This window comes from Pantherophis guttatus, chromosome 1 (genome assembly GCF_059756535.1).
Source record: "Pantherophis guttatus breed Tessera chromosome 1, ASM5975653v1, whole genome shotgun sequence".
Lineage (NCBI taxonomy): Eukaryota > Metazoa > Chordata > Lepidosauria > Squamata > Colubridae > Pantherophis > Pantherophis guttatus.
In genome coordinates this window covers 169,678,805-169,817,366 of record NC_142063.1, presented here as the reverse complement: position 1 = coordinate 169,817,366, position 138,562 = coordinate 169,678,805, and the positions used below count along the sequence as shown (strand labels likewise).

The window sequence follows — 138,562 nt, the reverse complement described above, 5'->3', positions numbered from 1 at the left end:
ACTGATTTATATACACCTCAATGCCATTCTGTCAGATTTCCACAAAAATTCTGAGCTGATAGCCTGGGGAGACAGCTGTATAGATGCAAACAGATACCGGTATTTCAGGATATACAAAAACAAAAATAATTATTTCTAGAAGTATATTTTTTGGGATGGAGGCGAATCAATATTAATCGCTTATTTGCCAATCATAAAAGAAATCTATTTATTCAGCCATTGAAAATAGAATATTCATACTCTTTTCTTCTTAGGAACATACATGTGACTATACATGTCTTAGTGTTTTGACTGATGTCATTAAGAAATGCTGTTGCTATGTCCAGAGGCGTAACTCATTTAAAGTAGTGAATTGTTGATTTATTCTTTGTTGTAGTTGTTGTTGCCATATGCAGAGAATACTGAATGGAATTAGAGAAGGTGTTAACCCCTAAGGTATACTTAAGAATGTGGCCTAAATCTATAGAAGATCAGTTTGAGCCAGTAAGATACATTGAAAATGGGTATGAAACTAGGCTGTTTTTAGAACTAAGGCAGTTTAGGCCCGACTGTTTTTTTACAAAAGATGTGGGAAACAAGGTAATAGATGCAATTACTATAGATTATTTCATTTACAATGCAGTTCTGGCAGCCAAGACAATCCAGTGACTTTCCTAGAGCAATAGCAATCTTGTGACAGAAATTGGAAGAACTTCAAACTATTATTTATGGCAGTGTGCCAGTGTTTGTTTCTTTCATTACTTTATGATAAATTGGGGGAAGGGAAAGGAAAGCAAAACTGAGTCCAAGAATAGATTAGAAATTCTAGCTTCAGCTTCTGGGTGTGCAGTTAATTTGCCTGGTGAGTAAAACCAACCCAACCCAACTGCCTTCCAATAAAGGCTTTACTGCCTGAACAAAATATGAAATTCACATGATACAGCAAGCCATATGGTTTTATTAGCATAAAGTTGACTATTCGCCACTTATCCCTAAGCAGTGTGGTTATCATAATATCCATTTATTTATTTTTTGAACTTGTGTGTCATCCAAATGAAAGACTTAGGCAACATCTGCCTGAAAATAGCCCCAAAAATGTCATTACGTTGTTGTTGTGCCAGCTAGAACTAGTATGCATTCTATATTCTGATGATATATCAAACTATGGTTCAATACTTGCATCAATCACAACGATTAGACCAAGTAGCCTTAGTTGAACTGAAAAACATTCTGAAAATATATATTTATATCATTTATATATCTATAAACACATTGCTATTATAGTAGAAAAACAAATGTAGCTATTTAATAACACTAATTCTGAAATTTATATAGATTCAATATTTTTATTAACTTCCCAATAATGTTTACATTTCTGAGATTTCCAGGTCTCTCTGGCAGACAAATTGAAGTTTGGGACTTGGAAATTTGCATTTTGGGGAAGGAGATAATTTTGAGTTGACCTAATAAAAATATCAGCCTAATTAGGAAATGGGTCACCTATGGCTCGGAAATCTTTCTTGTACAAATTTCTGATAGCTGTAGATGAAAGCTCTTAAACAGGCTCTATATTGCCTTTAAAAAAACAAAATGCAAATGATCCTCAGACTCAGGAAAAAAAATAGAAAATCCATACTAATTTATATTATATGGTCCTATCCATTTTGTATCATTGCCTGGCCCAAGGGTCTGCAACCTTAAACACTCGAAGAGCTATTTGGACCTGTTTCCCATAGAAAAGAAATCACCGGGAGCCACACAATCTGGGTGGGCGTGACCAACTCAACATTCCCACCCAGTCACATGAAACTCCCCCCCCCAGCCATGTTTACCCAGGTTTTGTGGCTCCTGGTATTTTCTGTGGAAAACAGGTATCTGCTTCTCCGTCTCTCCCTTTCTTCCTCTCTCTCTCTCTCTCTCTCTCTCTCTCTCTGTGTGTGTGTCTTTGTGTGTGTGTTCCCTCTTGAACCATTTCCAAAAACAGGTGAGGGTTGGTGGGTTGTTATTTTTTATTTTTTGCTGATGTTGTTCTTTCTTCTTCTTTGGGTGCTTTTTACCATATTTAAATCAGGAGTCATTTCAGATTCCCAGATAAATGAAGCTTTTTCGTCCCGCTGCTGTGGCTCCCTGTTGGCTGAATCCACCACTGACTGGCCCCGCCCCTCACCCTTCCCTCCCAGTCACTCCTCACCTGGTCTGAGAAGGTAAGGGCAATGGCAGGTGAGGGAGACTCGCTCCATATTCCAGAGCAGGAGTGAAGCGCCCCTGTACTTGCCATATCTTGCAGGCACTTCTTCTGGCACTTATTGGTGCTGTGCGCACTTTGGTCACTTGGGTAAGGTGACCAGACGTCCCGCTTTTGGCGGGACAGTCCCGCTTTTGAGCAATTTGTCCCGCGTCCCGCGGCGTTTCAAAAAAGTCCCGATTTTTCTTGAGCACCAGCTGATGGCTAGAAGAAAAAAAAACTGTTTAAACTCTTGCCCGGGGCTTCAAAGGGCCGCCCTACAGGCAATCAGTGTAAAGAGTTCCTGAAGCAGTTTTTTTTCCCCCTAGCTAAGCTGCAGAAACGAAACCGAAACCAGGATCTTTGGTGCAACGTGACAAAATGAGGCAGAGAGAGATTTATTTTTATTTTTATTTTTCCTCCCCAAAAAAGGTAGGTGAAAAACTGCAAACAATGGGAAATTTAGGAGGAGAGTTCAAGATTTTAAAACACAAAGGAAAAAAAGCTGTATTTAACTAGGGAATTGTAATAATTGAGATACTATTAATTGTATATTGTGTTGAAAGCAGAAATGGTTAAGTTGTGGTTCGGAGGAATATATGGGAGAAATTATTTGGTTTATTATTATTGGTAAATATAATTAATTGATTTGTAAGAAATTGGATTGCATGGAAATAATTGGAATATTCATGTTCATATTGATTAATATACAAAAAAGATAGTTTTATAACTAATTGATTTATATTAAAATGTTGAATTTGTATTAAACAACTGTATTACATAATTACATAATTAAACAATGTGAGGATGGATATAAAAATAGATGACAATGGGAAGGGGTATAATATAGAATAGAAGGGAAAAATTGAATTTGATTAAGATTAGAGATGAGGATGAAGGGTAATATTGGTTTTTTAAAAAAATAGATGAGGAATAAATATGGCAAAAAGGAAATATAGAAATTGTAAATTTAATTGAAATGACTAAACGCTGTTTAAATTTGTGAACCAGCCAAATATTCTGTTCAAAGAAAATACATTGTATGTTTGTATGTGTGTTTCTAATTATTGCTATTTATTCATATTTGTTCTCTTTTATTCTTTAAAGTTTAACAATTCATTCTTAATCTTAATATCTTTATATTTGCTTGGGGTTGGCTTTCTTCCCTTTCATCTTTTTTATTGTACAGCAATCTTTCTCCTCAAACCTACCACCTCTCTCTTTTCTTTCCTTCTTACTTTCTCTTCCCCCACCCTCTTTTTCTCCTCCCTACTTCCTCTTTCTTTCTCCTTCTCCTCCTCTCTTCCTCCCTCTCTTACCCTCACTCCTACTCTAATTTCCATTCCTTCATCCCTCTCTATTGCTGTAATCCTTTAATGCATATGGACTACTCAGAGGGCTGAAAAAGTTATTTTTGACTGGTCCTCACACTTTTGACCAGTCCTCGAACTTACGACTGTCCTCACATTTTACATTTTTGCCCTATCTTGTCACCTTGTTGAAGAGAAGCAATTGTGAAATGAGTGACATGGTTGTTAAGAATGCTGCACGGGCATAAATGTGAGGATGGTCATAAGTGTGAGGACCAGTCAAAAGTGTGAGGACCTGTCAGAAATGACTTTTCAGCCCTCTGAGTAGTCCCTATACACATAGCCATGGCCACCCGGTCACATGACCAGGTAGCCACGCCCACCCAGTCACATGGCCTCCAAGCCACGCCCACACAATAAGCCACGCCCACAATGGTGTCCTTCTTACCAATGTTAAAATCTGTTCACCTTACACTTGGGGAGACATGTGACTTGCTCTCCACCCTGAGCCACTGGCTTGGCCTGGCTGCAGCTGATGCCACTGCTGTTGCCACCTCCGTAGCCTGCCCGCTGCTCTTACAGCGCCTTGCGCAGCACAGTTAAATTTAGCACACTTCACAATGGGGGAAACAGTGTCCCTTCCTCCTCCTGGAGCCCATTACAATGTAGAGCATCCTCTGCAATTGGGCCGGGCCAGTGTCTCAGGGCAGAGAACAAATCGCGCATCTCCCTGAACAGCACCAACAAGGGCCGGAAGAAGCGCCTGCGAGATATGGCAAGTATAGGGGTGCTTCACTCCCACTCTGGAATATGGAGCAAGTCTCCATTCCCCGCCGTCGCCCTTACCTTCTCAGGCCAGGCGAGGAGTGACTGGGAGGAGAGGGCAAGGGCAGGGCCAGCCAATGGTGGGTTCAGCAGACAGGGAGCCACAGCAGGGGGACAAAAGAACCGCATGTGGCTCTGGAGCCACAGGTTGCAGACACCCGGCCTGGCCCAATGCATTCTTCCTTGAAAATATAAAAAATATAAATTAGGCACCATAAATTATTTCTCCACTCTCATGAGAGTAAGAAAAATTATTAGAAAATGCAGTTAGCAAAAAATCAAAAACAGAAAATTTATAAAATATTTTTATTATTTACTCATTTAATGTTATTATTCATTTATATTCTGCCACAATCCAATGGGCACTTGGCTATCTTCTTTTTCAATATGTACTGCATGTCTCACCCATTCATGGAAAATAATAACATAGAGAACTGAAGAAATTACAAATTCCCAACCATCTATTAAGTAAAATGAAGAACAGATAAGATAGGGCTATAGTTAGTGCAGTTTTATATAATACAGGTAGTCCTCGACTTACAACAGTTAATTTAGTTACAACACTGAAAAAATGACTTATGACCATTTTTTACACTTAACAACTGTTGCAGCATCCCTGTGGTCACATGATGAAAATTCAGATGTTGGGCAACTGCCTCATATTTATGACGGTTGCAGTATCCCAGGTCATGCGATCACCATTTTTAACCTTGTGACAAGCAGAGTCAATGGGGCAGCCAAATTCACTTAACAACTGTTATTCACTTTATAACTGAGGCAAGAAAGGTCATAAAATGGGGCAAAACAGGAACTTGGGGCTCAATTGTGGTTGTAAGTCAAGGACTACCTGTATATTACTGGGACATTTGTTTTAAATTATATTTTGTGCAAATATATTTATTAATTAAATTTTTATTCCTCCCATATCACTGTCAAGGGAGGCTGGGCAACTTACAATGTTTTAAGTACAATATATCAAGTGCATTTATTAAACATTGTAATTACAATAGCAAAAAACTAATATAAACTAAAAGAAAGAGAAAAATAGAAAGAAATAAAAAGTGCAAAGGGAAAAATAGAAAACATACAGAATAGAAAAAAAGAAAAAAAAGAAAGAAAAATGATAATATAGTATGAAGAAAAGAAATAACTTTTTTCCTCTTAAATTACAACAAATGATTTCTAATTCCCTTATCCTATCTTTTATCTGTAAACAAATCTACAAAGCACTGCCATTTTGGTCCTAGTATGTATAAAAATCCAATAAGAACTACTACAAATAACGTATCTATTTTAACCTTGATCAAATAAATCAGCTATATATCCCTTTACTTCTAACAATCTTATCTTAAACTCATTGAAAGAATTTCATAGAACTTGATGTCCTTTCATTTGTTTTTGTCCCTTCTCATGAGATTCTTAAAAGCTTTAACAAATCTCTTTTATAAATATAAAAATTATTAAAGTCTCTCTCTTGGTTTGTTGTTTGTATTATTCTTTTGATTATTAAAACATTTTCTTTGTATGTCCAATATAACATCTTTTCTTTGTCATTCTTGTGTTCTTTGTAAGTCCACTCTTGTCTGATAAAACTTTTGCTTCTTCTATAATATCTTTTAGCTGCATTTCACTGTTGACACTATTAGTATTCACTCCATTTTTTGAATATAACCCTCAGTATTTTCAGTGTTAGAATATTTTGCATCATTCTATAACTGTTATCAAGTTTATGTCAGGCTTTTCGTCAGGCACCAAAAACCAAGAAAGACATGCTGAATAACTTCAAAACAATTTCCTTTATTGTTATTAAACTATAGTCAGAAATTTTGCTAAATTAAAGCAAACTACTTGCATCATTAAAGATATAATGACACTCTGAGAAGTCCTAGAGAGGAGCTGTCATGTATTCCTGGGTATCTGAACTACCTTCCACCACAACTTTAATTGAAATCTTTAGCTTACCTTTGTGCCCAATTCTTAAAATTTTTACTGTTTTTTTCAAAATTCAAAACAAAGAATCTTCCCTCAGATAGGATTGTTACTAATTCCCAAATCTTATTTCTAATTTATCGGTCCATTAGTAGCTTTCCAAAATCAAAATTTTAATTAACCTTTTGCTGACTATTTTCAATTTTTTGGAAATTCTTAAACTTGTAGTTAATTCACCCAGTGTTTTCAAACTTATCTATTCAAATGTTTCTAAATCTAAGAAGTAGTTAATGAGCAATTTTGACCTAGGGATGCTGAGGGATGCTGAGCAGCGGAGCAACCTACCCTTCTCCCCCAACATGAGTTCCAGAGATCTTCCAAAGCTAAGTGCGCAATCAGTGACAAATGTGGGGACAAGGGTTGGGGCCTAGTGGAGTAGGAAGTAGACCCAAGATCTGTGAACATCTGGTGGGTAGGAAGCAGAACATGAGTGGCTCAGGGACTGGGGGAGGCTTGGGGCGGATCAGGTTTGAATCTGTACTAGGCCTCCCAGACCCTTCCCTATTCTTGAGGCACCCTGTGTTCTGCTTAATGACCCATGCAGTCACTTAACAGTTGCATCGGGGAGAGCAGTGGTGGGAGTCATTAAGTAAGGCAAGGGTGGGTGAATGAAGGAAACCTTTCACTTTGACATCCAAAGAAAAAATTGGCATCCAGTCTTTTCATCCTCACTAGATCCTGCTATACAAGAGCATAATTTCCCCATTGTTTGTGCATCAATAGTACCAGTATAAAAATGTTTAGATCTCAGGAACAGATGTTTGTGTTGCAATACTTGGAGTCAGTTCTTCACAACTTTAATTTGAGATGAGGGATCAAGGGAGGGAATCTAATGTGGCTTGCAAATTAAAAATGTGGGTTAATTTTTATTTAAGCATTCCCATTTGGTTCCTTTATTTAGAGTATGAGTCATCAAGAATTATTTTGAGTCTAGTATTGCTGCAATTTTCAATGGCAAATTGAAGTCATATAAACAATTTCATGATTTCTATTTTAAACTGACTTATGTCAATAGGGTAAGGAAATCAACCAGAAATCTCATTGGGGTTACCCAGTCTCATATAGAAGATAATGTAGTCCTTTGCCTTCTTGTTTATTTCTTGACCATATTCTAAAATGCTAACAAGAGTCAAATTTATCCCATTTAAAAAACTGCTATAACACAAAGGCTGGCACATGACTAGTTTAAATCTCGCCTTGAAGGCATTCTTTGGTTTAGATATTTCTGCAATCATTGAAAGCATTTAATACTGTATTGGAACTGACATGGATGTTTTATAAGCTATGAATAACAAACCTTGGTTTCATGGGCTGTCTGAACCCAAGCCACCATTTCTCAATGTTTTATATTAATTTCTAGTATGAGTAAAATACATACATTTGTTGTGTTTTAATATTTTCCCCAAACATGTACATTGCTTTGAGATATTTTGAAACATTAGACTGTAATATAAACTGACTTTAAATAAATGCATAAAATGGAACACATAAATGTAAGTGAAAACAGAACACAACAAAGAGCTGAGAAATATGCATGGGTCAAGATTTCTTCAAGGAGTTATTGTTGATCACTCTTAATCCTGTTTACCTGCAGAGCCACTCAATGAGGAGGCAGACACGATTGCTTTGTGTATAGAGCTAATGCTCCTGTCCAGCAACAAGTACACAAGAGCACTGGGAAACTGTATTTCAGATCCCTCAGGAAGGTCTTGGCAAGCAAAGGTTACCTGGCCCCATTTATTGGCCAGAGAAATAGCACAGGTGTTCTGTTCTTAGTTCTTTCAGCTTTTGCATCATGCCTTGTGTATCAGTCAGGATTCAGTCAATCAGTTTCCGATAGAACTTGTATAATATTCTTTGACATGCAAATACAAAATATTAGGCAAGGGTAGAAAACCTTTTTAAGCTGGTGGGCATATTTAAAATTTAGAGAAAGTGTTGTAAGTATTGTCATAAAATGGCTGCCATTGCAGATGATGCTAGTAAAAAACAAACCCTATTTGCCAGAAAACAACACTTAAATTGCTCCCTGCTACCCTCTTTCTAAGAGTGATATCTTTTTATTCGTTACATTTACCCCAGGTCGTACATATCCATTTTCACCCTTTATTGGGACTCTTCATATATTGGTAGCTAGATGTTATTCTGTAAGGTTCAAAAACTCTACCAGAAATTGAACACGTAGACCAGTGGCCTCCAACCTTTTGGGCACCAGGGACCAGTTCTGTGAATACAGGTTTTTCAACGGACCGGAGGAGACATAGTTTTGCATGCTGCCTGCATCTCGTGGATGGAGCTTTGTATGTTTGTGCGACCTGGTTTCTGGCATGACGTGGCCCAGTGCCAGTCCATGGACTGGGGGTTAAGGACCCCTGACATAGACTATCACACTTCAGACAAATATATACAGTATTATTACCTTTAGGATCTATTCAGGACTTAGTGCTAAGTGGTTTCAGGAAGTGATACCTAAAACCTGTATCAGAATGGTTCATCTTCACTTAAGGTCTCAGAGCAGAGCAATGCAGATGTTACATTATGCCATGCCCTCCTCCAAAGTCATATAAAACCCTATCCATAGAGCGATAGAGCAGTTATCACTTCAATTTATCTTTATTTATTTTTCCTTGAACAGATGGCATTTGGCAGCATTCCACCACCTTTATTTTCTAAGAATGTCTATACAACCTGGATAAAGTTCACAGGAAAATTTCTAATAAAAGTATGGTAACCATTTTTTCTTGGAAAAAAAACAAAGAACAATCCTGAAAAAGGAACAAATGTGAAAGAGGTTCATAAAGATAAAAGAAATGTTGTTTATTTTTACAATTTGGCTTTAAAAAAGGAAAATTTAAGAGCAAAATCAAGAAAAACTTCACAAAAATGCATACTAATAAAAATATCTAAAATCAAATAGAAGATGTAAATCTATTTTTAAAAGACAGTTCAATTTACATATTTTCAAATTGAGTCAATTTCTTCCAGTGAATTCAGTTCCAATTTACTAACAGATTTATGTAGTTTTTATGTAGGTTGTCTTATGTATGTACCCTGAATGTTTCTATTCTTTTAGATTTTTTTAGATGTTTTATTCTTCTTTTCCATGAAGTATAAGCAATATTACAACTACAAATACCTTAAAAGCATCCCAAGCAGATATTAATTGTGCAGTTTGTCTTATTTAGATTGTCTTATTTAGAAAAAACCTTCAAAAGATTTTTTCATTGTTTTGTAAAAAGTAAATCCAATAATGATGATATATTTGAATCAGTGGTGGGTTGCTCCCGGTTCTGTAGTAAAAGCGGCGGGAGACTTCGCCCACCTGGCCAGACATCATAATGGATGATCTGCGCATGCGCAAAAGCGAGTGCTAGCGATCCGAGCACGCTCTCCAGTTGCGAACCGGTAGTAAAGGTAAGAAGAACCCAATCCCAATTTGAATAGTGTCTTGAAAAAAAAGAACACTTTGTGTTGATTTAGATATTATAGCAAGAGAGGTTCAATATATGTGGAAGTCATCAGGTTAAGAATAGCTATCTAACTTCTGGGGGAGAAATGGTGATCTAAAGAAACTCAGCTAAAAGCAGAGTCAGTATCTGTAATGGAATGAAGAGCTGGTAAATAGATTTGGCTCTTTTTAATTCCTTCTGGACAAGCAGGGGACTTGAGATTACTCACAAGTGCTCCACAGAGTTACTCCTCTTGATTGTCAAAAGGACACTGGGTTGGCATACTTCCTTTTCTAATCACTTTCAAAAATTGCTTGTTAACTGCTTTGCAGCTATTAGGAACTTTTGGATCCATATACGTTTGACAATACCAGGTGAGTTTCCTTCAATTGTGAAGCCTGCATTGCATTACCAGGCTGATAGAAGCTGTGATTAAGAATGTTCTTTTAACTGGGTGAGGACAACTTTAACATTTTGTTGCAGATACTACTTGCTACTTAGTAAGGATTTATTATGTTCCATTTCATTCATCCAGAGGGTATTTCATTTTTGTTTGACTATCTGTCAGATTCAATTTTAAAAGCAAATAAAATCCAATGATCTGGTTGCCGCATCATGATAAGATATAATTTGATAAGAAGGTTTTAGCCTAATGTGATGAATTAATCACATAGTATTTTACAATTTTTTGTGAAATAGACCACCAACCATGATTAAAAATGCTGGTTTATTATTGTATAAATGCAGCTGTAGTAATATAAATACTATGGAACTTTAGGATAAAAATCTATAATTCTGTAAATAAAGACTTGAAAATAAAAAATGGTATATAATAATTGCACTAATACCAAGAAATTCCAGTTTTGTTTCCAAGTTAGCCATGGTTGATGTGAACTAATCACATCTAATTAGTGAACTTGCTACTGAAGTAAAAGCTTCAATAATTATCAGACTGTAGCATGTTTGGGTGAACTTATGTACAGTATTAATAATTGGTTTGACTCCCAGGATTACCAACCTAAACCACAAAAAAAACAAAAACATCAATCAGAACTATGGCACGGGAGTTTTAATCATTTCCCCTTATTCCCAATGCCTCCTGGATTCAGAGGGTTTCCAGCAGGTGCTTGGGGGATTACTGTGGCAGGAACACTGCTGGTAGCTTTGAAGGAGGGTTGCTATTCCCTCTCCTTAAGAAGCCCTCTCTGGATCCAGAATTGCTAGATAACTATTGTCTTTTTAAGGGAAGGTTTATGAGCTATTGGTGGGAAGTCACCATCCTTTTTAAGGAAAGGTTGTTAAGATATTGTTGGGAAGTCAGCTATGGTGCCTCCCTAGAAGAAGCAGATTATTTTCAGTGAGGGTTCAGGCTTGGAATGGAATGGAGATTGCATTGGCTGTGCTAATGGATGATCTTTGTCTGGACCTGGCTGAGAGAAGTATGCCCACCCTTGTCTATTTACATCTTTTAATAACCCTTGACACCTTCAGGGCTGCCTGTGAAGGGTTGGAGGCACACTGTTACAGTGGTTCTACTCTTTCAGTAGGTGGCTCCAGTCAATGTGGGATGAGAGAATGGTCCAGTGGCAAAGTGCCACAGAGGTCAGTTCTTTCTGTAGAGGCATAGAGAATGGCATTGAAGGACAGCAGGAAAATTCATTACCATACCAACAATCAGACAAGTAACTTAAGCCCATTCCAAAAAACTATCTTGAGGAAATACCTCAGAGAGGCCTATCTCTAATTCACATGGAGATAAAGGGAGGGAGGGAGAAGCACATTCAGACTTGCAAGATTCTGTTACTATTACTGTTTTAGTAAAAGTAGTTTTAAACCTATATGGCATTGATCTCTTTAATCTTGTCTACCCTACATGGCTGACATCTTCCCCGTTTTGTTTACAGAAGCTACTAGAAGTCATCTAGTTAATAGTGTGAGGTCCAGTATCACATTATGCTGATGATTCCCAGGTTGGATGGTGATGCCAGTGAACTCCTATCCTAATACATGTTGGGGGGGAGGGGGGCTGGATGGGAGAGAACAGACTTAAATTGTTACTGTATGTCCATCAGGACTCTGGGTCTGCATGACTGATGTTTTCTCTTTTTTTTGATGGAGTGGCATTACTCTTGAAGGAGGAGGTCTGTGACTTGGGGCTCCTTCTGGACTTGTGGTTGTAAGTTGAGGACTATTGGTACCAATTGTGGCCCTATCTGGGTTGAGAAGAGCTTGCTATAATGATTCATGCCCTTGTCACCATCCATTTAGACTATTGCAACATACAGGAAGTCCTCAATTTACAACCATAATTGAGCCCAAAATTTCTGTGGCTAAGTGAGATATTTGTTAAGTATCCCGAGGTCATGTGATCACCTTCTGACAAGCAAAGTCAATAGGGAAGACAGATTCATTTAACAACCATGTTACTGATTTAGTTAAGTGAGTTTTGCCCCATTTTATGACCTTTCTTGCCACAGTTGTACAGTGAATCACTGCAGTTGCTAAATTAGTAACACTGTTTTAATTGAATATCTTCCCCATTCATTTTGCTTGTCAGAAGTTCGCAAAAGATGGGGACTTCTGGTTGGCATCGCGGCGACCCTGACGGGGGAAATAGCGGGGATCTAAGGAGCCCCACGAAAACCCCGTCTGTTAAGCTCTGCCGGCAGGTCTATGGACCTACCCTGTCCTGGAGGGACAGGGGGTAAGAGAGGGACCCTTCGGTCACCCGAGAGGAATGGGCAGTTTCCTCAGGTCCGGAGGATTATCCTCTGCGTCGGCGTCGGCTGAACAGCAGCCATGGAGGCTGCCTCAAGGCTGTGACAACTAGGAAAGCAATGTGCAGGAGGAGAAGCAAGGAAACAGAGCAAACTGTTTGGAAGCCAGGTGAGTTTTACCCTGGCGGGAACAGCATTAAAAAATGGATTTTGACAAGAGAGCCCTTAGCCTTAAATAGCGGCTACAGACTGGGGGGGGGGGAAAGAAGATTTTAAGCTATGTGCTGGAGGAAGAGACCCATTTGTGAACTATCTTTAATGTGGATTTTTGTGAAATGACTGTTAGTTGGCAACTATAAAACTTTGAAACTTTTCGTTATGGATACGGATTGCTTTTGGAGCGACAAGGAGGGAGGAGGCGTTGAGCAGAAACCTTTCGAAACAATCGGAAAAGCCAAGCGGAGAATTGCATATTGGCTAAAATGGAGTCGTGTCGTGGAGAAGTGAAAATTTAAATTTGTGGATTACTTTCGGTTTGACACAGACACAATGTATCTTGTTACCTAAGCTGGTTTATTATGAAAACAATTAAGGAGGTTTAACTTTGGGGATTTTTAATTTGTTCTTTGGTGGTATTAAGGAAAGAAAGAAAAAAGAAGAAATGAAAAGGAACAATCTAAACTGATTAAGCAGATGTAAGCAGAGGAAGCTAAAATGGTTGCCTATTAAGAAGAAATGAAAGTGTAAATTGTGGACTGCTTGCTACTTAAAGGAGAAACTTTTGCTTCCTAAATTGGATTACCTTGAAGAAAAACTAAAGAGGTTTGACTTTAGAGGCACTTAATTTGACTCTGGACTACTTATGGATGGTTGGAAAGAAGGAATTATCTGGAACAATTAAAACTGCTGATTAATGGTGTGCCAATAAAAGGGAAGGATGTAGCAGCGGAAGAAGACAAGATGATACCATGCATGGAACACAAAAGAACTAAGTCTTTTAGTTTCTACAAGATTACTGATATCAGAATCGAAAAGGAAAAAAAGAGCTTGGACAGAATAGAGAAAGAGAAAAACTGGAATATATTGGGTAGCAAGATGAGAAAAGCGCTATAGTCTGATTAAGATGGATGTAAATGCTTTCTACGTAATTGATGTTTAAATAATGTAAGGAGGAGATATCCTCTTTCTTCTTTTTCTCTCTTTTTTATTTTTCTTTTCTTTCTTTTCCCTATTCTTTTATCTTATTCCTCTCTTTTTTCTTTTTTTTTTGAATCTTTCGTCTTAATTTTTTCTTGCCATACTTTTATCCCTTTCTTCTCCCTTTTCTTTCCCTTTTTACTTTTCATTATTATCATTGAGAGAAGTGGTTTTTAAGGTGGGAAAAATGTGATTATAGAAGAATTATGATAAATATGAAGAAAATGAACGAATTTTTGATTGTCAACAAGAATTGCTGATAGATTTAATAACTACAGAAAATTGTTTTTTTTTAAAAGGGTTTGTGAATGAAGCTTTGAATATTAACAAGAATTGTTTATAGAGTTTATGACTATTTTTTAAAGCGAGAAATGTTGCCATAGAAAAACCATATGTGAAAACTACGAAAAAAAAATTTTTTTTTACAAAATATTAATAAGAGAGTCTTAATGGTTACAGAAAATCGATTCTAAAATTGATTAAAATATTGTTTTTTTAGAGTAAATAAGAGAATGGGAATGAATTTTTGAATAAATTTAAAGAAAATTAATAGTTTAGGAGAGAATAGGAGAGAAGATAGATATTAAAATGTATCATTATTTTTAATTGATAAGTTAAAATAAAATGCTATGAATCAGTTAATTAAATGAAAATTAGGAGTGAAAAGTATAATTTGGGTGATTAGATGATTAAAACTAAACTGTGAATTAGTCAAGTATAAGATTAGGAGTGGAGAAAAGTATCCCTGGAGAACAGCTGATTAAGCTGTGAACCAGCTAAAAATAAACCTAGGAGGAGTAGAGGAGATAATACTAGGGAGCAGTTAGAGCTAAACTGTGAACTAGTTAAATATAAGGTAAGGAGTGGGGAGGTAAGCATCCCTGGAAAACAGCTAATTAAGCTGTGAACCAGCCAAAAATAAATTTAGGAGGAGTGCAGAAGATAATACTGCAGAGCAGTTAGAGCTAAACTGTGAACCAGTTAAGTATAAGGTAAGGAGTGGAGGTGAGCATCCCTGGAAAACAGCTGATTAAGCTGTGAACCAGCCAAAAATAAACTTAGAAGGAGTGGGGGAGACAATGCTGGGAAGCAGTTAGAGCCAAACTGTGAACCAGTTAAATATAAGGTAAGGAGTGGAGGTAAGCATCCCTGGAAAACAGCTGACTAAGCCGTTATCCAGCTAAAAATAAAACTAGGAGGAGTGGAGAAGAAAATGTTGGAGAGCAGTTAAAACCAAACTGTGATCCAGCCATTAAATAAGGTTAGGAGTGGAGGGAAGCATCCCTGGAAATCAGCTAACCAAGCTGTAATCCAGTTAAAAATAAACCTAGGAGGAGTGAAGGGGATACCTTAGAAGTAAATTTTAAAGTGAATTGATTTTGAAATGTTTGTAAGAGAGGAATAAAATACTTTGTGTTGGTTTTTAGATGCAATTTTGAAGAAATACTGATTGAATTTGGGTTTTTGAAGTAAGGGAAATATATGAAATACTGATTGTTAAAATGATAAATGAATATTATAAAAAGCTGTTTAAATTTGGAATTTAAGATTTAGGGTGATACTTAATAGAATGTTAAATGTTAGAACAAGATGTTAGATTGAATGGAAAAATTGGGTTTAGAACTTTTTTCTTTTTTTTTTTTTTACTTTTTCTTCTTTTTTTCTTCTTTAAGATGGTAATGGATAAAATTTGGAATCTATACTTATTTTATACCGGATCAAACTTTTGCTCTAAAAAGATATGTTTTGTTTTATGTTTAAAATAAATTTAAAAAAATTTTTTTAAAAAAAAGGTCACAAAATCACAATCGTTGATCACATGACCTCGGGATACTGCAGCCATCATAAATATGAGTCAGTTCCAAGCATCTGAATTTTGATCATGGGACCATGAGGATGTTGCATCATAAATGAGAAAAATGGTCATCACTTTTTTCAACCGTTGTAACTTTAAATGGTTACTAAACGAACTATTGTTAAGTTGAGGACTACCTATATTCCTTGGGTTATTTTTAAAGATTACTTGGAGATTGCAGTTGGCTCAGAATGGTGCAGCCAACGTGCTGTCATTTCCTGGTGAAAATATATTACTCCAGGCCCTACACTGCTTAACAGTAGGCTTCTGAGTATAATTTAAATGGAGCTGATCCATAAAGCTCTACATGGCTCAACATCAAGTTATTTGCAGGACTGCCTTCTCCCACTAGAATTGGTCTAGCCAGTACATTCTACCCTAATAAACTATGATTATTCCCCAGTTTAGGGAGGTAAAGGAGCTGATTTATGTAATAAACTTCAGTTGTTAAAAAGCAGTAACATTTCCATCCATTTTTTTCCTTTGATAAAAACCAGCATTGATTTTGAAAGTGTAATTGTCAAATTGCCCTTATTGTAAAACAAATTATGCAATTGCCTAAAGTCCTAAACATTTTAAGTTTTTGCAGTAGATTTCAAATGACTGAATATGACAACTGTATGTGCTTTTCCTTCAGCCTTGTACTAGACTCTGAGTTAGGCAGGTTTGTTTCATAAAATATACCTTCAAATTACATTTTTACTCCAGAATTCTGTATACATATTGACAGTATTACTATTTTAGGCTAATTTATGGCAAATCTTTCAAAAATGGTCAGTGCTCATCCCATACATATATCTGCATTATTCCTCAGTGTCCTATGAACAGTGAAATATTTTCTCTTTAAAATTTTCTCTTTTTCTAAAAGTTCTCAACTCATTGTCTGGAAGCAATTTTCAACTCTCAAATATCCAAATAGCTATTATTCATATGCTTTATTTACAAGATCATGTAAGCATAAAGGCAAGGATTGGCAAATAATATATAATGATGACATATTCCTGATTACATTTTTTAGCATTCTTCTCTATTATGCAATTATGGGGATAAACTGAAAAATTGAAAACTCCCTAAACTGAAATACTTCATAAAAGATATCAGGTCAATATAAAAACATTTTTGCATGTAAGAGTGACACCTATTGGTTAATTTAGAGATGTTTAAGTGATACACATGTACAAACTTCATACTTTCATGAAGTGATATTTATTAAATGGATTAATGCATAATTTTACAGCAAGCCTTTCCCCTCTCCACAAACCCCTTAAAGGATAGTTTTTAAATGTTCTGATCCATTATTTTCATTAAAACAGTCTGTTTATTCAGATTCATATATCACAAGGCATTTTGTTACAAGAATTCATAGAAAACTCTAAATTGGCTTTCAGTAATGTCAGCTTTCTTAGTGGCCTCAATAAAACATTTTTAAAAAAGCAATAAATGTAATTAAGTCACATCCTGTAATACACAACTTAAATAGCATAGGAAAATATTGGGCAGTTTATACAAAAATAATAAAACTAAGAGTTATAAACTGGCTATTTCAGCAGTAATGTGGGAGACAGTACAATAGGACTACAATATGACAACTAGCATTCTTTAGCTCATCTTACTTTCTAGAAATATTTGGGTGCTTGGCTACTGAAGACTGTACAGTAGTATTTTTGTAATTGGATATATATAGCTTCACATTTCAGCTTCAGTGAATGTTGTCTTGTATTTGGCTATTGTCCCAATAACATTTTTTAGAAAACATTTAATCTGAAGCAAAGAAACGTGTGTTTCAATCTTGCATGCTGGCCAGTACATTTCCTTCAGTATAAGAAAACAAATATGCAGCACTGATATCATTTGATCTTGAGTAACCAATACAAACTAAGATAGACAAAAATTAGATATGTAATCATTCTTTTTTTGAATTTCTAGTTGCCTTTCCCATTTAATTTGGATTTTTTCATGGACAAATCTAAGCGCTGTAAATACCAGGGATATAGCTAAAAGAAAAACCATAACCATAATATTAGTACTAGACAAATGTTATATAGTAACATTTGGGGGATTTGTCAAAATCCCCCAAAATTAAAATAAACACTCTGAACTAAGTGCTGTAAAAAAATCTGGAAAAAAACATTTTTTTGACAAAGTCAGAAGAGGGCACTCTCAGATTTCTAACTGCATTTTATATATATTTATTTATTTACATAGTAGAGCCTGAGACATTCCCATTTTGGGTGTGAACAAATAGTTCCCTACTTCTATTTCTCTGTACGACTTACGGCCACAACTGGAACCAGAATTTCTGTTGCTAAGCAAAGTAGTGATTAACTGACTTGTGCCTGATTTTACAACCTTTTTTGCCACGGTTAAGTAAAACATATTGTCATTTAAGCAAATCCAACTTCCCCCATTGACTATTTGTTGGAAGCTGGCAGGGAAGGTTGCAAAGGGCAGTCACATGACTCAGGGATGATACAACTGTCATAAATTCCAAGCACATGAATTCTGATCATGTGATCATGGGGATACTGTGACAGCTATAAGTGCGAAGACTGGTTGCAAGTCATTTTTTTTCACTGCCATAGTAACTTTGAATGGTTGCTAAGCAAATGGTTGTAAGTTAAGCAGTACCTGCAATGAGGCTAGACTTCTACTTTATGTAGCATATGTCCATGAATTCATGCCGTAATAAATTTGGTAGTTTTTAAACTACCAGAATCTTTGCTTCACTTCTAATATTCTAATAGCTTTGAAAATAGATTCCCAAAGAGCCTCTGCATTGTAAGCCCTATTGAGAAGGAATAATGAAGTATCTAATAACTGAATATCTTATATAAAGGAAGGAGAATATCCTTACTTTTTGAGTAATAAGAGACCAGAATTTTTAACAGTGCTAACTATTATGTCACCGAATAAATTATATAAAACAAAATAAGCAAATTGATTAAGATGGCATTTTAACCACGTCTTTTTAAATGACCCCCTTAAAATGTAGCAATATTAGACAAAGGAAAATCAATAATTCTGTCTGAATCTGTGTTTGTAATTTTAGATTTGGACTTACATATCAGAAGCAAGCATACAGGGGGCACTTGTGGGCACTTCAAGACTTTGAATGACATGCTTGAAAAAGCAAATGCTTCAGTTTAAATCTGCAAACAGGACCACTGCCTATCTCAAGTTTGAGGTGCTTTTCCTCTACAACTCAAAAGTACATCCTGAAATGGGGTACACACTGGAGCCAATAATAGGCATTCTGTAGTCCTGGCAAAGTAATGACATGGATGAAACTGGAATAAGAAATGACATCTGTTGAAAAAGTTCACTGAGGGCTACTGGAGCTCATACTTTTACTCTCTCTTGCCTTTGGCTTCAAAGTACATCATTTTGTGTTGATCAAGAAGCACCCAATACTTTGGCTACAAGTCTCTGGAAGCACTCTGGAACTCACAAAAAAAAACTTCAGCTTTTTCAAGTATTTAAACTGTACCCTCTAAGATCAGCCCTTTTCAGCTTAAATGACCGAACACTTACCCAATTGATGAAAAATACAAAATGATTGCTGCCTTCTCCAGATGCTGCTAAAGCAGCAGTTATAGCAAGTATGGCTCATTGCAGAGAATCTAGCCAATTCCCCCAAGAAAACTTTTTTAAAAACTGGTCAAAGAGTTCAACATGGACCCCAAATGCAAGATATGGTTTCACTTACTTCCCAAGGTCTTCGCAATTTAGATTCCACAAGCTATGATCTTAACTGTGATGTTTGAATGGACTTAAGGTAGAACAACAGAATAAAACAATAACAAGGGTATCTAAACTGGATTGCTCAACACTTTTTATCTCAAAATTGCTTGCTCAAATTCCTTTTGTTACTCTAGGGCAGGGATGTCAAATTGGCGGCCCTCGGGCCAGATGCATCATGCACAGGTCATGTCCACTCCAGCAAAGGGGAAAAACATCACAATATGTCACATGATTGGGTTTGACACCCATACTCTAGGGGAGAGATGAAAGCCATATATGAATTTCCTTTGCAAAAAAGAAATTAAATGAAAGTACTGATTTAGTCTAGGCTAGATGATTATATATGGTTCAAAATAAATTGTAAATTTATCAGATACTTTCAAATTACCAAGGAAAAATAAAGTATTTAGACTACTCTTTATATCACATATTTTCATAATAAAATTAATATTTTAAAAATTGCAATAGAGAACTGAATGGTATTAACTGGAAAAAGTAATAAAAGATATACAAGTATGGTAAAAATGAAACAAATTGTTCTTCATTATAATTCTTTGATGAAATAGGCTTTATAACCTTTATATTAATCTGTTTTGTTAAAAAACAATCATGGGGAAAAATACATCAGAAGGAGTAGTGCTTAGAGATGCAGTAGATGTGCAAGGACTTACTGCTAGACTATCACAAATAATGTGGATGAAAAATTCCTTTCTCAAGCATGAACCTATTTTGAGTTCCTCCCCACAAAGTATGGGTATTCATGAGTACAACAGCTTTTGAGGAACAATGCAGAATTTTGCATTTATGCATTTTATGTTGTTCATTCAACTAAAATAAACGTGACTACTGAGCAGAACAACTCTCTACTTTCAAATGATAACAAAAGTAGCCTGAATTATCCTGTTATATCTAACACAAAATACATGCTTTTAATATTGTTCTCCATGAATTAAAATGCAATTAATGTATCTTTAATTTTTTAAAAATTCTTCACTTATTATACAATTTATACAATAAGAGTGCAATTTGTTTAACTTGCGCACTATTTTCCTTCCCCTGCATCACATTATGGGTGGGGTGGAGGTGAAATTATAGTGAAACAATGAGCCTGCCACATTAGAAAAATACATTGTCTTTGATTTGCTAAGTAATGGAATTCTGATACTATTTTATTTATTTTTGGAAATTTGTTCCTACAAAATGGCAAATAATGTACCTCATCATGCAATATTTTCTCATTCAAAATATTGATAAAGGGAAGTACTTTTTCAATAAATACTTTTCAACTGATCATTTGCTAGCAGTATAATTTTAAGAAAGAGAGCATCACATCCATAACTGTGCAAAATTAACTAAGAGCAAAATGTGTATGATACATCATATTTGGGAAACATTATAACTTATATTTTTTAACTTTTAAACTTAGGCCACTGTGTCTCAATATGAGACACAGTGAAATAATAGCCACATCCTACAGTCATTGTCAATATATTCTGATACATTTAATACCAAACAGATCTAAAGTGGAACTGAACTACTTTCAGAGACTTTTCTTTGCCCCAATATTCCCTTCTGCTTTCTTTTTAATTAGCTGCTTTTTACATTTAAATAAACTCTAGAAAATGCTTAAGAAAACATCTCATGCTTCCTGTTTTGGGGAAGTAGGGAGAGGCATCTGTCCAAAGAAAGTTTAGAAATAAAACCCACCTCTTCCCTGACCCTTTGGATATTTGAAATATAAAAAGGAAGCAGCCAGACAAATTGGGCCCATTCAGGCTAATGACATCTAGGCAATTCACTTTTCAAAATAAGGCTTCCTTTTCTGATATACCCTTTTAGAATACAGCACTCTGGGGCAGCTGGAAGAGTATTTAAGTCCCACTAATCAAATTTCCTCTTGGCCTGAATATTGCTACCTTGAGAAATCAGTTTGAGAAGTGTAGGAGCTCCTACAATGTTTTTTCCACCAAAAAAATTTATAAACTTGTTCTTTAAGGCTGATTTAGGGGCTGCACAGCAATTTAGGTGGATACCTCAAAGCCTGCCTTGAAAAGCTTGATTTAAGCAAGCCACAGATTCAAGCATGTAAAACTGCTCACCATGAAAGCTGACTGTGCCCCTCTCCCCCCCAGAATAGTTCAGTGTAACTTAAAAGGTAAATGTTGATAAGAAAACCTAATTCTATGAATAGTTGTACAATAAAAAGCAAGCTTGAATGAAATATGGTAGGACTACAACTTTCTGTAAATGTATTATTGCATGAATCTAGGACCAAGTCCTAAGAAAACTAGCAGCCAAGGTGTAGGTATGTTATGACTCTAAGAATAAAGGCAACATACTTTTAGAAAGATAGTAAATAATAGAATTCAACGAAAAAGAGGTGACTTTTAAAATTATTTAAAGTGGGCCATAAGAGGTTGAAAAATAGTACTAGAATAAAATTACTTCACTCAGAACATTGTCATGTTAGGTGCTATGTTGTTTGTATGTATGTATGTATGTATGTATGTATGTGTGTGTGTGTGTATGTGTGTGTATGTATATGTATGTATGAATCTGCCTGCCTGCATAGCAATTGGGTTCAAGCTATGGCAAGTGTTTATACTAGTTTCAATTTAAGCAAATTCCCCTACCTATTTTCAATATAATGACCCAGAGGTTGTAATAGTCATATGCAATTATGTACGGCTCTATATATGTTCTGTATCATGGGTATCCAACCTTTTAGCTTGCCAGGGCCGCACTGAGTGAAGAGAAATAGTCCTGGGCTGCATATAAAATATATAATATAATTAATGTATATAAATAACAAACTTCCATTATTTTTAATATTTTTATTATATTTTGTGGGGTTCATTACTAGCAGTCCAAAGCTGCACGTTGGACCGCCTGTTATATATGACTTTTTCTATTGGGTGATTTCCAGAAGCATTGGATTACAACTTCTAAGATTCCTGGTCAGAACAACGAAAGACTTATAGGCTTTTGAGATAAGCATGAATCATATTCTAGAAGAATAACTAATGAAAAAAGAGGAGATGAACTGGATCCTTTCATTAAACTCTTATACGGTCAATCAGATATAGCAGGCAACTTAATGTCAATATTAAGGTAGATCATTTTGGCTGTGACGATAACCAAGGCATAGAAAGCAAGCAAATTAATCCAGGTTTTAGCTTTTCTACTTAAAAATATGCCTAAACAACCTGTACACAATGTGTTTAAGGTAAATTACAAAGATGAGACAAAAATGTATTTCCAGCAAGCATCAAAAGCATCCATTAAGGAAAAATATACATAAATACTATATTTAACTGACAAATTGCATAAACTATACCATAAGAATGACATCCAGCCACACAAATGCACACATAAGGGGCAACATCCAACCACCCATAAGCATATGCAAGATATTTTATCTTTGCTCTCCTCTTTCCATGCCATACCACCCGTCAGTTCTGCTCTGTTTTTGTACTTCTAATTCTCACATGCATCTTGACTTGGTGAAAATAAACCATAAATCACCTATCCAAGGTAGAACTTTCTTTACCCTGTAAATTTCCTAATTGAAAATACATTTAATTAGTATCGCACTAATCAGGAAGATAACTGTTGATTTCTTACATTTCTTAAACACTTTCTTGATTAAAATTTTCCCAACCTATGTCATTCATTACGAAGAAAAATTAAATTTCTAATTTGGAAGTATGAAAGAGAAAAGATTTGTTCTTTTCAGTTTTTTTTAAAAAAAGAGTAAAAGGAGGAGGAAAATCATGCATTAATTCTAATCTTAGAGCACATATACTGATAGATAAAAGCAGTTACTTCAAGCTGATTATGCTTGCAGAGTTCATGGTTAGAAACCACTGGCTGCTGATTTACCAGATTAAACACAGCTATTGACATTTTTAACTCCAAAAAGAAGAATGTATTGTAGGAATGGAAACACAAAGTATATTATGAACTACAGACTATTGCACATTTCAACATAATACAGGTGTAAAATAGAAAGTATGAAAGTAATACACTCTTGTTACACAGAAACATACAAATGATTTGTGCACACAATTCAAACCATGATCAGTGGACGCCACCATAGTCCACTGGCGTAGCTGTTTAGTGACCTTTAGAAACGGGTCCAGACTGATTATCAGCAATACATTTTCTTGTTTTTGATTTTTAAAAAAAATATTTTGAGACCACAGTATTTGATACATACATATATAATTTCGTGGTCAAGGACAAACAGATGTAGTTTTGCAATTCTAAATAAAAAGTGCAAAATGTAAAAAAAAAAAAAGAACAAAATTAAAATTATGGAAGCATAAGCTATAAATTGTCTGCATAGCTGAAATCTATTTAAAGCAAGTCCTTGGTAAGGAGTACTGACAGAAGAAAGCAGGAAGGTTTTTTTTAAAATATAAAATGTCTTCTGCATGTTCATTAACAGAATGCAGTAATGTCAGTTGCGTAAGCTTTTAAACAATTCACAGACAGTTCACTCCTGCATCTTTAGACACCATAGTTGTTGCAGTACCTCCTTCTCCAAGGTAAACAGCTGTGCTGGACTTAGAACTAACCACCCTGTCACCCACATTGTTGTTAATCTCACAATCCAGAGGTTCTGTGGAGATGACCCATGTTGCAGGGCGCCATCTCTTTAGGGAATAAGGCGTTTTCACACGTTTCTTGATCTTTTCGCCTGAGCCAGATTTCCCCTCAAGAGATGATTCACCCACTAAAAAGGAAGAATAGACAATGTTATCACACAGGCTGAAAAACATAAATACAATAAAGAGAACAAAATCCTGTGATAAGTAGTAGAGGATAAATATTCTTTAATCATATACTGCATTCAATCAAAGTATAATTAAAATGAAAGATTAAGTGATTTACTACCTATTATTATTATTATTACTACTATTATTATTATTATTAAATATGAAACTCAGTCAACTGAACATTTAAAAATGTATCACAGATATTATTGACTGGCACTGATGGTTGATACGGGTTGCTACCAGCATCCTAGGTATCAACGAAGTATCTTCTTAAAATGTTATATTATTATTATTATAATTATATAATAATAATTATTAAGTTTGCATTATTGTCACAACTAAAAAATTTAAGGCATTATTTTGGACTTATTCTTGAACAGCAGATCTCAACAGAATAAAGGACATTTAAAGTATAGTTTATGTTACACTGCAAATGAGAATGTACTATTACTATGAAAACATCTTAAAACAACGGAATACAAAAGAATATCAAATACTTTGGCCATAACTTCCCAGAATGTATTTTTCAGAGTATAAGACATACTCTCCCCCCTTCTCCAAAAAGTGGGTGAAAATTTCAGTGTATCTTATAGACTGAATATGGGCCTGTTTTTGGCCTCCCGAATCCTCCTTGGTCTGCAGAGTGCTTCTGGGGGCCGGGGAGGGCGAAAACGCGATGCAGGGGGGGTTTGGGAGCTTAAAAATGGGCCCATTTTTTACTAAAACAGGTCCGTTTTTGGCAAAAATGGGATGTGCAGAGCACTGCAGTGTGCTGCTGGGGAGGGTGAAAACGTGATGCACAGAGGCCAAAAACTATTTTTTTTTTCTTGTTTTCCTCCTGTAAATCTAGGTGCGTCTTATAGTCCGAAAAATACGGTAATTTGTTTTGTGTAGGAATTGTTTTAAATGGAGACGCATCAAACATTCAATTACTAAAAATTTTTTTGAAAAGCACAAAAAATTATGTTGTTATTTTGCTCTAAAAATAGTATAATCTATGGAAGTTTTTTTCTGAAATATTTATTGCTGCATGTCTAAACTCACTAGTTAAACTCTTACCTCTGCATCTGAAAACTATCACACTAAGGAGACTGTTACGCTATGAAAAAACTGAAGTACACAAAAATGTTCTAAATCATGGGGTTTCTTTGATGTTTGAAATTGCAAACATAAAGTTCTAAAATATATTTAATGCATAGTTGGTATGAATGCTTCATTGAACTACAGATAGTACTTGATTAACAACTACCTTGTACAATGACTGTTTTCAGTTATGACAGTGATGTAATAACTTTGTGATCAATGCCCACGTTTCTACCCTCTCATGTCTGTAAATCAAAGGAAAGCTGAAGTAAAATCAGCACCACCAGTGTTTCACATAGTGACTACTTCACTTAATGACTGAGTTATCTATTCCAATTGTGGTCGCTAAACGAGGACTATCTGTAGTATGACAAAGGAATTGCTCAGATCCTACTGAACTATATTGGGAAGAAGACTCCTTTAATTAAACTACTTAAACTAAATAATGCAATGTTTTATACAAATCTGATACTTGATAATCTGATACAAGATAACAAGCTTGTTATTTTATGTAGATAAAAATAAATTTTTCTGGTGGTATTCAACTAAAACTGAGGATATGTACATGCATATGTATATCTGTTCTTCTATTATGCAGCTTACTACAGGATAAGAAGCTTTCTAAAATATAAAAGAATTTTTGCTCAGAGTGATTTAGAATATACCGTAATAACATAATGAATTGGTAATAAGCCATCTATCAAGCAATGGAAGGTTTACTCAAGGCTTGAAAGCACTGTTTCATGCAACTTGAAAACATTGATACAAGATTTCCCTTGCTAATTCTTTGCCTTTCAAAGGATTTTATTATAACATTGGGAATGTATAACAAGCCAAAGATCAAATGTTTGAAAAAAATCAGTTTTGCTAAAGCACGTTCTTGAAGCCACAGCTTTCTTAGAAAAAAGAAAGCCTGCACAAATTATTTTTAGATCCCATAAGCATAAGCACATATTTATGCTTACAAGATGAAAGGATACGCTTCACTGGAAAGAGCAGAGATAATTTAACTGAGCTATGAGGCAGGCAGCAATGGAACAAATACAGAAATGGACATATACTTTGTTTCGAGAGGGAAAGGGTGCACACAACTTTCGTCACTTAAAATCAACATGCTTAATTCTGAAAATAATTTTGCCAAGATTCACTCATGTATCCCAGCAGAACTTACACTGAATATTACACCCATCCAAAATATTTGTGGCAGAAAGATCCAGGGAGTTAGGCCTCTGTGCTCTTTTAGTGTGGGTCGGTCCAGAAGTTGGTGCTGTTCTCTCACTGCTTTGGGTAGAAACACCTTGCTCTAGACGCAGGTTACTGTTGTTGTTGTTGGTATTTGTCCGGCCATTATCCAGTGACCGTTCTCTTCTATCTACCAGTCGATCGAGGATGCCCTCATCATGGCTCACTTGCTGCTCTCTTCTTAATAATGGCTCATGTTCATCAGGACTTGAATTGATATTCAGACGACTATCTTCTCCACTGAACTGATGTTGCAACATTTCTTGGGCTCTGTGTGTTCCTGAGCTAGTTGTTTGGCCTGATGGCACTGTCCCATTGACATACTGTGTTGACACAGTATGAGAGTTTGTTGTATGGCTCCTCCCTGCCACTTCATTTGTGGTAACTGTTACTAAGTGAGGTTCTGCAGCATTTATAGTATTCATCTTGGCAACTCCAGTTTCTACTTGCTTCAAGTTTGATTTGTGCTTCCCTCCAAATTTCAGCCGAGACTCCTTTGTTGAATTTTTGGTGTTTAAGGGTAGGCTAGTAGGCCTCTTTGGGAGGTTCTGCTGTTTGGGAAGAGGGTAGACCTGAGCAGACTGAACATCTGGAATTAGGCATGCTTGGCCATTTCCAACTTGCATGAAGTCCTGTTGTCCATTTGCTTCTACTGCCAATTTTATCAGTGGGTACAGCAAACTGGAACTAGTGCTGCTAAGTGGATCTGGCCCACTAAACTGCTTCAGAGAATGCTCCATCAGGTTTTCATCAGAGCTTTCCTTTAAGTTTTTATCTACTTCTTTTGGATCCAGCTTGTTAGTTTCCAAGTCCTCCTCTGTTAGCTGCAGACAAACAGGAGTTGGCCCACATGATTGCATGCCATTTGCAGCACAAATGTTTGTTTCACCTGAATAAGGCATTTCAGATATGGTAGTCATGCCAGTGCTTGGAGTAAGGCCAGTTGTGTTGGTGGTGGTAGTGTTGGTTGACAAGCTGGTAACGCTAGTCTCAGGGCTTGGAATACGAGCTTGTGCTTGCTGCCGCTCATAGTTAATGGAATTTCTATTCTTCTCCCCAACTGTCAGTGGTGTGCTGGACACTGAAAGTTCAGATGAAATGTTCTTCACTTTACTATCGCTGTGATTAATTGAATCCTCAATGAAAGATGAGGAAGAATATTCTTGATATGGTCTGATCTTTGCGATTCGTCTATGGTGTGACAGGTTTCTTTAGGAAAACAAAAAGACAATAGGATTAAGAGTGCTTAAAAGTATTTCAATGCAAAAAAGGGTATTTTAACCAAGAAGTACAATGACTGGGGACGGAACAAATTGAAGCATTGCTATAGTGCTGATATTTCACAGGTTTCCATACAAGCTCCTTGATATTTCTCCCTTTCTCTTTAGAAGCAGCATGCCTGTGGTTTTTTTTTTTTTTTAAATCATGGTTTTGTTTTGATTTTTACCCCATTCCCGGCAATGTTATTAACACAGTTTTTAAGATATGAGATCCGTATATTGTAAATGTTCTTTGTTTCATTCTTTCTTTGGGCTATGGGATATGGGCTAGTTAATTTAATCATCAGAGAAGATGGGAGTTGCAGCTTCAGTTGCAGTTGCCATCTTCTGAAAGAAGAAAACCTTCTGAAGCACTCTTTCAAAATCTGTAGCATTTAATGAAGGTGCCAGATATGGTTTAGATGAGAGTGCTACATACTTCTGTAAGGATACTTTAGAGAAGTTCTGGATGAGGCTGTTATCCTGAAAAGGCAAGCTGTTGGTTCTTAAAATTTAGTAATGTATGTCTAAAACCCCATAGTTGATTAAAACAGAAATTGAAGTTTTGATCCTTTATGGAATTGAGGTGACTGGAAATGAGAAAGAGAGGAGAAAGAATTTCTAGTCTTTTTGAGCTACCTTGGAATTTGGAGATTATGTTATGGACCTGCTCAGAAAATGTTAAAGGTCCAGAAACATTCTTGTTTATATAGATGCTAGAAGGTGCTTGCTTCTGAACGTTTTAAATTAAAACATTCTTTAAAACAGAAGAGGTGTGAACAAGATATTGCCGGGCACAAAGAGAAATGCCCACAAGTACCTCAAGGTCCATGGACATCATATTGCTTATAGCTGAAATAAAATATGTCTCTCTCTTTGTGTATGATATTTTATGCACCTGAAGGATTTTGTCTGTCTCTAAGTATCCAGAATATAACAATTATGCCTGAAGGAATGAAAGATTTCAGAGAAGAATAAAGGTTGCATACATTCCTGAGATGAATGAATGATACTATTTACTTCTGATATGACAGAGGGAATCACTACAGAGAATTATTCCTTCTTTATGAACCATATATCTGATTTGCAGATCAGAAAAAGGTCACTCAATAAAAGGTACTAAGATACAGAGAATATTTTAAGATAAGAGGTTGAAATATAAAAATTCATGCTTAGGCAAAGCAGGGGAAAAGAACTGGGGCAGAGTACAGCAGAACCAAGCTGTACAAGAAAGATCTACAAATGTAATTCCTGCCTTCTTGAGCAATAGAAAAAAATCTTTGTTGGATTTGTTTTTATACCAAATTAAGGATATTTTCAACTGAAGCGATGCTATGTATGTCACTAGGTATCTTTCAGAGTAACCACAACTGTAACTGTATATAATTGTCTTTGAAATGCTTTCCTGGATTTATTTTCAGTTTCATACTGAGACAGCCTATAAAAGGAACATTGGTGCAGTTGAAGATATTTTTCTATGTTTATCTAAAGAGCACCATTATTTCAATATTGTGATACCGAGTGAGTTCAGGTTCCTTTTTTTCAGATATGTAACTAATATGCAGGTGCTGTATATGTGATAACAATTCTTAAGGAATTACTTCAGAAACAAACAATAATTACAGCCTGTGACTCATGAATAATCAGCACGCGAGGAAGGTATTACTTATTGGAAAAACAGCTTTTTCTATATATGTAAAATTAAGTGCTGGAGAAATGTGATGTTCTTGCAATAAAACCAAATTTTCAAAAAAAAAAAAAAAAAACGTGCAAGAAATGTGGACCTTGTATGGATGGATGGAGGGAGACAGACAGACAGAACTATATACCGTTCATTTTGCATAGCTGTAGACATAGGGTTAACAGTTGGGCTGACAGATTTATTCCTCTCCCAAATCATCATGAGTTCAGCCATCCTCTCTTCAGCACACTGGGCTGTCAGCCGAGCTTCAGCATCTTGATCCCAGCAGTCTTCGATTGTCTCTTTCAGTGACCTTACAGCCTACCAAAGAAAACATTTTTTCAACCTCTTTTTTTTTTAACCTTTTTTCTTCAACACTACTGCTAATGATCAACAGTTGCATTATGTATGATTATTAAAACAGGCAAGTTTAGGAAGAGTAGTATTGCATAAGACCAAAGACTTATCCATTCTAACATTGTTTCCCAAAATAGCTCACTAGTTATTTAAGAAAAATCTGGACATTGGACAAAAAACTGTTTTCTTCAAATATTGTTTCCTTGACATTGACATTCAAACATATGCTACCACTGATCACGAAGATTTCATAAATCATGACTAGTTGTCACTAATGTGACAGGACTCTCACAACCTCAAGTAGTAAGTATATTAGAAAACTGTAATTCTGCACCTTTTGCCTATTAGTGATCCATGTATAGCTAGCATTTTATATTACAAAAATATAAGTCATCATAGCATACTTTACTCTTTTGTACTTTAATGTTTGTTACAGCACTTAAAATTTCATAATAATAGTGCTCTATTTCTAACTTCACATTTCAACAACATTGTCAACTGAAAAAAAAAAGCACCATAACTTTTTTTTTGTTTTTCTTACCAAGCTGTTCTCTTTCCAGGCCTCTGGGAATTTTGGTCTTTGCTTTTCTCTAGAAACAAGGACTTGCATATCTTCAAAAGTGGGGTGGTTTCCAACTTCTACTTGGAATGCCGTTTGGAACTCTGGCACAGATTCTCCTGCTTGCAGAAAAGGGTACGTTGATGTTATCAGGGAGCAGAAAAAAATAAAACAAAATAGAGTTGATGTTGAAATGTTAGAGTCTAGCAAAAATGTATTTATTATATTGTTTCTTCTTACTTCACAGACAGGATTGGATTTGTTAATAAATAAGGAAACGGTATATAAACAGTTGAAAATATTCTGAAAGTTTTAATTAAAGCTAATTAAACAAAATTCTTAATTAGTCCATATACATTTGAAAAGCCTTCTGGTGGCATATTTCTGTCCCCCCTACTTATATTATTTAGGATGCCTTTTGAATTGTAAAAAAGAAGGAACAGTTCTAAACTAGAAGTTTAAATACAGTGGCTATAGAGAGTCTACACAGCCCTGTTAAAATGCCAGATTTTTGAGTTGTAAAAAATCAGACCAAGATAAATCAGTTCAGAATTCTTTCTACCTTTAATATAGCATATAAGCTTTACAATTCAACTGAAAAACAAACTGAAATCTTTTAGGGGGGGAAATGCTACGTTGTAGGCAGATTTCAGATCTGAAGCATAATTTTTCATTAGATCTCTCTGATCAGAGGAAGGCAGTTTGAGGCCAGTTAACTGCACACAGTCTCTGGTTCCTCCCCCACCCCACTTTTTTTTTTCTACCATAGCAAATTGCAGGGCCAAGTCTAACTGACAAATTGAATCAGTGGGTTAAATTTCCCTTTTCTATAAAAAGTAATAAAAAGAAAAATCTGCCAGCAAAAAGGTTGCCCATCCGGTCTTATATACAGTACACCACTTGGTAAGTGGTTGGTTGACAGAATAAACTGAGCCACTCCCTCACCCCAGGAAAAATCAAAACATAGCAGTTGAATGTACTGTGCATGGCAGCAGCCATTAGGTCTCATAACTGAACAGTTAAGCATGTTCTTTGGACCAACTGGTGACTCAAAGGCTGTAGTTAGAATTAAAAAAGATATGTGGTGCTTCCAATTATACACCATCCCCAGAACTGATTTTCATTACCAGAACTAAACTATAACATACATATCAAAGGTGGCACACCATGACGTTTTGGGTGATATGCCAATGTTCACCAAGAACAACAACTATTCTCGAAAGCATGCCTTTCCTCAATACCTAATGCTTATTGGCAAGAATAATGCTTATTATAAAGCAGAAAGGTGGATACCACCTTGTAACACTAGATGGCACCGAACTAATTTGACAAGCAAAGCAAAAATGAGTTAAAAGAAAAATCTGACAACCAACATACCTAAATTCTTTGCACTAAGGAATTATAGGCTTTGGCTCACTTAAAGAGAGTAATAACAATAAACAAATAGAACAGTTGTTGTAAGTGAAAAAGCATGCAGCTTCTCAGCAATTCTTCTATTACCTGGGAAGAGGTCTGTACATCTCATAAAAATCTCCCAGTAGATTAGACCAAGTGCATACATATCGACTTGCTTCAAAGCTGATTCACAGTCCCTTAAATTTACTGCTCCTTCCAGCACTTCAGGGGCCATATAGCGAATTGTCCCAACCTGTAAAGACATGTTGTTGCATTGTTACATTGGCTTGGTATTTATGAAATACTGTTCGCTGTTCTTCAAGTAATTCAACAGGAATTTTTTTAGCTACATGCCCTTTCATCCTCAAGACAGCATTAACAAGAGAACATAAAGCTTCCTTGAGACCCATTCTGTGGAATCCCAACCTTATTATTTACATTTAAAGTAATGTCTGTTCTTTCCAACACATTTTATTTTGTTATTTAGTAAACATAAACCTGGTGAAACTGAAGAATTCTTTAAACAAAAGACCAGTAAAAAGAGGTGACAGTTGAATGTTAAACAAATAAATAAAATATTAATCAAAAAATAATGTTCAAATCCTATACTAATCAACAACCTGTTAAAAAATCTTAATCTTTGCATAATCTAAATTGGAAAAAGTACATAATGTAAATTGGGAACAAGAAAGAATAAAGAGAATTACTCTTGCCTCTGAAAATCGAAATAAGAATAATATGTTTGAAGCTCATTGTTCTTTTTATTTGAAAGTGGATATGGTAAAGATTTTTCAGTGTTTAAATCCACTATTCTTAAAACAGATGCATAAACCTTAAAAGTTTTGGTGTCAACATTTCTAAGGTTCAAGAGGAGACTTCCAAAATGTATTTTTCTGTCTTACTCACCTCACTAATTGCAGCATTATCCTCTTCACCTGGGCGCACCAGTCTATTCCCTGTTAGCTTCATGGAAAGGCCAAAATCACTAATGACACATGTTCCATCATTCTTTACTAATACATTGCGGCTGTTCAAATCACGATGGGAAATGGCAGGCTTGTAATGATCTGTTTGAATATATAAATACATCGTTTTACCATTCTTACTGGCTTCTTTTCACATAATATAAAACAGAGGATGGGCAATTCAAGAAAACTGATAACACTCTGAGCAGATGAAACGCTTTTATGATATCAGTTTTATGATCCTCTTGTGATGACAATTCAGGTATATTAATGCAATTAAGTGGGAATTGTTAGGAACAATTGTTAAAGAATGGCATAGTTACATATCAATTAGGAATGCATGAAATATCAAAATCCTTCTATGTATCATAGAACTGTACTTCCTGAATATGTAATATCTGTTAAAATTTTAAACCTTAAAAAGTCATCTAACTTCCAAGCAATTTGATACATAAATTACTTAGCTAATAATATGAAATATAACTATATGTTTAATAAAGCTTTCTTTCATTTTTATTAGCTGCCCCACAAATTAAGATTTATAATCGTAAATCTAAAAAGAAAGACTTGAACATGTGTTTCTTAATTAATTAAAGGTTCATTATTACAAAAGCCACTATTTCAAAATCTACTAGATTTGATTAGGATTAGGGTAAACATTATATCTAACTACCTAGAATCATTGGGAGTTGCATGGCATACGGCTTTAATAAATTATTATTATTAAAAACTGTATGCTATTTTCTGCTCATTTATAAATTAGATTGCTCTTTAAAACATTATTGGAACAGCAATGGCTGCATTTTAACTTTATGGTCTATTTAAATTAACTTGCTCATTATTTGTTTTCGTTTCCAAAATCACTGGTAACACACTTCTGTCTTCACTGAGCTTTTTTAATACAACCACTATTTTTCTTATTTATTTCTTTAAATATTATTTATTATTTATAGATTTATTTTCATCTTTCTATGCTGGAGTCACTCAACAATTAATATTTCATAACAAAATACCTTTAAAATTTGTAACAAATCTATTAATTTTTCAAATGTACAAGGACTATCGGATAGGATGGGTAGACAAATTCCTATAAAACTTTCAGGAACTTCTTGCAACTTCCCAAATGGCATCTGCAGAAACTTATGCAAAATAAGAATAAAACTAAGAGGCCAAATTTAAACACCTAATTGCTGGGTTTTTGTGAGATTTTAGATTTATTTTTTTTTTGCCAGAAATCTTATGAGACTTTCAATATATCATGACATCATAAGATCTCTAGGAAAGATTTGGTGTTCTTACATAATTTGAATTATTTTTTTACCTGTATTATTTACCTGCCTGTATTATCATGCAAAATCACTTAATAATAATATAATAATAATATTGCTTAACGCATTGTAAGCAGCCCTGAGTCTCCGGAGAAGGGCGGCATATAAATCTAATTAAAAAAAAAAAATTCCACTACTTGACCCCGTTATGCTGCATGAATGGGAATATTACACCTACCTTTAAAAAAAGAAAAGGAATTCTATACACTATAAAGCACTGTTACACACAACAGTTATACATTAACCATCTTTAAATATAGTAATCATTTCTACATAATACAGCTAGCCCTAAGAGAAGCAGTGTACCAGGTATTTCTGGTTCAAGTAAGAAAAAAACTAATTTGCATCGACATCCATATCTGCACAGAAAATACAGCCAAACAAGTAACTATAGGAGGTCGATTGTAGATTGAGCTTTATGAGGCATTATGTTGTCTTTTTCTATGAACAAAAAAGTCTACACTTTTAATAATTCTATAATCATTTCACTGCCGTAGGTCTCAGTTTTGCTTAGAGAGGTATAGCTTTTAATTAAAATTTTTCTTTTTAAAATTCTAGCTTCCATTGGAAAGGTTACTGTTTCAAAAGCAACCAACCCTATGTAGTTGAAAATATTTTACAGTCTAAGAAACTAAATATAAATATCATCAACCACATGAAAACCAATATTTCTGTCAGTATAATTAGACCATGGTCCCAACTACATATCTAACTTCAGAGGGGAATGTATGAATGGTCTACACTATTTTCCACCATACAAAAAATATTTTTCCATATGAACCAGAAAATTAGTCCCAACAAGGAAGAAGAACATGAGTGTTTTGGTATTTGTTTATATTTACGTGCAACCATGGACATGAGCTCCAGTTATTGAGAGGCTGACACACACCAATGATCACACATCTTCATCTTCAACTAATTATAAGATGGGCTGATTCAGTTTTTTTTAAATCATAGTTAATTTCTCTCTGATTGTCTATATATATGACACTTAAATAAAAGAAGGTAATCTGGGCTTATTTCAGTTGGGTTTCAACTGAACACTATACACACAACAGTTGGGTTTAGTGTAGCAAAAACACCAATAATATTTGTTGATGATTGTCCCAAAAGTGCTTTTTCCAAAAGGCAACTGGACTTTCTTGGTTTATTTTTTTCTTTTAAAATGTTTCGCTTCTCATCTATGAAGCTGCCGAAGCTTCTTGGATAAGAAGCGAAACATTTTCAAAGGAAAAACCTGTTTTTTTGAAAAAGCACTTTTGGGACAACCATAACCTGGATGATTGAGAATCTCCATAGATATTCATTGATGAGGTCATACCTGTCAAGGTATGACTATCTTGGTTCATCTTGATATTTCAATAATTTTGGATAACACTGATCACGATGTCTTTGTGGACAAGCTACTGCATCTGGATGGGGAGAAACCGGCTTACACTCAATCCTGACAAGACTGAATGGCTATGAATGCATGGTTCTTTCAGTGCCACAGATTTTTCACCTTTGGTTCTGAATGGGGTGGTATTTCCACCTACAGAACTAGGATGTAGTTTGGAGATTCTCCAAGATTCAAAGCTCCTGTTTCAATTGCCATATTAGATTGCTCCTCTAAACTGGACTGTTCAGTGCACCTATTCTGCAGTAAGCAAAGAGATGAATTTCATAGTCCAAATTACCCCTTTCAACTCCATGATTCTAAGATTATATTTTTAATAATATATGTGGTCATTTCTATTAGGTTTTTGTATTATTTTTCATTTCTACATGAAATACTTTGTTTAACAATAGTTATCGAACTGTACTATAGCTTAATATAATTTAAAGGAAGACTTCAGAATCAAAACACCTCTTACCTCCTCGTGGTAATTCTGTATGAAGATATGCCAGGCCTCTAGTTACAGAATGCGCCATTCGGCAAGAGTTCACCCAGTCACTAGCCTGGAGAGTCAAATATCTGCACAAAGAACCCTGGAGAAAATAGAAGGCACTTTCTTAGTGTTTTATCTTTTACACGTGTTTACATATTCTGTGTTTCTAAGATGCCATTTCAACATTTGAAAGCATGAAGGGCGATGGTAGTGATAGTCAACAAGAATAATGAACTTGTGATTACTGTTTGCTTTGGTCTTGGAAAACAAGAAATAAATACTGTCCTTAGTGAAACAGTGCTGTACAGTCCAGGTAAAATGCGAAAGCATGATGAATATCTAAAGATCAAATCGATATTTCCAATGATATTAAGAGTTTCTGCTTTACTGTTACCACAGAGAATAAGAGGGTTGCTGCAGGCTAATACGAGTGGGTATAGGAGAATGGAGTTGTGAAAGTCTTTTGATAAAAGTTTTTTTCAGCAGGTAGGAAAAAAAGTACTTCCTACCAAAGGGTGAACAGGGAAGGAGAATATAGTTGCAACAAGTTGCAGAGAGGAGAAGATCTCACTGGTTTAATAAAAGCAAGAGGTCCAGACAGGATTAAAACTGTTTTTTCCAGTCAAAGGTCTTCAAAAATTTTCTGTTTAGCTGCATGGAAAAACCTTTGTGGAAGGCTTCCAAGAAGGTAACAGAATGTACCAAAGTACAAGAAAGTAACTCTGCCAGATGCTCCAAACTATCAGTTGGACAGCTGTTTTGATGGGAAATGATAGTGTATCCCATTCAAAGATTCTGCCCATGTATAAATCTTATACATGGTGGCATTTTCGACATATTCCCATTTGATGCCCACTGTTCGGAATGTCTGTCACCAAGTTTTGCATGGATACCTCGCCTCCCCTTTCCCTCTGGCAGCTCCTATCGTACAAGGTTTTTCAGGCATTGGTGTTCTGGCAAGCAAAGAATATGGCCAGCTAGGCACATTCGCAGTTCCATCACAACTTCAACTTCTAAGATCCACTCTGCTGGAAAATGTCTTCATTGGTGACATGGTTGTGATAAGTGACCTCCAGAATTCTCCATAGGTAACACTGATGGAACACATTGAGCTTTTGTGCTGTGTATGCTGTTATTGTCCATGTTTCACTGGCGTAGATTGTTGTTGATAAATAATGTTGGTAAAGTTTGATAAAGCTATAACTTGCTCTTGTTATCTATTGTTGGGGCTGACCAAATAGGTCGTAAATGCTGGAATGCTGCTGAGGTTTTACCAATTCTGTATTTGACATCTGTATCTATGCTGCTATTTTGTGATAAGACGCCATTGGACATGTTCTATTGGCTGTTGCCAGTTGTGATTATTGTGTTAGGAGGGCAACTCCCAATCAACATGACTTTGGTTAGAATAACAAGGTTAGAAACAATAATAGTCAGATTATATTAAAAAAACATGCACCAGCTGCACCATCCAATGGGGACAAGCTAATCTTCATTATCTACAAATACTTTCCTGAACAGCCATATCTTGACAGTTCTCCGAGACAGATTAGAGGACAGGACAGAACAGAATAGTAAATTTGAAGGAGAATCTGTCACAAATCTCCTTTTTCTGAGATCAACTTCTGTGCCTAAATAAAAGTCAGTGAGGGCTGTACCATAGGAACTGAAAAGGCAGTAGAAATAAGATGGCCATTGTGGAAAGGTTGCCAGAACTAAAGGTCAGGAATTCAATGACACAAGGTTTTTCTTCTCCTTTTTTAGTTGTGGTTAGATTTGGGTGGGCCAAACCTTAATAATGGCTATTTCCCAAACTGACACTAGGGCAGAAGAGTCCTGAGGATCCTGGGCAGGTAGTGGAGAATTCAGTCTACCTTTCAGATGAAGAAGGAACAACTTCTGGTAGATGACAGAAAACTTGGAGGAAGACAAAAAAACTATGGTAGCTTTGCATTTATTCTTCTTAGAGCTTGCTCCCAAAGATTGATTTGCAAACTAGAAACTATGATACGTATGTTCACTAAATGAATGGCAATATTTAGATGAGTCTACTGTGATTTTCACCAAGACAAAAAATACTGTTTATGCCTTTCTAAAAAAGGTTTAACATAAATAGCACCCAGAGATTATTTTATTTATTATTTATTAGTCCAATTTATATGTCGCCCTTCTCCGTAGTCTCAGGGCAGCTTACAATGCATTATAGCAATAGCCTGCATACTTTTTTGTATATACCTGCTTATTAGGGCTTTCAGCCCCCCCTAAGCGGTGGTGTTCTATACAAAGTTGGCTTATTGCCCCCACAGTCCGGGTCCTCAATTTACCTACCTCGAAAGGATGGAAGGCTGAGTCAACCTTGAGCCTGGTGAGATTCGAACTTGCACTAATTGCAGACAGCTGGCAGCTAAGTGCTAGCACTTAACAGCACTTTAGTCCACTGCACCACCGAGGCATTATTGAAAAGGCAATTCAAATAATCCTTTTTAAATTAATTGTATCTCTTATCTTTATTTTCTTATAGCTGTCTGAAATAATAGAAATTACTTACACTGGGATAATATTCCATTACTAATAAATACTCCATTCGTCCATCTGCAGTGCATCTCTCATCCCCCACAATGAAGTGAGCAATATTGTCATGTTCCATCAGTGGGATTCTATAAATATTTCTCTCATTTATAAAATTCTGGCGATTAGCAAAAGAAAATACTTTTACAGCCACTGGACGCTCATCTAAAGATCCTTTGTATACAGCTCCATATCGCCCTCGTCCAATAAGCTGTGAATTTTTTTTAAAAAAGAAAGAGTTAGATTTTAAAGTTCAAGACACTCAATCTATTGATTTTAATGACCTATTTTATGTGTTCATGGTTTGAAGCTTTTCTTTTGCACACTGAATTTAACCCCCAAAGAATGCATTTTCTAATTCAAATGTTAACAGAGATGGAATTATATCTTCTTCAGATTTCTTGTTCTCACTAAATCACTCTAAATTCTTAGTATGAAGATTTTGCAATAATAATAATGTTATTAATAAATCATGTGAATTATAAAGACATAGAGCTGGAAATTGTGAATGATAAACTCACCTCCAGTAGTTTCAAACTATCCAGATCTAATGAGGGTTCTAAAGCTGCTGCTTCCATCATGTTCATAGTATGCAGGCCTTTTTTATGGATCCCTGAGGAAAGATGAAGATATGAATTATATTGCCCTTCAAATTGATCAGACTTCTTGATTTATTTCAATAGACCTGCAATTCTTATAAACCACACAGTGAATGAGATATATAGGTCAACTCACTCACAAGACTATCTACAGTTTTTTTGCTTTTTATTTTCCATGGCAGAATAAATAAACTGCACAGGAGACTTGGTGTGATGTCTGAATCAAGAATTATAATTAAGTGAATATGTATTAGTTAAAACTATAAGGTGGTTTTAAATCATATCTGTTGTTGGTTGAGAAAACTTGATTTGTTTGAACACAAGAAACTATAATTTTGGGTCTGTGAACTTCTCCTATTCCTTTTGTTTCAAAGCTCATACGAAGAGAAAAGAACAAAGTAGAAGTAATATAATGCAAGTACTGCGGGCCCAATTGGCAGAAAAAAGCTCAAGACCATATAGGTTGGAAACATGCAGAAGAGGCCTTCATCTTGCAGTAACCTAGCCAGGAAACTTCTTTCAAAATGTTGCTATCTACACTGTGTCTCACATGTTGCTGAATAAAGTTCCACAATCCTTCATGGTCTATGATAGCAATAAATTTTAACTAATTTCTACAATGTTATTACTGTCTATGATGATGAGGATGTTGACAATTATAGTGCAACATTTGGAACCAAAGACTGAGAAATGCCAGAGAGCATTAATAAAGATGAAGCTACGGTAAGAATATGTAGCAATGATAATATTATTAGGGTCTAGACTTTTACTTTTTCAGGTCCTGTACTCAATGCCTTTGCTTGATATCTAGAGCACTTTGTTACAAAATCCTCTGGAATGTAAGGGGCTCCAGTTCAAGTGGACTGGACAAAAGTTTTTTTCCCTGTATTCTGTGAATGTCTAATAATAGAATAGATGCAAATTGCTGCCTAGTAGATTGTAACATACTGAGGAGTTGGCAGGTTGAATATTTAAAATATTTAATAGCAAACTGAGTAACTAAAGAAAACAAATATAATAGGAATGTGAACATTATCTCAAGGAAAAATAGAGGCAAAATATTATAATAGAAATTTATTTATCAAAGCTTACCTCCTAACATCCTGTATCCAAAGAAAATAATAGCCATCAAAACAGCCAGTACAGATACTGATGCCAGAATTATTACAATTGTGTCATCTCGTTGAGGAGGATCTGAAAGAAATCAAAATGTATATGATTATCTCTTCATATATAATCCATTTTTCAGGACAGATTAAATTAATATTCTGACCTGCTATCAATTATCTTGTCATTTCTCCCTCCTTTTGGTGGGAGGGGAGGTAGGAAGGTAACTTTCAAAATACACAGACTGAAATCCAATAAGCAGAGTCCACAGAAGATTCTCTTATCAGGAGAAAGAAGGAGGGAGACCATTTTTCCTTATTTCCCTTCTCCTGCTAGACTGGGGATATTCCCTCAATTCTTCAGGGGCAACTCAGTTGTATGGGAAAGGAAAAATAAATGAAAATGGTTCAACCATCATTTTATCACTATCAGAGGCATTCTGTTAATGAAAACAGCACCCTTTCTTCCACAAATTCTAGATCTCACCTTAATTACAAATACTAATTATAGTTGTTAGTCACTTCACCCTTTCAAAGTTGTACAATGGAGTATTATAAGAGGAATGTATTTCTTTGGACTACACAAACTACATAAACAGGTGTCACAAAACTCAACTAAATTGAATCAACATGAAAGTCAACATATTATACAATTACAAGAAACTACAAATCAATTTTCAATTTCTAGTTATGGATCATCTTATAGTGTAACAAAACAAAGAAACACTGAAAGTCATTTTCTTTACCATTGCAGGTATTTGGGCTGAACTGAATTACTATGAGAAAATATGGCAAATAGTATTTTCTGAAAGATTAATGGTAGTCAAGACAGGTTGCAAAATGTTCTGTGTGGGAGAAATGTTCCTACAGTACTTTGGTCTTACATTAAGGACATGCAACATTCCCAAAGTTGGGGGGATATAACTCTCTCCCCCCACATTATAGGAAGGGCTAGGATTGATTTCTATTTGACATTTTTTGCATGTGCGCGCCGGAACCCAGAAGAGCAATGGGAGAGAGCTGGCATGCCCGGAGAGATGGCTCTGTGTGCCACTTCTGGCACACATGCCAAAGGTTCACCATCACAGCCATAAGCAGTTCCACCCTTTTTTGCCTCCCCTCCAAACAGCCCCAGACTGCAACAATTTGATTCTAGAAGGCTCTAGCTTCTGTTCCCACCTTTACCTCTATGAACTGTATTAATGAAAACTAACCAAGTGTCCTCAATACAAATTCCAAAAGGAACACAAATAGAGTACATGGAATCACCTCTTTGGAGACACCTAGATTATTCTGGCCAGATTAAACTATGTGTCCCTCTTCTTGCCCTTGTACTTCAGTCTTCTGGAGGAAAGTTAGATAGAAATTTAATAAATAAATGGACAAATCTATTTGCCAGTCTTTACCATTTTCCTGTTTTTCTCCTTTTAAATGTACGGCTTCCAAAATATATTAGCATCTTTGAATTTGGAACCAATTTTACTTCTGTAGATATATTTCAATGCCAACTACAATTTTTAATTTAATTACTTTTTAATTTAAAGAGGAGACAGTTCTTATCTAAAGTTTTTTTCAGCTTTAGATCTAAAAAAATGGTGATGGAGAATTAACTTCAATTCCCCCCCTCCCAGAAAACAGGACAGATGGTACTTTGAAATTGCACATCTACCATTAATGAAATGACTGTTTTTTAAAATGATGTTGGCAGAATTGCTCGGTAAAGAAATGTTCCCATGTTTACCAAATTACTTTGAATTATATTGGGACTATTTGGGTGTGTGTATGTGTATTTGAGTCAGTCTTGACAACTGCCAGAACAAGACCATACAGTTTTTAGGCAAGATTTTTGGAGATGGTTTGCCATTGCCTTCTTCCTCGGGCTGTGAGACGGTGAATAAATCTGACTCATTCAGCTGGCTTTCTGTTTAAAGCTGGACTAGAATTTCTACTAAATTGGCACTCTACGGGATTAGACAAATTCATTTTGTCTTCATGTTCTTATATAACATTGAAACAATCGCAAAGAAACGGGGAATTGTGATACACTATTGGGATTTAATAAGATTATTTCATAATTAGAACAAACTTAGTTATATTTAAAGCCAAAATTAAGCTTAGATTTCATTATAATTCTAACATTCTGTAAGAATCTACAAAATAAAGGATAAATCATAAATCCATTGCAAAGAAAGGCTAGTTAAATATAACCAAGAAGTTTAACTGACTTCTTGTTGCAATTATTGTATTTCTGGTTTAGAGTCAATCAACTGAGAAAAAAATCATTACTATTAAACTCTTTGGCTTCTCAGATTTAATACTAATTGATTTTGTCCTACAGCTGACCACATTCCCTCCATCCAAAAGAATTTTGCTTCAAGAATGCATTCTGCGAAAAAGCACTGAGCAATGTAATAAAACAGAATACTCAAGTATAAAATTCAGTACTGTAAAATTAATTTAACAATTTTATAATTTGTTAACATAATATAAAAATGTAAATAATATGGATTTTTAAACATCTATAAATTTCTTGTTCTGTTAATCTAAAAAATATCTTAAAAGAGAATTATAAATATTTAGGTTTTCTATATATTGATCCTATAGGTAGTCCTCAGTTAAAGATCACAATTGGGACCACTGTCCAATTACTAGCTCACAAACATAAAGAGATCTCCGTGCCTATGGCCATGCTTTCTGAAAGAATGCTAAACCTGTATCCAAAAATACCAAGATGACAGGTTCCAGGTATATAGGAAGAGCACAGAATTAAGGGGTGAAGGAAAAGTCCATAAGGAAAGAACTTCACTCTTGACATACAGTATATTGTAAGGGAATGACAGTAACAGGAGTGAGTCTAGTTCTTTCCCTGTGACCAGAAACATCCAGAAGACCCCATGGTCCATCATGAAACAAGAATGAGCTGGGGAATGCCATGGTCCCACGAAGCTCAGATAACCAGTAAAAAGTTCAGTCATGCAAACCATCTGTTGTCAGAAGCAGCAGAAAACCTGTAATGTAGTCAATCATGACTGACCAACAACCAAGCTCTTTTTCTCAGTTTAAATCAAATTGTGTAGCATTACTGGTCTTTCACAAGACTCTAGTGCACGGGTGTCAAACTTGATTGTGTCACATGACATATTATGACATTTTTTTGCCTTTGCAGAGCAGGGGTGGGCATGGCCTGCATGTGACGCATCCGGCCCGCGGACCGCCAGTTTGACACCCCTGCTCTAGTGCTAGTCTTGTTTTTTAAAGATACTTTTTCAAGAGGTGTTAAATAGTGAACATGCATAAGACCAGAATAGATTCAGAAACCAGGATGCAGTTAGAAGCCTCTGTGAAAACCAGGTGCCTGGTCCCTGCTGCAGTCGAAGCTCAAATGACCACAGAAGGCAGTTGTAAGTGACCAAAAGTGAGAGGGGTAGCTACAACAGCCTGAAGAGGAGATAAGCAGATCTAATCCCACACGATCACCAACCATGTTGTTGATGAAGTGGCCTAGATAGTATCCTCAAAAACAATATAAAAAACTAGTGATTGTAGAAGTGGGAAAAGCTAAAGATGTCTCAACTGTGGGATGAGACAAAAGCACACTGTCAGAACATAGCATTAAAGACATTACCGGATATGTTTCTGCTGCAGTTAGAGGAAAGCAAGGATGAGCCCTGCAATTTAAATAAAGGGGTTTTTATTTTATTTCCGGTATGATTGCAACTTACTATTCTCAATTTAGATATATGTAAACAGAGAATAATAAATTGCAATCATACCAATCATACTGGAAGCACATTAAATAGCTGGCAAAAAAACATTTTTCACCCATGTATGTAGATTTTTCCCCATTCTGCAGGTGCATGTTACAAACTATAGTACCTAATTGTTAAGGGGTAAGAACGTTGGGCAGTTTGGCCTATGCAAGTAGACCAGTTGCTCCATTTTAGTAGTGATGACAAAAGAATCTGATTTTGAATCTGAAAAGTATTAATTTCCTAATACTCTAATCACAAACTGATGTGTATCTTTTCCCCTTATCTTCTCTCATAGTCCAGATCATAATAAGAATATATAAATTCTGACAAGTTCTTGGCAGATACAACCTTCCAGGCAACTTGCCTTACTCCCATCAATTACCCTCTCTTTTCTATACATGTAAACACCGGGAGCCATTAAAATCTTTCTCTTCACATATACAACATTTTGTCATTGCTGTCTCAAGCTTCAACACAATACATGATAGTGACTTTAATTCTCAAGGGCAAATTTCATGTATTTAAATGAATAATTAAATACAGTTCAGCAATCTATGAAAATAAGCTTGACTACTAATAAATCTGTAACAAATGTCAAGAAGGAATCAGCTAGCTGAATTGCAAGTGCTGCTTTATTTTTTTCTAAGTTTTAGCTTTTTTACCCAGGTGTTCCATCATATATTATTATAGACATAAATTGACTTAACAAGAATTCCAAAGGATTAAAGAGTGTTTCTGCTTCTAGAGATGATAGAAAATTCCACTGGCCAAAAAGCTGTCTTCATAGCTAATTTATCTCTCTGCGGAACTGAAACTGCTACTCATTGCCTATCAAGTCTAAAACACCTAAAACACCATGAACCTTGCAACATGTAGGCTGAGAAACTTCCTTGTCTGAAAAGTCAAATTGGTTATTTCTTTATTGACATTTCAGCATGCTACCAAAGCCAACCTTTGCCACCATGCCTTCAATTTATTTTCTTGCTTTCTTTCATTCGCCAGCTTTCTGGCGAAAGACGATAAGCAGACCGACACGTAGAGCTGCATGAAACACAAACAAACAAAGGCCGAAACGGGCCGAACCGACGAGGGTTGAAACAGGGAGGGGCTGACCACTGGACCCAGAGCAACCAGATGAAGCGTTCAGGTAAGTCAACGCCCAATCTCGTTGCTCCTGGGTCCAGTGGTCAGGAACGGGACATGCCAAAGCATAGACCTTATAGGGAGGGACCCGCCCGAGGAGAGAAGGCCCGTTCCCCGTGAACCTGTTGTAGCACCCTGCGGCCGAAGGCTGCGTTGGCTGAGGCAAAACGGTCTAAACGATAATGCCTAATGAAGGGAGTAGGGGAGGCCCAAGCGGCTGCCCTACAAATCTCCTCAATGGAAGCCTGAGTGGCCCAGGCCACCGAGGTCGCTGCACTGCGAGTGGAATGGGCCGTGATGTGCCTAGGAACCGGAAGAGACTGTGCTTCGTACGCCTTGGCGATGGTAGCCCTGATCCAGCGACCCAGGATAGACGAGGAGACCTTCCTACCCAAGGAGGAAGGTTGGAAGGAGACCAAGAGGGACTCTGATTGTCTAAAGGGGGAAGTCCTCCGAAGGTAAATGCGGAGGGCGCGCCTTACATCGAGAGTGTGCCAAGCCCGTTCTAAGGTATGGGAAGGGTTAGGACAGAAATTGGGAAGAATAATTTCTAGGGACCGGTGGAAGGCAGAGTTTATCTTAGGGAGAAAGGTAGGGTCCAACCTCAGCACAACTCTGTCTGGATGAAAAACACACAGGTCAGCCCGCATGGAAAGTGCCGCTAATTCTGATATCCTCCTGGCCGAAGTGATGGCGAGGAGGAAAGCCACCTTGTAGGAAAGAAAATGCAACCCCACCTCCCTGAGGGGTTCAAAGGGAGCCCTCGTGAGAGCGTCTAGAACCTTGGGAAGGTTCCATGTAGGGTACCTATGGATGGTGGGAGGACGAATGTTAGACGCCCCCTTGAGAAACTGCCGAATGAGAGGGCGACTGGAAAGGGACCCCCTGGACCCACAACAAAGGATAGAAGAAAGGGCGGCTACTTGCCTGCGGAGTGTGTTTGGAGCGAGACCCGCATCCAAGCGATCCTGGAGGTACACCAGTACGTCCTCCGTGGAGGCAACCGTGGAGACAATGGAGTTCCTCTGGCACCAGAAGGAGAAAGACCGCCAGGTTGAGTCATAAATACGAGTCGTCGAGGGATGACGAGCTGCCTGGATGGTCGTGATGACACTGGCGGGAAGTTTCCGGTCCCTCAGCAGACGCCGCTCAACCGCCAGGCGGCTAGTTGCAACCATTCGACGTCTGGATGATGTAGCGATCCCTGACATAGTATGAGCCTGTCCGGAGGTAGACGCCACGATTGGCGGACGGAGAGAGCCCGCAGGTCCGCGAACCAAGGCCGCTGAGGCCAGTGGGGCGCGATCAGAATCAGTTCTGCCTTCTCCAGAAGCATCTTGCGAATGACCCTGGCTATGAGAGGAAGAGGGGGAAAGGCATACAGGAGGCCGGGAGGCCAGCTGCTGTGTAGGGCATCCACGCCTTCCGCTGCTGGATCCGGGAACCGGGAGAAGAACCTCTGTGTTTGACTGTTCTCCCGAGTGGCGAAGAGGTCCACGACAGGGGTCCCGAAACGAGACGTTATCTCTGTGAACAGCTCTGGGTCCAGAGTCCATTCCCCTGGATCCACCGTGGCTCGACTGAGCCAGTCTGCCTGAGAATTCGCCACCCCCGAGATGTGCTCGGCCCTCAAGGACTTCAGATGACCTTCCGCCCAGGCCCCCAACCTCTCGGCTTCCTCCATGAGGGGCTGAGACCGAGTCCCCCCCAGACGATTTACATGGGCTTTGGCAGCCACGTTGTCTGTTCTCACCAGCACGTGCCTGTCCTGGACCTTGGTGACAAACACACGGAGAGCTAAGTGGATGGCCCGGAGCTCTAACCAATTTATGTTGTGCTCCAGGTCGGCCCGGGACCAACGACCCTGAGCTATGGAGGACGCTAGATGTGCCCCCCAGCCGTGAAGGCTGGCGTCCGTGGTCAGGATCAGAGAGTGGGACACCCTGAACTCTCTCCCCTTGAGGAGGGCATTGGAGATCCACCATTTGAGGGAATTGTGGACTGCCGGGGGGAGACGGACTTTCCGATGGGATGTCCCCAGAAGCCGTTTCTGGTAAGGGAGAAGGAACCACTGCAGGTGCCTGCAGTGGAGCCGGGCCCAGGGAACAATCCCGATGCATGAAACCATCTTCCCTAATAGCTGGGACAACGTCGCCAGAGAGGGAGCCTTCCCCGTCAACACTGACCTGACTAAGGATCGTATGCTGTCTAGACGATCCTGGGAGAGGTACACCTTGCATTCCCTCGTGTCTATGATGGCCCCCAGGTGACGGATGCGAGTGGAAGGCACCATGTGGCTCTTGGACAAATTGATCGAAAACCCGTGGGTCCTGAGGACCCGGAGTGTGGTGGATAGGTCTTGCTGTGCTAGTTGCTCCGAGGCCGATTGTATGAGGAGATCGTCTAGGTAGAATTGGATTCTTACCGGAATGGATCTGAGGTGAGCTGCAAGGGCGGACATCAACTTTGTGAACATCCGAGGGGCCGAGGAAAGGCCGAACGGGAGTGCCCTGTATTGGTAATGATCGTTTTGAAAACAGAATCTGAGGAAGCGACGATAAACTGGGTGGATGAGGACATGCAGATAAGCTTCCGTCAGGTCTATGGAGGTGAGGAAGTCCCCCAATCTGATCCCCTCCAGGATGGATTGAAGGGATTGCATCTTGAACCGCCGATATGAGATACGGCAGTTCAGAGACTTTAGGTCGAGAATTGCCCTCCAGCCCCCTGATGATTTCTGGATGACGAACAGGCGTGAATAGAAGCCTAGTCCGCGCTGCTCCGGGGGAACAGGTTCTATGGCTTGAATTTCGAGAAGATGGCGAATAGCGGACTTCACAAGAAGACGGGATGCCCTGACTCGGGAGAGAGGGCATGGCAGAAATCGATCTGGGGGGGTGGAGAGAAATTCCAGAGAGAGACCAAACCTGATAGTCTCTCTGACCCACTCGTCCGAGGAGGTAGCCTCCCACTGGTCGGCAAAGGCTGCCAGACGACCTCCAATGGGAAGCCCACCCAGACCATCAGCATGACCTGCGGAAACTCCGCCCCCGTCCCCCTCTGAAGGGACATCTAGCCTGACCTCGGGAAGAGGAAGGGAACTGACGGTCCTGAAACCGTGACTGGCGGGGTGGAAAGGACCTTTGTCTACGGGCACCCGTGAAACCTCCCTCCTGGCTACGAAAGGGCCGAAAGGACGACTGAGAACGAATCTCAGACCGACGGGACACAGATGGAAGGATGCGGCATTTATCCTTGGATTCCACCAGGAGTGGTTCCAGAGCCGCTCCAAAAAGTTTAGGTCCATCAAAGGCGGAAGACGCTAGACGCCATTTGGATTTGGAGTCAGCTTGCCATTGGCGGAGCCAAAGCAGGCGACGGGAAGCCACGGTCGAACCAATGGCCTTGGCTGCGAAACGGGATGAATTCAATGTGGCATCAGCTGAATATTCTAGAGCCACAATGACCTTACTAATGTCCTGTTGGGCCCGGACGTCTGAGATGGGGAGTCTACCCTGTAGTTGCCTTAACCAAAGAATGGAGGCCCTATTAAAAAAGGAAGCAGCCATGGCAGATCTTATTGACCAGGCCGTGGCTTGATGAGAGCGAACTAGGGAATGTTCCAAACACCTGTCCTCAGGGCGGAGATTATCTTCTGGGGGACCAGCTAAGTTGGAAGTAGCGGACAACTCTGCCACTGGTTGGTCAACCAAAGGGACCTGCAATAGAGATGTTAGTTCAGGTGCCAAATTATATATACGTTTGTCTAAGGCATTGGGGCTAGGCCCCGAAGCAGGGGAGGACCACTGATGTTGTAAAACGTCTCTGAAAATTTTAGGACCTGGAATCTCCTCTGATTCTATTATCGGTTCCTCAAAGAGAGGGACTGAAGTGGAGGGACCTTCCTTGGGGGAAATCTCTGAAGGCCGGGAAACCCCCAACCCAGTAGTCATTTTGGCCTTGTGAAGGAGGGACCTGAATAATTGGGGTTTGAAGAGGCCCACAAATGCCGGCTGATCAGGTGCTAGATCTTCATCCTCAGACATCTCCTGATCCAGAAGGTCCGCCCCCGTGAGGGAACCCTGCTCAGAGTGGCAGGAGGAGGGAGCTCTGATCTGACCCGCATCCCGGAGTTCCCCACAGTGAGTGGCCATACGAGCAGAAGAAACAACAGAGCCCTCAACATCTAACTGAGAGCACTCCTGGTCAGATACCCAGGAGGAAGTTCTTTGGTGCAATTCCTGTCTAACCCCTTCTCGAATAGCCTCCCGAATGTAGGAAGCTAGTATGGGAGTTATGAGGGTCTCTGGAGCCCCAGAGGCCGGATCTGAGGGAGCCCCCGGTTGATCACGTGAAGGCCTGATTAAAGAAGGAGCAGGGTTGGGGCTTGGCTCAGATTGTTCCCCAAACAAGGTGACATTAACCCCTGCCTGAGCCTCAGCTAAAGGTGGGGGCCCATCGGGAGATAATGCAGGGCCAGAATCTTGAGGTAACGGAGAGGCCTCCCTGGGTTGAGGAGTTGTACTATGAAGAGCTGTAGAAGGTGGGCTCAAGGGAACACTTTCCTGCACTGAAGCAGCTTTCGTGGCCTTCTGGATGGCTTTCTCTATGGCTTTGTGGAGTTTGAGCTCCTCTTTAGCCAAGGCTGCAGAAGACTGTGCAGATTTAGCGGTTCCAGCAGTATGGCAAGTTTTTCTGCTTCTCTTTGCAGGAACAGCTGCTGGTCCTTGCTGATCCTCGCCTTGAAGGCGATGTGTAGTGGGCCTGGAGGGCCTTTTAGAAGCCATCTCGAGCTAGGGGTAAATATGTAGCCATTAATGAACGCTAAGGATAAGGCCTAACAGGAGAACCATCCAGCTCTCTAACCCCCAAATTTGGATGGCTTCACTAATTGCCGCTGGTAGGGAGGCCTCTAAAGGCCATGCGGTCGTTTTAAAATGGCCGCCGGGAGGGCCCGAAACAGTCACAGGCTGCCCGGGAAGACAGGGCCTCTAACGGCCATGCGGTGGTTTCAAAATGGCCGCCGGGACTAAAGGGACCGCCAGGGGGGCCGAACAAACATCCCCCCTCTCCATACCTTCAGAAAGGAGAAAAGCTGCCAATCGGGAGAAGACCAGTGAAACTGGTCCACCCAAGAAGTCCGGAGCCGTCCTCGAAGCCTCCCCACGTGAACGAACGCCGCTCGACGAAACCGCGGCTACAGGGAAGCCTCCGGTGCCGCTAGCTCCACGTGGGAGCCGTCGCACTCACCAGCGACGAAAATCTTCCTGCGGAAGGACAGGCGGCTCAAATCGAAGGGGGAAGGCACCTGGACTCCTTCGGGAATCCCAGCAAGGGTTTCCCCGCAACTTAGTGTTACCAGCGGTCTCGGGTGTTACCCCTTCGCGCTGTTGTGAGGGCCAGGCTCAACCAAAAGGGAACCTGCAGCCCCCACCGAGCTGGCTAATCCCTCAGCGGATTTGGGTGCAAAGCCCTTCTCGCTGGGAAAACTCACCAACAGCTCTGAGAAGCGGTGTAGGAAAATCCTGCAATAATTATTTGTCAGGAGCTCAGCTCAAACGTGTCCTTCTCAATCGGATTGAATCAGAAAGCTGGGAAGCTGGGCGGAGGGGCGGAGCTTCTCAGCTAAGCAGACTCAATCAAGTATATTGAAGTGAGAAGTAACCCGTTCCTGACCACTGGACCCAGGAGCAACGAGATCATTGTGAATCTCCCTAAATTGCTTAACACCTCATATGGGATCATGGCTTGTAATTTAAAGAACTCTTGCCATAGACATTTGTAAAGGCTGAGGGCAGGAGGACATGTCTTATGCTAATATTGAGTGAAGAATACTGCCTCACAGAATAGCTGACTTAAGCTACAGAAACTGATCACATTGCACATGAACAGCTGCAGTGCAATGGGTGTGCGCGTGTGTGTGTGTGTGAGAGAGAGAGAGAGAAAGAGAGAGAGAGAGAGAGAGAGACAGACAGACAGACAGACAGACAGACAGACTTAGAAAACAGAGTGGTAACAAGGCAAATCAAGCTGGGAAACTCTGGGAAACAGGCAATTTTCTTGGGAACCTCTGAAAAATGAGATTATAAAAACCAAGTCAGCACAATACTACTGAAAAAGAAAAACAAGAAATCAAAGAAAAAACCACCATGGTTGTTCAAAGAACTCTCTCTGATCAACTGAAAGACAAAAAATATTATTATTAAAAAAATGGAAAAAGAGGTACATAACTAAGGCAGAATACTACCATAAAGCCTGAAGATGAAGTCAGAATGAACTAAGACTTACAACAAATGTCAAAAATAATTTTAAAAATTTACTTTCAACATGTAAAAAACAAGAAAAAAGTCAAGGAAACAATTGGTCCACTAAAGGGGGAAGATGGCAAGGAAGTGATGGGTAGCAAGGAGAAAGCAGAGATGCTTAATTCATTATTTGCATCTTTTTCACACAAAAGGAAAAAAAATAGCCCAACCTATCAAAAACAGAACTGTAAAAGACAGACTAGAAATACCAGTTAAAATAGGCAGGAAAATGGTAAGACAACACTTGTCTACCCTAGATGAGTTCAAATCATCAGGACCAGATGGATTACATCCCAGAGTTCTGAAGGAGATGCACACATGATCTTGGACCCACTGAACCTTATTTTTCAAAGATCCTGGAGCACCGGAGAACTACCAAAAGATTGGGAAAGAGCTGACATAGTTACTTTTCAAAAAAGGAAGGAAAATGGGTCAGGAAACTACAGATCCTGATCAGCATGACTTCAATACATGGGAAAGATAATCAATCCACAGATCTGCAAACACCTAGAAGCAAGAAATGTTATGACCAGAAGCCAACATAGGCTTGTCAAAACATCATGCCAAAACAAATCTTATTTCATTCTTTGACAAAGTGACTAAATTAGTGGACCAGTGAAATGCTATGGACATAGTATACTTGGATTTCAGTAAGATGAGCCATGGTGGCACAATGGTTAGAGTGCAGTACTGCAGGCTACTTCTGACTGCCAGCTGACTGCAATTTAGCAGTTCAAATCTCACTGACTCAAGTTTGATTCAGCCTTCCATCCTTCCAAGGTGGGTAAAATGAGGACCCACATTGTTGGGGGCAATATGCTGACTCTGCTATAGGGCAGAGGGTTATAAAGCACTGTGAAGCAGTATATAAGTCTAAATTTTTCGATTTTTCGTCAGGCCCTGAAAACTTATTTATTTCAACTAGCTGGGCTGGCTTGAGCTAAATTTTAAATTGATTTTAAATTGGGTTGTTTTAATTACGGCCAAAATATTTAATTATTTTAATACTGTTTTTAAATTTTGTATGCTCTGTTTTTACTTAGGCTGTGCACCGCCCTGAGTCCTATTGGAGAAGGGCGGTATAGAAATTTAATTAAATAAAAATAAATAAATAAAATAAATGCTATTGCTATATTTGACAAAGTGAACCACAACCTACTTCTTGGTAAATTAGAAAAATCTGGGATAGACAGCATCCCCACCAGATGTATTTGAACTAGCTGACCAACCGGACTCAACATGTAGTCCTTAATGGAGCTACATCTACAGGGAGGGAAGTTATGCATTGGGGTACCCCAAGGTTCTTTCTTAGCCCCAGTACTCTTCAACATCTTTATAAATGATTTTAGATGATGGGATTGATGGGGAAATTTGCAGATGACCAAGCTGGCAGGAATAGCCAACACCCCAGAATATAGGCTCAAGATCCAGAACAATCTTGATAGACTTGAACACTGGGTCCTATCTAACAAAATGGTGAGAAAAGTAAGTTTTTACACTTAGGCAAGAAAAAACAAATGCACAGGTATACAATAGGTAGAACCTGGCTCAACAGCAGTTAACTATGAGAGAGATCTAGAAGTCCTAGTAGATAACCACTTCAATATGAGCCAGCAGTATGCTCCAGCTACCAAAAAACCGATACAGTTCTAGGCTGCATTAACAGAAGGATAGAATCAAGATCATGTGAAATGTTAGTATGACTTCAATACATGGGAAAGATAATCAATCAACAGATCTGCAAACACCTAGAAGCAAGGTCTTGGTAAGACCACACCTGGAATACTGCATCCAGTTTTGGTTGTTACAATATAAAAAAGATGTTTAGACTCTAGAAAGAATTCAGAGAAGAGCAATAAAGATGATTAGGGGGCTGGAGGCTAAAACATACGAAAAGCGGTTGCAGGAATTGGGTATATCTAATCTAGTGAAAAGAAAGTCTAGGGACAACATGATAGCAGTGTTCCAATGTTTGAAGGGATGCCACAAAGAAGAGGGGGTCAACCTATTCTCCCAAGCACCTGAAGGCAGAACAATTATACATTGTATAATGTATAATTATATTCTGAGCATGGTATATTTCTGCAAATGTGAATTCGTACTTACTATTTCTTTGGGATGTTTACAGATTCAAAATAAGAAAATAATGAATGTGGCAGTGCAGAAGTTGGTAATCTTTTTACTCAGTATTTTATAGTATTTCCTTTGACATGGACTTAAAAAAATTAGCCTTAATTATTATTCCTAATAAAGAAATAATAATAGAGAAAGGACAAAATAAAATATCTATGTACAATAAACAAATATTTTTTGTTTATCCAAATATAAGATTGTCTCTGCAAAACGAGCTAGTAATTGAAACGATAGCTTTTTTTGAACAAAAACTGAAACAGGCATGCTTCTAATAAATTCCAAAAGCTTTCCAACTCCATTAACACTGATTATTGCTTTGATAATTACTTAGTAAAGATAGGAAGCATCTAACTATCACTTTAAGCCTGTGGTTACCTTACCATTCTTCCTGAAATGAACTACTATCATTTGTACCTTAGTTTGTATTGTGAAATAACAGAGATTTTATACTGACACACTGGAATCACTGGTATGTCATTAGCATGCCAGTCATTCCACATTCCCAGATCACCTTTTCTAGTAACTCTTATTAAAATACTGTCTAGCACAGAAAGCAAAATGAACCCAATGACAATGGGACTAAGCAATAATATCAGCTTCTGAGTTATGTTTTTCACAAGGGCTAGAGTAAAATAAGTGTATTATATAATGTATTATCTATTCAAATTGGCTTACTACTATGAGAACTCTATGCTATGAGGTTCAGTTCAGAATACACGATAAATGATAAATCTGTATCACTAACTTCCTAGAAAGAAGAAAACAGCCCATCCACCCTTTTATACAACAACTATCTTTTTCCTCCATAAGAAGATTTGTCTGCTAGCCAATCTGGAGTCCTAAGAAGGTTAAAATATACTGCCTACATGAGCAGGCAAAAGGAAACCTCATTTTGAGAGGAAATACAAGGCTGGCCATGAGAAAGGAACTTGGAGGCAGGAAATCCATGAAGACAAAGGTATTTGCTTTAGTTGTTGCAATCCTCCTTCTGGACATATATGCCCAAGGACAGTCAGAAGAAAATCTGAAAGCAACACTACTTTAGAAACCATTGCTCTAGGCAAGTTTTAAACTTCTGATAAAAATGCTATAATTAACTACACCAAGGACTAGGGTTTTCCAAGATATGCCCTGGAGTTTTTTATAGTAATGATTCATTTGCCTGATGGCAATACATCACTTTCTTTGAAACAAAATAGAATATAAGAAAAGTTAGATTCTTATATTCTGGGGCAGGGGATAGGTGAGTATCCTTATAACTATAGATATTAACAGACACAATCTCTTGCATTTTATAGCATTGTTCAGGAAACATACTTTGATCCTTTAAGCAGTTAAACGCTACACGCTTTTTCAGCATTCACAGAAAGGCAGTTCTGGCAAATTTAAATAGCTCATAGATACTTTTATGTAATAGAAAGGCTTGTACAAGTAGGCATTTCCTCCATGCAGATCAGAGGGAGGGAGAGCCACCCGCTGTCTGCCTTATTGGAGCCTGGCCTGTTTCTGTTTACAAATCCTGGAGCCAGACCGGGGCACTGGCTGGAGGCGGGCCGTCTGCTTCCTTGCTTACACTCAGCCTTTGTCTACTACTGCTGTTCCAAGAATGTACAACTCTGTATATGCAAGCAGCAAAGCAGAGTTTTCCTACAGTGGTTATCCTGGGTTCTCTTTCCCTGGTCCCCCACCAATTTTATTCTAAAAGATAATTTAAGGATTACGGTATATATATTTTCCTCAGAGGCAAGACCTAAAAGGCTTCCAGCCAAAATTACTTTACTTTTTTGCGGAATTGATCCAAAATCCTCACATTTTCAGACAGAACAATTACATTTCTTCCTCCACTATCCAAAATATACTGTTTTTTTAAAACATAGTGCCTCCTGTACAGAATTATGGATTTGTGTGTGTGTGTGTGTGTGTAGAATATTCCATTTCAATAATTTCATGTCTTTATTGTTATTAATTTTGGCAGAAATGTTTTCAATTTATCTTTTGTACTACAACTGGTTTGTAATCTGGCAAGATTTTTACTTGTTTTTTATTAAAAAGTATACAATATTCAGATCTGGACAAAGGAACTTTACAACCAGCAAGGACACTGCTTTTGTATCTGTTAGCTGCTCCTTAAAGGAGTATCTTCTTTTTCTGGGTGTATGTAGTAGCTAGGTGCACAGGAAAATATGCTGCTGAATTAATTAATTTAGTATATTACCTTACATTAAATACCCACTTTAGGTAATTAATTTGTTTCAAGGATTATTTTGAGCTAGACACTATTGCATATACAGGTATCCTCAACATAAGACTACGATTGAGCCCCAAATTTCTGTTGTTAAGTGAGACAGTTGTTAAGTGAATTTTATCCCATTTTACAACCTTTCTTGCCACAGATGTCAAGTAAATCACTGCAGTTGTTAAATTAGTAACACGGTTGTTAAGTGAATCTGGCTTCCATATTAACTTTGCTTGTCAGAGCACCTGAATTTTGATCCAGTGACTATGGGGATGCTGCAACAATCTTAAGTGTGAAAAACAGTCATCGGTCACTTTTTTCAGTGCCATTGCAATTTCAAACAGTCACTAAATGTGTCTTTAAATACCATCCCCTTAGCCACGAGAGATCATTTTTGTAATCATAATAGCAACAATGCACTGGAAAACCCAACTTTCTTTTCATTAACATTGAATTCTCTCTCATGTTTCATTAACATTCTCACAGCTTGAGGGAATGTGTATTCTGTCTATACATTTGTTCATACGTGCCAACAGCAAATAGTCAGGTATTGGCACTTGCCACAGACATTATAGCCAGACTTTTTTTAAAAAGGCATTCCTATTCAAGTTTGTCAACATTTTATATTTTTCCATAAGGAAAGATGCTTCTGTTCAACTGACAAAATCTGGCATCAATGGATGATCAATGGAACCAATTTAGAACTAAGGATAAATTTCCAGACAGTTAGAATAATTAATCAGTGGGATGCTTTGCCTCCAGAAATTGTGGTGCTCCAACCCTTTTTAAAAGAGATTTGATGACCATTTGTCTGAAATGGTATAGGTTTCCTGCTTGAGAAAGGGGGACTAGAAGACCTCAAAGGTCCCTTCCAAGTTCCAACTCTGTTATTCTATTATTATCATTTCTGTTATGGAGCAAAAGCAAAACAAAACCAAAAAGGCTCAAATCCCTGCAGATTTCAGATCATATCTGTGTGAAAGGTTTATTTTTTTAACCACTAAGTCAGTGTTGACTCCTGGCCACTGCCTGAATTAATCCTTACAATCTTTGTCGCAGCATTTTAATAAATGGTTTGACCTTTGACCTTGCCTCCTTCTCATGGCTGAGAGAGAATGACTGATCCAAAGTCACCCAGTTGACTTATGCCTAAGGCAGGACTAGAACTCCCAATCTCCTAGTTTCTAGCTTGACGCCTTAACCACTACCTCCGAACTGGTTCTCAAAATTCTTACTACTTCTAACTGTACCTATCAGTTTTCTGCCTTACTAATTCCATTGGAAGAAAGTCATTCAGATGCTTCTCAGTATCAACAAGAGCCAATGCTCAAAACCTAACCTAACTATGTTGTCTCACAGACACTACTCCTTATTTTGCCTCAATCTCTTATTAAAAAGAATTAGATCATGCTCTAAAATACAGTTTTTGTTGAAATGTAGAAGCTATCTATTTTGCAAAACCTCAGGGTAGCCTTGAATGATTTTGCCATCTTAGTAACAACTCAAAGAACATTAAACAAGTCCACGTACTATCACATATTGACTAGATAAATACAGGAATGCATATATGTGAGTCAATCCAAGGATTTCTACAATAGCTGAAAAAGAAACATCCATCTCTTCTTAATCTAACACATTCTAATTTATTCTGTTCTGAATACTATTTATACAAAAATACATTATAATTAATATTAGACTTGTCACTGAACTAGCACTTACTAAAATGCAGCACACAAAATGGCCCATTCACTGCTAAAATGATAACAGTTTCTATAGCAACTGAGCCATGTTCCTTTTATTTACACTTTTAAAATATTATTTGCCAATGTGCAAGCAAGCGATAATAATCTATCAAAGAAGAGTACATCCTAATATTAAATACTAATGATCTTCAAGACACCAAACAAAAATAAAAAAATATTCAAATTAATAGTGATCATTAGATCTAGTTCTTTTTTTAAAAAGTATATGTATCCATCATCTTGGGAGCTTTTAAGGATGAATACTTCTACTATTACTTGCTATTATCTAAATGGATTGAATACTGATGGAATGGATTTCTTGTTTCCTTTGGAAACTTTGCATATCCCCACATTTATTTCAGGAGTTTATGGAACTGATAGGAATCCAGAGAAAACACTCTCCAATGCAAGTTAAACATAACACTAGAATGTTAGTCCATTCTTGATTCTTTCATTATTAGGTTTTATCTAAGTGGAATCAGTTTAAAACATTTCAAACAAGTAGGCACTTATTTCATACACATTTCTAGGGAAACAACAAAATCTAAAATTCAAAGAAAAAGATGTAGAAGGAAACATTTATTTATTTATTTATTTATTTCAATTTGTATACCGCACTTCTCCAACAGGACTCAGGGCGGTGAACAGCCAGAATAAAAACAGAACATACAAAATTTAAAAACAATTTAAAATAATTAAATATTTTTGGCCGCAGTTTAAAACAAACCCAATTTAAAATCAATTAAATTTAACCCAAAACTGTGGGATCAAGCCAGCCTGGCTAGTTGAAATAAATAAGTTTTCAGGGCCCGACGAAAAATCCGGAGGTCTGATATTGTACGTATCTCTGGGGGGAGGTTGTTCCAGACGGCGGGCGCCGCCACAGAGAAGGCTCTCCCCCTGGGGGTCGCCAGCCGACACTGTCTGGCAGACGGCACCCTGAGGAGGCCCACTCTGTGCGAGCGTACTGGCTGGTGGGAGGCTATTGGTGGCAGAAGGCGGTCTCGTAAATACCCCAGCCCTAAGCCATGGAGCGCTTTAAAGGTGGTCACCAACACCTTGAAGCGCACCCGGAAGACCACCGGGAGCCAGTGCAGCTCGCGCAGGAGAGGTGTCACATGGGAGCGCCCCGTCGCTCCCATAATCCCGTGCGCGGCCGCATTCTGGACCAGCTGGAGCCTCCGGGTGCACCCCAGAGGGAGCCCCATGTAGAGAGCGTTGCAGTAGTCCAGGCGGGAGGTGACGAGTGCCTGAGTGACCATGCATAGAGAGTCCCGATCTAGAAAGGGACGCAACTGGCATATCAGGCGAACCTGATAAAAAGCCTCCCTGGCCACGGCCATCAAATGGTCTTCTAAAGACAGCCGTGCATCCAGGAGGACGCCCAAGTTGCGAGCCCTCTCCGTGGGGGCGAGTGATTCGCCCCCAATAGCCAGCGATGGCACCAGCTGGCTATATCGGGACGCCGGAAGCCACAGCCACTCGGTCTTGGAAGGGTTGAGTCGGAGCCTGTTTCTCCCCATTCAGGCCCGCACGGCCTCCAGGCACTGGGACATCACTTCAAGGGCATCGTTGGGGTGGCCTGGGGTGGAGATGTACAGCTGGGTGTCGTCAGTGTACTGATGGAACTCCACCCCGAAGCCACGGATGATCTCACCCAGCGGCTTTACATAAATGTTGAACAGAAGGGGCAAGAGGACCAACCCTTGTGGCACCCCACAAGCAAGGTGCCTCGGGGTCGACAGCTGCCCTCCTGTCAACACAGATTGCGACCGGTCAGAGAGGTAGGAGGAGAACCACTGCAGGACGGTGCCCCCCACCCCCAGCCCCTTCAACCGATGCAACATGATACCATGGTCGATGGTATCAAAAGCCGCTGAGAGATCTAACAGAACCAGGATAGAGAAGCAACCCCTATCCCGAGCCCTCCAGAGATCATCCACCAACGCGACCAATGCCATTTCCGTGCTGTGCCCAGGCCGGAAGCCGGACTGGAGCGGGTCTAGATAGACAGCTTCATCCAGGTACCGGGGAAGCTGCTGTGCCACCACACTCTCAACAACCTTCGCAACAAAGCGAAGGTTGGAGACTGGACGATAGTTAGCCAAAACAGCCGGATCCAGAGAGGGCTTCTTGAGGAGGGGCCTCACCACCGCTTCTTTCAAAGCGGCCGGCAGGACCCCCTCACTCAGAGAAGCGTTAACAATCCTCTGGAGCCAGCCTCGTGTAACCTCCCGGGAAGCCAGTACCAACCAGGAGGGACACGGGTCCAATAAACATGTGGTCGCTTTCAGCCGTCCCAGGATCCTGTCCATGTCCTTGGGAACCACAGGATCAAACTCCTCCCAGATAACGCTCTCAAGACCTGCCTCAGTCATCCCGTCCGGACATACCCAGTCAGAGGCCAGCCCTTCCTGAATCTGAGCGATCTTGTCATACAGATACTGCACAAAATCCTCAGCTCGACCCTGCAAGGGGTCATCCTGCGCTTCCAGATGGAGGAGGAAGCGGGTCACCCTAAACAGGGCAGCTGGGCGATTATCTGATGACACGATAAGAGCGGCAAAATAGCTAGATTTCGCTGCTTTTATCGCCACTAGGTAGGTCTTAATATGAGACCTCACCAGTGTTCGGTCGGATTCGGAGCGGCTGGTCCTCCAACTACTCTCCAGGAGTCTTTTCTGGCGCTTCATCTCCCTCAGCTCCTCAGAGAACCAAGGAGCTAGGTGAATTCGCTGCCGGGTCAGAGGCCGCAAAGGCACGACCCGGTCCAAGGCCCCGGCGGCCGCACTATCCCAGGCGGCCACCAGGTCTTCAGCCGAGTCATGAGCCAGAGTCTCAGGGAATGGCCCAAGCTCCATCTGGAACCTATCAGGATCCATCAGGCGCCTGGGGCGGAACCACCTGGTCGGTCCCGCCTCCCTGTGGCGGGATGCAGCGGTTAGAAAGTCCAGTCGAAGGAGCGAGTGGTCAGACCATGACAAGGGTTCGATGGCTATATCCCCTATATCAAGGCCACTCAACCACTGACCAGAGACAAAAACTAAGTCCAGAGTGTGTCCGCCTGTGTGAGTGGGGTCATGAATTAACTGAGTAAGGTCCATGGCCGTCATGGAAGCCATGAACTCTCGAGCCACCTCAGACGTTTCGTCGATAGATGGCAGGTTGAAATCCCCCATGACTACAAGTCTGGGAGTATCAACCGCCACCTCGGCTATGACGTTGAGCAGCTCGGGCAGGGCCATTGCCACGTGGCAGGGAGCCAGGTACGTAACATAACATAAAGGAGAGAGGCTTCAAGGATCCTTCAGTCACTAAGGCAATGTATTTGGTATGTATTATTATTAATAATAAACAGTCCCTAATGCTAAAATAGTATTTTAGCTTTCATATAAAATGTTCATATGAATCCAAAATATTGTTGGATAGAATTTCATTTACAATTTTCAGCTTTGAATAGCAACAGTACTTCAATTCATTAAATATTAAAACAAACCAGTTTTCATATCTGTGACCACATATTAATTTGTATAGAATACATTGTAAATGTAGCTTTAAAAATCTAGCTATTCAAAAAGATGAATACTCAAAAGTTTACCTCAAAGTCAGATGCTTTCCTTTAGATTTTCATTTTTGAATTATTTGTGAGACCATGTTTTTAGTTACTTTGAAGGAGAAAGAAGGTTCCTTTAAAGTAATTTTGGAAAGTTGCAATAGCATGAAATAATGTCACTCTTTTAATACCCACTAGACAACCTGTGACCCATTGGGTTATTATTTCAGAGTTGTTGTTTTTTACCAAATTTCTTGATGCCTGCAAAAATGACAGAGCTTCTAATGTACTGCTTTCATCTGGAAAAGTTCTTAAAAATTCAGAGAAATCATCAGTGACGTATGCCTTGAAAAGAGCTTATGTTGAATTGTATAGTCAAACATCAGCTGTTGACTACAGGAAATATTTTATGACACTTTGTATTATGTCATAAAATGATTTATGAAAAATTTTAAGTCACAAAATGTTTTATAAAATGTGCCAAATTTCAATTCTATGTTTCCTGTAATTTGGACATATTCTGTAAATTTGAGTTATTTTGGTTGAAAGGTTTTGCCCTAAAATGGACCATTTTGCCCAGTTAAATAATACAGACATGAGAGTTTTAGTAGTATATAAATAAGATTAAAACATAGATAAAACACAAAAAACAGAAAATGGACGTTGGTCTTACCTGATACGTCCGTTCTCGTTCAGGAAGGGAAGTCAGTCAGACTGGGGAAGGACTTCCTCTATGCAGCATTGATTGAGTCTTGTCAATCAGAAACTCCGCCCTCATGTGTTTCGGCGAGGGCGTAGGCGTAGACTGACATCTCTTCCTGAAACGAGAAAGAATTAAAAGCACCCTCCCCCAACCGACCATGAGGGCCGGAACCCAGGGGTGGGGCTGACTGACTTCCCTTCCTGAACGAGAACGGACGTATCAGGTAAGACCAACGTCCATTCTCCGAAGGAAGGGAAGGCAGTCAGACTGGGGACATACCAAAGCTGCATGTCCACCAGGGCGGGAACACTGGCCCGAAGACGTCAGGAGGGAAGAACGGACTGCAGGACCCGGCGACCAAAGGCAGTGTCTGCAGACGCGAAGGAATCCACGCGGTAGTGGCGAATGAACAGAGAAATAGAAGTCCACGTGGCAGCCCGGCAGACCTCTTCCAGAGGCGCTTGGGTGGACCAAGCAGCGGAAGTCGCTGCGCTCCTGGTTGAATGGGCCGTGATGTTTCGTGGGACGGGCAGCTGCAATTGTTGGTAGACAGTGGTGATAGAAGCCCTGATCCATCGTCCTAAGGTAGTACTAGAGACACGGGCCCCCACAGTATCTGGTTGAAAGGAAACGAACAATGCTTCCGTTTTGCGAAATGGAGCAGTCCGGGCCAGGTAGATCCGCAGAGCCCTGCGGACATCCAGTCGATGCCACGAGCGCTCCAAATGATGCGTAGGGCGAGGGCAAAAATTCGGGAGCACAATCTCTTGTGCCCTATGGAATAACGTGTTAACTTTAGGCAAAAAGGCCGGGTCGAGGCGCAGGACCACCCTGTCCCTGTGAAAGATACAAAGGTCACGGCGGGTGGACAGGGCAGCTATCTCCGAGATCCTGCACGCCGAAGTAATAGCGACGAGGAACGAAACTTTAAACGATAGGAAACGGAGAGAAACCTGACAAAGCGGTTCGAAGGGCAACGAGATAAGTGCCGTGAGAACTTTGTTCAGATCCCAAGTAGGGAAACATTGCACAGTAGGAGGACGGAGATTGTTAGCTCCTCGGAGGAAATTGCGGATGAAGGGGTGATGGGACAAGGAGTCCGGAGAACCGCAGGAAAGGACTGACGCCAGAGCTGCCACCTGACGACGGAGGGTGTTAGGAGCTAAACCTGCTTCGAAACCAGTTTGGAGGAAGGAAAGGACGTGGAGGACGGAAGCCGAGAGAGGATCGACTGCAGAATGGTTACACCAGGAAACGAAGGAGCGCCAGGTAGCCCCATAGATTCTGGTTGTAGATGGGTGGCGAGCGGCTTGCATCGTGGTAACCACCGGGGAAGGGACGTGGTGGGCCATTAGGAGGCGCCGCTCAACCTCCAAACGGTCAAGTGAAGCCAATTGGGATCCGGATAAGTGAGACCGCCCTGGGTCAGCGTCACTAAGGAGACCGGTATGCGCCAGTGAGATGCTACAGAGAGGAACAGCAGATCCGCGTACCAAGGTCGAGGTGGCCAGTGCGGGGCGACTAGAATTAGATCCGCCTTTTCCGCCAACATCTTCCTGAGTACACGAGGGATGAGGGGAAGGGGAGGGAAGGCGTATAGAAGACCAGGAGGCCACGGGCAGCTGAGGGCGTCGGAATCCTCCGCCTGAGGGTCCGGGAACCGTGAGAAGTACCTTGGCAGGAGGTGATTCGTCGCCGAGGCAAACAGATCAACAACTGGGGTCCCATAGCGACGGACAAACTCCCGGAAGAGGGATGGAGATAGGCTCCACTCCCCGTGATCCAAGGGAGAGCGGCTGAGGGCGTCCGCTTGTAGAGTTGCCGTCCCGGAAATGTGTTCCGCCCGGATGGATGCCAGATGGGATTCGGCCCAGCAGCCCAGCAGAATGGTCTCTGATAGCAGAGCCTTGGAATGAGTGCCCCCCATCTTGTTTATGTGCGCTTTGGTTGCCATGTTGTCGGTAAGGACTAGAATGTCCTGGCCCTCCACCAGAAATTGAAAGGTGAGAAGGGCTAAGCGCACGGCCTGCAATTCCAGGTAGTTGATGTTGTGCTGTCGATCTCGGGCGGTCCACTGGCCTTGGGCCATGTGATGGAGCAGGTGAGCCCCCCAGCCGGTCAAGCTGGCGTCCGTCGTGAGGATCAGTCGGGATGGTTCTGTGTAAGTGCTCCCCTTCGAAATTGCCTCCGAGGACCACCATCGGAGGGAGGACCGTACCGACGGCGGGAGACGGACGCGGGCCAGAGAGGTGCTCCTGCCAGAGCGCTGGTACGGGAGGAGGAGCCACTGCAGGTCCCTGCAGTGTAATCTAGACCAGGGAACAATTCTGAAAGTGGAAACCATTTTACCCAGAAGGCAAGAGAGTTTCAGGAGAGAGACAGCCTCCGCAGACCAGCATTGGTTAATTAGGTCGCGAAGAGCAAGCTGACGGTCTGGGGAAAGGAACACCCTGGAAGTAACTGTGTCAATGGTGGCTCCAAGGTGAACGATACTGGTGGAAGGTGAGAGGTGGCTCTTGACCCAATTGACAGAGAACCCATGGGATTGGAGAAGAGAAAGGACAGTGTCAAGGTCCTTGTTGGCCGAGGGAAGGGAAGTAGACATAATGAGGATATCGTCCAAATAAAATTGGAGCCTAATGGGAAGGGATCTGATATGAGCTATGAGGGTGGCCATGACCTTGGTGAAAACCCTCGGGGCCGAAGATAGACCAAAGGGCAAAGCTCTATACTGGAAATGGGACCCCATGAAATGAAATCGGAGAAACTGACGGTGGGAAGGGTGAATTGGAATATGGAGGTAGGCCTCCGTTAAATCAATCGAAGAAAGAAAATCCCCCGGGTGGAGGCACTCCAAAATGGAGAACAGGGTGTGCATCTTGAACCGGCGATAGATTACATACCAGTTCAGAGCTTTTAGGTCCAAGATGGCCCTCCATCCCCCCGAGGCCTTAGGGACTACAAAAAGCCGGGAGTAGAAACCCTTGCCCTGTTGAGCGGAGGGCACCCTCTGAACAGCCCAAATAGCCAGGAGATGGTCAATGGCTGAGGAAACCAGGGCCTGCTTCTGCGGGTCCCAGGAGATAGGGCAGGAAATAAAAACTGGAGGGGGTGGGCTGAGGAATTCTAAAAGAAGGCCCGAGCGAATAGTGGAGAGGACCCAGGCGTCAGACACAGAGGAAACCCATTGGGGATAGAAATAGGACAAACGACCCCCTATAGGAATATCATTCCGGGACCTATCTGCCTCTCCTTGCAAAACGTCCCCGCCCTCCCCGAAAGGACCGGCGTGGCGGGAAACCTCCCCCCGATCTAACCTGGGAGTCAAGATGTTGGCCTCTAGGTGGGGCGGGGCGATGGAAGCATGGCTGGAACGAGCTGGAGTCAGGAGCACGAAAGGACTGGGGTCGTGGATACGGAGTGTAGCGAGAAGCCGACCGTCGAAGTTGAGAAGGGAGGATCTTGCGCTTGTCCCAGGTTTCGACCAGTAGAGGTTCCAGCGGAGGCCCAAAGAGGGAGCCAACAGAGTACGGGGCTGAAGCAAGCTGCCACTTACTGCGGATGTCTGCCTGCCAGCTCCGGAGCCAGAGAAGGCGGCGGGACGTGATGGAAGAGCCAAGGGCCCTGGCAGCGAATCTTGTAGCGTTGAGCATGGCATCCGCTGAGTACTTCAGAGCGGCTGCTATCTTATTGAGATCTTGATGAGCCCTGAGGTCTGAGCGGGGCAAGCGGTCTTGCAGTTGCTTCAGCCAAAGAAGAGCCGCCTGGTTGAAGAAGGAGGCCAATGACGAGGCACGGATGGACCAAGCAGCCGCAAGGTGTCCCTTGACGAGCGCCTTTTCTGCTCTCTTGTCCTCCGGACGGAGGGAGTCCTCGGGTGGACCAGTGGGATGGACCGGGTTCGTCAAGGCGATGATGGGGGGATCCACAGGGGGAGGTTGTAGAAGGTCGGCCAAAGCCTGAGCTGAATTATAGAGACGTTTGTCCAAGTTGTTGGGGCTGGGGCCCGCGCCAGGAAGGGACTATTGTCGGTGGAGTACATCGAGGAAAAGCTTCGGAGCGGGAACAGTTTCAGGTGCCACAGTAGGTTCCACGAAGAGAGCAGAAGCGGGATCCGGGGGAGCAGGAGTGGAGGCAGTAGGAGGAATCTCACCCAGCCGGGTGGTGGCAATGGCCTTAAATAGCAAGGACCGGAACATTTGTGGGTTAAAGAGCCCAATAAACGGAGATTGATCCGGGATCAAGCCCTCATCGTCAGAAAGGGCCGCATCCGGGGCATCCTCATGGTCCGAGGCCGTAGCTAGGTCCCCCGGATAGGCATATTCTTCCGGGTCCAGGTCAAGAGACCTGTCATCAACAGTGCCATGATGGATCTGGGAGTGGACCGGAGGAGCAGCTGGCAATCCCACCTGTTGAAGGCACTGGGCAAATCCATCCCTGATGACCCTTGTTAGCATAGCTTCCAATGGTTCTGGTGGCTGGGATGGGACTACGGGCGTTGGAGTAGCCTCAGGAGGAGCTGGAGAAGGACTCCTTGAGGAAACAGAGTTAGATATTGTCTGGAACAAAGGTTCCTTCCCTGGGGGAAGAGCTGGCCCCGCAGATGGAGGGTGGTCCGGGGAGAGATCCCTGGGATCACGGGGATCAGCCATGGCTCAGGGACTCTGGGATGGAGGAGGGGCAGGATGGGCAGATAGGTGGGCCGCCTTGGAGAAAGCCTTCTCCATGGCACGATGGCGGTGCTGTTCATCCTTGGAGGTAGAAGGCGCCGAGGCCTTGGACGCCCTGGATCGTTTGGTGGGGGGGCTGGGTCGAAGGACCCTCCAATGGGTCAATGGAGACGGCAGGAGTGCGTCTAGAAGAGCCAGAAGCCGAGGCCTTGGATCTGTCCCCCATAGTAACGATGCTGGTTAAACAAAATGGCCGCCGTCAAATTCGCGCCAAAATCAAACAGTTAACTCACAGAGTCAGCTATCCGAAGGGTTCCTCACAGCTAAGAGCCAACGCAGCAAACAAGCCGGCAAAAAGAAATTCGCTAGCTCAAGGCTATTAAGACGATTTAAAATGGTGAGGCAAGGTTCCTGCTGAGGGAATTTGCTGCTGGGCGAAAGCCTTTTAAGCGCAGCTGCGGCTCGTTAATAACGTCGGAGATAAGACGTCGCTAATGGAGAGGCCGGCGTTCGAAGCACTCCGAGAACTACAGCCGGGAGAAAAGCTGCTGGGCAAAAGCCTTTGAAGCACAGCGGGAGCTCGTTAGAGAGATCGGCTTTGTAGATAAGGCTGCAAGGGAGACCTGACAGCCGTCAGGCTCCTAGCCGGCTCCCAGGCTACAGCGAAGCAGCGCTGATCAAGGCGAGCAGTCTCAAGCCGAAGGCAGGGCGAGCAGGAGATTATATAGGAACCAAAAAATAAAATAAAATAAAATAAAAGAAGGGAAAGGCCAGGAGGCCAAAGGAGTAGCAAAAGGCTGGTAAACTGGAAGACATGTCTAATCAGCATAGATCGAGTCGAAACACTGGGCCATGAGGGCGGAGTTTCTGATTGACAAGACTCGATCAATGCTGCATAGAGGAAGTCCTTCCCCAGTCTGACTGCCTTCCCTTCCTTCAGAGAACACTTTATGCTAAAGCAAAGTACTCCTTCTTAATATATAATGAACTACAGGGGACCATTTGAATAAATAAAGAATATCAATTATAATTCATCAATTATTTCCAATTTACATATTTAATTGCTGAGTGGCCATTATAATACATTAAATTAACACTTATTCCTCTTTTTTAAGCAGAAATGTCAGTGAACATTTTAGCCTGAATTCCAAAACTAACTACTTTAAATTATAGGCGACCTTTCAAAATTACACACTCTTTGTGTAATTTTACACAAGATTAAATCTTGCAACAGAGAATAATATCCAGCTTAACTGATCATATTGTCATATTTCTCCTTCCCCAAAACTAATTCTTGCCAGGTCCCACCTCTGCAAAATAATCTGCTTCTAGTGACTGGACCAACAAATACATGAGGAAAAAAGGTTCTTCACTTTCTATTTACTGTAGCATTTGTAAGGAGAATTTTATCTCTTGGGCTTCCAGATTCTCTTCTGCTTCAAAGAGAACAGAGAAGGACAGGAAAAATCCTGCCTCTTCTCCATGTGGCTGTGGTGCAACAGGAAGCTTGTTTTCCAAAAATTAGGAAAATAGGAGGATGGTGGAACAGAATGTTAACTATCCTAAGCTTGTAGATTGGTTCAGAAGCAGCTCTCTGTTTTTTTCTAGTACAATTCAGAATATTTCAGAATTAAACCAACATGAATGTGACTGATTTACCATTTGGGGATTATCTTCAGATAGCCAAGCAGCAGAGTTTAGCCATTCTGTAATGAGTTGACAAATTATAATCTGCTCAACTGCTATCTACCCCTTCAAATCTGTCATTTCCATTGTTCTTCATGAACATCAAATACATTTCTAAATGAACTTAGATCCTCCTGTATTGCCAACGGCTTTTTTTGCCTGTCAGAGTTGCCAAATGAATAGTAAATGCTTTGAATTGGCAGTGAAAGGCTGAACTGCAATCTGCATGAAACTCAGTATTGATTAGAACATCAATCTTTTCTGTTCTAGGTGGCTATCTCTAGATTGATTGATCAAATGTATTGATCTCGTCATCTTGCCTGAAATTGCACAATCTGCTGAGTTTTGAAAGTTTTAATATATTTTCTAACGTACAACATCTCTGAATGCCACTTAGCAGTATTGTAAGTAATTGGCATCCATGAGAATTAAGCTGCTGACCTTTTCTATGTAATGCCTTCTCATAAAATGGAGATTATTAGTCTCGGCTATAAACAGATGCTAAATTTAATATTTGATTATTTTTATATTAATGACAAATATTTATGCCTTATGTTGGCAAAGTTGTAAATGTTTTAGATTAGTTCTACTATGAAATGTTTTTCTTTCTTTAGAGGTAACTTTACCATTAGTTACACTTTAAACACTTTGCATTTCATAATCTACTCATTTCACTTAATTTTTATTGCACAGGAATGTGAAAAGCTTGAAAAAAATAATTTTAGGGAAGCAAAGTATTCCACCATATAATCTGCATCCTGCTTGCAGCAGGAATTGCCCTTTGGTGAAAAGCCAAAATAACTCCCGATACCATTTTCCCATTCAATGAACAGTGGATATTTGAAGTACCGTATTTCCCATGAGATTATGAGCTGCCACAACACCATTTTTCTCTAGCCAGAGAAACCAGGGTCACTGCCAGACACATTCAGAGCTGCAGACAAAGAAGAAAACTGGCAGACAATGAAGGAACACTCTCCTCCTCCAATTAATGCAACACATCTTAATGCTGTGGTAGCATTTTGGATTTGATCTCTAAATAGGCAACTGAGCACACTTATCTGTGACATTTTAAAAACATATGTAGTTGCTGTAAGATGAAAACAGGTGATTCTGTGTGCTCCAAAGCACCTTTTGGATAATCATATTTGAAGCATTTCATGCTGTAGCAGACTGTCTCTCTTCTGACCTTAAGGATGAACTAAGCAGAACTAGAAATAAATACATTCACTTCCACTACCATTCACTCAATTATAACTACCAAATTTCATAAAAATGAATAAGAATGATAGAGAATATAATCATTAACTTGGATTTTCAAAATATGAATCCTTTATCTGGTTAAGAACAACCGGGTATTTACGAGATCGCCTTCTGCCGCTAGTAGCCTCCCACCGACCAGTACACTCCCACAGAGAGGGGCTCTCAAGGTGCCATCGGCCAAACAATGTCGGCTGGCGGCCCCCAGGGGGAGAGCTTCTCTGTGGGGGCACCTACCCTCTGGAACGAGTTGCCCCCGGAGATACGGCGGATCCCAGATCTGCGCACTTTCCGCCATGCCTTAAAGACATTTTTGTTTCATTAAGCTGGGCTGACCTGACCTAACTTTTTAAATTGTTTTAATTTTAAATTGTTAAATTATGGGTTTTAATATAGGGGTGTTTTAACTGTGGGCCAAATTAATTTAATCAGATTTTAATATTGTTTTAATTTTTGTATTTTCTGTATTTTATCTGCTGGCTGTTCACCGCCACAAGTCCTTTGGGAGAAGGGCGGTATACAAATATAATAAACATAAACATAAACTTATTTAACATTATGGCCTTTTCTTTACTCATATACTGATAATACTCTCTTAGAGTGTGAAATATAAGAAGCAGGCCATATTAGTATTCAGGATGTGTCTGCCAAGGGCTTTTAGGATTAAGATAAACAATTCAGGAAGCATATCTGAGAACTCAATCTTCAAATACATTAATGTATTTTAGATCAATGTGCAAGGGGCATATACTCTGTTATTTTCTTATTATTCACTCGCAAAGTCATCTTTATGTTTCCAAGAGGGAACAGTAAGAATATTGATTTGGATTTTTTTCAGCTGAAACTTGAATTATCCCATAGTACTGGTCAATATCATTTACTGTCAGTTTCTTCCACTATCATTAATAATGTAAATATTAAAACAAAAGACAATAGGGAATAAGAATACAAGGAAGACAATTTCTCTTCCTATCACAACCTTCATGTACAGTACTACAGCCTTCATTATCCTCAGGCCAATGCCAGCATTTTTATTACATTTCTACCAATAATTAATTTGGTAGTCCTGTGATGATTCCTTAGTATGCTCTGAAAGGTATGAAGAAAAATGTTGATTTGTAAATTAAAAAGAATGACACAAACAGTGGCCAATGAGAATATGCCTTGAAAATAAGCAACCTTGTGGTAAAGTACATGTAATCCTCAAGTCATGACAGTTCACTTCACAGCTGTTCAAATTTGCAAAATAATCCCCACCCCCACTGTATTTATGACACAGTTACGAATGTTGCATCACCACAGGAGTTGTTCACACTTACGAAGGACCATAGAGGCATTGCAACATTGCCCTGCCTGTTTCCCCGCTCCCCCCGGGTCTCCACAGGAAGATGCTTTTTGCCCTGAGGCTGCAAGCAGGCAATGAAACTGTGGCAGAGAGGCTGGAGAAGCGACAGTTCGCTAGATCTTCACAAGGTAAGTGATCCAACATGGCAGGGTGGGGGGAAGCAATTGTGGGAACTCTAGGGAAAGGAGTATAAGGTATCTCAGTGGTCAGGGAAAGCCTTGGATGGTCTGTAGCAGGTGGTCTGTTCCAACTCTAGCCCCCACCCGCATGGCCTTCCCCACCCTGAGATACACCATGTGTACTTAACAAGCTGCACATTCGATTAACGAATACATGGGCGAAAGCAGGGAGTGATCACATTCATTTGACGTGATTCACTCCAATGAATCCTCAAGTTATGAATGTAATTGGCAGGCTCCGTTACATTCCTACCTCGAGGATTACCTGCACTGAATTTTGCTGTTAACAGAACAAGGGAATCTCCTAGTACTATAGATATGGGGAAAGCAGGAATTTTAATTCTTCCGAATATGAGTTGAAGGACACCTAACTGGGCATATAGATATTAAATAATATTATTCTCTTGCTATTAGATTCCAGTTAATGATGTAATCCTATACTGAAAATGTTAGAAAAGATTTAAATAGCTTCTATGTCCTTCTAACAATCTTGCATTGAACAGTAACATTTTATCTTTTAACAGCTAATATTCAATGTTAATTAAAAGTGTTTATTTTATTTTAATAGTTATAAATAGATTTTTTTCAATTCAGAACATGTCTGAAGAGTTTGACATCTCAATATAACCTATGAAAAATATATATTTACCTAACACAACATAGTATGTGTTTGTAGAGTGTGTACAGAATGTCTCCTGCAATTTTGAAAGTTAACAAATATATGTTGATTGTGTGATTTCTTATCCAGAAGCCATTTGATTAAATCCCTTCCTCTAAGCTATTTATCACAAACAAAGTTCTGAGAAGAAACAAAATACTGCAGCTAAAACTAAAGTGATAACTCCTTTGCTCAGATCCCAAGAGTTACTTGGTGTGGTGTTAGGCAAGCCATAATTCAGGTTTGTAATAATGTTTTAACTATTAAAACACAAAGATCCTAGTTTTATAACAGGGTGTGTCTAAGTATTTAAGGATTACATCCTAGGGTAATAAATAATTATATCTAATAAAGAATATTCAAAACTAAAGTTTAAAGTTTAAAATACAATTCCAACCCCACAAGTAAAATTCTATACTGATATGATGAACTCTTCCACATGTCTGTGAAATAGATTTATTGAAGTCTATATTTAAAGTGATAATCTTACATCATTGTAGCACAGTATCATGAAATTTATAAAGATTATTAGATGAAACCAGGAAGTCTCAGTGCTTTTCTGGATGAAATAAATTTACACATCAACAAAAAAATAATAGGATTTTTTTAGCTTCTCAGACTCAACTCCATAAAGATAGCAGTAATACTCTTCCTTAAATCACAATTGCTGTTCAGTACTAATTGTAATTCAGTCTGGGGTAGCTCACCGGAAGGTGTTGGATCTATAGGAACTGGTGGTGGAAAGTTCTCTGTGAAGTTGACATTGCACAGGTTGGTACTACAGCAGCAGAAACGGTATGTCCCATTCTGAATCAAGGAAGGAGTGGTTGTTACTATGCATTCTTCAGCATGACACTCTTGGGGGTCTCCTATATGAGTCCAACATCCTAAAATAAATGGCACATAAAATAGTACATCAGTTTCATTCAGTTCATATTGTGAATCACCTTGCCCAAAGTGATAGAAAAGGCTGGGTAATTATAGCTGATATATTCAAGGTAAGACTTTCTACCTTATTCCACATGCCCGAACCCCCAAAATGCAATGCACATGCGGCCCCCCTGCATGCGCCCCACCCAACCTCTGCATGCACGCAACCCCTACGCATGTGTTCCGCTCCCACACATGTGCGAGCGGCCCTTTTAGCTCAAGCAGAATTGAAAATTTATCCTTTAGTCCTTTACAAAATGGACGTTGCTTACCTGAACGTCCCTTCTAGGCACGCTGCTGGAGAATCCAAGAGCGTGGGTAGTTTCCAGTCAGTTAGGCAGATACTGAGTGAATATGTCTTTAAATTATTTGTTGACTCCGCCTCCAGGGACTGGCTGAGGCTCAGTTTCTTTCACGAAGAAGGATAAAGAAGAATGACCAGGAAGCCATCCAGAATCACAGAGCAGAAGCCGGCCAGGGCGGGTTGGATTCTCCAGCAGCGCGCCTAGAAGGGACGTTCAGGTAAGCAACGTCCGTTCTCCAGCGCGCTGCTTGAAGAATCCAAGAGCGTGGGATATACCTAAGCAAGAACTATGAAGGGAGGGAGGCTGAATGCTCCCGGGTGGCTGTCGTAGAATGAACTGTCTGTAAGACACGCCGTCCTAAGGATGCCTCAACCGAGGCAAAGAAGTCAACCTTGTAATGGCGAATAAATGGTGTAAGCGAAGTCCATGTGGCCGCCCAACAAATGTCAATCACAGACGCTTGGGTGGCCCAAGCTGCCATAGTGGCAGCACTCCTCGTTGAGTGCGGTAGGATACGTCCAGGCAGAGGCTTGTTCTTAAAGGCGTACACCTTGGCGATGCATGCTTTGAGCCAGCGTCCGATTGTAGAAGAGGAAACTTTGAGGCCCATAGACGCAGGTAAGAAGGAAATGAAGAGTGCCTCAGACCTTTGAAATGGTGCAGCTTGCTTAATGTACCTGCAGAGGGCCCGTCGGACATCCAAGGTATGCCACTGGTCTTCTAGCCGATGCTTTGGGTCCGGACAAAAATCAGGTAGGACAAGTTCTTGTGAGCGATGGTAAAGCGAAATTACCTTGGGCAAGAAGGAGGGGTCCATCCACAGGACCACTCTGTTTGAGTGGAAGATGCAGAGATCGCCACGGACTGACAGTGCAGCAAGTTCGAAAACCCTTCTTGCGGAGGTGATCGCCACCAGGAACACGACCTTCAGAGTCAGGAACCGGAGGCTGATGGAGGCCAAGGGTTCGAAGGGAGGCGACATGAGCGCCTGCAGAACCAGGGAGAGGTCCCACGTTGGGTAGCGGTGGACGACAGGAGGACGGAGATTAGTAGCCCCCTGAAGAAAGGTACGAATCTTTGGGTGCTGGGTTAGAGGTTGATCAGATGCGCCAGTAAGACAGAGTGTAGTGCCGCAACTTGCCTGCGAAGCGTGTTTGGCGCAAGTCCTTTGTCAAATCCATCTTGTAGAAACTCGAGGACGTCATAAACAGAAGCCGAGGTGGGATCGACGTGATTCTTGGAACACCACAAGCAAAACACCTGCCACATGGCGTCGTAAATCCGGTTAGTAGAGTTGCGTCTGGAAGCTTGCATGGTGGAGATCACCCGCCCTGAAAGGTTGTCCCTCTTCAGGAGGTCTCAAATGCCAGACGGTCAACTGGAGCCACTGTGGCTCTGGATGCAGAATGACCCCCTGGCTGAGAGAAATCCTGTCCCGGGGAATCCTCCAGGGACGGGTGATAGACAGACTCACTAGGTCGGCAAACCACGGCCGGCGTGGCCAATGGGGAGCAACCAGAAAAATCTCTGCGCCCTCCGACAGGATCTTGCACACTACCCTCAGGATGAGCGAGAGGGGAAGGAATGCGTATAGCAGACCCTGTGGCCAAGGGCACCAGAGAGTATCTGTCCCTTCTGAGTTCGGACACGGGAACCGGGAAAAGAACCTTGGAAGTTGAGTGTTGCAGGGCAAACAGGTCCACAATCGGACGTCCGAATCGGGTTGTCAGCTCTCTGAAGAGTGACGGATGTAGACGCCACTCTGCCTGATCTATACAAGACCGACTCAGCCAATCTGCCTGGATGTTGTCCGACCCGGAGATGTGTTGTGCCATAATCGAGAGTGTATGTTTCTCCGCCCAGGATAGCAGTTTCGTGGCCTCGTCCATCAGGGGCTTGGACCGAGTGCCCCCTTCGCGATTCACATATGCTTCGTTGGTGACGTTGTCTGTCAATATTAACACATGTTGCCCCGCCACCTCGGAATGAAAGTATCTGAGGGCCAGATGGACTGCCCTCAGCTCCAACCAGTTGATATCGTATTGGAGCTCTGCCGATGACCAGCGTCCAGAGACGAATTTCGTTGCATTCAGAGCAGCGTCAGCAGAGTATTCGGTAGCAGCCACCAGTTTATTTATATCCTGGGGTAAGCGCATGTCGTCCAGAGGGAGCCTTTCCTGAAGCTGGCGCAGCCAAATCAGTGATGCACGGTTATGGAAGGACGCCAAGGTAGCGGCGCGGATGGCCCAGGACGCCGCTTGGTGAGTCTTGCTGAAGACAAGTTCTGCCTTCCTGTCTTCTGTCCTCAGCCCATCAGCTATATCATTGGTCAGTAGAGATGAAGAGGTCAATCCAGCAATTGGCGCATCCACAGACGGTAGTTGCAGCAGCTCCTGAAGATTTGGAGCTGAGCAATACAGTTTTTTATCCAGGCCATTCGGTGCCGCCAATGACCCAGGTTGGATCCAAGACCGTTTCCGCGAAGAGCTGCGGGCAGGGTATGAATTCTTGTTCTGCCTTAGGAACAGCAAAGAGTGCCTCGTGAAGATGAAGTTCTCCGGATTGTTCGGAATGACTCTGCGAATCCGCCAATTGAGTTGTTACAATTGCTTTGTGCAGTAAACACTTGAACAGGGAGGGTCGGAAAAGGCCCGTGAAGGTTGGCCTATCAGGCAAAATGTCATCATCATCCAAGAATTCGACGTCCCTGCGGTCATCGTCATCCAACAGAGAATTCTCGCTGTGGATGGACTCCTGTCGAGAATAGTCCTCAGAGTCAACCTTGCCACATGGAGGTGCCTGCGGTCGAGGAGCAGTAGAGATGGAAGGCGGTTTATTTTATTTATTTATTATTTATTTATTTGATTTGATTTTTGTATCACCCTTCTCCAGCAGGACTCAGGGCAGTGAACAGCCGAGATAAAATAGAGCATACAAAATTTAAAAAACAGTTTAAAAGGTAATTAAATAATTTCGACCCACAATTTAAAACAACCCAATTAAAACCAATTTCAAATTAAAACCGAACGGATGGGATCAAGCCAGCCCGGCTAGATGAAATAAATGAGTTTTCAGGGCCCGACGAAAAGTCCAGTTGGATCCCTTGGTGGATGCCCGCTGCCAGCATTTTGGTGACGGTGGCAGAAATCATGGCCTGTATATCACAGTAGAGAGCCGGTTGAGGACCCTCCGTAGCACGGAGCCCCACTGCGGTGGGTGTGAAGGTGGCCTCCGGAGCAGGGTGCTGCTGTGATGGTTGAGCAGGCAACCCCGTCACAGGCATAGATAAGACAGGCACCGCCGCCCCGAGGACCTCCAGCTTGTGCCTGGGGAAGTAGAATCATTCCTGCAGGATCACCTTGGAACACTGTGGTTGGAGGCTGTGAACCGGAGGGAATCAGCTGGAGAGGCACTGCAATGGAAGAAGCCAGTTGCTGAGCAGGGGCCTGTGCCTTGCGTTGTGCCAAATCACAATGGCGCTCCAAGGCCATATGTCTCCTGGCCGCCTTGTCCTCGGCTTTGGAGCCTTTGGTGTCTCGAGATGACGAAGGCTTGGCAGTGCTTGAATGTTGCTTTGAGGCCTTTCTTGACACCTTGTTAGCAGGCTGCTCGGGCACTTGTCTGAGGGAGGGCTGTGGGCCTGCTCCAGATCAGAGGAGAGTTCTGAATCTGCCATATCAATGGCTCCTATATATATATGTTATTTTATATTATTTTTAATGTTTTGTTTTGTTTTGTTTTGAACAAGGGAGTGTATGATTCAAGGTCAGTCCAGAGCGCACCCCCAATCCAACACCACAAGTCCTGTAAGTTCCTCTGGCACTACAAGAACAAGCGTCTCAAGAGAAGCACAGAAGGCACTGGCACCAACAGAGCAAGTCGTCCCAGGAAACAGTCAAAGGAGGGCGACTGCAATGGAGGCAATAACTGTCGAGAATGAGAGCTCACAGTAAGCGCTGAAAGGTGTTGAAAAGCGCTGGAGCAGGTCCCTACTCCACTCGCACTGCCTCGCAAGTCTGCATGACAGGCACAAAGCCGATCAGCCATTCTGTGCAGGGTCGGCTTCAAGTCAGCAATATCCAGGCGCGTAGAGAAGGGAGCGCTAAATGGCTCCGCGGAACAACGATGACAGTTCAAAATGGCTCGAGCGCGGGAAACCGTCCTGAAGCACCTCTGCGGTCCTGCTGACAAGCCAAACGCGCGAACACTCAAAAGTGCTCCAAGCGCTGTTAAGGCAGAATGCAAGATAACGGAGTGAGCCTCAGATCACAAGGCAAGAACCCCGAAGCCGCCCAAGGTATCCGTGGAGCAGAGAGGTGGTGGCGGTTGAGACGGCAAGCCGGGGAACCAGCACACACACCGGCGGCAACACGATCGCACACAGAGATGCCCCTGGTGAAGAGGCATCTCTGTGGCACAGTGTGAAGGAAAACCGAGCAGTGTTAGATGGCCTGGAGCCCCAGGCTCGACTCACCCACCGCTGGCAGCAGAGCGGGGAGATAGCACACACAAGTCTCCAGCAATCCACAAGTAGAAAAACAGTTTCAATAAACAAATGATTATAGAAACAAAGGAAAAGGTGGGAAAGAAACTAAAGTTTTGAAGGAAAAATTCCTCAGAGAAATGGAATAACAGTCTCTATAGCCTGACTGAGTGAAAGGAACTGAGTCTCAGCCAGTCCCTGGAGGCAGAGTCAACAAATAATTTAAAGACATATTCACTCAGTATCTGCCTAACTGACTGGAAACTACCCACGCTCTTGGAACCAACCAACCAAACCAAATTTTAAAAAGTTGAAAAGCAATCCACTGGTACAATCAGATATTTTTTATTTTTATTTACCACTTCACAAAAGTAATAAGTATAAAATAACAATTATATTGTATGTACATCAGCAATATAGCGTTCCATTTGCGGCCTTATTGTAATAAACCAGGAATCTTAACGTAAGATATAATATGGACAAGGAACATATATAACATAGTTCCACCCATTGTACAAGCATATAAGCTTGTTAGAAAGCACATATTAAAGAACACTGAGTTTGGGATTATGATTCTGAATACTGAAATCATCTCTACTGATTTTGATATCATCCAAGATCCTTATTCCCTGCTTGGTATGTTTATCCATTTGTGCAAAACAAAAGTAAATGGAATTGTTAAGCATAACACTCATTATATACTTTAATAAATCAGCTTCTGGCTTATGATTATTACAAATTGAACAGTGATTCTTGAACAAGAGCCAAAACTATGAGCAATGTGGGCCTGATTAAAAATTCTCAAAGGTCCAGAGACTGTAGCCTTTAATGTAACAATAGATGAGACCGTGGGTTGCCCCCGGTTCGCACCGGTTCTATAGAACCGGTAGTAAAACCAGCGGGAGGCTCCGCCCACTGACCCCGACATCATAAAAACGCTTCTGCACATGCTCAGTAGAGCGCGCAGCCCTGTTGTGAACCGGTAGTAAAGGAAAGTAGAACCCACCCCTGAATCCATGTACTGTATAATCTATATATTGTTAGTAGTTATAAATACTGTGTTGTTGTTCCTTTTATATCTCACCTGGATATAAAATCTTAGAGTTTGGAAGCTGTATATCTGCTCAGGAAAAAGAAGGTAAGCAGAAAATATCCCAGGAGGCTAGAGGTTATAGGTTTCAGATAAATAGATGTTTTGGGATAAGCTAACATTCAACAGCAGCCATTTCTGGGAAATTTCCCATAATAAACTCTACATTTTCCAAATACCTCCTGTGCCAAAAAGGTTAGTAACCCATAGCAGATCTTCATTAAAAATATTACATCAAAACATAATAGAAAAAATAAAACAGCACCACAATGGTTGAAATTACCTTGTTTTACAAGATGTATTTCTCCTTCTCGGGTTTTCTCCCAGAGACCATAGCAGGTACTTCCTTTCATACATAAAACTGTACCATTCTCTTGAGAAATCTGACTTTCACTAATTCCATGTTCATTTTGGTAGGAGTCTCTAAAAGCACATTTTGTCTCTTCACCTTGCGCAGCTAAAGAAGAAAATTAAAACTATTATTAAGATTATGCCAAGGTTTAAAACTAGACATAGCTGACAAAACAGAAGAGCAAATTTGATACTTCAGAATTCATCTGCAAAAGGAAAATAATGGGATTCTAATGTATATCAGTACAATCCATTTGAGTGTGCATAATTTTCCTTGAAAATTGGTGTGTGTACATGATTACACTATGTACAATTCCTTTTTATTTATAAACATTCTATTGTTCCCTGAATAGCAATGTTTTGAAGCATATTAAATTGTGAATATGATAAAAAGGATCGAGCTTATGGGCTTAATTTCCAGTTTCAAATGATGTGTTGAATTACAACTTTGGATCACTACTCAGCTAAGTGATGAAATCCCTTAAGCTTTTGATTGATTTACTGAAAAAGTGATAAACAAACAACAACTTTTCTTGTATAAAGTACTTGCCAGTGGCACAGTACATGAACACAGAAGGGGAAATTTGGTGATGAAAAAAGATAAAATACTATATTAAACTACCCCAAACAAAACAGAACACCCCCAAAAATGAAAAATAATCTTACAATGAACTCAACATTTAAAATAACAAACTTAAATAATTAATCTTTTATTTACTATGAATATAAAATCCATTTAAAATAGACATATAGACAGATGCATAGATACCAAGCTACTAAAATAACAAGACTTCAATTTTTCTTTACTATTATAGTGATTCATTTGTTAAACAATAAAGGAAATCTAGATCATACAGCTCCACTTTTAAGTTCTATTATATTCTCTGCATTAAAATTACAATCAGCATTTGGAAGATGTTAAGACAATATATATAATTTAGATACTTATTGATTCGACACATTCTGAAGTAATCCCAGTTTGAAAACTGCAGACAATTTGTTTTTCAAGTTGTATTAGTTGTGGGAAGCTCCTTCCTGGAAGAATGAAATATTTTGAGGAATATTTTAAAAAAGCAGAATATAATATTTCCTAGATGAGAAATGGCAAAACATGTTTTTTTAGAAGCAGGAAGCAGCCCCAATCTCTCTGCCCCCAAGCAGAAACTGAGGAGGCACTTTTTAGAAATGCAGATTTGGTAATCTATTCAAGACAGGATATTTTGAAACTCCCTGCAGCAAAGTCTGAACAAAGGCAGAATGGTAAGATTAGCCCCTCACTCAAGATCCAATCCAGGACAAAGCCATTAAGCCACAATAGGAATTGCCCAACACCCTTTCAGAGCACAAGCCCCTTCATTGCATCACCCCACAGCAGTCCAAACTTCAACCAAATTATCTCCGACAAGCACCTAGGATTTTTAGAATAGAATAGAATAGAATAGAATAGAATAGAATAGAATAGAATAGAATAGAATAGAATAGAATAGAATAGAATAGAATAGAATAGAATAGAATTCTTTATTGGCCAAGTGTGATTGGACACACAATCACACTTGGAATTTGTCTTGGTGCATACGCTCTCAGTGTACGTAAAAGAAAAGATACATTCGTCAAGAATCATAAGGTACAACACTTAATGATAGTCATAGGGAACAAATAAGCAATCAAATCATATTAGGAAACAGTCAATATAAATCGTAAGGATACCAGCAACAAGGTTACAGTCATACAGTCATAAGTGGGTGATAGGAATGATGAGACGATTAATAGCAATGCAGACTTAATAACTAGTTTGACAGTGTTGAGGGAATTATTTGTTTAGCAGAGTGATGGCATTTGGGAAAAAACTTCTTGTGTCTAGTTGTTCTGGTGTGCAGTGCTCTATAGCGTCGTTTTGAGGGTAGGAGTTGAAATAGTTTATGTCCAGGATGCGAGAGGTCTGTAAATATTTTCACAGCCCTCTTTTTGACTCGTGCAGTATACAGGTCCTCAATGGAAGGCAGGTTGGTAGTAATAGTTTTTTCTGCAGTTCTAATTATCCTCTGAAGTCTGTGTCTGTCTTAATGGGTTGCAGAACCAAACCAGACAGTTATAGAGATGCAAATAACAGACTCAATAATTCCTCTGTAGAACTGGATCAGCAGCTCCTTGGGCAGTTTGAGCTTTCTGAGTTGGCGCAGAAATAACATTCTTCATTGTGCTTTTTTGATGAAGTTTTTGATGTTAGGTGTCCATTTTAGGTCTTGAGATATGGTAGAATCTACAAATTTGAAGGTCTCTACTGTTGATACCGTGTTGTCTAGTATTGTAAGAGATGGTAGTATGGAAGGGTTTCTCCTAAAGTCTACCACCATTTCTACTGGTTTGAGTGTGTTCAGTTCCAGATTGTTCTGGTCCCACCATGACCAGAACTTTTGCACTTCCTCTTTTGCCTATATAGCCAACTATGACCCCTACATAACCCCTACATGACCCCACAGGAATCTGACAACAGCGAATAGAATATTAAAGGACATGTTCTTGAACAGGAAGCTCAAATACAAAGCCCAGAGAAGGTATAAATCCCACCCCCACTCTCAACTCCCCTTTGTTCAGCTGCACCAGAATCATAAACGTGTGGTTCTGCTTGATCATTGAACCATCTTTCCAATCAGCCTCCATGTTTCCAGTGTCTTTCTCCCAGCTTGGAACTGAACCAGATGGATATTACTTCCAACACAGTCAATTAGTGTTATTGAAGGTTTAGATCAGTTCACTGCCAATTGCATTTTTAAAGCATTTGAATGACTGCAAGAGGAATCTGGATTGTTTAAAATGCAAAGTGGCAGTATATTAAATGGTCCAGATACAACTGAGTTGGAATGTGCTGTATTAACAAAACAATGGCTTAAAGAATATTAAATTATAAATTTTAAGAATTATGGATGTTATGATATGAAGAACAGAGAGAAGGTAGCAAGATTATACTTCAGTGTCAGAAAAGGAGTGCAACCCAAATTTACAATCCTGGCTCATAAATATATGTTTGTGTTAATGAGCCTAGTACACAAGTAGTCCTCTCTTAATAATCAATAGCTTAGTGACCATCTGAAGTTGTGGCAGAGCCCTCTCCCAAAGATACTTATGACCTAGTGCCAAAGTTATAGGTTGCTCACCCTTACAACTGTTAGAAAATATTTGTAGGTCACGGTTGAAATGAGGGATCCTTGGTGCTCTCTGAGCTTCGTTGTTTTCTTGCAGACATTTCACTATCCAAACTAAGTAACATCATCAGTGCTAGAGGGGAGTGATGTTTGCTCTCAATTTATATTTGTCAGTTAGTGGGAGTGGTCTTACTGGTTCTTTGGTTGGGCTGTCAACTGTAAACAAGACCTAACTCCAACTCCCTACTAGCACTGAAATGTTACCTAATTTGGGTAATGAAACATTTGTAAGAAAACCATTAAGCTCAGAGAGCATCAAGAGCCTTTTTTAATCAACTGCAGGGATGGGACAGAGAGAAAGGCTTGCAGGGACCCATGAGGTGGAGGTGGGGGAAGCAGGCCCAAGGGCTGTGGGGACTCAGAGGAGATTACTATAGATTACTGGAATAGTTTCATTACAAAGAAAAAAGCCTTGAGAAATAAGAGATCAACTGAAAGTTTTAACAATCGTTTCTCAAAGCACAATCATCCTGTCTAAGAGAAAATGGTTACCATCTTATTCTAATAGGATTTACCTTATTCTACACTGTGGTAATAAATTTTGTTTGTGTTTTTAAAGGGCAAAAGTACGTCTACTTTGGTAGAAGTCACTAAACCACAATGTATAGTTTTTAAAAGATTTTTTTTTATCCCATCTTTGTTATTTTTATAAATAACTCATTACTTTTCATACAATTTTCTTAAAACATAGTTTGGATATAAATTGAATAAACTGAATTGCAATTATTTACAACTTTTTTTAAAAAAAAGTGAGGAGGGAATTAAAAGTATTCATAAAGTTGTTTCATGCCTATGAGGGGGAAAAACTTGTACTCTCTCATGAGCACCATGATATAAATCTCAATCCAAACTGCATGAACATCATGCACTTTATTAATTTATTTGCAGCATATGCAGGATAGACAATACTATATGAGATTTTTTCAGACATCTCTGAAGACAAAGGAGCTAGCATATGTTCATCTGATTAACATTTGTGAGTTGCATATACAGTTTTATTCTCAGAAACATGCATTTTTTTCCTGGAACACTTAGCTCCCCTGTATTTTCTGGTTCTTGGCAAGAGATAACAAAAAACCACAAAAAAAAACCACACACACACAAAAAAAACAAAAAACAAAGACAGGATATTTCAATCTCATGTGACAAAGAACTATTCATTTCTTGAATCTAAACATAAATATAACTGATGTGACTCAAAGGAAAAGTGAGGATTTATATATTCTTGGTAAGTGTTTGTGTCCCCTACAAATTCTTATCCCTACAAATCCTTAATAGTTATATACTACCTTTGAACTTACAAAATTAAAACCACAATATTGCTATTAATATTCAGATAAACATGCTATAAGTCATGATATATGTTAGATTATAATTAATAGTATGGAAATCCATTATATATACACACAGAATATAAACTGTAAGCTGATATTTACAAAGGTCAATTCAGTGTTTCAGAATTTTCAAAACAGAGAGAACAGAACAAATGTGTAACCTTAATATTGTAATCTTAATGATCTCTTGGAAGTTCTTCCTATAATAGCAACTGGATTTACTTCATCATCATGTGGAATGTTCTTCTGAGAGATTGCATCTATAAATAAACCTCATCAAATATTAACTCCTGCACAATTAATTCCTGATCTGTTAAGATATGTCACATTGAGAAAATGACCATGTGAACTGATCCCAGACTTTCATAATCACTTTGAATTATAATGAAAGTTTTATAACTTTGGCCTTGTATGTTTCTTCCTTGCAATTTTTCTCAAACAAATGATCACAAAGAAATGATCAGAAGTACTTGGGCAAATACTGGTCTACCTTTAACAAATCCAACACGTCTGCTTATTCTATTGGCATACTAATGCTGAAGAAATTGGTTGTTTTGTTTTATATTTTGCATGGTTTTCATAAGGTTATGTAAGCAAATGTTATACTTTTTCTATCAGTCATTTTGGTTATAGTCAGTACATTTTACTAAAAAATAGAGTTCTTTCAGCTTCATGCTTTTCTGATATATACAATTCTTTATACACTTTTTCTAGCGGATCAAGCCTTGAACCATTAAAACTGGGTAGAGACTTAGATTCTTATTAGAGTCAAAACAGCACCACCCTTATTTCCTGACTCTTGAAAAGAATGCAATCTAAAATAGCACATTCTTGATTTGTGCTCAACTTCTTATTCAGGACAATGTCTGAATTTCAGAGAAGGCTTTCTTTCTTGACCTTTTATTGCTTTTTGGGTATAATAGAATTAGTTAAGTAGATGATTATGAACATTACAAGCCAATATTGTCTTAAAATATCACTGACTTTCTTTACTGTCTCCACCCTCAAATGAAATAGAAAGAACATATAAAAAACAGTTGCTAGAATTGGGTATGTCTTCTAGTTTAATGAAAAGAAGGACTAGGGGTGTTATGATATCTCAGGGGTTGGCCACAAAGAAGAGGGAGTCAAGCTACTTTCCAAAGCACCTGAGGGCAGGACAAGAAACAATGGATGGGAACTAATCAAAGAGAGAAGCAATTTAGAACTAAGGAGAAATTTCCTGACTGTTAGAACAATTAATCAGTGGACAACTTGCCTCCAGAAGTTGTAAATGCTCTAACACTGGAAGTTTTTAAGAAGAGATTGGACAACCATTTGTCTGAAACGGTATAGGGCAGGGGTGTCAAACTCAAGGCCCAGGGGCCAAATCCAGCCCACAGGGTGCTTAGATCTGGCCCATAGGGCTGCCCTGGAAACAGCAAAGGACCAACTCGTGTTGCCTCTGCCAGTGAAAACGGAGCTAGAAGGGCTACGGGCGGCCCTCCCGAGCTCCATTTTTGCTGGCAGAAGGTTGCAAGAGGCCGTCACAGCCAAAAATGGAGCTCAGGAGCCCATTTTCGCTGGCAGAGCACTTGGGCCACCACAGGCGCCCTGACACAAGTGATGTCAAGCTGGCCACACCCACCCTGGCTCCCTGAGGTCAAACACAACCCTGATGTGGCCTTCAATGAAATTGAGTTTGACACCCCTGGTATAGGGTTTCTTCCCAGAGTAGGGGGTTGGACTAGAACCGTAATGGCGAACCTATGACACGGGTGCCACATGTGGCACACGGAGCCATATGGGCACGCGAGCATTGCCATAGCTCAGCTCCAACGTGCATGCGTGCGCTGGCCAGCAGATTTTTGGGCCTTCCAGTCCCACCGGAAATTGGGAAATGAGCTGTTTCCCGCCTCCGGAGGGCCTCCGGGGTGGGTGAGGAAGGCCGTTTTTGCCCTCCCCAGGCTCCTAGAAAGCCTCTAGAGCCTGGGGAGGGAGAAAAGGGCCTACCAGGCCCACCGTGCCATCATGTGTTAAAAGCGGGGGGGAGGTGTACACACATGCGTGGGGTGCATTGAATTATGGGTGTGGGCACGCACGTGGGTGACCTCCCCGCGCTCCCCCCGCTTTTGGCACGCAACGGCAAAAGGGTTAGCCATCACTGGACTAGAAGATCTCTCCAACTCTGTTCTTCTGTTTCTGTTCTGTTATCTTTAGCTTTAAATCAAACCATAGTCATTACTATCTTCAGAATTTTATATTATGCTACTTGTAGTCGTGAGCAATATTGTAAGATAGAATCTTGTCAAACAACATGGTTAACAGCTGCATTTCATTTTTCTATCTTAACAATATTTTTTATCGAAGAAGCAAAGTATATCAGTTTCATACCTATCATTTATAAAGCGGATCTTTGCCCCACTTTTTTGAGAAAGAAACATTAATGTATAAATTACTCTGACATCCATTTCTTTTTCTTGCTCTAATATGTGTTCAGATAGATTCATTATGATTTGCTACTTCAAGGTAGGCAACATATCTCTGGTCCACAGGATCAAAATCAGCTCAGCAATTCAACCTCACACAAAAGATTGAGAGGTGCTTAATAAAATATTTTTTTGCTTTGCACTTCCATATAAAAAAGCCAACACGGTATTTAAGCAACTTTTGAGTAAACTCCCATAAGATATATGAAGTAAATTTCAAGTTTGATAAAGCTACCTGACCTCTAAAGATTCTATTTCAACAAGATCAGTTTGCACAACCAATAATTTGGCTAGAAATAAACTGAAAAAAACAAAAATTTCCTCCAATAAATAGCAATCCCTCAGGAGCTAATGTCCTGTCTAATGTTTAAGACATCAAGTTATATAGATATAATTAAAATGCTACAATATTTTGCTTTCTTTTTTTCATAAGAAACAAAATAAGCAAAGAAATCCAATCAGCTGCACTAATATACTGCTCAAAAAAATAAAGGGAACACAAGCAGAAGACATCAGAGATCTGAATGAATGAAATAGCCTTATTAAATACTTTGTTCTTTACATGCAGTAGTTTATACACTGCTCAAACAATTAAAGGGAACACAAAACTATTGTATGTAATGAACAAAGTATTTAATAAGGCTATTTCATTCATTCAGATCTCGGATGTCTTCTGCTTGTGTTCCCTTTATTTTTTTGAGCAGTGTATTAATCATATATGCACAAATTTACACAGAAGTGAAATTGTTTAACTTCAAAGAATTAAACAAATGTTTAGAACAAAAATGGCCAATTATTTTCTGTATGTAATATATGTTGATAAACATTTAAAATTATATAAATTAATACAGGTAGTCCTCAACTTACTTCATTTAGTGACAGTTTGAAGTATATAACAGCACTGAAAAAAGTGACTTATGACAATTTTTTACACTTATGTCCATTGAAGCATCTCCAAGGTCATATGATCAAAATTCAGATTTTTTCTAATATTCTTCAAGTAATGATAAAACTGTGTGTTTTAAACAGTTTTTATCATTACTTGAGTCCTTCTCAAGATTTGGAGAGTGTTGCAAACTGCAAATACAGTTAGTCCTTGACTTATGACCACAATTGAACCCAAAATTTATTTTGCTAAATGAGACAGTTAAGTGAATTTTGCTATTTTATGACTTTTGTTGCACCAGTTGTTAAGTGAATCATTACATTTGTTAAGTTGGTAACATACAAGCAGCAGACAACACTCTATGATCATGTGATCACCATTTGCAATCTTCTCTCCTAACTCCCTAAATAGTTTCTGCCACAGAGCTGAGATTCCTTCCTGAAAGGCAGAGCTATTTCTGCTCTGTGTGGAACTGAAATTTCCCTCTTCCCAAAGGCAACCCTTCAAAAGTGAAAGGGCAGCCTGACAGAGTATGGGCAACTCCTCAGTCAGGCTGTAGAAATGGAGGTTAGACACCCCCTGCCCTTGAAGATCCCAGCTCTGTTCCTACAGTCCCCTTTCACATATGAAGAGCTGAATTCAACAGGCAGCTCTTTTGCTCCTTCTGCTTGGGTGCCAGGATTGCAGTTGTTAAGTGAAGGAGTCACATCAGCATCTCACTTAGCAACCATTTTGCTCAATGACTGAGATTCTGGTTCCAACTATGGTTATAAATTGTACAGGTAGTCTCAAGCAGAGATAGGATCTGTTTATTAAATTAATCCACTAGGTTTCTGATCTGCATGATAATTTCTGATCCATTCTTATCAGAATACAGAAAACACACAAACCTTTTAAACAAGAACTGTTCAATCTAAATAATGGATATGTATATTTAAGCACAATCATACACACTGTTAAATACAATGCACCACGACATAGATTGAATAATACTGTTTATTAGTTTTTTGTAATCACTGTTTAAATTCTAAATTCTATTCTCTTTAAATAAAAGACTGATTCAGTGTGTTAGCAACCTACTGTTTCAAAGGCATGTTAGACTGTAGAACGTGAGCCACAAAGTAGCTACATAACATTTATCAGAACTGGAGAAACTAAATGGTTTATCTTTCACCTAGAATGAAGTTCATGGACTGTTCTAGATTAGCTGAGCTTCCACTTACCTGAGCTGCTCACTGCAAACAATCTGTTAGTGGGCAAAATTGTTGTCTCTGAGACCTTAACTATTTGCAAAGCATAAAATGAAATTTTAACAATTGTCAGTTCAGAATCCAAAAATTATAATTTATTCATTTAATGAGAACAAGTAAGATTCCTAGACATTTCCAGGCATTCTATTCAGGTAGGCTGCACAGCTCTAATTAATCCTCTAAATCCCACATCAAAACATGAACTCAGCAGCAATTATTGAAAATTTTGGGAAGATACAAACCTCCCCATTTCAATTTTGCTTTAAGTTATAGATGCCTTGAAGGTAATCCTTGTGGAGTGACTGTCTTGTTTATCAACCATTTGCAGTTATGATGGTGATGAAAAAGTAACTTTGGGACCAGTCCTCTCATTTACAACCTTTGCAGGTCTTCAAAGCAAAGTTAAACTGAACTCAGGGGCACAGTCAAAGTTTCACCTAATGATCACTTCACTTAACAACCAAGTTGTCAGGCCAATATATGGTCGCTAAACAAAGCTTACCTGTATGGATGTTGCCCCTAGAACTGAACCTTTATGTCAGTAAATAATCGCTAGGTCTTTTTGAGCTAGGAAAAATACTTTTGTCTACTATTTCCTTAGTATCAGAGCAGGACATTATTTCAATAAATCAGTATTAAATCCAGCAGATCTTCTCAATATAAAAAATAACTCCCTGGTTTCTATAGCACAAAAACAAGGATAATATATATAGCTATTCTCAAATTTAGATACTCAAGATTTTGTGTTTTTAAGTTTGCATTGTGTTTTCAAAACGCTACTCTTCTACTCTACCTTCCTCCAAGTTCATCTCCAAGTTCAAAGCATGGATGGAACACAGCTCATTCATGATATCATTTCAATACGTTAAAAGCAGGAATGACTTTTATTTATATTTTTTCTGTCCCTGTGGCTCCATTCAATTTTAAATTTACAGACTAATAGAAGAATCGCCTGGAAAACATAATGTTCAGATCATCTCAGATTATTGCCCAATTATGTAGAATTATGAAGAATGTATTGTGAAATTAATTGATCTGGCTAAAATGGAAAAACTTTGATTAAAGATAAAAAAAATACTATTTTTCTTTCCATATGGCAAATCCACTTTGGGATTTTTTTGTTTGATAAAGAAAAAAGTTAAGTTCTGATTTGGGGTTTTAATGTTTACATCTGCTATGAATGCAAAAATATTGTGTATTGTTGGAGTTTAATAGACTATATTTTATTTTATCTACTTGCTTAAACTTAAAAGCAGAAGATGCTTTATTACAGATATTGGATTATAGAAATATTTTACAATACTACTGTGTTTCCCTGAAAATAAGACCCTGTCTTATATTTTTTTGAACCCTGAAATAAGCGCTTGGCCTTATTGCCATGTGCTCAAAAGCCCGACTGGGCTTATTATCAGGGGATGTCTTATTTGGGGGGAAACAGGATACACGTATTTGTGGAATTGCCATTATAGCAATAGCACTTAGGCTTATATACTGCTTGCTCTCTCTCCCCAAAATCTATGACAGAACTTAATTACTCCAAGCCTCTTAAACAGCTTAAATTGGATGACTTTATGGAGAGGTATAATCCAGAACCCCAATCTGAACTTCGAACTTTGTCTCTGTCGACTGTATCATTGGGAGAGGGAGATACAGAAGGGGAGTTTTCTTCCCGGATTTCAGATTCAAACTCGCCTGCTAGAATGGGTGATTTTTCAAGCTCTATCCCCTCTTTAGCTGCTTAAAAGAAGTTCCAACATATTCAGACCTCAGAGAGATGGTCTGTACTCAGAGTATGTTAACTGCGCACACAGTAGATTCAATATATGACTTACTGACATCGATCAAAAGAGACATCGAGAGGATCTTCCAATTCTTAAATGGCCCTCACTCTGCAGCTAAGGAGGGTGAGATTGCACACCGTCCTGACGCGCAGAGACAGTGGGAGGGTGTAAGACCTCAACCCTAACAACAAAGCATTGCAAGTACTGATGCTAACCCTCATCAAGGAAGAAGGTTGTTAAAGAAACAAATCGCTTTAAGGATAAGGAAAATCCCATGCAATAGAGGACGATGGACTTCAAAGGAAAGGATAACCCTCTCACTTGCACAGCTATTGAAATCTGATCCTTTATTAATAGATCTACTCAGATATGAAAAACTTCCCCAGCATAGCAATTGTGTTCGACTAATACTACATTTTGACAGCAATACTATACCGAACGCTGTAATGAAAAGGATCCCTGCTCAGATTTGAAGTCATTCCTACAAGAGTCTTCTCGAGTGGGCCTATTAAACCGCTTTTACAAGGACTTAACCAAACATCAAAAATGGTACCTAGGAACCACTCTGCTACCTCCAGGGTCTTTCCTCCAGAATCCGGAGAAACTATGGAGGCAGGCCAGATCAGGGAGGTCCCACATATGAAGGCAAGCACCGACAAACCAGAGGATGTTATAATCAGCGAATTTGTCTCCTTGTCTCCAAAGGAGCAAAGGTCGATGTTAATTGAATTTGATTTATTAAGATCTTCGCTAGCAGAAGCCTGTAGTTCAACGAGAAGGCTATCCAAGTCAGAAGAACGGGGAAAGCATAGAGGCCTAAAGTCGTTAAGTCCGTCCAGCGGGATGGAAGGGAAGGCAAAAGTCTTTTCAAAGAAACAAAGACCATGAACGTAGCGGCAGAAGTTCACCCTCCCCCAACAGTGCAACTACTCTCACCTGTCTCATCTTCCTTAAGAACGGAGGAGGCACTTCCGCAACAAACAGAGGCCACTTTTGACTCCTTTGACACTCCAGAGAAGGCGGTGGTAGTAATTCCGGACCCCTCCACCAGAAGGGTGGAGGAAGAGACATAAGGAGTAGTGCCTCGGGGTGACTGACAAGACAACAAATGACCAACAACTAGGGTATTTTATATCCCTAGCCTTTCCCTCCTGTCCTGGAATATAGCGGGCTGGAAAGGCATTGCAAACCGGATGGATTTTATAAAATTGATTTCAACACATCATCTCATCCTCCTTCAAGAAACCTGGCTGACTACTAATGATCCACAGATCAGCTTACCGGGTTTTGCCTCATGGCATAAACCGGCAGGCAAAGTCAATTTAAGAGGGAGGGCAATTGGGGGCTTAACCACATTGGTCAAAAGGGATACGGGATGGAAGGGTGAAGAAATTTCTTTAGATCCTCAATTCCAATATATTCTGCCTATTAGATGTACGTTCAGGGGGATGGACTTAATCTTAATTAATGTATATATCGCTCCATTTTCATTCCATCTTCTAGGAAGGGATTTGTGGGATGAATTAGATTCAGTATTAGCTACCTTAAAGGGACGCTTTCCCCAAGCAAAAATTATATTAGCTGGAGATACTAATGCAAGACTAGGTCCCTCAATGAAGAGCTATGCTAACCGAGGCCTGGTACCAACTGGTTACTTTTATAATGAGTTCACTTGGTCCTCAATGGACAAGAGGACCAATAAATATGCCCAGAGCTTAATTTCCCTGCTGTTTATGAATGATATGCAAGTACTTAGTGGCTCGAGTGATGGGTATATATATCCCTATACTTTCTCATCCAACAAAACCTCAACCTCTATCCATTATATCTGCACTTCCTCTAGTTTAGTACACCATTTTTCAGAAGTAAGAGCTATATTTAGAGAGGAAAGTGACCACTTTCCCATCACGGCTCTGGTTTCACTCTCTTCAGAAGTTAGGCCTCATTCAAGAGAGGAAATTGACACCTTAGCAAACGCCCGGGTTTATAACTATAAAAGGTTATATTGGCACAGACTTGATGTCAAATCTGTCACCACTTACTTGGGCTCAGACGAAGCCAGACACCTAGCAAGGGAAATCTCCCAATCTAAGCCCGGAGACAACACCCCAATGCCAGCTTATACAGAGCTAACTTCTACTCTTAGGAACTTAATGATCCAGAATGATAGAAAAGTAGATGGGATCTCTAGAAAGTGGTTTGATGATGATTGCCATAACTTGAGGTCAAATCTAAGAGCCGCAGTTAAGAAAGTTAACCGATCCAGACAGGATGGTGATTATTCAAATATGGTTCAACTCAGGAGAGCATACAAATCCCTACTGAAAAACAAGAAAAGTAGCTATAACACCAGGATGTGGAAAGAGGTAGAAATGGCAGCGAAATCCCAATTCCCTACGATCTTTTGGCATAAGATAGCCGGTATATTAAAACAACGTTCCCCATTTATGGACACTGATATATCAGCAGTAAAATGGGAGAAGCACTATCTTGCTTTATTTGATGGTAACAATACAACAAATGTCTTGCAATTGGATATCCTCCAGCAAGAATTAAGGAAATGTCCGGAATGGACACCAGTTACCCCTACCGAAGTTAAGCATATAATTCAATCCTTAAAGGCCGGGAAGGCCCCTGGAGAGGACTTGTTGCCTCCTGAACTCTTTAGGTCCAACATTGACTTTTGGGTACCGGTGCTGGTAGCACTGTTTACTTATATCGATAAAGTAGGGATAATCCCTGAAGGGTGGAGGTTAGCTATAGTTTTTCCAATTTTTAAGAAAGGTGACAGAGCTGCCCCATCCAACTACCGACCCATCAGTCTTCTTAATATAATTTCAAAAATGTATATGAAACATCTCCTAAATAAAATAGAGGACTGGTCCTTGGATAAGGAAATTCTGGCAAATGAGCAGGCAGGTTTTAGATCAGGTAGGTCTACCATAGACAATTGTTTTGTCCTTTCCCACTTAATTAATAAATACAAGACCCAGGGGAAAAAGCTGTATACCGCCTTTATTGACCTTACTGCTGCTTTTGATTCTATAGATAGGAACCACCTGTGGAGGAAACTACAAGTTATGAGGATGGACCCCAGACTTATTTTGTTGATCAGGATTCTCTATACTAATACGGCAATTAGAGTCAGATATGCAGCAAATGGGGCCTCAACAAACAGCATACCGACAACTAGAGGAGTGAGGCAGGGCTGCCTGCTGGGCCCTACTCTTTTTAACCTTTATATAAATGATATCCCAGCGCAGCTGGATGATCTTCTGACGCACAGCCCCCAAATAGGCTCTAGATTTATTAACGTATTAATGTATGCCGATGACTTAGTGTTGTTTTCTAGAACCCAAATAGGAATGAGGAGACTTCTTGACAAGCTCACACGTTACTGTACTACAAACCACTTGACTATAAATGTAGCTAAATCAAAAGTTTTAGTCTTTGGCAATAAGAATAAAAAGCACAATTGGCAGATTAATGACACAAAAATTGAGCAAGTTATCCAATATACTTATCTTGGAATTGTTTTTTCCAGTGCAGGAAATTGGACTCCGCACCATCTTTCTCAAAAGGTCAGAGCAGGAGCAAGCCTTGTATCCAAATTAAGTAAACGAATCCAACCAACCTCCATTTTACCTCTTCGTAAAGTCTTTCAGGCTAAACTTGTTCCGATCATGCTCTATGGTGCTGAAATTTGGGGTCTTATAGAGGCCCCCATATTAGAAAGAACTCAAAATAATTTGTTAAGGAGGATGCTTGGGGTAAACAATTCCACTTCAGCTGCAGCCGTCAGAGCTGAATTGGGACATTTCTCACTGTACACCTATACAATCACTAGGGCGGTAGCCTACTGGCTAAAAATGACCCAGATGGATGCCAGCAGACTCCCTAAAATATGTCTAGAGGAACAGCAGATTTCAAATCCTCAAAGGTATTCCTGGCTAACCCGACTGTCAGAAATATTGAACCGATATGGCGTAGGGTTCCCATTGTGTGACACAATGAACCAAGTTAAACAACGGATTAAAGATATACATGGGCAAATGGACATGGCAACCCTTTCAACTAATCATTCCCTTAAACTGCTGACAGCAGTTAAAACAACTTTTACTCTGGAAAAGTATTTACATTTAGAAATGCCATCAGTGGAGAGACAGTTATTTGTTAAGTTTAGATTTGAACTTCTAGGTACCAACGTTAGATTCGGCCGTTATCGGAAAATCCCGTATGACAAAAGAATATGCATATGTGGGGTAAACGTCGTGGAGGACACGGCGCATATAATATTCGAATGTAGTCTCTATCAAGAAGTAAGAAAACAATATCTGTCCCCAATTATAAATTTCCCCACTGGAATATAAGCCAAAAATTAGCATTTCTGTTGAGGGCTGACTCTCCTCCCCTGGTAAGAGCGATCACTTGATACCTTAAAAGAATGGCGGCAATACGAGCCAGTTATATCAAAAAAATTTTTATCGATTGTAAGGAAGATGAGCTCAGTTAGAGAGGAGCTATCCTATTTGGGTTATCTAGTCTTGGCAACTTAGTTATTGAAATTTGATATTGTAAAATTTTAATGTCATCTATCATATATTTTTAGATTGCTATTTTTGTAACTGTTTTATCTTTTCCCCTTTTTCTTTTCTTTTCTGTTTTGTTTGAAAAGGCCTTCGGGCTATTCAATAAACTATACTATACTACTGCTTTACAGAACTTTACAGCCCTCTCTAAGCAGTTTACAGAGTCAGCATATTGCCCCCAACAATTTGGGTCCTCATTTTACCCACCTTGGAAGGTTGGAAGGCTGGGACATACGCTTTATTTAGAGTAAGAGATTATGATATTATATATTGTTGTTATTATTCAACAGTCTGGTGTCCCCTGTTCTGTGTGGACCCCCCCAAAGCACCTGCTGGCCAAATGCTGCCTCCACCGAGGCGTAAAGGTCGAGTTTATAGTGGCAGATAAATGGTGAAGGGGACGACCAGGTAGTGGCCCGACAGACCTCCTCTAATGATGCCTGCGTAGCCCAAGCTGCCGTGGTGGCTGCGCTCCTGGTTGAGTGGGCAGTGATGCATCTAGGGACAGGTAAGGCCTGAGCCTCATAGACCTTAATGATACAAACCCTAATCCATCTCCCCAAGGTCGAGGACGTAACCCTATTCCCTAGGGTGGCCGGTTGGAAGGAGACGAAAAGAGATTCCGTCCGTCTAAGGGAGGAGGTCCTCTTTAGACAGATATGGAGAGCCCTCTGTACATTTAAGGTATGCCTAGATTTATTTATTTATTTATTTATTATTCGAATTTCTATACCGCCCTTCTCCTTTCGGACTCAGGGCGGTGAACAGCCAAAATAAAAACATTTATACATAAATACGATTAAAAATAGATTTAAAATAATTAAATTTGGCCCATAGTTTAAAATTTATCAATTTAAAATCCATATCAAAATTTAAAACCAACCATAAAATCAAGAGAGACCGGCTAACAGAAAGAGATGAGTTTTTAGGGCCCGACGAAAGGTCCGGAGGTCGGAGATCACTCGTATCTCTGGGGGTAGATTGTTCCAAAGGATAGGTGCCACCACAGAGAAGGCTCTCCTCCTGGGGGTCGCCAGCCGGCACTGTCTAGCCGACGGCACCCTGAGGAGGCCCTCTCTGTGGGAGCGAACTGGCCGGTGGGAGGCTATTAGTGGCAGAAGGCGGTCCTGTAAGTACCCTGGCCCTAAGCCATGGAACGCTTTAAAGGTGATCACCAACACCTTGAAGCGCACCCGGAAGTCCACCGGAAGCCAATGCAGCTCGCGCAGGAGAGGAGTCACATGGGAGCGCCCAGTCGCTCCCATAATCCCCCGCGCGGCCGCATTCTGCACCAGTTGGAGCCTCCGGGTGTACCCCAAGGGGAGCCCCATGTAGAGAGCGTTACAATAGTCCAGACGAGAAGTGGCGAGTGCTTGAGTGACTGTGCGTAGGGAGTCCCGATCCAGAAAGGGGCGCAACTGACGTATCAGGTGAACCTGATAAAAAGCCCCCGTGGCCACAGCCGTCATATGCCCTTCTAAGGACAGCCGTGCATCCAGGAGGACGCCCAAGTTGCGGGCCCTTTCCGTGGGGGCCAATGATTCACCCCCAATAACCAGCGATGGCGCCAGCTGGCTATACCGGGACGCCGGCAGCCATAGCCACTCGGTCTTGGAAGGGTTGAGTCGAAGCCTGTTTCTCCCCATCCAGACCCGCATGGCCTCCAGGCACTGGGACATCACTTCCAAGGCATCGTTGGGATGGTCTGGGGTGGAGATGTACAGCTGAGTATCATCAGTGTACTGATGGAACTCCACCCCAAAACCACGGATGATCTCACCCAGCGGCTTCACATAAATGTTGAACAGGAGGAGCGAGAGGACCGACCCTTGTGGCACCCCACAAACAAGGCGCCTCGGGGTCGACCGCTGCCCCCGTCAACACGGATTGCGACTGGTCGGAGAGATAGGAGGAGAACCACCGCAAAACGGTGCCCCCCACTCCCAGTCCCTCCAGCCGGCGCAACATGATACCATGGTCGATGGTATCAAAAGCCGCTGAGAGGTCTAACAGGACCAGGATAGAGGAGTAACCCCTATCCCGAGCCCTCCAGAGATCATCCACCAACGCGACCAATGCCGTTTCCGTGCTGTACCCAGGTCTGAAACCGGACTGGAGTGGATCCAAATAGACAGCTTCATCCAGGTACCGTGGAAGCTGTCGCGCCACCACACTCTCAACAACCTTCGCAATAAAGCGAAGGTTGGAGACTGGACGATAGTTAGCCAAAACAGCCGGATCCAGGGATGGCTTCTTGAGGAGAGGCCTCACCACCGCCTCTTTCAAGGCGGCCGGCAGGACACCCTCACTCAAAGAAGCGTTGATAATTCCCTGGAGCCAGCCTCGTGTAACCTCCCGGGAAGCCAGCACCAACCAGGAGGGACACGGGTCCAATAAACATGTGGTGGCGTTCAGCCATCCCAAGATCCTGTCCACGTCCTTGGGAGCCACAGGATCGAACTCCTCCCAGATAACATTCTCAAGGCCTGCCTCAGTCATCTCGTCTGAACTAACCCAGTTAGTGGCCAAGTTTTCCCGAATCTGAGTTATTTTATCATCCAGATACTGTACAAAATCCTCAGCTCGGCCCTGCAAGGGGTCCTCCCGCGATCCCAGATGGAGAAGGGAGCGGGTCACCCTGAACAGGGCGGCTGGGCGGTTATCTGATGACGCGATAAGAGCGGCAAAATAGCTAGATTTCGCCGCTTTTATCGCCACTAGGTAGGTCTTAATATGAGACCTTACCAGTGTCAAGTCGGATTCGGAACGACTGGCCCTCCAACCGCTCTCTAGGCGTCTTTTCCGGTGCTTCATCTCTCTCAGCTCCTCGGAGAACCAAGGAGCTAAGTGAGTTCGGTGCCGGGTCAGAGGCCGCAAAGGCACGACCCGGTCCAAAGCCCCGGCAGCCGCACTATCCCAGGCAGCCACCAGGTCATCAGCCGAGTCGTGAGCTAGAGTTTCAGGAAATGGCCCAAGCTCCATCTGGAACCTATCAGGATCCATCAGGCGCCTGGGGCGGAACCACCTGGTCGGCTCCGCCTCCCTGCGATGGGGTGCGGCGGTCAGAAAGTCAAGTCGAAGGAGCGAGTGGTCAGACCATGACAAGGGTTCAGTATCTATATCCCCTATATCAAGGCCACTCAACCACTGACCAGAGACAAAAACTAAGTCCAGAGTGTGTCCCCCCATGTGAGTAGGGCCGTGAATTACTTGGGTCAGGTCCATGGCCGTCATGGAAGCCATGAACTCCCGAGCTACCTCAAAAGTTTCACCAATGGATGGCAAGTTGAAATCCCCCATGACCAGAAGTCTGGGGGTATCAGCCGCCACCTCGGCTATAACATTGAGGAGTTCGGGCAGGGTCGTCGCCACGTGGCAGGGAGCCAGGTACGTGATCAACAGACCCATCTGCACCCCACGACCCCACTTCACGAAAAGGGACTCACATCCGGCTATCTGAGGCACAGTGGTCTCCCTCGGATCAAGACCCTCTCTTATAATGACCGCCACCCCCCCGCCCCTGCCCTGAGCTCTCGGCTGATGAAATGCACGGAAGCCTGATGGGCACATCTCCACGAGGGGAACCCCCCCCTCATGGCCCAACCAGGTCTCCGTAATACCTGCCAGGTCCGCTCCCCCCTCCTGAATAAGATCACAAATGAGGGGGGGCTTTATTTACTACGGACCTGGCATTACACAACATCAGCCGGAAACTCGGGCCCTGAGACTCTAAGCAGCCTGAGGAACAGGAAGAGCTAAGGGGACCGGGGCACGCAATCGCTCGGAGATAGCGAGCGCGTGCCCCCACCACATGATGTGGCCCCCTGCTCCCGCCATACCTGCCCCTCCCACTCAGCGTATTGATGGAAAAACCCTCAATAGAGGGCATTCTAACAGTCCCCTTTCCCCCAGAGTCCGTACCCCCTAAGGCACCATTAACAGCCAGACTGGCCTCCCTCCCCACCCCCCTCCCCAAACCCCTTAAAAATTTACACAAAGACAATTTTAAAAAAACCCTCAGCCCCCTCTTTGCGGCATGCCACCTCTCGGGATTCCAAAATCCGTCATCGAGGTAGGCCCTCGATAACGTGGGGGGCCAAGCCTGCGAGAGGGGGGAATCTCGCAGACCAAGAAGCTCCGCTGCTGTGTACATCTTGCCACAGGGATGGGGTGACCGTCCCCTAAAGGGTCCATACAGAAAAGTCCGAGGGAGAACATAAAAAGATAAAAAGACAGGAGCCACAAAAGGATTCAAGACCCAGTCCACTGTTCTCTCACAGCAGAGGCCAAGTCCGTCTCCAGGTCGAGACAGTCCAAGGGGGGAGGAAGAATAAATCATACCGCCCTCTCTGTACATCTAGGCATGGACCGGTCCAGGGCAAAAATTGGGCAGTATCAATTCTTGAGCCCTGTGGAACGTAGTATTAATTTTGGGGATGAAGGTAGGTCCAGATGTAAGATGACTTTGTCGGAATGGAAGACGCACAGGTCGTTCCTGATTGACAGGGCTGCCAACTCATAAATTCGCCTGGCCAAGGTTATGGCCACTAGAAATGCCACCTCATATGATAGAAACTGGAGGCTAGCCTCCTTCAGGGGTTCCAAAGGGCCCTGGGTATGGGCATTTAATACTTTAGTCAGGTTCCAAGTGGGGTATCGGTGAACTATGGGGGGATGAAGATTGGTGGCACCTCTGAGGAATTGTCTAATCACCGGGTGATGGGAAAGGGAGTCCCTGGAGTCATAAGTCAAAATGGAGGAAAGGGCTGCCACCTGTCTCTGAAGAGTACTTGGCGTCAGCCCCTCATTGAGACCGTCCTGCAAGAAGTCCAAGATGTGAGCTGTGGAAACCTCCATGGGAGCCAGACCCTGTTTTGTGCACCCGCCGCAAAAGGCCTTCCATGTGGCATTGTAGATGCGGTTGGTGGAAGCCCTACGCGAGGCCTGAAGAGTTTCGATGACCCTGGAGGACAACTTGTCCCTCCTCAGCAGGCTCCTGTCAAGTGCCAGGAGGTCAGTTGGAACCACTGTGGGTCTGAGTGGACCAATGCCCCCTGGCTGAGGGAGATCCTGTCCTGAGGGATCCTCCAGGGCCAAGCCACCAAAAGGGCCACCAGGTCCGCGAACCAGGGTCGCCTGAGCCAATGTGGTGCCAGCAGCAGCAGCAGCTCTGCCTCCTCCTCCAGCAGCTTCTGGATGATTTTGGGAATCAGCAGAAGAGCGGGAAAGGCGTAAAGCAGCCCCGAAAGGCCATGGGCAGTATAGGGCATCCACTCCCTCTGCCCCAGCGTAGGGAACCTGGCAAAGAATCTCAGGATTTTGTGGTTGTCCCGGATGGCAAATAGGTTGACTGTCAGGAGGCCGAAACAGTCTAATAGTTCCTGAAACAGGGCCAGATGTAGGATATACCCTGGTCTCCACCGTATCAATGACTGCCCTCAGATGCAGCAGTCAAGTAGTTGGGATTATATGGCTTTTGGCCATCTAATTTTTATGGAAAAAACGTGGTCTTGTAAAACCTGAATGGTGGTATTCAGGTACTTCCTCGCCAGAGGCTGCAAGCTGGCTTGGATAAGAATATTGTCTAAGTAGAATTAGATTCCTATCAGTAGCGTCCGGAGATGGCTTGTTAGTATAACCATCAATTTGGTGAACACTCTGGGAGCGGAAGAAAGACCAAACAGCAGGGCCCAATATTGATAATGTTTCCCCATGTAATAGAAGCGGAGAAACTTCCTGTGGGCCAGAAGGATGGGGACATGAAGGTATGCTTCCATCAGGTCCACTGACATGAGGAAGTCGTCCTTTCTGACGCTCTCCAAGATGGTCTGGAGGGACTGCATCTTGAATTGTCAATAAACAATGTGACGGTTCAAAGTCTTGAGATCGAGAATTGCCCTCCATCCCCCGGGAATAAAACCCCTGTCCGTGTTGCTCCTCTGGAACCTGCTGGATGGCCTGAATGACTAGAAGATGTTTTATGGCCGATTCTATGAGGAGCTGCTTCATCTGATCCCGTGACAGAGGGCAACAGATGAAAAGACTCAGGGTGGATGGGTGGGTGGTTGGAGAGGAATTCCAGGGAGAGACGTGACCTGATCGTCTCCCTGACCCAAGCATCCGTGGTGATGGCCTCCCACTGACTGGCAAATAGTGCCAGCCGGCCCCCAATGGGAGGGGTGAACGATCAGTCATTTTGAGCGTTGAAAGGATCAACCTCTCCCACCCCGAAAGGATCGTTTGGGTGGGTACCTCTACCCTTGATTGCCCTGTCTGTCCTGTGATCGCCCCTGTCTGGGGTAAACGGCCAGTGGGAAAGTGGCCCTCCAAATCCGACGTCCAACCCCCGAAAGGAAGAGGGATGAAAATAAGGGGCAGGCCGAGACTCTGCCAGACGGGACATGCTCGGCAAAATTTTACATTTATCCGTGGATTCCACTAGAAGAGGGTCCAGGGAGTCGCCAAACAATTTGTCTCCGAAGTACGGGGAGAATACCAGCCACCACCTATGTCTGGCATCTGCTTGCCAATGGTGGAGCCAGAGGAGCCAGTGAGACGCTATTGTGGAGCCAATAGATTTGGCTGTGAATCTAGAGGCGTTTAATGTAGCGTCCACCGAAAATTCTAAGGCAGCCACAATCTTATTTAGATCCTGTTGCAACCTAGTGTCTGTGCCTGGCAATCGATCCTGTAACAGCCAGAGCAAAGACGCTCTGTTAAAAAATGAAGCAGCTGTGGAGGCCTTAATGGCCCAGGCTGTGGACTGGTATGCCTTCATTAGTGACTGCTCTGACCTTTTGTCCTCAGGGCGGAGGACTTCCTCAGGGGGCCCTGTTAGGATGGAGGGAGAGGACAGAGCCACTACCAGGGAGGTCAACAGTGGGGATTTGAAGAGCCTTAGCTAACTCTATGCCCATTTTTTTTAATTTGATTTATATGCCGCCCTTCTCTGGAGACTCAGGGTGGCTTACAGTGCGTTAAGCAATAGCCTTCATACTTTTGTATATTTTATACAAAGTCAGCTTATTGCCCCCACAAACTAGTTCCTCCTTTTACCCACCTCGGAAGGATGGAAGGCTGAGTCAACCTTGAGCCGGTGAGATTTGATCCGCTGATCTGCTGAACTAGCAGTCAGCTGAAGTAGCTGCAGTACTGCACTCTAACAACTGCGCCACCTCGGCTCTTATATTGTAGAAGCGCCTGTTGAGGGTATTGTGATTGGGACCGGAGATTGGTGCAGACCACTGTTTCTGCACCACATCCAGAAACAATCTGGGGACTGGCACTTCTTCCATTTCAATGGCAGGTTCAGCAAATAGGGGGTCTGTGGGGGGGGTGTCAGTCCCCCACATTGCAGGGTCTGAGGTCAGGTGGGAGGAACCCAGCCAGATAGTGGTCTTAGCTTTGTGGAGCAAAGATTTAAATAGCTGTGGCCAGAAGAGACCCACAAAGGGGTGTTGGTCAGGAAGCAGACCTTCATCCTCAGACAAGTCCAGATCCTGGTGCAACTCATCTCCAGCCAGAGAATCCTGACTGTAAAATGCAGAGGAATAATCCAGATCCTATGATGGGATCCCCCAACATATGAGGCCCCTGATGATATTCCTGGGACCTGGGGTAGACAGATACCAATGATTCAGCCCTCTGCTGCATGCCTGTTAATACCTGTTGTAATGCCTGTTCAGGCCAAAGGTTGCAGTAGTAGGCATAAAGGTCACCTCGGCAGAAGAGCCCCTTGGTCCCCAGGCTGCCCTCAATGGGGTTTCATTAGGCCAGATTCTGGGATAGGGCCAAACAGCAAGTCATTGTTACTAGGCAGAGCAGGAGCTTGAGCCACCTCGCCATTTCCATCCAGGGACCAGGTTGCTGTGGGCAATTGTTCCTGGGGAATAGGTTGAGCCAACTGCCATGCTGGAGATGCCTGAGAGGCGGCCTGTTCTGTATTTGGAAGGCCTTTGTTCATTTTCTCAGCCTCCTTTATGGCCGTTTCAATGGCCTTCTCAATAGCCCTGTGTCTTTGCCTGGCCTCTCTTTCAGAGGCCTTAGAACTGTGATGGCAAACCTGTGGCACGCGTAGCCATATCAGTGGGCATGCGAGCTGATTTTTGGGCCTTATGGGCCGACTAGATGTAGGGAAACAGGCTGTTTCCTGCCTCCGGAGGACCACGGGGGTGGTGGGGAAGGCCCGTTTTTTGCTGTCCCCAGCCTCCAGAGCCTCTCTAGGAGTCTGGGGAGGATGAAAATGGCCTTCCTCACCTCCCGGAGGCCGAAAATGGCCCATTTGCCAACTTCCAGTCCCACCGGACGTTCGGGGGGGTGGGAAAAACCGTTTTCACTGTCCCCAGACTCTTAGAGAGGCTCTGGAGGCTGGGGACAGCAAAAAACGGGCCTTCCGGTCCCACAGGAAGTTGGCAAACAGGCTGTTTCTGGTTTCTGGAGGGCCTCTAGGGGATGGGAAAGGCCGTTTTTGCCCTCCCCAGACCCCTAGAGGGGGTCAGGAGGCTGGGGGCAGCAAAAAACGGGCCTTCCGGTCCCACAGGAAGTTGGCAAACAGGCTGTTTCTGGTTTCTGGAGGGCCTCTAGGGGATGGGAAAGGCCGTTTTTGCCCTCCCCAGACCCCTAGAGGGGGTCTGGAGGCTGGGGGCAGCAAAAAAAGTGCCTTCTGGTCCCACCGGAAGTTGGCAAACAGGCCGTTTCTGGCCTCTGAAGGGCCTCTGGGGGGTGGGGAAGGCTGTTTTTGCCCTCCCCAGACCCCTAGAAAGGCTCTGGAGCCAGGGAAGAGAAAAAAACGGGCCTACAGGGCCATCACGTGCCAGGAGTGGGGGAGCGGTTGTCCACGCATGCGCGGGTGCAGGGCACATAGAATTATGGGTGTGGACATGCGCACGCATGCCCCCCCCCGCACCCATCTCCTGGCATGCGATAGCAAAAAGGCTAGCCATCACTGCCTTAGAGGCTTGCTTGGGACACTTGGTATTGGGAAGCTTGGCAGTCTTCCCTCGCTTAGAAGGCCTCGATTCCGAGGGCCCTGCTTCCCCAAGGTTGCTCTGATCCCCCAAGGAAGGATTCTGTAGCATGCATTTGGTAGAACGCCCGGTTGAAGCAGCGGCCATTTTGAAAATCTGCTAAAGTTCACCAATTAGCTAGGCATCTTTTGCCACCATGTGGCAGGCCGCAGGAGAGCTAAAAGGTAGAAGGCCTTTGGCATGAGCAGATGGGGCTCAGAACAGGCTAGGTCTGTGGTTTGGCCATTAGATAGGCTTAAGAAGCCACTCAGGCGTTAATCAGGGCTCTCCTCCCCACCCCCGTGAATCTTCGTGTCAAGGGGGAGATTGAATCCAAGCCTATGGGCCTAGCGCCATGGAGTAAGGCCCATGGACACTAGCCCTGCAGGGATCGGTGGTGGCAGCAGAGCTGTCAGTCTTCCCCTGCAATAGGAAATGGAGTCTTACCGGGCTCCAGGCTTTGCCGCTGAAGGAGTCCTGGGGCAATCTTCTGGTGCAAAAAGAAGCTGCGCCTGGCAGCGCGGTTCAGGGCTAGGTCTGTGAACACCGCCCTGAAGATCTGCTGGCCAGCAGACTCGTTGTCAAGCGGCCTTCAGCAGGGTCAGGCTGGATCACCTTTCACACTGGCAATGCCGCAGGCTCAACCAGTGAACTGGGAGCCCACCCTGATGTTTCAAAGGTTTTGCTAGTAATCAAGCAGTCAGGAATATTTAGCTCAGAAAAATACATCTGTCCAAGTCAGACTGAGTCTAAAAGCCGAAAAGCAAGAGGAAGAGGCAGAGCTTTGCAATTTTCATACTCAGTCCTATCGGATAACAGACTTAATCCATTCCTGGCTGCTGGTCCCACCTTTACTGGAGAAAAGGTCTGTCAATATTTCTGTGTTGAATTTTAAATGGAGCTGCTGTTTTTATTACCTCAAAAGAAAATAGAGGCTAGGTAGTCAGGACTTAATTCAAAAGTAGGCAAATACTTTTCTTCATTGTTCTATTATTCAATCATTATTTTTCCTATACATATATATATATATATATTCTTTTATGTAAAGTTGTAACCCAATTACTCAGCTGTACATCTCCACCCCAGACCACCCCAACGATGCCCTTCATGTGATGTCTCGCTGCCTGGAGGCCGTGCGGGTCTGGATGGGGAGGAACAGGCTCAGACTCAACCCCTCCAAGACCGAGTGGCTGTGGCTTCCGGCGCCCCGATATAGTCAGCAGGTGCCATCGCTAACTATTGGGGGTGAATCTTTGCTCCCCACAGAGAGGACTCGCAATCTGGGTGTCCTCCTGGACGCACGGCTGTCTTTAGAAGAGCATATGACGGCCGTGGCCAGGGGGGCCTTTTATCAGGTTCGCCTGATTCGCCAGTTGCAGCCCTTTCTGGACCAGGACGCCCTGTGCACGGTCACTCACGCCCTTACCTCCCGGTTGGACTATTGTAATGCTCTCTACATGGGGCTCCCCTTGAAGAGCACTCAGAGGCTCCAACTGGTCCAGAATGCGGCCGCGTGGGTGGTTATGGGCGCAACTCGTTGTGTCCATGTAACACCCCTCCTGCGCGAGCTGCACTGGCTCCCAGTGGTCTTCTGGGTGCGATTCAAGGTGTTGGTTACCACCTTTAAAGCGCTCCATGGCATAGGACCCGGGTACCTTCGAGACCGTCTTCTGCCACCAATAACCTCCCACCGGCCAGTCTGCTCCCACAGAGAGGGTCTCCTCAGGGTGCCATCGGCCAAGTTATGTCGGCTGGCGACACCCAGGGGGAGGGCCTTCTCTGTGGGAGCCCCAGCCCTGTGGAATGAACTGCCCCCAGAAATACATAAGATCTCCGACCTCCGGGTGTTTCGCTGTGCACTGAAGACCCTGTTGTTCCGCCAGGCCGGGCTATCAACATAATAATTTTAAGTTGGGGTATTTTAAATTTTTGGGGTTTTAAATTGAGCCAAATTTATGTAATCATTTTAAATTTTAATCGTTGTTTTGTCTTGTGTTTTTAAATAGGCTGTACACCACCTTGAGTCCTTCGGGAGAAGGGCGGTATAGAAATAAAATAATAATAATAATAATAATAATAATAATAATAATAATAATAATAATAATTATTATTATTATTATTATTATTATTATTATTATTATTATTATTATTATTATTATTATTAATTTCCACAAGCATAAGCATCCTGGTTCATCTTCGAGAAATAAGTGCAGAACACCCAGCTCCCTGTCTCCCTCTTCCTCTCTCTTCCAGCAGGGAAGATGAGTTGCCAGTTGCTAACAACAGCTAAAAGCAGTAATGGAGAATTCACCACAATTTGGAAGGGCTCTAAGTATCTTATGCAATTGAGAACATAAAATTGCCCAGAAATGAACATTGTATTAACAGCAAAATGTCTCAACTGGAATTTGTAATCTCCAATTCTGGCATATAAACTAGAACATAAGATTTTGATCAGGCATTATAACACAGGCAAGGCAGCAATCTAAACTTGTGCCAACTCTGAGATGTTTCTTGTCTAGACTCGTGCCAGAAATGCAGGAACTGGAAAGGAGAAAATTATTAATTTAAGTGTAAAAAGATTAAAAACTTCAATAAAGACAGAAATTTATATAGTTCTAGCCCAATGCCAGTCTATGTTGATGGCAGTGATATTTCTGAGCAGCAGGTCATTCTGTGTACATGTCGGTACCAGGGAGTACTGTGAAAGATGGATAATTATTTGAATAGTGGAACATTCAAACACATGCAGGAAATGTCTCTAAAGTGTGATAGTGAAAAGAAATAAGCAGGAGGTGCTTCTGAACATGGTAGCTTAAAATAAACAGGGGTAAGCAATTTTTTAGCACAATAAGTTCATGTCTTTCCATGTGCCCATAAATCTGTCTGTCTCAAGAAATCCTCACTTTTATTGTTGTTAGATATTCTGAAGTTGGACAGGTTATTTAGCCAATTGCCTGGTATCCTAAAGGCTAAAATGATTTAGGACCAAAATAAATTGTTTATCTGATTTAAAAACACTACAAAAATAATCTAAGCCTACTATTATTTTAGAATTTTCTTCAGCATTATTATATTAATATTATGAGCCTTAAAGCTATCTCTATTTATTACATTTTATTACTTTTATCCATTAAAGCAAGTTTTGAATAGAAAGATATAAAAACATACAAAATGCACATAAAGGCTTGCTAACTCAAATGATTCTATTCAAACAAAATTCACTAACTTGATAGTATTAAAATAAACTCAATAAGAACTTATCCTAAGTAACAAGAACAAAGTTCATTGGTCAGAATACAGAGAAGCTTCTGTTCTGCTTCAGCTCTTCCACAATGAGTAGCAGCAAAAATCTATTAAGCCATCAGCTGCTGTACAAAAGCCAACATTGTTTATCAACACACTGTTCTTATGAGTTTATTTTCGCTAGTTTATATCCAGTTAGAATATAATAAATTTGAACAGAGATACTTTTATCCGATCTTAATTTTTATGGTGTTAAAGGCACAAATTATATTTTACAGATCTAATGTTTCTAAATGGTTAAATACATTTAAAAATGTAAATAAATAAAATTATAGAAAACAGCAACTCATGACCAGAATGAGAAAGAGAACCCATGAATTTTATCGTAAGTAAATATAAAATCAATTCTTAGATATTGAGTGCATCAAGCCTTTACTTATTATTTGCACCAATTTTTTTATGGCTAAAATCTTTAATCACTTATTTTTTTAAAAAAAATGTGTCTCTCAGTCATTGCAATTACATTTAAAAATAACTGTTTCAACTAGCCATCCACTGACCTTGTTTGGAGTCACTCTCCTGGGGTAAGAAGGTCAAAGGAACACGTGATAATTCAAATTATTGCCTATTTGGACTTTCATCTGCAGGACTGTCTGTCTTATTTCTGGTTATCTCATGGGGCAGAGTGAGCAAGCTTCAGGACCTTCTTGAAATAATGATAATTGGTGAGATCCAGTAGGCATGAGTTTTCTGTTGCAGTGACTGTCCTTTAGAACAGCATTCCCACACACCCCAGATTTAGGGAGGCATTTGCCCAGAGCATAGGATGATTCTATCCAGAAATAGAAGATCATTAATACGGTGGCTATCCTTGGTTACTAAGTTACTCTGTTTTGGGTTTTGTCCTATGCTTCTAACTGAATATAAGATGTCTACAGTTGTTTTGTGAGTTGAGCAGTGGTATAAATCAAATCAATCAAACTATTATGAAATTACAATTTGGCTCATAATTCAATTCATTTATCTTTTCACCCCAAGCCACTTTTTAAAACCCAAGCCTCTAATGTGCAAAATTAATCAATGTCATGTAAATAAATACTCTCTCTTTCAGCTGCCTAATATCACACTGTAGCCAATTACCCTCTTCCTGCCATTGAAAGGCATAGAAAGGTTTTAAAAATATGGATGTACAGTATAATCTTTTCAAGGAAGACAACCTATAGGGATGTCAAAGTAACATCAAAATAAAGATACTGGATTTAGACTAAAGCAATCCTGCTGCTACTTTGCTAGTAACCCATCTTCAGTACTTTATATATCCAATGACTAGGAAAAATATTTATGATATTATTTTCATTTTTATTTTGTTTGACTAGGAAAAATATTTACGATATTATTTTCATTTTTATTTTGTTTGCTGCTCAGAATCACTTGTTGAAATGGTGGCCATATAAATTAAGTAAATAAATAAAAGAAACTTGACAAATAGACCCCATTATGCTCTTTTAGACTCCTTTTAATAAGACAAAAATATTAAATTATCTGAAAATGCATATTTTTTCATTTGAAAAGTAACATTTTTTTCTACTGCAGTATTTATTTATTATTTAATAAAATATTTATTATACTTATTTATTTCACTTTGAAGCGGCCTAATTTCAGCCAATTCATGGCTCACCAAATAAAGAACAGAAAAATCAGTAAATGGGAATATAATGAAAATTAATTCAAAAAAAGAATCACATGATAATGACAAGATGGCAATTCAGATGACATCTCAAAAAGGTGATTCCTATTCAATAAAGTTAAAAGGGCATGAGTTGAACAGATACAGATGACTTTGATGAGATATGGAGGAACCATTAACTAGGCCAGTGATGGCTAACCTTTTTGCCATCATGTGCCAAAAGCAGGGGGAGCAGGGGGGTGTCACGTGTGTGCATGCCCACACCCATAATTCAATGCCCCACCTGCGCGCCCCCCCGTTTTTGGCACGTGATGGCAAAAAGGTTATCGGTTGCCCCGGCAGGCCTGTTTTTTTGCTCTCCCCAGGCTCCAGAGGCTTTCTTGGAGCCTGGTGAGGGTGAAAACACCCTTCCCTACCCACCCCGGAGGCCCTCTGGAGGCCAGAAACGGCCCATTTCCTGACTTCTGGTGGGCCTGGAAGGCCCGAAAATCAGCTGGGCAGCACGCACATGCGCACTGGAGCTGAGCTAGGGCAACACTTGCGTGCCCACAGATATGGCTCCACGTGCCACCTGTGGCAACGCGTGCCATAGGTTCGCCATTACAGCCCTATACCATTTCAGACAAATGGTGTTGTCCAATCTCTTCTTAAAAACCTCCAATGTTGGAGCACTCACAACTTCTGAAAGCGAATCCTTTCACTGATTAATTGTTCTAACTATCAGGAAATTTCTCCTTAGTTTTAGGTTGCTTCTCTCCTTGATTAGTTTCCACACATTGTTATGTTATGTTATGTTTATTATATTTGTATACCGCCCTTCTCCCGAAGGACTCGGGGCGGTGAACAGCCAGCAGATAAAATACAAAAAATACAAAATATAAAATAATATTAAAATCCAATTAAATTAATTTGGCCCACAGTTAAAACACCCCTATATTAAAACCCATAACTTAACAATTTAAAATTAAAACAATTTAAAAAAGTGAGGTCAAGTCAGCCCAGCTTGATGAAAAAGAAATGTCTTTAGGGCACGGAGGAAAGTGCGCAGATCCGGGATCCGCCATATCTCTGGGGGCAGCTCGTTCCAGAGGGTAGGTGCCCCCACAGAGAAGGCTCTCCCCCTGGGGGCCGCCAGCTGGCATTGTTTGGCCGACGGCACCCTGAGGAGACCCTCTCTGTGGGAGCGTACTGATTGGTGGGAGGCTACCAACGGCAGAAGGCGGTCTCGTAAATACCCGGGTCCTAAGCCATGGAGCGCTCTAAATATGGTAACCAATACCTTGAAGCGCGCCCGGAAGACTACTGGGAGCCAGTGCAGCTCGCACAGGAGAGGTGTTACATGGGAACGCCGAGTCACCCCCATAACCACCCGCGCGGCCGCATTCTGGACCAATTGGAGCCTCCAGGTGCTCCTCAAAGGGAGGCCCATGTAGAGAGCATTACAGTAGTCCAAGTGGGACGTGACGAGGGCATGAGTGACCGTGCGTAAGGCATCCCGATCCAGAAAGGGACACAACTGGTGGATCAGGCGAACCTGATAAAAAGCCCCGCTGGCCACAGCCGTCATATGCTCTTCCAAAGACAGCCGTGTATCCAGGAGGCCATCCAAGCTGCGAGCCCTCTCTGTGGGGGCCAACGACTCGCCCCCAAAAGTCAGCGATGGTACCAACTGACTATATCGGGATGCCGGAAGCCACAGCCACTCGGTCTTGGACGGGTTGAGCCTGAGCCTGTTTCTCCCCATCCAGATCTGCACGGCCTCCAGGCACCAGGACATCACATCAAGGGCATTATTGGGGTGGTCCGGGGTGGAAATGTACAGCTGAGTATCATCAGCGTACAGGTGACACTCCACCCCGAAACCACAGATGATCTCACCCAGCGGCTTCACATAAATGTTGAACAAAAGGGGCGAGAGAACCGACCCTTGTGGCACCCCACACACAAGGGGCCTCGAGGTCGATCTCTGTCCCCCCGTCATCTTATTCTGCCTTCAGGTGTTTTGGAGAATAGCTAACTCCCTCTTCTTTATGGCAACCCCTCAAATATTGGAACACTGCTGTCATGTCACAAATAGTCCTTCTTTTCACTAGACTAGACATACCCAATTCCTGCAACCGTTCTTCATGTGTCTTAGCTTCCAGTCCCCTAATCATCTTTGTTGCTCTTCTCTGCACTACTTGTAGAGTCTCAACATCTTTTTTATATCGTGGCGACCAAAACTAGACAGACAGTAATACTGGAAGCATATCAATTTATTTATTTCCTTGCAATTATAAATTGTCTTGTCACATCTTTTCTCATTAACAAATGTTATTAAAAGGCCTAAGCTTAATGTCTCTTAATAAAACATGCTAGTTGGAAAAAATGTAATCGAATTGCTGTTGATTTGCTATCATAGAAAGTTGCTTTCTTCCTACAATGTGTTTTTGAAGGATTCTGGGTGGGGTTGCAGGTCTGGAGAAGATGAAAGATATGAACTATAAAGAGGGATTCCAAGAAGCAAGAGAGGAGTCTAACGCAGTTTAAAGCAAAAAAGACAGGAAGAAGTAGCTTTCAAGGGAGAGATCTAGTTGGTTTCTGCAAAGAATGTTCCAATCAGAAAAGCCAGCAAAGGGGAAGAAGCAGAGATGCCATAGGTTCACCATCACGGAACTAGGCAAAATGGACTGAAACATTTTTAAAGTCCAGAAGAACAACAGGATAACATTTAGAAGAAGTTGCACAAATGCGATCAGCCCCACTAGATAGAGGAGACCAGGAAATCAACTCCAGATACAGGGAAGGATAAAACTACTTTTTTTGAGATTGGCTATAAAAAATGAGTCGGCTTGTACCAAATCCCCTCCCCTGCCATTCTAATGAATTAGAGAGGTGTTTGCCCGAGCCAATATTACCTTCTTGTTCTGAGCTTTAAAAATGATTCAGCCTCTCTTGTCTAAATAATGGTTCCTGCATATTTCCATGTATATCTTCCTTACTCCATGCGGCAACTAGGAAAGGAAGGACTAGGATTCAACTAGTAATAAAAGATATGTAAAATAGTGATTATCACTGCATAAATATAAATTATTTATTTCTGGTTTTGTTGATATTGGAAAAAAAAACCAAAATGATTGTTTTCGAACGATGTTTTTTGTCACACAAATGAAACCAAATCATTCTGGTAACAGATAAGAAAAGGGTACAGAGTGCATGAATAACAGCCAAAAATGAAACATGAAGAGAAAAAATGACGCAAAGTTTAACATTCTGGCAACAATATTTTGTTCTTAAAATTCCAATAAACATATTGTTTCAAGAGGGAAATACTGAGAATATAGTACCATAAATTTCCATAAATTCAATTTAAATTAGAATGCATTTATGCCATCTTCAACATGTGTGTGTGTGTGTGTGTTAAGTCTAAATATATTTGCAGTTTTTTATTTTAGCACTGCATGTTGTTCCAGACGTACTAGCAACTTGTTTTAATTATTTTATTCAATAAATATTATAACACAAATAGTCCCAGTGCAAAAATCAAAACAGGAACATTCTGTAGGGTTTCAGTTTAGTCTAATGCAAAAAAAAAAAAAAAATCACATTTGAGACTTGAAATTTAACTTTCAATTTACATTTTACTTTTTACAATTTTATAACTGAAGTTAAGGTCATTTTCTAGATTCATTGAGGCTTATATTGTAGCAAGTGCTATTCAAAATATCTGATTGGACCATGTGGTCTATACTTGATTTAAAAGGATGTCTAAGATACTAAGTAGTGGTACAAAATTGAAAAAATAATTTGTATCTGGGAATATAAAGGAGGAGAGGGCAACCGCATGATTCAAGAAAAAAGCTGTGTTTGCTTTAAAACAGACATTGTCTTACCTGAACGTCCTTTCTCGGAACGCTGCCGGAGAATTCAAATCTTGGGTAGTTCCTCAGCTTGATTGCCAGACTGGGTGAATGTTTCTTTAAGAAACGTCCTTGGCCACTCCTCCCTTGCTTGGCTAAGCTCCAGTTCATTCGCGAAGTCAAACAGAAGGTGGTGCTGTCAACAACAACAATAAGAAAAAACAGAACAGTCCTGGCCAGAAAGCAGCCGAAGGGATGGGTTGGATTCTCCAGCAGCATGCCGAGAAAGGACGTTCAGGTAAGACAACATCCGTTCTCCAGCGCGCTGCTTGGAGAATCCAAATCTTGGGATATACCCAAGCTAGTCAGGAGTAGGGTGGGAGGCTGCGTCATCCCGGAGGGGAACAGCCAGGACAGACTGCAGCACTCGACGACCAAATGAAGCTTCAGCCGATGCAAAGGGGTCAATTTTGTAATGGTGAACAAAAGGTGTTAAGGTAGTCCATGTTGCAGCCCGACAGATGTCAAGGATGGATGCCTGGGTAGCCCAAGCAGCTGAAGTGGCTGCGCTACGGGTAGAGTGAGGGAGGATCCTCCCCGGCAGAGGAGTCCGTCTGGTGCGATACGCCGTCACGATGCAGGCCTTGATCCAACAACCAATTGTGGATGATGAAACTTTCATGCCCAATGTAGAAGGATTGAAAGATAGGAACAAGGCTTCAGATTTACGGAACGAAGCCGTCCGCTTGAGGTACCTCCGGAGAGCCCTCTTAACATCCAAGGTATGCCACTGGTGTTCAAGATGATGGCTCGGAACCGGGCAAAAGTCAGGTAGAATCAATTCTTGGGTTCGGTGGTACAGAGAGTTTACCTTGGGCAGAAAAGAAGGATCTGTACGGAGCACCACTTTATTGGGATGGAAAACACAAAGGTCGGGTCGCACAGACAGAGCCGCCAGTTCAGAAACCCGTCTCGCCGAGGTAATCGCCACTAGGAAGGCAATCTTGAGAGTCAGACAACGAAGAGATATAGATGCCAGGGGCTCAAAGGGAGGAGACATGAGAGCTGTAAGTACTAATGGCAAGTCCCAAGTTGAGTATCGATGGACAGTAGGAGGATGGAGATTGGATGCTCCCCGTAAGAATGTCCGTATATGGGGGTGCTGGGTCAAAGGCCGATCGTCCACAGAAGACAAAACTGTGCTAAGGGCCACCACCTGACGCCTCAGGGTATTAGGAGCGAGGCCACGGTCCAGACCCTCTTGCAGAAACACGAGAACCTCAGAGGGAGATGCTGTTGTGGGGTCCCAATGGGTCTTGGAACACCAGGTGCAAAAGGAATGCCAGGTGACGTCGTAGATACAGTTTGTTGAAGCACATCTGGCGGATTGCATAGTGTGGATCACGCTAACCGGAATGTTGTCCTTCCTGAGGCGGATCCTCTCAAACGCCAAACGGTCAACTGCAACCATTGCGGGTCTGGGTGCAGTATGACCCCCTGGCTGAGAGATATCCTGTCATTGGGAATGTGCCAGGGACGCTCCACCGAAAGGCTCAGGAGGTCCGCGTACCAGGGGCGACGCGGCCAATTGGGGGCGACCAAGATGAGATCCGCTTTCTTCTCCAACAGCTTGCGAATCACCCAAGGGATGAGAGGGAGAGGGGGGAAGGTGTAGAGCAGGCTCTGTGGCCACTCGCTTCGAAGCACGTCACAAGTTTCTGTTCTGGGAAAGGGAAACCGGGAGAAGAATCGGGGAAGCTGGGCGTTCAGTTGGGTTGCGAAAAGGTCAACCATTGGAAGGCCGAACCGCCTCGATAGGTCCCTGAACAAGGCCGGATCCAGGCGCCACTCTGCCTGATCTATTTGAGTTCGGCTGAGCCAATCCGCCCTGACGTTGTCGACGCCGGATATGTGTTCGGCTGTCAGGGAGAGAACGTTCCTCTCTGCCCAAAGGAGCATCCTCATCGCCTCTTCCATCAGTTGCCTGGAGCGGGTTCCCCCTTCCCTGTTGACATGGGCTTTCGTTGTTGTATTGTCCGTTAGGACTAGCACATGATGCCCCTTCACCGATGCTCGGAAATGAAGGAGAGCGAGGTGGACTGCTCGTAGTTCCAACCAATTTATGTCGTGTTGTAAGTCCCGAGTGGACCAGCGGCCCTGGGCGACCGATGACAGCAGATGAGCACCCCAGCCAAACTGACTTGCATCCATCGTTAGAATTATCCGACTGGGTTCCAGAAAAAAGGAGCCCTTCCATATGGACGGGGAGGTCCACCATCTCAGAGACAACCGTATTGTAGCTGGGAGGACAACTGTGATGTTTGAACACGCTCGGAGGGATCTCTGATAGGGTAGGAGGAACCATTGAAGAGGACGACTGTGAAGACGAGCCCATGGGACAATCGAGATGCAAGAAATTAGTTTGCCGAGCAGCTGGGACAAGGTGATCAAGGGAACTGATCTGAGAGACAGAACCTGATTCACCAAGGAACGAATGCTGTGAATCCTGTCGGGAGACAGGAAGACACGACAACTGACCGAGTCTATGACAGCTCCTAGGTGGAGAATGCGAGTGGTGGGCGAGAGCTGACTTTTGTCGAGGTTCAGAAAAAACCCGTGCTGCTGCAAAAGACGAGAAACTGTCCTGAGATCGTCGACAGCCTGATCTCGAGTGGCAGATAGAATGATGATGTCGTCCAGATAGCACATGACCCTGATTGGGACCTGTCGCAGGGACACAGCCAAGGTCACCAGTAGCTTCGTGAAGGTCTGAGGGGCGACGAGAGGCCAAACGGCATGACCCGATATTGGAAGTGCCTATTGGAGTAGGCAAACCGCAGGAAACGTCGGTGTGAAGGACAGATCGGGACATGCAGGTAAGCCTCCTTGAGATTGATTGACGTCATAAAGTCGCCCCGTCGAACGCCCTGCAGAATCGACTTGAGCGATTGCATTTTGAAGTGATGATATCTGACGAACTTGTTGAGAGCCTTCAGGTCTAAAATCCCTCTCCAGTCCCCGGAAGACTTTGGCACGAGAAAGAGGTGCGAGTAGAAACCGGATCCCCGTTGATCTATCAGCACAGGCTCGATGGCGCAGATGTCAATCAGATGTTGAATCTCTACGTCCATCAACGCTCTCTTCTCCGGGTTGCCAGGAACTGAGCATCGAAGGAAGCGGTTCGGAGGACTGGAGAGGAAGTCCAAAGTGAGGCCGAACCTCACAGTCTGGAGAACCCAAGCATCTGTTGTAGAAGAAACCCATTGGGGCAAGAAGTGGAGAAGATGACCTCCAATAGGTAGCTCTGCAGTATAGTCACTTGCCCCTTCGGAATGGCCGGTTGGAGGCCCCACGGAATTGTCGTCTGGTGTTAGGCTGACCTTTGCCCCGATCCCGGTAGGAAGGTCGTTCAGTGGCCCGATCGCCTCCGTGAGAGTAGTATTTGGAAAAATAGGACCCGCTGGGCCTGGACTCAGTCTGAAAGGGCTGCCTTTGGTTATAAGGAGCAAATCTCCTATCATGACGTTTGTAAGAGGAAGGCATAACTTTTCATTTATCCTTATCCTCCACAAGTATAGGGTCTAAGGCTTCTCCGAAGAGAAGGGAACCCTTGTAGGTAGCAAATGCCAGCTTCCACTTTGATTTGAGATCGGCCCTCCAGTGGCGGAGCCAAAGAAGACGCCGAGAGGTGACATTGGAGACAAGGGCCCGAGAGGAAAATTTAGCCACATTCAAGGATGCGTCTGCACAGTACTCAGTGGCTGCCACAATTTTATTTATGTCATGGTGAAGCCTGCTGTCATCAGGTGGAAGCCGCTCCTGCAATTGGCACAACCAGATAAGAGATGCGCGAGCAAAGAATGAAGTAGAGGTAGCTGACCTGATGGCCCAGGCATCCGCTTGATATGTCTTGCGGAGAGACAGCTCAGCCTTTCTGCCCTCGGTCCTGAGCCCGTCGAGCACATCGTTAGAAATCACCGAGGACGACGTCAGTTGGGCCACAGGGGGGGTCCACAGAAGGTAAGTGTATTAGATCCTGTAAGGAAGGATCTGAACAATATAACCGCTTATCGAGTCCGGTAGGAGCAGAAATGTAAGCAGGTTGGGACCACGACCTTTGAACCACGTCTGTGAATAATTCTGGGCATGGAATAAAATCCTGATCCGGCTTTTGCAGGTGAAATAAATCGCCATGAGAATTAAGATCCGTCTGTTGAGATGTTTGAGAGGATGTTAACCCCATGTTAGTGGTAATCTTGGAGCAAGGACTTAAACATGGAAGGACGAAAGAGTCCCGTAAAAGAAGGTCTTTCCGGAGCTAGGTCCTCGTCATCAGACAATTCCCCTTCCTCAGGCTCCTCCTCCTCCCAGAAAGAGTCTTCAGTCAGAAGGGACTCAGGACGATGGGAATAGGCACGTCGCGGATCGCCATACAATGGAGCCAAGGGGGGGGAGCCAGGACCGGGCCCTGAGACCCTTGGTGAGGAGCAGAAGTCAGGATGCGAGAAATAGTTTGAGATACGAGATCCTGGATGTCCCGACATAGAGCGGGCTGAAGGCCCTCCGATGGACGAAGACCAGCGGCCGTAGGCATAAAGGTAGCCTCAGGAGCAGACCGACCTGAAGGCTGATTGGCTGGGACACTGGGTCCTGGAACCACGGATGGAAAAGCCACCTCTCTAGGGTGTTGGACATCCGAAGGACATTGAGCAGCTACAGAATGATCTTGAGTCACCTGAGTAGGCCTGTCCGGAGACATCTGGCAATGAGATGATTGAGCCCTCTGCTGGGCCAGAAGATACTGTTTCTCGAAGGTCTTACGTTTCCTTTCCTCAGCCCTATCCGCTGCGGCAGAACGAGTGGTAGGATGAGGGCTGGCAGACCTAGCCCTGACATCCCGATGTTTGGAGGCCTTGGCAGGTGCCTTTGACCGTTTCCTGGCCTCAGGAGGACTATAGGCCTGGTCAATTTCCGATGACATGTCAGACTCAGCCATTGCGAGGGATGCAGACAAGGTAGGGAATTGAAGAATTTTATAACAACAATTGATGAGATGAAGAATCAAGTGATTTTTTATTATTATTATTATTATTATTATTATTATTATTATTATTATTATTATGAACAACAACAACAGAGGCAGGAATTCAAACTGCTATGGTGGTAAGTCAATAAGTAGCAGCAAAATATGTTGGCCAAGAAAGGTGTCAAAACACCCCAGAGCCGCTTCGCATCAACAGAGAAATACTAATCCCCTCACAGTCTGAAGTAAGGCTGCAGACAACGCCACACAATGCAGTAAATATGATGGACGACTGGGAGATCCGCAGAGGGCCCTTGCTGAGACAGGCAACAGGCGGGAAGCCTAAACTGAAAGGAAACAAGCGCGTGGCTCGATTTTAGCTGCCGAGTGCCCTTGCCGCCGAGCTTCCTCGTCCCAATAATGGCGGGAGGCTGAAAAGAATATAAAATGGCGCACGGTTCGATTTTAGCCGCCGAGCGCCGTTGCTGCCTAACGCCCCTGGCAACGTAATGGCGGGAAGCTGGAACAAATCAAAATGGCGCGCGGCTCGAATTTAGCCACCGAGCGCCGTTGGAGATCGAGGCAGCCGTCAGATAGCAAACAGATGGCGCACAGCTTTCCTATTAAGCCGCCCAGCGCCACAAGCCGAAGGTAAAGCGAAGCCGAGAAAAAGGAGTTTGCGGACCAATGCAGGGACTCCTGGCCGCCAAATTTAAACGCTGGAGAGGTGTGGATGGTGGAGGTGGGAACTCCGGCGATCCGGACCCCAATGCAACCGCTGGTGGCAAATACAATCACTCGGAGTTTCCAGACAGGTAGTGCTCCGAGGAATCAAACAAAGCAAACGGAGGGGAGCCCCCGGTAGATCCCCAGGGAGTACTCACCCACTGCAGCAATAACAGACTGGAGTGTCTACAAAGTCCACACCTCTCGAAGAAGGAAGTAAGTAGAGTTGGAAATCCAAATTTTGGAGAATTCTTCAGCCAAATTGCCAGAGCCAAGGAAAAAACCAGTCTCTTGCTTTGACTGAGTGAATGAACTGGAGCTTAGCCAAGCAAGGGAGGAGTGGCCAAGGACGTTTCTTAAAGAAACATTCACCCAGTCTGGCAATCAAGCTGAGGAACTACCCAAGATTTGGATTCTCCAAGCAGCGCGCTGGAGAAATGGCAGCTACTCAACCCTATACTGCACAATGTATTCTGGATCACCTGTTTGGAATTCCATTGGAAGGATTAAACAGCATTAGTATTGTATGCATGCTCAATGTAAATGTATTGTCAATGTATCTATGATACTGTAAATGTCAAGCACAGACTCATGACCATTTATTTAGCAACTGATTGAAGTTAAGACGGCACTGAAAAAGTGATTTACGACAGATTCTCATAGATGATTGTCACAGCGTCCTCATAATCACACGATAAAAATTCAGGTGCTTAGCAATTGGCATGTATTTATGATGGTTGCACTGTCCCAGGGACACACTATCTCCATTTGCGACTTTCCCAGGGCTTCCAAGTCAATGGGGAAGTAGATTCACTTAATGACCATGTGATTTGTTTAACGACCACAGCAAAAAGATTGTAAAATCAGATGACTCATTCAGTTTTTTATGTTATCTGACACCAACTAGATTAATATCACACTATTTTTAAAAGTAATGTTGAATTTTAGAAGTATAAAGTAATAAAAGGACACAGGTTTTACTACATGGATAAAATGAGGTCTTTTCAAGTGTGAATTGAGTATATGGCCTTAAAATGTATCCCAGCTGTGTGAATCCATTTAAAATTAAATTGCGAAGCATTTCCATACAGCCACTGACTTTGTCTAACCACCCTCTGACACATTTTTGTGCTGTCTTGCAAGTATTCTCACTGGTTTCATCTTATACAGCTCACTAATCTTCATGAACTAACCAGCATTCCATCCAGCTAATCAACAGCTGAGTGAAAATATTCTACTTTTTGTTAATGCCTGATTGCTCCCCCTCATTGTTACTTTGCTTTCACATTGGCAGGAGAAAATCGTAACTCTATATTGATGGTTAAAACAGCATGGTGACTTGATTTCAAATGGGAGTGAGGCCAGCTGAGAATTTTTGCTCATGGGAAACATACCATTTTGTAGCTCCAATGTCAATGCTACAGAACTGTCTTGCAATGTTTATTTCCGGTCAGAAGTTAATCAGGCCAGCAGTTAAAACCTGACTCTACTACTATGACTGTATTATGGGAACAGAGCAGGATAGGACTGATCAACACAAATATTATACATTTAAGAGTAATCTACAGCAATAGAAATGCTGAATAGTACAAAAATAGGAGAAGGAGGTGACCATAATACAATGAAAATTCAGGATCCATTTAATGGTTCTTAACTGGCAAAACAGAATCAACTCCAACTTCAACCTCTCTAGTAATCTAGAGAATGAACTGATTGAAACTGATCTATGATGTTATTTTACCTTGTGGTTTCTGTAATTCCAATTATGCTTCTGGCTGAAAAATAATTGTTTATCCTCATCATTGTTTGCTCTTCTGGCAACAAAATAGGGAAAAAAACAAGTAAGTCACTATGTCATTCTATGGGTTTAAAAGAAATTATCTAGTTGGGGAGACAAAATTCTAATTAGATGAGAAAGTAGGTCTACTCAAATGAAAAGCATATTGAATTACATTCTTTCAAACTCTTCCAAGATATATATTACTTAGCTTGCAGCAAAAATACCAATGTTAGAATATCTGCAGCAATTACTCTAAATATTATCTGGATAAGTAAGTTATACTAGACTAGAGCATTTGGCTTAAAACCATAAATGAACAGGGAAAAATGCTGACAAAAGTGACATAGATTTTCGCCATGATGATCCATCCCCAACCTTATCATTTGATCTCTCAACTGTGTATTCATTGCTATAGTAACCAAATCTACAAATTAAGATAAAGGAGAATGGAAAAATTATATGAAACATTTTACAAATTGAGTTTTCATGGCAGTAGTCCTCAGGTTAGGAGAGCTATTGGAATTTCCATTGCTAAGCAATGCAGTCATATAGCACGATGATTTAGCAACAGCAAACCCAGCAGTCCCTGTTACCATTGTTAAGTGAGGAGCACACAGCTTGTTTAATGAGGACCTATATGACCGTGACATGGGAATCCAGAAGCACATCACTGAAAAGTGTCCCAAACAAGCAGGCTGGCATGCAAGCGAATGCAATGGAGTAACAGCAGGCAGGGTACAAGCAGGTGGATGGGTGCTATGAAGTATGGGTAGTTAAGCACTACAGAGTACAGTATCCCCATATACTTGGGGATCCTCAAAAGAAAAAGCGGCAGGAACAGCTTGCAGGAGTGACTTGCAACCGCCCGTTGGATTCTCTACTAACTCTGTGCGAAGTCAGTAAATAAGATTGTAAATTGTGATCATGTGACTATGGGATGCTGTAACTGTTGTAACTGTGAACCAGCTGCCCAAATGCTTGAATCATAATCATGTAACCTTGGGGATGCTGCAGTGGATGCAACTTCAAGGACCAGTCATAAGTCACCCTTGTTCGGTACCATTTTAATTTTGAAAGGTTCCTAAATAATAATTAGAGGACCACCAGTATAATCTGCCTTTAATTTTAGGAAAGAAGAGAAACATTTGTACAGAGAGACATACTTAGAAATGAATTGCATTACAACAGACTACAGACTATTGTCAAATAAAAAAGTGTCACATACAGCATTAACACTGCAGAACAAGCATTTAAAAAGCTAAACGTTCTATATCAGTGATGGTGAACCGCGGAAAGGTCACGCATGCCCGCCCTCGTTGGGGCTGCGCTCCAGAAAAGCTGAACATCTGAGTTTTAGTGTGCATGCGCGCCTGACAATCAGCTGGCCAGCGCACATCTGCTGGCCAGTTTTTGGCACTACCACGCATGCAAAGTGATCCTGCTCTGGAAAAGCTGAACTTCCAAGTTCTGGCACGCATGTGCACCCGACAATTAGCTGGCTGGCGCGCAACTGCACACCAGTTTTTGGCACTGCTGTGCGCATGAAGGACAGCTGATTGTCACATGCACATGTGCACCAGGAACCCGGAAGACAAACAGGCAAGGACACGCATGCCAGGCAATATGGCTTCGCATGCCATTTGGGGCATGCGTGCCATAGGTTCGCCATCTATATCATCATACATGGAAGATTGTGTGACCTATGAATTCAAAAAGAGCAGTAGACAGATACAGAAGGGAGATTGAAGAGAATCTGGAAATTACTGAACCACTATTTCGATTCCTCACACCACGTTTTGTGTAAGATTTTATATACCATGTGTATTTATTTATTTTTGAACCCTGAAATAAGTACTTGGCCTTATTGCCATGTGCTCAAAACCCCAATTAGGCTTATTATCAGGGGATGTCTTATTTGGGGGAAAACAGGGTATAACAATGCCAAATGAATAGGGAAGTTTTTGAAAAAAAATAAAAGGAAATTGAATCAGATACCTAACAGAAGATAGAAATAAAAAACAAAAGATTATAAGGAGAATTTACATTTAACGTGTTAAATGTGGACTATATTAAAGCTAATGGGTTTGTTAGAATATCAGAATATTCTAATTAACATTTATAATGAATAAGGCTCTAGAGCTGTGATGGTGAACCTATGGCATGCCTGCCAGAGGTAGCATGCAGAGCCCTCTCCGTGGGCATGCATGCCGTCTCCAGCTGCTCTTCTGGGTTCTGGCGTGCTGGCCAGCATGCGTGTGCGCGCAGGAACCTGGAAGACCATCTGGCTGCCACACATGCACGTGATGTAACCTGGAAGACTAGCTGACCACTGCACGCATACGCACCGGCCAGCTGCTCTCTTCCGGGTTCCAGCGCTCTGGCATGCGTACTCCAGTTTCGGCACTCAGTGCCGAAAAGGTTAACTATCACAACTCTAGAGTAATCAAATTTCGGGAAATGGACTGGTTCAGAAAGAGAAAAGGAATGAGACAATTTATATTGTAGTGTATCTGTTCAATTTACAGAGCAAATGTTATAAGAATGTTTATAACAGAAGAGATGATAGAAACAAAACAGGAGGCTAAAAAGTAATAATTTAAGACACGTAACAACATTTCATTATCTGAAAGTAAAGAAAGCTTATTATGCATTAAGCAAGAAGGGTCAGAAGTGAAAACTCTAAGTTAATACTAAAAGTTTGAAAAGACAATGTTAATGTCAACTTAGTGAAGTGAACTAACAAGTGATGGTAAGAAATTAAGGTGATGATCAGTCTATTTACTTGAGCTCAAGTACAGATAAAGATGGGCAATGTGCTAAAAAATTAAAGAGGAAATTCATCATACCCAGGAAAGCAATAACAACTTAGTCATTTCTATGACAACAAGGATCAGAAAAATTAAAATAACAGCCTTTCTAGTAGCAGTGCACAGCTCTGAGAAATGACATTAGGAAACAGTGAAAGAAGATTGATCCCTTCAAACTGTTGATTTAGTAAACATACCATGGAATTTTTAAGGATTAGATGCACGTGATAAAACAACTTTTGCTATACAATCTTGACAAATAGTTTATCAAATGGTAATTAAAACCATTCTCAACTAAAATACAAGTGGTTCTAGCAGACTAACAACTGAATTGGAATATATAGTTATATTTATGGTAATATACACAATTTATAGGATACATAATGTGTAAATTCATTTACTTGTATTCTGCTTTATTCCTATGCACTAAGAAATTCATTATAGCAGTAATGCAGGTCTTTCATTTGAATAATCCATTATTAATAAGCAAATCTAGTAAACCGAGTCACAGGTATATATCCCTACTCTAAACATTCTGAGACTTAATTTTTTTCCAAATGAAGTACAGGTAGTCTTCGACTTACAACCATTCATTTAGTGATCATTTGAAGTTACAACAATACTGAAAAAAGTGATTTATGACCATTTTTTACACTTACAACTCTCTCGTAAAACTATTTTCTCTAGCAACTATCATGCAGCATAATACCTCTGCTTATTTAAATGGAAAGTCAGAGGACAATTTTTAAATCAATTTAAAGTGTATGGAAACATTTAAGAATAAGGAAGGGAAAGATTTCACAATAAGTTGTACATTACAATTCTACATAAGCATCAGACAGTTTTCCACATTGCAGTCACAAGGAAGCCAGAAGGTTCTGCATCCATCTCAGCTGTGATTAACCGGAACAATGACTAATCAAAACAGATTATAGACTACCATTTGAAGTTGGCTAGTGTTCAGATGAAAGAGTTCAGATGAAACAACAACCACAAATAGAAACCAACGCTTCTTAAGCAACATCTAAACAGGTAGGAAAATGAGGTGTGAACTCACTTAGGTTTGTTATTTACATAATGTTAGCTAATGACTATGAAAATAATTACAGAATTTTAAAACTAAAATAAACTGCCATAAACCGTTGGTATGTATCATATGAGAGCCATTTTGGTGTAGTGGTTAAAGTGTCAGGCTAGAAACTGGGAGATAGTGGGTTCTAGTCCCATCATAGGCAATTCTGCTTAGTGACCTTGGACCAATCACTCTCTCAGTCTAAAGATCCCAAGATCCATGAAGAATTATGTATATTTGATAAATTTGCATATGCATCAAATATATGGTGTCTAGACAAATTTAGTGAGGAATCAATGGGTCTTTCATTTCAAGGTAGTCCTTGACTAATGACTAATTGAGCTTGGAATAATATGACAGTCATTAAGTGGTTTACCAAGTGACTCTGCCTGATTTTATAACCATTTTAGCAGCAGTCATTAAGCAAATGTGGCAGTTGTTAAATGAGCTGACTATAACCAATCTGCGTTTTTGCCAAAAAATAAAAGAACAGAAACTGGCAAAAAATGCTGAAAATCATAGTCATGTGACCATGGGATCCTGCAAATGGCTGCAAATGCAGTCCAGTTGCCAATCACCCAAAATGTGGACACAGTACTTCAGAGTGTGTGTGTGTGTGTAACTTTGAAACCAGGTCATAAGTAGCTCTAGGGAAGTCTGTCATAACTTCAATCACTAGGTGACCAGTCATAAATCAAGAACTACCTGTGTTTAAAACCTGACTCTTGTCTGTAACTGTAATATTCAAAACTTCAAAATTTGTTCTGGGGAAAAAGTACTCAGAGGTCTGATTGCTCTCCCCCTAGATAAAACCCATTCTGAATGTTACAGACCCACACTGATTTTCATTTCAATATATAAACTTAAGGTTTTTCTTTTCTCAAATACTTAGAGAAGTACCTGAAAATTAAATTTTACTCGGTTACTGGATGCATTACATTTTAATATATATCATGCATCCAAAAAATAAGCTATCAGAAACAAACATTTATATCACTTTAAATGTATGTATTATGAAAAAATTGCTAAATTAGTATTCATACAAAAACTACTTATTGATTTCCAAGTTCAGAGTTGAAAAAAAATTACTTTTTCACTTTTTTTTCTAAATCAGAGATGTCACATAAACCACAAATGACAGTACATATTCCCAATTTTAAAAGTTTTTAAATTTTAAAATAACCAGTGTTATTCTTTAAATGCAAAATGTATTAATATGAAAATATGTCCCTCTAGTGCAGGAAATACATAGTACTGTACATGTTTATGGTTGCATTGATTTCCAGGAGTTGAGAAATAATAGTATTTTACAAGTAAGAATTCTAGTTTGAAGATTTAATTCCAATAATAATTTTTTAGTTTTTTTCTTTCTGGCTCCTCAAACGTAAAATATATAAACATCTATATTTTGCAAATATATTAACAAATTTAAAATATCCATTTATGTTATGTTATCCTAAGTAGAAATATTTGTGAACATAGCTTATAAATCTAAGCCTAAATATGTCTAAATACATACGTTTTTCTTAAATAAGATTGATATAAAACATACTGCATTGATTTATGTGATTCAATAAGACAGAAAGCTAAATTTCAACAAAAGAACTAAAACCTTCCATTAAATACATCTGGGTAAAAGAAAATAAGGCCAGAGGAAAGCAGATGTTATTCATGTAAATATATATTAAAGCACATTCACTTTAAAAGTTTTTTTTTAATAGATAGTTTAGTCAAATCACAGAAAGGATAGGAATTGTGAGCATTCAATTAGCTCATCTGAAAGATCAGTATTTTTGACCTATTTCTACTCCAGTTGATTATCAAAATTCCAGCCATCAGCTGCATTATATTTGAGCATTCTAAGCATCTTAGAACATTAAGAATCTGAGAAAATTAAGAACTTTTGCCTAAACTTTACATCTGTTTAAAATAAATCCCTTTTTCCTTTTTTTATCACATGGTAAATTTGAGAATTAGAAACAATCTGACGTTAAAAACAACAGAAAAGCATTTTAAAAATATATTCTGAATTAAAAATTAATTTGTTTACATTGCTACTGTAAATATTTTCAGATATTGTAAAACTGTATTGATTATTCAGTATTAGAAATTGTGAATTTACATATATTAAAACTACTCTGTAGAAAGTCAATAATTATTCTGAATGGTGGTTTTGGCTGAGTTTCAAAAGAAAGTACTTGTATCTATGTAAGAATTGCTTGGAAATTTCCCAACTCTGAGCTTAATAATATATGTCTGTAGATGGTGACAGTAAATAGTTAACACAGTTGATATACCCCTTTTTCCATTATATGTAATAGATCAAGGATATTGTATCTGTTCATTTACTACAGAAATCACAAAAACAAATCTTATCATTTTGCTAATCTGTGCAAATTTGACAGGAAAAACATATTTTTCCCCAAATTATTTTATTTATATCACTTCAATAAAAATGTAAGTTTTGAAATTTTTACAGAAAAAGTCTATAAAATTAGCAGAGATAGGAATAGTGGGCATCAACTTTAAATGCCAATGACACAAAATATTCCACATAAGCAAATATTCCATATCATTTTAGCTCAGTATATTTCAAAAAGAGAATTTTTTAAAACCAAGTGAAAGTAGAACTTCAATTGTGCTTAATATTACAATTAATATTACAATACTGAGCATAGCTAAGAATTGTCTATATTTAATTATTTTATATTTACATAGAATTAAAATATTATTTTTAAAAATATGATTTTTACCAAGTCCCTAATTTTCAGTTAAACCTGATCATTAAGATTATCCTTCTAATATTGTTGCAAATGTTTCCAAGAAGTATCTCTTGTCCTATACAAGAATTCTATATGCCATTAAAATAATAAGAGGAAAATAAAAAGAGGTTGTCATTTCTAGTAGTGAATATTTGTAATAATGTAATGCATCCTAATAGCTGGAATGAAATCTTGATATAAAAAAAAGTGAAGACGCAATACTTTGGAGTATAAATTCTCACTCCTAGACCAACCTATGCCAAAATCAAAATTACACCTGAAGTATATATGAAGAGAATTTCCATTTCTTTTAAAATGCCCAAAATATTAGCAATTAAGAAAGCACATGCCAACAAAAATTGGCCAAAATGCACATGATATTTTATCTATAAGAATATAGATTCATTCTTAGTATTTCATTCTAGACATTGACAGATTCACTTAATATGCCTAGAGTGTGTATATATATATATATATGGTTACATTTTTATACGTTAATGATCCTGAAAAACCACTGATCATGTCTAATGGCTATGAACAAAGATTTATGCACAACTAATCAATTTCTAATCACATTGTTTGTTTAGAAATATTGTTTGAAAATATGTATCTTAATATTTTAAAATAAAAATATTTTTAATGAACACAGGCTGCTCATCTAAAATACTGCAAGACAAGTACACACCTTTGAAGACAATTTCCAAGGTATTTTTGAAAGCCCTGAGCCACACACCATTTCTTTAGAAAAAAAAATGAATGTGGATGTGATCCACAGAACTGAATCAAATTATTCAAATCCACCATTTATTCCTATGGACTTTTATCAGAAATTCACTGGTTTAAATCCAAGTAATCCAATTTAATCTGTTTGCAGAACATGCTGTCATGTTACACCCACTGGCTACTTACCAGCCGCAATGCTGAGTTGTAAGGTGGCACTGGAGAATAAGAGCACCAGTAAAAGGTGCTGCAGCAAGTCAGTCATATTTGGAGGAATCCAGCTGTGTATAGTTTAAAAAATGCTGACAGGAGGAAATCTTGTCTTCCAAGAGTCTTAATTTCTCAGTTTACAATCCAGTCTGAAAGGGCAATTGGTAAATAAGAGGAGCTGTTTGAGCTTTTACTCCATTAAGCAAATCTGCCTTCATGGTTCAGGGCTTGGCCTCAGAAGATGTTTTTCTCAAACCGACAAGCATGTTCTTTTTCTTAAGATGATGGTCATTATTGTAATATTTAAATTAATTCCCATGTCTCTTCAGAGGGTCACCACACCACTCAGGTTTCAAATGAATCATATCCAGAGGTGAAAAGGACACACACGCACATACACAAATAATCGATTGTCACCACCAAAGGGCAGATGTAGACAGATTTAAAGGCCAAGATTTAAGATAGGGAAAACAGGATCCAAATCTTTGTGCTGTATCTTTCTTAAGGAAGGGCTATGTCCTGTCACTTAGAAATAAGTCATCTTCTTTACAGGGAATTTTAAGGGCCCATTGCCCCATTACGTGTCATCAGCCTCGAATTAAATTTAACACACTCGGCGTCCACTTGGCTTTACACGCGCATCCACACGCACGCAAGTACGCGGAAAAGGAAATAGCTCCAACCAAGGAAAAAGGCTGAAAGTCCTGGCGTTCCTATGAAGCAGCAGCAGCAGCAAATCAGGGCTTCGCAGTTCCTGGCTCCGAGCAGCCCCGGCGGCAAAGAGGCCTTTCCTCTTAGGCAGCCCTTGGAAAAATGCACTTTCTTCCCGTCTGCCCTCTCCTTCCTTTCTTGGCCCCAGCGGGGAGAGGGGAGGGGAGAGCCACTTCTTCCACCCTCTTCCCTTCCCTCGCAAGAGCCCGGTTCGCCAACGGCCCGAAGCCGAGAGGGAACCCGTGACCAGCGCTCCCGCGGAGGCCAAACCCTTTCGCCCTCATGCACCTTCACTCACTCACGACCCTGCCCTCTTTCCTCCACCCCACCGGGGAGTCAGCTGCCCCTCTGCCCTCCGGCTGAAGGGAACCTGCCCACGAAGGCTTCGTGCAGGGGGATTCTCAACGTCGCATCGCCTCCCCGCCTCCGGCAGCTGGGCTTGGCTGGCTGGCTGGCTGGCTGGCTGGCAGCGGCTCCCCTTTTCTCAGTCCAGACACAAAGGGGAGTAGCTGCTAAACTGCCAGTCTGAGCGCCTGGCCCGTGGGCGCCGCGAAGCCCCGCCCCGCCCTAGCCTGCTGCTGCTGCTGCTGCTCCGCTCCACCCGTCTGCTGAGCTCGAACTCGCCCTCCTTCTTCCCTTCCTTCCCTTCCCTTCCTTCCCGGGACCCCTCCGATCCTTCGCGCGCCGGTCGACGCAGCCTCTGGGTGCCTCGGGCATAGAGACGGCTCTCCTGCCCGAGCTAGAGCGACCCCCTCAGCCGGCCGAATCTCGCGGCCGTCGCTCGAGGCCTTTCCTGTGGAGTTGCGGGAGAGCCGAAGAAGAGGGGCCCGGCAGAAGGTTCTCTGCGCCCCTCCTGCACCGCCATGTTGCCAAGAATTGCTAGTTCGGCGGCTCGAGCCCAGCTGCGCGAGGGAGGGGAGCGGGGAAGGAGGCGAGGGAACGTTGGCTTCTTTCTTGTTCTGGCGACTGCTGCTGCCGCCGCCGCCGCCCGGTGTTTTGCTTTATTTGCTGAATCGCTCGTGGTCTTGGGAATGCTTTACGGCTAGCGAAGCCAAGATCAGCAAATAAAATAAATGCTCGAATTGGGCGCATTTTTATACGTCGGGAGTAAAGCCTTAGTCCCTTCAAACGATTGATTGTAACAAGCTGTGTTCTGTCTGGATAAAGCCCTTCTCGGCCTGTTTTATTTAGGGAAAGCGAGAGAGAGATACGTGCAACCAGAATATTACTGTAATTCAGAAAGGTGAGCAGAGGTGGAAGCTTTGCATTTGCTTTTTGCAGTGCTTCTCAATACCTTTAAGATGTGCAGATTTCAGTTCCCAGAATTCCCTAGTCAGCATGCTGGCTAAGGAATTCTGGGAGTTGAAACCTGCACATCTTTAAAATTGCTGAGACTGAAAAAAAAAAAAAAGTAGGACTTCTGGGAGTTGAAGTCCACAGGTTGTAAAAGGGCCACATTTGCGCACCCTGGTCTAAAGTAGTGGTTCCCAATGTGAGGGGACAATTTGAACCTTGTTTAAACCTTCTAGGCTTCCTCCACGGAAGTAGGAATTGACTTTTTGAATAGTAAGAATTATATATCACGGGCATATCAGGATTTTAGAGATGCTTAGGTGAGGCATGGCCAAAATAAGGTTGGGAACCACTGGTCTAAAAAAAGGATGGCAAGTGCCTGTAATGGCATATGGAAAAGATCTGGGGGGGGGGGGAGAATGCTGCCTAGGGAACATTTAGTTAAGAGAAGAGGGCACCTAGCCTGCAACTGGATGGTGGGCAGAGCAAGAGGCTCAGAAAGGAGCCTCCCTATTGTAGTTTCTCAGACTGTAAAAGAGATGGTGGGAGGCTTGTACTTTCAGATTTGTAAGATTCTGTTAATATTGCTTTACAATAAAGTATAATTAGTTTATCTGCTTGTGTTGCCTATGTGGTCTACCTGGTAAGACTGACAGCTCCCATGGTTAAGAAAGATAAAACCCAAGATAACAAAAGTGATAGGGGTTTTGTTTTTAACATGTAATTGTAAAAGAATGATAAGCAGTTGAGAGGTTTCAGAATATCTGCCCTTATTTTTCATGGCTGAGAGTCCAAATAGGGTCCCACACAACAACCTTCAGTTACCGGTTTCTTCTGCTGAAATAGCCTGGAAAGGAATCCAGCTTGAGAAATAGTTGTGTGGGTTTCAAACTATTCCTCAGCTTTTGTAAACCATGTATGTACGTGCAGAACCTGTTTGCTGTGGCATTCCCTGTACTTGGTGGCCTTGATTTATATTCAGTAGAGTTTGCTTGTGATACAAAGCTTGCCACCTTTCTCACTTCTATTTTGTGTGGTTTTTTTAAATATCTATGGTCATTCAGCTTATAACTAATTAAAAATACCAAGACTCCCTATTAGTAAATACTGTATCAAAAGTGGGTTTTTTTTTCAAAAGGCAACTAGACTATGTTTTTGCCTTTGGGAAGAAGTCATTTCACTTCTCATCCAAGAAGCTTCATCAGTTCTGAGTGGATGGTGGGAGCAATTGAAGGATTAATTGAAGGATTAATTCTGACAGGATGCTGGGGGGGTGGGGGGGAGGGAAATGGAACGATTATTTTTTTTGCAGTCAACTGGTCATTAGCAGTCTCTTGGACCCGTTGAGGCCACTTGGGGGTTTATCTGTGCCCCCAAGGTTGCTTCTTTACTGCTTTCCACACTGCTGCCCCATAGAACCATCACTTCTTTCCACCGGAAAGTCTTTGAGGACATGTGGTTTTTATGATTTTGTATAAATCCCTTTCTGTTGACTCCCTCTGTTATTTGACATCATCTTCATCCACTAGTAGACAGTGAGGAGAAAACGTTTTCCTATTCCTTCTGTCACATGACTTGGAGGGCAAATACTAGAACTGTCAACATTTCACTTGATTTAAAAGAGGGAGAAAGGAAAGAAGCATGCCTTAATTGGAACAGAGACAGATACCCAATAGAGACAGATACCCAAGAGGTATTTGTCTACAGTGAAGCCAAACAGGCAGACCCTAGCCCCACTCTTGCTGACAAAAGATGGGAAATGCTACCTTTGATGCAGATCAAGAAAAGAAGATGGGAAGATGCTTTTACAATAGAAGCAGAGCAGGCTGAGGTGTTGTGCATTCTTGTCCTCAAGCAGGAACAAGGAGGACAGGATGTGCAGAGGAGCCCATAGAGCAGTGATGGTGAACCTTTTTGGCATTGCGTGCCAAAAGTCTGAGCGCGTGAGCGCTATCACGCTCCTGCGTGCCGGAACCCATAATGCAATGCGCGCCCCCCTTTACACATGGGTGCACGACACCCCCCACGCTCCCTCTACACATGTCCCCACACTGCGCATGCATGCCCCCCCAATGCGCCCCCCCCACTTTTTCCAAGTGGGCCGGCATACCTCTTACCAGAGGACAACTAGGTACCGGCCCGTTCCCTGGTGAGACAGCTGTTCCCCGCCCGGTGCATGGTGCTGCCAAGATGGTGGGGCCGGAAGTGCCCCCAAGGAAGATCTGAACGTACGGATTGCCTGGGCTCCTTCCCACTGGGAGCTGCAGGCCGAGCAGGTGGTGGACGGGGACTGGCTGCACCTATCGCCACCTAAGTAGAAAGCCGAAAGGGGCATCCCAGATGCGTATACTGCCCTCAGCGCTTCCCTGACACCTGCCTGCTACCACTGACACTGAGCACTCGGCAGCTGGAAAAAACAGGAGCCACCACATTCGCCCAGCTCCGCCCCGCAATTCTGCTCAGCTCAAGTTCATGGAAATCATGTGGTGGCCCTTGAAACTGTAGGAGGGAACTGGCTCTGAGACCGGGAGGCAGCCTTTGGCGGAACCAGCCCGATGGGGAACTGAAAAGAGAGGGGCTTTCCCCTTCTTCCGCCTTGCTTGTGGGCTGTGGGGTTTGGGGTGGTTCTAGAGCCAGAATTCGCTTGGCTGATGATCGGACAACTCCAAAGTTTCCTGGTGTTCGTTCTCTTGCCTGTCTTCTTTCCCTGTTTAAAAGAGCCATGCTTGTAAGGGGGGGAGATCTGACTAAAGAGCTGTGCTTTAGCTGTGCTAAAGAGCTGCCTCCTGCCTTCCACGATCTCCAAAGTTCCTCCCCCATCGAATCCTAGCTTTCTCCTGCCTTCTCCGATCTCCAAAGTTCCTCCCCCATTGAATCCTACCTTTCTATGCCTTCCACGATCTCCAAAGTTCCTCCCCCATCGAATCCTAGCTTTCTCCTGCCTTCCATGATCTCCAAAGTTTCTCCCCCATCGAATCCTAGCTTTCTCCTGCCTTCCACGATCTCCAAAGTTTCTCCTCCGATTGAGTGCCTCCTGCCTTCCATGCCTCCTCAGATCTTTGCAGTTTCTCCCCCCCTCGCATGCTATTTTTCTCCTGCTTTCCTGCCACGGAGAGGCATCTGCAGAGGGTAGAACCTGCAGAGATCGGGCAAGGGCCTGCCTCTGTGCATGCGTGGCAGAGACTGGAAGACCAGCTGGCCGATGAGAGGTGCGCGCATGTGCGGTGGACCTGGGCTGGGGTGATGGCTGGCGTGCCGGCAGAAAGGGCTCTGCGTGCCACCTGTGGCACGCGTGCCATAGGTTCGCCATCACGGCCATAGAGCATGTGACTGAGTTTTTAGATTCAGATCTGCTGACAAAATTTATAGACTTTGGAGTGTCCTATTTCATTGCTCAGCCCAGTTCCTCTCTACATCCCTGCTGTGGTAGTCCCAGCTATCACCTAGGGTTTTGAAGAAAGAGAGAAACAGAGAGTAAAAGAAAAACACTTCCCCTTGGCAATTGGGAGAACTCTTCTGTCTCTGGAGTCAATTTTTTTTTCATGTTTTGAGAAACGCAGTTTTTGAACGCAGAATCTTTAATTAAATTTACACATTTTTTTCATGTATTCAAATATTTTCTGTGCCTGCTGATGGTTGAACTAAATAAGGTTTTGTGATTAAAATTTTAGAATGGAAATTATAGTGAACTTTATTCATTTAATATGGCTTTATGGGATTGATGACCATTTAGTAAGAAAATTATTTTGTGAAGAACACATTTCTGAAGTAATGATTCTGTTGAATATTAGGCAATTTAGAGAACAACATGGATATGATTTTTACAGCAAATACATTAAAAATTAGTGAATGAAAGAGCAGATGGAAGCTTTTGCACAACTTTATCTGGTGCATCAGTTGTGCCATTTCCTAGATTGGACAGGCTCTTTAGACCCGTCTGGTCATACGTGTGTGCATCACATGCACGCTTGGATCCTCTGCGCATGCACAAATCCTTCTGTGCATGCACAGAGGGTAAAAAACAGGTTACTTCCTGGTTTTAATGACAACTGGGTGGGAGGGCGGAGCCTCGTGTTGCCATCGCTACTGGTTCTCCGAATCACAAGCCACCATCGCTACTGGTTTGGCCGAACCAGGAGCATTTCACCCCTGCTTAGGACCCCACCATTTTATAATTCAATTTATACCACACCTATTGTTGATTCATACACACACACACACACACACACACACAGCGCATATACCTGTGTGTTCATACTTGCTTAGACATAATATTTAATATGTTATTACGTAATCTTTTTAGTAATTTACTCAAAATTGTTTTAAAATCCTTGTTTTCATTGTTTAGCAATAGCACTAGCACTTAGACTTATATACCGCTTCACAGTGCTTTACAGCCCTCTCTAAGCAGTTTACAGAGTCAGCATATTGCCCCCAACAATCTGGGTCCTCATTTTACTCACCTCGGAAGGATGGAAGGCTGAGTCAACCTTGAGCCTGCTGAGATTCAATCTGGCAAACTGCTAGCAGCCAGTGATAAGCAGAAGTAGCCTGCAGTACTGCGCCACCACGGCTCTTATCTTTACCTTTAGGGTGGTTTTATTATAAGTTTGTATTTTATAATTTTATAATTCACATTTATTGCATTGTAATGAACAATTTCCTTTTACTGATACTAGAAATGTTTATAATTTTTAATTTGAACCTTGTAACTTTTTAGTCTTTATTGTTACTAGTCTGTAACAATAAAGACTAGATTTCTGGGCATAAACATTCACTTAATACATTATTATAGTTAATGATGTCAGCCCTTTGAGGTAGATTGGGGAGCTGGATGAAAGCTAACTATTGCTTTAACAATGACCAAAAAAAATCATTGGTGCAATCACCAAGGGAGAAGTTCAGCTTGAGGGTCTCATTATTATGATTTTATGATGATGTGTAACATCTAATACTTAGATGGAAATAGAGAGTTTATTTCTTTTTATATACAGATGGTGCTGTTATTCTTACGTACTGAAAATCCCCATAAAATGTAATTCTGTACAGCTTTGTATCAGTTATGATCCCTGGGTGGAACGATGGAGAATGATTCATTTTGCTTAATTAACTCCTTAAGTATTGTTTTTTGTTTATACCCAAAGGATATTAGAAGTCCTGGCAAGACATTTGAGTTCCACCCATATTTATAATTTCCTTTCCAATTTTTTTAGTAAGAAAATGTTGACAAATTCCATTAACAATTATTATTGACAAATTCCTTTAACGCTGTTCACTCGCCAATCTAAAGTTTTGTATCAAAAATCTTGGTTAAGATTATTTTTATCATCAGCAGAAGAAAAATAATTTATGCTCAATAAATATTAAAATCAGTTTAATGCAACCTCTAATATTGATTAAATAATGGACAGAAAACCCTATTAAGATTTTTAGCCAACTAAATTTAGATGCTTCTGCTTTAGGCAATAAGATCAACGGAATCACAGTCACAAGCATTTTGCTGTATTTAAAATATCTAGACCAATGTTCCCACATCCCCTTCTTTGCTTTCTCATCATTCCTCTTATTCCTACAGGAAAGCAATGACATATATGTACTATATCACTTCCATACTGTGTACAGACACTTCATGGAGTTAAATCATCAATTAGCTTAAAAATTTTACCTTTGGAAATCAGAATGCACAGAGGAAGACATGCACAATGTCTACATCTATTATTGCTCCTCTCTGGAGACCCACACATGGTCTCCTCTCACAAACACACATCCTCTTTCATTTGGAAGAAAGAGGCATACAGTATATGAGGCTTTCATTTTCCTTCCACTGAAACAGATGAAACTTTCAGAATTGCTTCAGTGATTTAGAGTGTTTTCACTGGGAGCAAAGGGAAGGTCTTCACTACCCTTTCAGTGAAAGATGGTCCTTGTAGCTTACCAAAAGGAAAATTGGAGATTTATTTATTTGTATCCCACCTTTATTATTTTTATAGATAACTCAAGGTAACAAATATATTCAACACAACTTCCTCCTCCTATTTTTCCCACAATAACAACCCTGTTGTGAAGGGATGAGAGAAAGTGACTGGCCCAGGGTGACCTAGCTGGTTTTCATGGCTAAAATGGGACTACAACACACAATCTCCTGCTTTCTAGCCTAATGCCTTAACCACTGGAGCAGATTGGCTCTCAAAGAGGATTGTGTGCCTTGTGCATGTAAGTTCCTGACCTATGATGCTACGCATTATTTACCTGAGACAGCAAAATATCTTCCATTAGCACTGGTAGCACAGGTCAAAAGCTGGCACCAAATAAGTGTAATTGATGGCACCTTTACCTTATTTTAACTTTGGCCTGAGAGTCAGAAAAGTATGGGGAAATGATATTGAGAAAGCTACTTTACATTCAGTCAGGCAAAGAACATATAGATAGTCCGTGTCTTACAATGGTTCATTTAGTGCCTGAAGTTGCAACGGCACTAAGAAAAATGATTTATGACCATTTTTCACTCATGATCATCGCAGCATTCCTGTGGTCATGTGATCAAAATTCAACTGACTCGTATTTTTGATGGTTGCAATGTCTCAGGATCACGTGAAGACCTTTTGTGACCTTCTGACAAGCCAGATTCACTTAACAACCATGTTATTAATTGAACAACTGCAGTTATTCACTTAACAAATGTGACAAGAAAGGTCATAAAATGGGGCAAGTTTCACTTAACAATTGTCTCACTTAACAACAAAAATTTGGGGCTCATTTGTGGTTGTAAATCAAGGACCATCTGTATGTTCTTCAAATGTTGCTGAACCACGTTTCCCTGTAGATGGTCAGGCTGTTTGGAACTTCTGAGAACAGTAAGATTTAGTGAACAATTATTGCCCAACACTGTTCTGTAGTCACTGGCAGTTTCAACCGGGTTTTTCCTCAGCTCTGTCTTTTGCATGCAAATCTGGTCCAGACCTACAATATTTTGTACTGCATGGCAGCACAACATTTATACAATACTTGAGTCAGACTAAAAGATGTTTAAAATTAGAAAACACATTGATTTTTCTGGGATTTGGGTTTGCATGCATATGTTTTAAATTATTTCATTCCTTCTAGTAAAGTTGAACAGCCAGCTAAATATTCTGAAAGGTTTTTATGTATTGCTGAAATAAATATTGATATAATTGTAGAATGAAATTAGGAACTATCAGAAATTATGAGAAGATAGAGGTTTCTTGTTTAGCATTCTGGGATTATAAATGTTAAAGTCTTCATTTAGATATGTTTTTTTTGGAGTGATCTCAGTATTTTCTAAATTAAAACAGACTGTTTTAGGAATATAATTTTTTTCAGTTTTGAAACTATTCCATAAATTATTATGGTTTGTTTTATTTTAACTTTAATCAATAAGTAGTAATTTCACTTTATTAAGTAGATTATTTTATTAGAAACCTTAAAAGACATTAAAGATATTAAAAGCATATGATTTAATGTAATTATTTATAGTAATGTTGTATAAGGGTCCTTAAGAGAAATTCACAGCACCTTGCAGGCTATTCTGGTAAAAATTGGGGGGAGTTTTTTTTTCTTAGTAGGGTATTTGTCAGTCTTTATTTATTCATTAAATTCAATAATATCAAGAACATTATTTAATCAATTTAATTTTCTGAAGGAAAATGTTATATTTTTAATATCCTTGGCTAGGTTTTTTTTACATTTTAATTGCATCAGTATCTATAAATATATATAATGACACAAACTTTTATTATACACATATATAGTTATCATAATTCATTGCAAAGTCATGATTAGACCTAATTTATTCCTTTAAAATATCACAAAACACAAGAATCACTATTTGCTACTGTTTATACCGGACTATGCTGCAATTATTTTTAGAATAATTTCTGAAACAAGGAATTATTTTGCCCATCACTTTGTTAGAAAAAGTCCATTGAGGCATTAATTCACAAGTTATAAAATTATAGGGGAAATTGTATAAAAATGAAAACCAAATGTATACATATTTTTATATTTTTGCTATTAATTAAAACTGAGAAGTAGGCCAGATATGTGAAGCGTATGCATATTCAAAGTACTACATAACCTCATATTTATTGGGGACAGAATTGCGCTGGTTTACTGGTGCTTGTTTCCGATATTGTAACTTCCAGTCATTCTGTCAGTTTGCCTTGAAGTGTGAAGAGCACATGGTATCTGTTTATCAGTGTTCCTCCAAGCAATCTCTCTTCACAAAATGAGAATCATAAGCAGAACCATTCAAATGTTGGAAGGTTGCCTGCATTATAAAAACCTCTTTGATAGTTATTCTAAAGCAGGCCATCCAAGCCGCAGCCCAAGGACCACATGTAACACTAGATAGCTAATATTGCAGCCAGATAAGATTGTAAACTATTAACATTATTATGTAATTTATATAAATTGATGATTTTATATGCAGCTCAAGACAATTCCTCTTCTCTCAGTGTGGCCCAGGCAAGTCAAAAGGATGGACACCCATGTTCTAAAATATCACATTCTTTCCTTGAAAAAGCAGATATTTGAGTTCATTAAAACCTAAAGTCAAACTCCCTGTATAAATAATTTTAAGGCTAAACTAATCAAACATTTGCTCACAGATCTACAACTCATATATTTATAGTTATAAAGAACTGAGATTTTACAAGCAATACTGGCTATATTTCTAAGAATTTTTATTATTCTCTTGATGGCATAATGTATAATTAGCTAGCTCTGACCATAAATACATATACCCCTCAACTTACAACTATTTGTTTAATGACTGTTCAAAGTTATAACACTAGTGAAAAAAGTGACTTACGACCATTTTTCACACTTGATCACTGTCGCAGCATAAATACATGTCAGTTGACAATTGTAACCTGGCCACTGGCATGTATTTATAACAGCTGCAGTATCCCAGGATCATGTGATCTCCTTTTGCAACCTTCTGTCAAGCAAAGTTGATGGGGAAACTAGATTCACTTAAAAACTTTGTTACTAACTTAACAACTGCAGTGATTTACTTCATAACTGTGACAAGAAAGGTTGTAAAATGGGGCAAAATTCACTTAACTGTCTTGCTTAGTCATGGAAATTTTGGGAACAATTGTGGTGTACATCAAGGACTACCTGTAAAGTAGGGATTGGAAATATCTGCTTCAGGTAAATGAAGACCAAGTGGAGATAAATGAAGTTGGCAAAAGTTAAAAGCAGGAAATGGGATAGAGCCGTGATGGTGAACCTATGGCACACATGCCTGAAGTGGCACATGGAGCCATGTTGCCTGGCATGCACAGCGTCGTTTGTTCCTCTTCTGGGTTTCTGGCGTGCATGTGCATGCGACGATCAGCTGGCCTTCATGTGTGCAGCAGTGCCGGAAACTGGAAGAGCTAGTATTCTGTTTTCCTGCGTGATCATGCGTGCCGGCCAGCTGATCGTTGCACGCACATGCGTGCCAAAAACCTGGGAGACTAGCTGGCCGGTGCGCATGTGTGTGCCAGAAACAAGAAGTTGATTTTCAGGCATGCGCATGTGCCCTGGGCAGTCCTCTTACGGGT

General features: G+C 41.2%; 1 protein-coding gene across 2 annotated transcripts; it reads right to left on the bottom strand.

Annotated features, from left to right (window-relative positions):
- Positions 1–22,105: 22,105 nt before the first annotated feature.
- BMPR2 (bone morphogenetic protein receptor type 2) lies at positions 22,106–128,574 on the bottom strand. 2 transcript variants are annotated; one of them, XM_034431056.3, is made up of 13 exons: positions 126,969–128,574; positions 78,534–78,707; positions 72,150–72,329; positions 40,064–40,165; positions 38,894–38,985; positions 38,353–38,583; positions 35,790–35,904; positions 32,550–32,710; positions 31,749–31,896; positions 30,231–30,367; positions 29,481–29,653; positions 26,322–27,601; positions 22,106–24,024 (listed from the first exon to the last, which is right to left on the bottom strand). In XM_034431056.3, the coding sequence occupies exons 1-13, from the start codon at positions 127,042–127,044 to the stop codon at positions 23,774–23,776; spliced, it is 3,120 nt and encodes a 1,039-aa protein (XP_034286947.2). In that variant the 5' UTR covers positions 127,045–128,574; the 3' UTR covers positions 22,106–23,773. The 2 variants fall into 2 exon arrangements, with proteins under 2 accessions (XP_034286947.2, XP_087741250.1); XM_087885124.1 differs by having other exon boundaries at positions 30,231–30,370; positions 126,969–128,360.
- Positions 128,575–138,562: the final 9,988 nt, after the last annotated feature.

Coding starts and splice junctions, on each gene's coding strand:
- BMPR2 (XM_087885124.1), bottom strand. CDS start 127,044: ATGACTGACTTGCTGCAGCACCTTTTACTGGTGCTCTTATTCTCCAGT. Junction 40,166..72,149: donor TATAGATCCAACACCTTCCG/GTGAGCTACCCC, acceptor GATTTCTTTCAG/ATCCTCCTCAACGAGATGAC. Junction 31,897..32,549: donor ATAATGCTGCAATTAGTGAG/GTGAGTAAGACA, acceptor ATGTCTTTACAG/GTTGGGACAATTCGCTATAT.